The sequence below is a fragment of the Pygocentrus nattereri genome, chromosome 14 (assembly GCF_015220715.1).
Source record: "Pygocentrus nattereri isolate fPygNat1 chromosome 14, fPygNat1.pri, whole genome shotgun sequence".
Lineage (NCBI taxonomy): Eukaryota > Metazoa > Chordata > Actinopteri > Characiformes > Serrasalmidae > Pygocentrus > Pygocentrus nattereri.
The window spans coordinates 30,581,898-30,712,500 of record NC_051224.1 but is presented as its reverse complement, the minus strand read 5'-3'; the positions used below and the strand labels follow the sequence as shown (position 1 = coordinate 30,712,500).

The following is a 130,603-nucleotide window of genomic DNA, read 5'->3' as shown; positions in this document are numbered from 1 at the left end:
TTTCAGCTACACCTGACTTCCTTATGGAGTACCACAGTTCCTCTCTGGGCAACCTATCATATGCCTTCTCTAGATCCACAAAGACACAATGTAGCTCCTTCTGACCTTCTCTGTACTTCTCTACCAACACTCTCAACGCAAAAATTGCATGTGGTACTCTTTCTGGGCATGAAACCAAACTGCTGCTCACTGAACCTCTCGTATTAGCCTTGCTTCAACAACTCTTTCCCATACCTTCATGGTGTGGCTCATCAACTTTATACCTCTGTAGTTACTGCAGCTCTGCACATCACCCTTGTTCTTAAAAATGGGGACCAATACACTGCTTCTCCTCTCATCAGGCATCCTCTCACTCTCCAGGATTTTGTTAAACAACCTGGTTAAAAAGTCCACTGCCTTCTCTCCTAAACATCTTCATACCTCCACAGGTATGTCATCTGGACCAACTGCCTTTCCATTCTTCATCCTTTTTAAAGCTGCCCTCATTTCCACCTTACTAATTCTCTGCACTTCCTGATCCACTATCTCTCCCCCCGTTGTCCTCCTCTCTCTCATTTTCCTCATTCATTAGTTCTTCAAAGTACTCCTTCCATCTACTCAACACTCTCTGTTCACTCACTAGTACATTTCCCTCTCTATCCTTTATCAGCCTAATCTGCTGTACATCCTTTCCAGCTCTATCTCTCTGTTTAGCCAAACGATACAAGTCCTTTACTCCTTCTTTACTGTCCAGCCTCTCATACAGCTCATCATAGGCCTGAGCCTTTGCCTTTGCCACCATTCTTTTCGCTATGCGACTAGCCACATTGTACTCCTGCCTACTTCCTTCATCTCTCTGGTTATCCCACTTTTTCTTAGCTGCCTTCTTCTTCTGAATACTCTCCTGGACTTCCTCATTCCACCACCAACTTTCCTTGTCTTCTTTCCTCTGAAATTAAATAAATAATTAAATATACATATATTTTTATTAATACTGGTTGAAGCTGCTGGTATCCAATTTATATTCTCTTTTTTATTTTTCTGCCTGATATTGTCTGCTAATTTGAGATATTGACACTGTTCCAACTCCACATTGTTCAGTCTTGATATGGGATACCATAACAATCACCTAGCAGCCCCCAAGCACCCACCTGGGATACCATAGCAACTGCCTAGCAGCACCCTAGCAACCACCTGGGACACCATAGCAACTGCCTAGCAACCACCTGGGATACCATAGCATCCATCTAGCAGCATCTTAGCAACCACCTTGGATACCAAAGCAACCTTCTAGCAATGCCCTAGCAACCACCTGGAATACTATGGCAACCACCTAGCAACACCTCTACAACCACCTGAAATTCCACAGCAACCACCTATCAACACCCTAGTAACCATAGAAAATACCATAGCAACTACTTAGCAACACCTTAGCAACTTAAATCACTGCCTAGTCATTGCATTTTCTTCAGAAAACGCACAATTTATTACTAGTTTACTAGTTATTACTTGGTGCTTTTTTTCATTATTATTATTATTATTATTATTATTATTATTATTATGCCCTGTAATGGATTGGCTTTAACACCTCCTACAACCCCAGAAGGATAAGTGGCCTAGATAATGTGTGTGTGTGTGTGTGTGTGTGTGTGTGTGTGTGTGTGTGTGTGTGTGTGTGTGTGTGTGTGTGTGTGTGTGTGTTATTGTTATGTAATTCTACTGAGTTGCAGAACTCACATCTAAATTTATTTCCTGCAAGGTGGCTAAAATTGAAACTAATTCTAGATACACGTAACACTAAGGCTAGCTAGTCAGTGAAGCTCTGGTGAACAGCTCATCTCATTTTTGGGTCAATATGCTAATGTTTAAAGAGTGATTAATTCACAAGTTTTTTTTTCTGTTTACTGTACCATACACAATGCACAGTGCTGGTAAAAAGAAAAAAAAATACTGTACAGTATGTGAAGTGTACAAAAAGCTGAATCATCATGATGATCACATAGATTTGGCCCCCAACTTCTACAATGTGTTCCCAAGACAGACAGCTGTGGAGTAGCCCCCAGAATGATGATCCCTGCCATGACTCCTAAGTGTCCAAGTCCTGCACCTGTTATGGATCCAGGCCCTACTCCTACTCCAAGTCCTACTCCTGGTTTGGTCACTATTTCAAATCTTGTTCCAAGCCCCATGTCCTGCTCCAGATCCAGTCCCTGACCCTTTGCTCTGGACCTTTGCTGAGACTTCCTCACTTCCGCCTGCAGTGCGTGTGCCTCCCGAGGTCTGGGTCCACTCCAGTTGTGTGCACTGGGAGCCATTAAGGAGGTGGGTGGAACTCGTTATCACAGAAAGACATCCTCAATAGCTTGGCTTTGCTCCTTGACAGACTTATCCCTGCCATGACTCCTGCGTAATGTCTCCACAGGCTCTATGCAGTGCCTGAAGAAGATGTGGGTTCCAGTCCATACATCTTACATTGACAAGCTAAAATGTCCTTCAGCTGGACTGAGGAATGAGGAAGGATTATGATCTGCATGTGCAGATGGGTGGCGAACCATTTACAAACATTATGTGCAGAGACTTCTTGCTTCATCCGAACTATTTCTTTGTCTTACTTGCCCTCTTACTTTCTGTGGTCCTTTTTGCTTGTTTTCTTGAGCCAGGGTGTGACTTATGCTTAAATTACTTGAACTAAGCAGACTGGAAATTGCAGATATAATAAAAATGCAATGTACATGAATATCCAAAAATACCCAGTGTAAGTGTTGTGATAAGAAATTTCATATGGAACTATTTGTGTAAGCTTGTATTTCATTGCTAATATAGCCTAATCAAGGCTATGTGATCTATTATTTCTTACCAGATGATATAGTTATTCGATTATTTAAATATTTTTTCTTAATATTTACATAGCCTGCTTACTTTGAAAAAGTTGTGTGCATTTTTTATCACAGAAAAGAAAAAAGTACTTTTATATTAAAAGAACTATTTATCAGGTACTTAACTGGCTAACAGGCTCCTCCAATAATATTCAGAGGAAAAATTTTAGTTAAATTCCTTCTTTGGATTAGTTCGGCACTAACATAATATTACAGATGCCATGGACGCTAATTAATGGAAATTAGCATTATTGCACAAGTGGTAATCAACGTGCGATCATGGGGGATACTTGCTTCTGAGAAGTACACACCAGAGATAGAGACACTAGTCAGTGGCTCAGAACTGAGTCACACTCAAGCTGCATGTCGGCAGACTCATAACTCGACTGAGTCACAGCCCTAGTCGCACTTGAGAGAGAAAACATGAACAAAACTGACAACCAACCTTAATGGTCATGTGTACCGTAACTTGGATCAGCATATGGTTTGATAACGCTTCAAAAACTGGCAAAACAACTTGAAATGGTTGGCTAACAGCATGTAGCTTGGACAGCAAGTATATAATAAGCTAGCTAGCACACTACCTCACTTTGTGAAGTTTTCATTTGACATTAAGCTGGATTAGCTATTATGCTAGCTGTGTAGCATACTTTCTATACAAGCTACACACTAACCAACTGCTTGAAGTTATTTTTTCCACTTCATTGTGAACTCTCCATCTAGTGAAAGGCAGACACTGGCCAAAAACTATCCTAGTTTATTTTTATATGAAGACCAGTACTACCAACATTATACTAAGAGTGTTTTAACTTATTTATTATTAACTAAACATTTATTTTTTAATTATATATTTTGCCTACATATGTCCACTTTAGCTAAGACACAATAAACCTACGCTTACATACAGTTTCTCTGTATAGTTTCCTCTTCTGGTGTGTGTGTATTAGTATTGCATGTGTCAGTAGGTGAGTGGGTCAGTGGGTCAGTGGGTCAGTGGGTCAAGACCTGCACCTGCCAGGTGTCCTGAAACTAGAGCCACCCTCCTTCATGACCACATCATAAAATATTACTCAATAAAAATAAAAATAGTGGCCAACATGTCTTCCAACACTGCACAACGAGGCCTTTATTCATTTTTTAATTTATTATAATATAAACATTTTTATACCAACTCAAGCGAATCCAGAATGAATGTTTTCCTTTTTGGGCTAAAATGTGATCATATGTGTGTTTGAATGAGGCAGGGTGGTGGTCCTAGGCATACTTTTACCCACAGAATGTTAAAAAGTTTGCACAGCCATCCGTGGCTGGGAGCAGGGATGAATTTCTAACCAGGACCTTCCCTAAGGCCTGTGCCCAGGGGCTTCAGACTACCAGGCCCCTTTGGGGGACCTAAGGTGGCTTGAGATAGCTCAATTTGTGGGACAATCAACTGCAGATGGAAACATTAGGTGAACAAATAGGCCTTGAATATGCTCATAAAAGACACTGGAGGGAGGAGAAATGTCTGCAGCAGCCATTTCAACTTCATTTCCACACCAAACAAACACAACAAATGGAACAAAACCAAAGCTGACCGCTTGTCAGCTTCAAAGCCTAGGTCAATGACTCATCAATCCTGCTCTTAAAACCAAGCTTTCAAGCTCCTCAGTCTTTTCTGCTTCTGCTGTTGCTCATCCCACTTCTCCTTTGTTCCCTTTCAGCTCTTTTTAAAGACTCTCATCTGAGCCAAGAGGGACAGAGAGTTCGTTGCTACACCTCCCCGTCAATGCCCCTGCTCCTCAGCTCAGCCACCTAGAATTGAACGTGAGGAGCTGTCCAGCGGCCTCGCTGAGGAACACATGAGGCCTGGGCTGCGAAGTTCGAGGCTCGTGTCTCGGCCTTGTGCCTCTCGTCATTATCCCCTCCCAGCTGTCCTTCTCCCACCACCACTCACATCCATCAGCGATGTTTGGAGTTCAGACCCCACCTTCCCACCAGCTCTCGCAGCTGTCATTGGGGTCTGAGGCATGTTCGCAGGGAACACACATCCTCTACCAGGCATTTTCTGCTAACTTTAGGGCACAATTTCTATTTATTTGCTGAGTTTAACATATTGGAAAAGAATAAAATATATCATCTAAAATATGGCAAAACCTTTGCACGGCCAGATTTATAAAATGCATTGCTAAACTTACTGTGATGTTAAGAGCAAATAGCACCATGGTAACATGTTTGCTCATTCATACACAAAGATTAGTAGTGGGTTTTAGCACTCTAGCGTGAGGCTTTGCTGCGCTTTTCCTTCATTTACATGTCCTGGACCAGATTTATAGCACAACACAATCCCACAAAAAAACAACACTTGAACCATTCTGGTGGTAATTTTCTCAAATCATCCTACACAGATGTTAAGAAACACTGATGCAGCAGCAGTGGATACAGCATTAGTGATATAATGCTCTTCTTTCTACATATTTAGATCTGTTCTTTCTTCTTTGTAAAATAAGCCTTTGTACTTCATGTTCCTAATGTTTAGCTTCTTATTCTTATTTCTCATTCCACCTTAAATAGGGTCAAATATGTCTGTATGGATGCTGGTGTGTATCTGCTGCAGTAGTTAAAGTGGAATGGAATTTTGAATAAAATTAGCTCAGTTAGTGAGATCACCACATCACATTCAGTGTGGTGGTCTGAATCTGGTACTGGCTGACAACAAACAGCTTTACAGAGTTTATTACTCTTTTTTTTTTTTGCATTTTCAATATAGCTATTTTCATGAGAATCATGTAAAGATGGAACTGCCTAAACCCAAGGTGGCACAGAGAAAACAAAAGTGAAAAAGCCACTTAAGGAGGAGTACATATCCGAGCATGTGGGCAGTGACAAATGCTGACCTTAACTTACTTAGCTAGCATTTTGAATGCCATGATTATGCAACATTTAAGATAAAAGCTTTGCCAATTATCATTTTATCACTACCAAGCCACTCTGGTTATTTCAGTGTAGTATCTAACTTAAACTAAGAGTAAGAAATGAAGAAAATGAAAATGCCTCCCTGTCTCAGGTACAGGATTACAGTAACAATTAATTTTAGGCTAGAAGAGGTTTGGAAATGGTTCAACAAGCACATTAACATACATAAAATGATTACTTACTGTATTAATGTTATTTGTATTTATTCTCATATTACTAAATTATAAGCAAATAAATGCTTACTGTCCAAATAAATAAACAACTTTTTCTCACCGCTTCTGTGATGTCACAAAAACATGTTGATCAATATCCACTGCCTACAGCAGTTTAGCCCCGCCCATTCAGGCTGAAGTTATAAGGAGCATATCAGTCCAGAATTAAGCTTTTTGAATGAGGCACAATACAAAGCAGCTAGTTACAGCAGAAGTCATTTACATATATCAGCCTTCAAGGTACAGTAATAAAAACAGCCTGCTTAATTATAAGGGATGGAAAATGGTCAGGTAAAACTGCACAGTGGGGATGTTCATGGTACTTAAAAGTACAAACCTATATGGACCTTAGGAGGAAAAAATGCAAGAAAGACATAGGATATGGACCCTTTAAGACTGGCATTATGTAAATCAGTACATGTAGTGCTTGTGAAGTAAAATAAGCTCCAACTACATTCTCAGTCTAACTTAACTCAGTATAACTGTTCTCGTTTCAAAAACTGTTATCTGTTCAATGAATGTAATCCATTCAGCTCTTACATTCAGAGTGAATACATTTCATTCTTATTCAAATGTATGATCCATGTTGTCAGCTAGCTTAGAACCACAGCCAGCTCTGAACTCTCATCACTGTTGATCTGTTGATCAATTAGACTAAAACATGCTTGTTTCATACCAGAACCAACGCAGAACAGCTGCAAGTATTTTATACAGATTGTAGTTGTGGTTGTTGTTGTAGTTGCATGTAGCTTGGCAAAATGTTATAAATGCCTGAAAACCAGACCCTATATGCTTCCTGCTTCTGATCCAAAACTAACATCATTTGGCTCTGCACTTTCAGAAAAAAAGTTATAGTGCAGATACATCATTTGTAAATTGAGATAAAAACAATGTAAATGTTCCCTCAAAAGTACAACAGCAGTTTTAAGGTGCAATTGTTTACAATAAATAAATAAAAAGTTACAAAAACAATATTTTTTTTTCTTTTTTTTCCCAGAGAAACTACATATTTGTACTTTTTCATAACGTAATGTTTGAAAACAGAACAATGAAATAGAAAGCCCAGGCATAATACAGAGTGTTTGGAGTCAAAACAACTAAAAAAATACAATTGCAGTGCACTATTGTACAATTACATTCCCTAACAGGTACTGAAGACATACCCTTGAGGGTACCACCCCAGTGACAGGAGGGGCACGACCCCACTGACAGTTTAGAACCTTTTTTCTGAGAATGCACTCTCATGTTGAAAACATAGACAGATACTCACTATTGCAGTGTCCTCGTGACCTCGTCCCCGGAGATCCACCCACAGTGTAAAAACACTGAGGGCTGTTCTGTGTTCCGATTGGCTGCCCTGTATTGTTCATCATTAAAAAGCAGTTTGGGCTGAAACACTCCTTATAACCTCAACATGAAAATTGAATTTGTGGATATATGTAAAACCATTTCTTGTGACATCACAAAAAGCAGTGAATTTATTATGCAGCTGCTTTGTTTCCAGGTACAGGCTCTGTGGGTTTATATGTTAATAATCGTGTATTGAAAAGTCATTGCATCAGACGTGGAACGGTTATTGACTTGATAAACATCCAAAAAAGGCTGTATGATAAAAAGGCCATGAGCTTTTTTGAAGCATTCAAAATGACACAGACTGAATGTGTGCAGTAAGTGTAGACTGCACAGCAGTAATTAAAAACACGCTTCTGGCTCACTGCTGTAGTTTGTATTACTGATCCAACACTGCCCTCTGCAGGCCAAAGCTCACAGTTTTACATAGTTTCACTTCTCAGCAGATCAGCAAGTCCACACTGTGCCTCAGATTTATCACAAAGACATATTAGTTTTTATGCTAGATCAGCGTCAAAGTTTAGATCTCATAAAGAAGCAAAATCGAGAGAAAGAGAGAAAATGAGGGAGAGAGAAGAGAGGGAGAGGGAAAGACATGGCAGAAGGAGTTAAATAGAGCAGCAATTAGAGATAGTGTTTGGGAGAGAAAAAGAAAGAGGGATAGGTAAAGGAGAGTGTCAGACAGGGGGAAGAAAGAGAGGGAAAGAAGAGTGAGTGAAAAAAGCAGCAGTTAGAGACAGTAAGAAAGAGAAAGAATGAGACAGAAAAGGGGAGAGAGTAAGAGGGGAAAATGGGAAAGATGGAAGGAGACAGAAAGGTGGTAAAAAGTGAGTGGGAGAAAGAGAGAGAAGAAAATGAAAAAGATAAGAGAAGGATAGTGAAAGAGAGTATGACGGGGATAGAGAATGAGAGTGTGTCTGTGTTTGAGAAAGAAAGAAAGAAAGAAAGAAAGAAAGAAAGAAAGAAAGAAAGAAAGAAAGAAAGAAAGAAAGAAAATAGAGAGGGAGAGAGTAAGAGAGAGGCAGTAAAAGAGGGACACACGTAGAGACAGAGGGAGAAAGAGACAGAGAGAGAGTAAAAGACTGTAAGGGATAGAGAGAGAGAGACAGAGAGAGAGGGAGAGTAAGAGAATCAGAAGGAAAGAAAATAGAGAGAGAGTCAGAGAGGCAGTAAAAGAGGGATGCAGGTAAAAACAGAGAGAGAGAGAGAGAGAGAGAGAGAGAGAGAGACTAAAAACCTGTTTTCTTTTTTAGCTGTGATGATTTAGATTGCACTGTCATTTTTGTTTGCCAGCCTCCTTTAAAACATCACAAATATCACACAAATATGCACGAATGAACGCACACACACAAACACAGACCACTTTCTAAGTGCCTCTGTGCCTCTGATCAGCTACGCACGCCAGATAAACACATCAAGCTTTTGTAAAGAAACCCTAACACAGCACACTCGCAGCTGCTGTGTGAAAGTGTGACATCATGTATGTATGTGCGTCGTGCGCGTACTTGTGCGTGTTTATCTTTCTCTTCTTCTGTTCTTTCTGCAAATATTTTCACTTCTTCTTGACCGTTGACTTGCGAATGTGTTTGTTCACTCAATAATCAAACATGTGCATGTGCTATTATAAACAGCGTGCCCCCCGCACACATATTCACAAACACAGATGCACCCACTCAAATCCTGACACAACAAAAATGTTATACAAGAAAGCAAAACATTTTCACACCCGTTTGTCCAGATTTGAGATCCGACCCAAAATCAATGGAGGTTGACAAAATATTGAGTTTCGGGGACGGTTTAGACTGGTTCTTTTACATGCAGTATCAAGCTTGGGTTTGTTTTCCGGACTGTCTTTCTCTCTTTTGTGCATCTCCCTCTGGAGTAAAGCTGTGAGAAGAGGCTTCAGTCATATTATGGATGATGAGAGGGTTAGGGTTAGGGTTAGGGTTAGAGGGATGTGTTGGGGTGGTAGAAAGGTCAGAGCGTATCTTTCCCCTTGCTTGCTGAGCTTGTCAGAAGTTTGTTAAGAATTTCCACAGCATTTGCCGTAGCATGAGGTATTTTAGCTAAGTGGCTCTAACAGTGGTTGGCTTTACAGTCTTGTGCTATGTGCTAGCCTCCATCCGTCCAACGTGGTAGAATTGTTTGATTGATAGAGGCCTAGCAATCAAACAATTTTTGGCTACAGATGCATACTTTTTTTTGAGACATGGTTAATCAGTTTAATTTTTCCACTCACTTGAGCATCTTAGACAAAATAACACTACAGTAATAACCCAAAGGTTGTTGGGGGGGCCCTCAACAGCTGCTTATGTACATTTACAGCATTTTGGCAGATGCTCTTAGCCAGAGCGACTTAGAATAAGAGCATTTTTTATACAGGTAGGCGAAGGCAGTGTTAGGAGTCTTGCCCAAGGACTCTTATTGGCATAGTGTAGGGTATTTACCCAGGTAGGGGATTGAACCCGAGCCTACAGCGTAGAAAGCAGGGGTATTACCCACTACACTATACCAACCACATATGCTTATGTTGCTTATTAGGTAGAGCCAGCTGATTAGTGTTGAGTTGGAGAAAAGATCACTGCAAATCTTTTCCCTTGCCTGTTAAGCTCACTTGAAGTGTACCAAATATTTTTACAGTAGCAGCAGTAGCATGAGGAACCTGAGTAGCTCTAAGAGTAGCTGGCTTTATATATCTAATCTTGTGCTATGTGCTTGCCTTTGCCCTCCCAACATGGTACCATTGTGTGATAGCAGGTGGGAATTACACATACACATACATTTTCTAAACTGCTTATCTTTCTGGGTCACGAGGGGTGCTGGAGCCTACACCAGCGGTCATTGGGCGGAAGGTAGGATACACCCTGGACAGGTCACCAGTCCAACGCTGGGAGATGGGAATTAGACTAAACTGAAGAAAAAAATGGATAGTAAAAAAACACCATAACTTTATCTTTAAGGTTGTCCCCCTTATCTTCTCTTTTTCTTGTCTATTTTCAGCTACAGATGAACATAATTTATTTATTTATTTTTTTTCAACATAGTTAAGCATCTTACGCATCATAACAGTACAGTAACAACCTAGAAATTGTTAGGATGCCCACTGAATATTAGTCATAGCTAGTAGCCATGAGGTCCTAAGCAGCTGCTTATGTTGCTTATTAGGTAGAGGTGTTTTGAGTGTTCTAGGTCCTTGGTTCAGTGCTGTTAGAAATGTTTTTTTGTCTTTTGGAATTTGCAATTAGAGCGCTAGCAATGAGATCAGAATTTCATCTAGGCCATCAAGGAAAACTTTTTCAAGAATGGCTGGATAAGCAGGTGTCTACAAACTTTCGGACTTGTGCTGTATGTATAAACCATCCTACATTCACTGCACTACACATTTTCACACTATAATCACACCTATACTGTTTCGCCTGGCCCTGACCATCCATGCTATTTTAATGAGTATGTTTCCAGGTGGTAAACTCCAACCATGAGTTTTTACTGGCTGTGACTAATATTCAGCATGAATAGGTCTGTTTCTACCCCAGAACTAATGCCAATCCTCTGTAACCATGCCATGTTGTGTGCTCTTAGTAGTACATACTTCAACACACCCAGCAAGATCCCTTCCTGGTGTTGCATAAAATAACGTCCTGGAGCAAATTTGGCTTCGCAAGCAATCTTGTGCCGATTAACACATCACCACTCACGCTACAAATCTGCTAGCAGATGATACATATGCTGCTAAATATACTTTTACGACCTTTCCATTCATATACAAAACCAAATGACACAACGGAGGCCTGTTTAGAAGAGCGTGTGGACCCACTCTTCCACAGATGCTCCTCAGAGACCCCAGGCTAGACGATATTTCACGAGTGGCCTACTGAAAAAACACACTCCATTCACATAAATTCAGGCCCTCTAGTGGCCATTCTGTGGACTGTGAATTTTTTAATGAATATAATAAGTAAAAACGCTGCAAGCCATTTTGATCTGTGTGTAGCAGAACTTTCAGAGCCTAATAATATGGCTGCAGTTGCCACTCTCATGGCTCTTTCAGCTTGGTTAGGGTTAGTGTTAGAATTAGCTAGGTAACTTAGTGTAAGATAATCATTATTTTTATTATTTTTTTCATTTGATGCTCTACTGCCATGTTTCTGTTATGCATATAATGTTTCTTTTTAAGCTATTTTATTACGTTACTGCTTCTGACCAATGCTTTGAATATGAAGCGTCTAAACATATACATTGTTAGTGTTAGCTGATGTTTGCTATCATTGGCTAGCTAATCATCAAAGTCATCTCCAACTACTTAGAGTTAATCTCTAATAGTAGTTGGAAAGCAAAAGTCAAATTAATAACAAAAATCACTGAAAGGTCCAAGTTTATAGGTTGTGGGCAGTGGTGTAGTGGTGTCTGGGTAGGGGAATATGCTGTGCCTCATAAGAGATCCCCATGCCAAAGTGTGTGTCCGACATATGCCTCTTTTGAACATTTGGATTGGAGACTACTACAAACAGAAAATTGCAGTACATTATTTAGCATTTAATATCTACCTGTAGATGTCAAAATCTAAAATGTTTTGTTTCAATTTACATTGAAAAAACTTGTACTAAATAAATTATCATGAATGTCAAAACTCCAGAAAGCCCAGAAATGAGGACGAGTGCTGATGCTAATTTCTAGAAGTATTCCGATTATATTCCGAGTATACCAATTCTAGTAGTATGGTAAAGTTAAGCTAACAGTGATGCACATTAACATTATTTGGCCATTCTAGATTGAAAACAGATATTTGAATCTAATAAAAACATTTATTTGAAGCTTTTAACAGTCATTTTGGCATGTAGTTTATCGTGTGTAGCAGTTTTAAAGTGACCCTTGTTTTTTGTTTCAAACATCTGACTGAAATCCGGTTAGACTCTGAATCCTATTTATGGTCAGTAATGTTTCCTGTACTTCCAAAGGTCCTAGAGCGACAATTTTTTCAAGAAAGTTATCCCATGCACAGTAAGTCAAATCATAGCACTGATGTTTATTCTAATATACTATTCCTTCTGTTCTACTCCTGAAGGCCTAACCAATAGTAAAACCTGCTTGGCTGTAGTTATTTGACTTGCCAAGAAATTAAAACATGCAATATTTGCAGAGGATGAGGATTCAATTGAATAAAGGTAAACACAATATAACAATCGTGTATTTGTAAAGCACAGAAGTCATTAGGCTTGAGGGTTCCACTCTATATGTCTTGGATACATAAAGCTGGGTTACTCTATAATTTAAAAAAAAGGTTGGTTTAAAAATCTTCAGTATTCAGTTTGTCAATATAAACAATAAACCATAGTATAAGCTAAATGTATCACACTGAAACTGCATTCATTTGTGCATTAATTGTGAAAACTGTCATAAAATCAGAAGAATTAAGGGATGCCAAAATAATTTACTTGGCCAGTAGAGTTTTTTACCTTATATTAAGATTTTATTGAAATAAAAGAAAGTTGCAGAAATGTGTATTTTATTTTTATTGTCAATTTTAACACTTTTATTAAGTAAAAACTGACATTGTGAGCAATGTTTTTAATCTTGCTGTGTGAGTAGCTTCTTCTGCTGGGGAACTTGTAAGTTAGAGCAATAGTTCTGAGTCAACTGAGATGAGTTTAGGTGTAGTCCAGTATTTTGGTGTTTGGCATCAGTAGTTTAGAGTTTCAAATAAGGTGTTTGGGTTCAAATAGCTGTAGTTTGAAAGTATGGTATCATCCAGTTTAGGGTTTGGTGTCAGTAGTTGAGGTTTGGTGCCAATTAGATTTCTGCTGTCAGTAGTTTGAGCTTTGGTATCAGTGGTTTAAGGTTTGGTGTAAGTAGTTTAGGGTTTGACATAAGTAGTTCAGGATTTGGCATAAGTAGTTTGGGGCTAGGTGTCCGTTTGTTTTCTGTTGTCAGTAGTTTGGGGTTTTGGCATCCATAGGTGAGGGTTTGACATCAGTAGTTCATGGCTTGGTGTCAGCACTTTGGGGTTTGGAGTCAGTAGTTTGGAGTTTTCTGTTAGTGGTTTAGGGTTTGGCATCATTAGGCTTGGGTGTGACAACAGTAGTTCAGTGTTATATCAGTATCAGTATAGTAGTATCAGTAGTTTGGGGTTTGGTGTGAGCAGTTTGGGGTTTGGTGTCAATAGTTTGGAGTTCAGTAATTTAAGGTTTATATCAGTTTGGCATCAGTAATTTAGGGTTTGGTATCAGTAGTTTGGGTAGATTGCCATCAATTGATTATGGTGTACTATAAGTAGTTTAGGGTTTACTATCAGTAATTTAGGGCTTGGTATCAATAGTAGTTTGTCATCAGTAGTTTGGGGGTTAGCATCAGTAGCTTGGAGTTTTCCAGTATACAGAGGCAGCTTTGAGTGCTATACTAGTCTGGAGAGAACACAGAACAAAGCATGAGCCAGAGAAAAGAAAGCAATGGAAAATGGTGCAGAGCTTCTGTGTCTGGACTTCATGGTGGTTTTAAATATCCATCTTCACTCCACTGCCCCTGAGAACCCAAATAAAACATAAGCATATTAACTCATTAGCAATACATTTCCTGTATCTACTTATTGCCTAATGTATCAAATCTGTTTGCCATACAGATGCATTTCATACAGATTTTAGAGCATCTGTTTTCCTGGGTGGTTTGTTATCCCCTACTTTACCTTGTTATGCAATGGCCAGGGCCCCGACAGGACCACCATAAAGCAAGTATTATTTGAAAGGTAAATCATTCTCAGCACTGTAGTGACACTGACATAGCAGTGGTATATTAGTGGGTGCTGATAAGCATGATTCACCACCCAAATAATACCTGCTCGGTGGTGGCCCTGTGGGGGTCCTGACCGCTGATAGACTGGTGTAATAAATTCTGCAGAGAAACAGATGCACTGCAATCTTTATTTGAGTGCATAGATAGTATGCTTATATTTTTAAATTAATATTACATATACTTATAATATTTACATATACTTCTACATATTTATTATATATGTAACTTATGTGTACATACCGGATGTGGAGCGAGTTTACTGAAGAGTTCTGTGTACCTAACTTTCCATCTATCTGCCTGCACCTGTAGATCCACCATCGCATCCACAGCCCACCTTGGATGAAGACAAAGGAAGAGGAAGTTGCAACTAAAGTAAATAAGCAACATGCACTAGAACACAATGCTGCAGTTTAGTTTAGGTTCTATATCTGACCTGTCACAGTGTTGGGAGGTGCTGTGTTCTACATTGATCGCCTCAGAATTGGAGTTCTTCTTGAGCTCTGCTAGTTCTTCCTGTAAACGTTTCACCTGCAGAACCAGGGCCTCCTTCTCATCACACAAACAGTCCTTAAACCTACATATACACATGCATACAGGTGAGAATACCAATCAGCAGTTTAGAGCTATTGCTGTCAATTTGGTACAGTAATACATAACCGATTATACAGTTAGTTACATAAAGAATTCCATTTGCATTTGATTTATATTCTCGAAATTAAGTCTGGATCTATTTTATTTAAATCTTTTATTTGTAAAAATAAAAGCAAAATATGGCAAAAATGACAAAACAAGACACAAATAGAATTTCAATTAAAAGTTTAGAACTTATGTTTCTGTTTAAGAGAGACTGGATATTCAATTTTGCTGCTTTTATCTGCAGTACATCTGTTTTCATTATTGTTTGTGTAAGAAATTAACATAGCTTATGATGTTTGACTTAGTATGTTTGACAGGGGGTCTAAGGGCCTGTCCACACATATCTGGATATTTTTAAAAACTTCTTGATACCAGTGAAATTAAAACACAAAAGTTGGTATAAATGCCTCTCCATGGATCACCACCTTATCGTGGTGCAGGGGTTTGCGTGCTTGAATTATCCTAGGAGCTATGTTGTCTGGAGCAAAAGCTCCTGGTAGGGTCTCCCAGGGCAAACTGGTCCTAGGTGACAGGTCAGACAAAGTGTGATCCATAATTACCCTTATGAAAATAAAAATAAAACAGGACTTGTGTACCCTGCCCGGATCAGGGTTACTGGGGCCTCACCCTGGAGCCAGGATTGGGGGGATGGACTTGCCAGCAAGCGTCTGGTGGCCAGGCATTTACTCATGGTGCCCGGCCAGGCCCAGCCCGAAGGAGCTACATGAGTCCCCCCTCCCATCGACCCACCACCGATTAGAGGGGCAGTAGTAGGGGTTCGGTGCTTTGTGGATCAGGCAGTGTCCGAAGGCGTGGGCCTTGGCGTTCTGATCCTCAGTTGCTGAAACTGGCTTTTGGAACTTGGAATGTTACCTCACTGGCAGGGAAGGAGACGGAGTTGGAGTTTGTTCTTTTCTGGAGTTGCCCATGGTGAGAGGCGGCGGGCATTTGTGGGCTTTCTCATAGCCCCTCGACTCAGCGTCTGTATGTTGGGGTTTTCTCCGGTGGACGAGAGGGTAGCTTACCTACGCCTTCGGGTTGGGGAACTTATGCACCGAACAGCAGTTCAGAGTACCCAGCCTTCTTAGAGTGCTTGGGAAGGTTGCTTGAAAGTGCTTCTCCAGGAGATTCTATTGTCCTACTGGAGGACTTCAATGCTCATGTGGGCAATGACAGTGAGACCTGGAGGGGTGTGATTGGGAGGAATGGCCTCTCTGATCTGAACCCGAGTGGTGTTCAGTTTTTGGACTTCTGTGCAAACCACAGTTTGTCCATCACGAACACCATGTTTGAACACAAGGAGGTCCATAAGTGCATGTGGCACATGGATACCCTAGGCTGCAATGATTGACTTTGTAGTCATGTCATCGGACTTGCAGCCATGTGTTTTGGACACTGGGGTAAAGAGAGGAGCTGAGCTGTCAACTGATCACCACCTGGTGGTGAGTTGGATCAGGTGGTGGGGGAAGACACCAGTCAGACCAGGCAAACCCAAATTTATAGCGCGGGTTTGCTGGGAATGTCTGGTAAAAGAACCTGTCGGATTAATCTTCAACTCACACCTCCATCAGAACTTTGACCAGATATCGGGGGAGGGACATTGACTTAGAATGGGCCATGTTCCGCTTCTCCATTGTTGAAGCAGCTGACTGTAGCTGTGGCCGCAAGGTAGTTGGTGCCTGTCGGGGCAGTAATCCTCGAACCCGGTGGTGGACACCCCTTGTGAGAGACACCTTCAAGCTGAAGAAGGAGTCCTACCGGGCATGGTTGGTCTGTGGGACACCAGAGGCAGCTGGCAGGTATCGACAGGCCAAGTGATCTGTGGCTTCAATCGTCGCCAAGGCAAAAACCCGGGTGTGGGAGGAGTTTGGTGAGGCCTTGGAAAGTGACATTAAGTCGGCTCCAAAAAGATTCTGGCAAACCGTCAGGCGACTCAGAAGGGGAAAGCAGTGTTCCACTAGCACTGTATATAGTGGAGATGGTGTGCTGTTGACTTTGACTGAAGACGTCATTGGGCGGTGGAATGAATGCTTTGAGGACCTTCTCAATCCCTCCAACACATTCTCCACTGAGGAGGCAGAGCCTAGGGACATGGGAATAGGCTTGTCCATTACTGAGGCCAAAGTCACTAAGGTAGTTAAAAAGCTCCTTGGTGGCAAGGCTACAGGGGTGGATGAGATCCGTCTGGAGTTCCTCAAAGCTCTGGATGTTATGGGGTTGTCTTGGCTTGTCTTGACACGCCTTTTCAACATTGCATGGACATTGGGGGAGGTGCCACTGGATTGGCAGACTGGGGTGGTGGTGCCTCTTTTTAAAAAAGGGGACCGGAAGGTGTGTTCCAACTACAGGGGAATTACACTCCTCAGCCTCCCTGGTAAGGTCTATGCATGTACTTGAGAAGAGAATCCGGGTTATAGTTGAACCTCAGATTCAAAAAGAGCAGTTCGGGTTCCGCCCGGGTCGTGGAACACTGGACCAACTCTTAACCCTCTCCAGGATTCTGGAGTGTTCATGGAAGTTTGCCCAACCAGTCCAGATGTGCTTTGTGGATTTGGAGAAGGCATTCAACTGTGTTCCCCGGGGTATTCTGTGGGAGGTGCTTTGGGAGTACAGGGTACATGGCTCTTTGCTACGAGCCATTCAGGCCCTGTACAAACAAAGCAGGAGTTTGGTTCGCAAGGCCAGCAGTAAGTCAGACTCGTTCCCAGTGAGAGTTGGACTCCATCAGGGTTGCCCTTTGTCACTGATTCTATTCATAACTTTTATGGATAGAATTTCTAGGTGCAGTCAGGGGATGGAGGGTGTCCGGTTTGGTGACCTCAAGGTCACATTGCTGCTGTTTGCAGATGATGTGGTCCTATTGGAGACATCAGGCCGTGAACTTCAGCTTTTGCTGGAAGTGTGAAGCGGCCGGGATGAGAATCAGTACCTCTAAATCCGAGACCATGGTTCTCAGGTGGAAAAGGGTGGAGAGCCCTCTCTGGGTCAGGGATAAGCTCTTGCCTCAAGTGGAGGAGTTTAAGTATCTCAGGGTCTTGTTCACGAGTGATGGTAAAAGGGAGCAGGAGATTGACAGGTGGATTGGTGCTGCGTCAGCAGTGATGTGGGCTCTTTACCGGTCTGTTGTGGTAAAGAAAGAGCTGAGCCATAAGGCAAGGCTCTAGAATTACCGGTCAATATACGTTCCCACCCTCACTTATGGTCATGAGCTTTGGGTAATGACCGAAAGAATGAGGTCGCGAATACAAGCGGCTGAAACGAGTTTCCTCCGCAGGGTGTCTGGACTCTCCCTTAGAGATAGGGTGAGAATTTCGGTCATCTGGAAGGGACTCTGAGTAGAGCCGTTGCTTCTCCACGTTGAGAGGAGCCAGCTGAGGTGCTTCGGGCATCTGGTTAGGATGCCTCCTGGACGCCTCCCTTGGGTCCACCCAGGAGGAGACCCCAGGGAAGACCCAGGAAATGCTGGCATGTCTATATTGCCCAGCTGACCTGGGAGCGCCTCGGAATCCCCCGGGGAGCTAGTGGAAGTGGCTGGGGAAAGAGAGGTCTGGGCCTCATTGCTTAGGATGCTGCCCCTGTGACCCAAACCCTGGAGAAGCGGAAGATAATGGATGGATGGATGGATGGATGGATGGATGGATGGATGGATGTATAACTATTTAGTATTGTGGTTGAAACGCTGACCTTTGGCTGCTTTTGATACTTGTACCTTGTACTTGGGTGTTTGGGACAATTTTTTTTTCATGTTTGTAGGTGATTTTGAACATTTTGTGGTTGGAAACTGTAGAAACAATATGCAATTGTTTTAAGACCAAATTTTATAATTTATTACTTTATTACTACTGACATTTCCTAAAAGCCATAGAAACACAGAAAACTTCTGTTTTCACCTCTTAACGCAGCACATCCAGTTCCGCTGCTGTTCACAGAGCCACTCGAACTGCTCAGCCGTCTCCCTGAGTTTCTGCACACTCACTGTGTTCTCCTGCTGCAGCTTCGCTACCGTCGTCTGGTGGATGCTACACTGCTCATTCAGCTCCTCCTGCAAAGCTTCATTGGCCTCCTGCAGGTCCTCCACTTCATGGGACTTGCTGACCCATCAGAAAGGGCAAAATTAGTATTTTCGTTGTGAAATTACCATCTAGTATGGCTTTGCAATATACCCTTTGTTTATTGCTAGCGAGAAACCGGCCTTTTTAGTCTGCTTTTTTATCTAGTTGGAGTACATGCAGGGGCAATGATGCAAGGGCTTTTATCAATTTGTTTGTTTGTTTTTTAACAAGATTTCTTTATTTCCCCTCTGCCCATCCACACATATACCAATAATTACATTTATATGCATGTCATTCTGTTGATAGGCTGGATTTATTTAAAACATCAGTCTAGATGCAAATTAGTGGCTGCATTGGATGCATTTTACTTGAAAGTTGTAACCAGATCCTTACAGTAATATCTATGTCAGCAGGGCTTAACCACACACAGAGCAGGTCAAAGCACCACTGAGTGCATGAGTAGAATCAGCCAAGATTGTATATATATATATATATATATATATTGGACAACTGTTGCTCCAAATTATCAGCAATCTGACAATTTATTATTTTGATTTTGGCTGATTTGTATTTATCAGTCCAATCATGTGAGTCAAATAAGTGTGTGTGTGTGCTGCATTTGAATACTGCTGCTACAGGCTATTAGACTACTGACCAAGCAGTAGTTCACAACAAAACAAGCTCAAAACAAGTGGTTCACAACAAAATAAACTCAAAACAGGTCAATAAATCCTTCAATGTTGCATTTCCAATGATGAAATACACTTACATGCACTGCTGCTATTCTCTTCACATGTCATTTTATGTATGTTTTTTTTCTTGCCAATTCACAAACAGTTTTGCTTTCATTTGCCTCTTTAGGGTCCTAATTCTAGACATTAGATACTACAGATGCACATCAATGCATATGCATGCATATTTACATATATCTATTGATGATCCTATAATTGTATACCACACTGCTGCAATTTGCTTGTTAACTCCACTGCTATACATCTGTCCCATCACACAAGCAGATTTATTCATATTACACTATATTCATATTAAAACAGCACAAACTCTCATTTATTTGGTATGTCCATATTAAAAAGACAGGCCAGTTAAAACTTTCCTACCTGTCCAGCTGCATTTTCAGATCTTCAATTTCCTTTCCACTGAGTTGGGCCTCCTCATGGAGCTCGTTCTCAAGGCCTTCTGATTTCTTGGCTCTGTCCTGGGCCTCCTGGTGCAGCTCGTCCACCAGACCCTGCAGCTGAGCCTCTGAGTTTTGGAGCTGCTGCAGGTCGGAGCTAACCTGCTCCATCTGAAAAGTCAACAGAGCTGCCTCCCTCGTGCTCTCCTCTGCTACCGAGACCACTCGCTGCTCCAGAAACTGGACCAGCTCCTGTAGTACACACACATACACACAAATAAGCATGTACATGCACAAAATTACCATCATATGCACAAGTTTGAGCACTCCCAGTCAAGTGACATACTTTGCTGAAAATATATTATAAATTATACATAATAAAATTATACAGGGAGCAAACTTAAATGTTAAAAAAAACATATTTATTTGCTGAGTTTAACATATTTGAAAACTATACATTTTGCATACTTTTACATGAGCCACACTTTTTTCCCCAATATGTTCAATTCAGTAGAAGTTTGTTGTCCGTAGAGCACTTTGACAATAAGCAAAACATACAGGGGCATCCAAAATTTTACACATGACTATATGTGTCAAAAACCACATATGTGTCAAAAAAAATATTGACATTAAAAGTAAAGTAGGTTTTTCCTTCTCCTGTAAAGCTACCATTTTGGAGATACGTTAATATGTGTTCATTTGAGTTACATTACCATAAAACACTTGAGTTACTTGCATTAACTTGAGTTACACAAGAGAAAATATGCAGTTACAATGAAGATTAACTGAGATTGATATGCATATGTACTTACATAAGTGCTGTCGGAAGAAAACGTATCTCGTGTCTCCGGTTTTTGTTTTTCAGTTTTTGACATAATTTGAAAATGCCTGCTGCTCTTTACAGTGTGTGTAAATTTCATGACGAATGGAGTAAAAGAAATGACCCAAAATTACTTGGAAAAAAATCAGTTTCCATTGACATTATAAGTAGGTTTTTTTCTTTCTCCTGTAAAGTTACCATTTTGGAGATACGTTAATATGTGTTAACTTGAGTTATATATTACCATAAAACACACAATTCATTAACCCCGGGATGTAATTGCATTTTAAAAATGATTATAATAATTAATCTAATGTAAGGCAAAATGGATGTAATAACCTTTTTTCAACTTTTTATGATGTATGATGGTTATGCAGTACAATCAGCCCTGAGATATGCTTCTCCTAGCCATTGGCATTTAAGCTTTTCTCAGCAGAAACAAGTTTGAACACAGCAGAAACACATTAAAAAAAAAAAAAAAACATCTGGACCTACCAGACAACCAGACATGGAGTCCATCCATGTAATAAAATTCAATTCAGTCAATACAAAAAGCAAAGTAGAAACATTTTGCATTGTGTCTCTAATAACTGTGTAGTTACACAAAAACAATATATGCAACAGCAAGGTAATTACTCATGATGTAGTCACTTTTACAGATGGATTACAATAGTACAACTTATACAAATACACATGTCTACTTCAGTTTTTACTCATGTAATTACAAAACACTATCTTGAAAGTTGCAATTACTTAAATGCTGCCACATTACAGAATGCTTTAACGCTAGAAAATCTGTTAGCTAAATGTTGGGAAAGTTGACATTTACAATCGTAAAGTACTAGCTGAAAAGAACAGCAGTTTACCCTCTTCCACATGTGTAATTATACAAGAGAAAATACGCAGTTACAATGAAGATTGATGTGCATATGTACTTACATAACTGCTATCAGAAGAAAATGTATCTCGCATCTCCAGGTTTTGTTTTCATTTTTCAGCTTTTGATATAATTTGAAAATGCCTGTTGCTCTTTACAGTGTGTGTAAATTTCATGAAGAATGGAGTAAAAGAAACGACCCAAAATTACCTGGGAAAAAAATCAGGTTCCATTGCCTTACATTAAAAGTAAAGTAGGTTATTTTTCTTTCTCCTGCAAAGTTATCATTTTGGACATATAAGCTTTTCTTCCAGCAACAGCATTCCAGATTCTGAATTAATTCACAAATGCCAAAAATCAATTTTCAAAATTTCAAAAGGGCAGAACTTAGAAGTGGGTAAGTACAGCGCCTGGACAGTCTGTGGCAGGACGTAACAAAAACACCTCTGGATAAGCGAGAAATCTGACCGGCACCCTCTGCATCAAAAACCAGGTTAGGTCAGGAGTCACAACCCAAATGTTAAGAAGAGCCATTTTGTCCTTTCAACAAAAATCAAACTACCTTGGGAGCCACAACATGTTATGTCCAGTATTTCTCAGTATGTGTTAGTTAATGTCCTTGTATAGACTTAAAACATAAATGAAAACGCAGACTTACTTTGCTCTTTACTTCCGTTTCAAATTCTCCTCAAAAATATAAAAATTTCTTTTAAAATGCCTCTCAATATTTGACTGTTATACAAGATTGAAGTTGTTACTCATTTGCCAGCTTCTTGTTAGGATTTTCCCATTCCACCTTAAATGGTGCCTGAGCTGCCGAACGTAAACCATTTAAGGTGGAACGGGAGAATTCGATAGAGAAGCTGACAGATGCATCAATAATTGTTTTATAATCATGTCACAGTCCTGAATTGTAATCAAATCAAATTGTGAGGTCTGGGAGTTTCCGTAGGAATTTGTTCTCATTCAGTCATTGGACCATTTGGGATGTCAGGCACTCAGGTTGAACAGGAAGTCATGGCTCACAGTCAGCCTTCCAATATATCTCAATGGTGTTCCATGGAATTGAGGTCAGAAACCTACACAGGCCACTGGAGTTCCTCCACACCAAACCCTAAAAAACAGCTGAAGTCCATTATCCCTTCTCTACCAAACTTTTTGCATTCATTCATCATACTAAACTCTTAAATATGACCCAACTGAACTGCAAGTCTATGCAGACTGCATGGCTATATAATTAATTTTACAAACCTGAACTCAATTATTATCCACATATTTTTGACTCACTAAATCATGTAATGGGGCACACCTCTGCCCTCCATACTCGAGATTGAGGTTTGATCCCCTGCTTGGGCAAGCACTCTTCACTATGACCAATAAGAGTTAGTGTTAGTGTGTGTTTTGCTGGTACAAGTAGATCATACACAGCAGTGCTCCTTGAGTTTTTAAACACCTCAGTGTCACTGCTGGACTCAGAACAGTCCACCAACCAAAAATATCCAGCCAAGAGTGCCCTATGGACAACATCCTGTGGCCACTGCTGAAGGACTAGAAGATGACTAACACAGTGTGCAGCAATAGATAAGCTATTGTCTCTGACTTTACATCTAATAGGTGGACCAACAAGGTGTGAATAATAAAGTGGACATACACTGTGGTGGTCCTGTGGGGGTTCTGACCATTGGACAACATGTTAAAATGGGGATAACAAAGTATGCAGAGAAACAGATGTACTACAGACAAACTACAGCACTAGAATATGCTTGAGGTACCCGTTGCTGTTTGATCGTGCCGAGCAGCTGGTCGTGTCTGAGGCGCAGGTCCTGGCAGGCATGTTCTTTCTGACGGAGCTGCACAGACAGAGACTCCAGCTCAACCTGCAGAGCCCTCTCTCTCTCTATGCAGGCCACATACTCTCTCTCCACTGCTGCTGCACACACAAACAGACAACTTGACAAGAGTAAGAAGGAAAGGAGAGTTGAGTTGAGTGTAGCAACCTAAAGATACATTCATCATACACACGTCTGCATGACTGCAAATACTTAACACTCTGACAGTTGCTAACAAATGCAGAATACAGCCAACTTGGTGATACAAATACGTTTATATAATAAAGATCTGTTACTGTAACCAGGCAAACCGCTCTTAGCTTTACTTTAGGAATTTGAAAGGCTGAAGGCTAAATACCTTCTGGAGTCAAATCCTTAAGCTGCCTTTGCTGTCTGCATAACTTGCTGATCTTTTATGCAAGGCTTTTCTGCCTTCAAGCAAGAGACAGCTTTCATTTCAAAACGCTTATTTAACGCTTATTAAACTCCTTTACTTTGTTCATAACAGCTTCAGTTCTTTAAGATTTTTTTTTTCATGAGGAGCAGGCCAGTAACCTCACAGTGACAAAATGTTCATGTTTTCCATCATCCTGGAGACTTACGATCCCCACAAAGAGCTAAAAACACACTGTAAACAAATACTGTAATTTACTATACATTTACAATAGCATACTGTTTTCTTAAGGATAAAATGATGCTATTTCTGTTGTGACTTCGCTCATATAGGACAGATCAGCGTGGAATCACAACAGCAAAGAATTTATTCAGAGGGTGGATAATGCAGCTAACACTACACAGATACAACAGGATTTTGTACTAATCCTGAGACCTATTTAATTAAGATTTTGGAAAAAAATAGAAAGTATTTAATAGTCTAGAGTCAATAGCTTTGTGATGTATTTTTGTTATACAATCATGAATATATATCAGCCACGCATTTCACTGTTTAATAAAGAAGTCTACTCAGTCTAGTCCCCTAGGTCAGAGGATCACCACCACATGTACTTTGATTACTGGCCAGGGAACTTTAGAGTAATAGGCTTTTGTTTCCTTTTATAGGTTGGCTAAGTACTTTTTGTTTAAGTACAGCATGGTTAGGTTTTGTTATTTTCTTTGGTGCTGTGCACAGTTTGATTCATCTAGTGTGGTTCTAGGTGTCACAGCACACCATTTTGTTGTGACTGGGTTTAGTACACTGGCCTCAAAACTTTATTGGTTTGTTCCACAAACTTTTAACCTGTCATCACAAGTTCAGTCCCATGTTATTGATCCCATAGCAGCCTAGAAAAAGGGGTTGTAACAATGTTTTACAATCAAAAACAAGAACTGATCCAAACAGGAAGCAACTAAACTTATGGTTCTAGTTCTAGTTCATTTCCCAACTACTAAAGAGTTAGCTGGAACTGGCATAAAAACTACAAATATTCATTTATTGCTGTTTATTTGTTATTGTTCTTTTTTTATGTAATTAAAAACATCTAGTTGGCTGATTTTGTGTCTTGCTTGCATTAGCTCACCTATTAGGTGATAATGAAATGCTATACTGCACCTTTCTGTGCGCTCACAAATGTCTACATTTACAAAGCATCAGGTGATAAAACTGAGCTTCCATTTTTCTCTGCTGAGCGTGCAATATTAGCAAAGTCACTCATTCTGTGGCCAGCCGAAAGGATTCTACAAGACTTATTTAGTAAAGACAATGGTTCTAATGGTTCCATGAGTTCTATATAGAACCATTTCATGCTTAAATGGTTCTTAGCGTGGTAAAATTGTTCTTCACATTGATTTGATGAAGAATGCATTGCTATTATACTATGTCAAGCTTTTAAGCTCCTGTAAAAATGATCATTCATAATCAAATGATTATTTCAAAGGAAACAATAAAAAATAACAAAACCAAAAATAAAACAAAAGTAAAATGGGGAAAAAAGAAGGACATGCTTTCAAATTCTGTTTCAAATATTCACTCAAAAATATGCACAATTTCATGAAAAGAAGATTTAATGTGCATGGAAAGTTGCATTACAAAATAAGTGATACCACAAATTACATTATGGGTTTTGTGGTCTGAGAGGTGAAGCCAGTGAATGAGTGGGTGGTTGTTGTGAGAAGTGCTATAGTTATCGGTAACACTTTGTGGTCAGCATTGCCAAGGCTTTCTGATGCAAGCGCAGTAGTGAAGGACAGGCAACTGACCTGACTTTCACAGCAATTACTACATATAGTATAATTCTGAATATGCAGTCGTTAGTCAGTTTGGGTGCCTCAATCAAATTCTATGTTGTTGTTGATTTTCTAAGTTACAATAAGTTAACACATCCTCCAACGACAACACACTTTAGCACATTATAATGCACAATCACTGTTTATTACTGCTGAACTTAATATATTTGGAGAAAAATAATATCTAAAATGTGGCCTGTGGAAAAGTTTGTGCACATTTGATATTTTATGCTTTATTTTTTTTTCCCAACAAATAAATAGACATTGTGCAGAAATACACTATATCGCCAAAACTATTCGGTCATCTGCCTTCACACGCATATGAACTTGAGTGACATCCCATTCTTAATCCATAGGGTTTAATTTGATGTCGGCACATTCTTTGCAGCTGTAACAGCATCTGGGAAGGCTTTCCACAAGGTTTAGGAGTGTGTTTTTGACCGTTCTTCCAGAAGCGCAATTGTGAGGTCAGACACTGATGTTGGACGAGAACGCCTGGCTTGCAGTCTCTGCTCTAATTCATCCCAAAGGCGTTCTGTCAGGTTGAGGTCAGGACTCAGGTACAGGCCAGTCAAGTTCTTCCACACCAAACTCATCCATGTCTTTATGGACCTTGCTTTGTGCACTGGTGCGCAGTCATGTTGGAACAGGAAGGGGTCATCCCCAAACTGTTCCCACAAAGCTGGGAGCATGAAATTGTCCAAAATCTCTTGGTCTGCTGAAGCATTAAGAGTTCCTTTCACTGGAACTAAGGGGCCTAATCACACCTCCACCAAACTACAATTGGCACAATGCAGTCAGACAAGTACCTTAGTCCTGGCAACCGCCAAACCCAGAGTCATCCATCAGATTGCCAGGTGGAGAAGCGTGGTTCGTCACTCCAGTGAAACACGTCTCCACTGCTCTAGTTTTCCATTGTGCTTGGTGATGTAAGGTTTGGATGCAGCTCCTCAGCCACGGAAACCCATTCCATGAAGCTCTCTACGCTGTTCTTGACTCTAATCTGAAGGTCACATGAAGTTTCGAGGTCTGTAGTGTTTGACTCTGCAGAAAGTTGGCGACCTCTGCCCACTATGTGCCTCAGCATCCGCTGACCTGACTCTGTCATTTTATGTGGCCTACCACTTTGTGACTGACTTGCTGTTGTTCCCAATCGCTTCTACTTTGTTATAATATCACTGACAGTTGACTGTGGAATAAGATTAAGTGATACTTTTTTGATCCCACAACCGGGGAAATTCCACCTCCGCATTTAACCCATCCATGAAGTGAAACACCACAAACACACTAGTGAACACACACACACTAGGGGGCAGTGAGCACACTTGCCCGGAGCGGTGGGCAGCCCTATCCACAGCGCCCAGGGAGCAGTTGGGGGTTAGGTGTCTTGCTCAAGGACACCTCAGTCATGGACTGTCGGCCCTGGGGATCGAACCAGCAACCTTCCGGTCACAAGGCCAGAGCCCTAACCTCCAGCCCACGACTGCCCCCTAAATATTTAGTAGTGAGGAAATTTCACGACTGGACTTGCTCCACAGGTGGCATCTTTTCATGGTACCATGCTGGAATTCACTGAGCTCCTGAGAGCGACCCATTCTTTCATAAATATTTGTAGAAGAAGTCTGCAGGCCTAGGTGCTTGCTTTTATACACCTGTGGCCATGGAATTGATTGGAACACCTGAAAGCAATGATTTGGATGGGTGAGTGAATACTTTTGGCAATATAGAGAAGCTTAATCTTAAGAAGAATAAGTAGAAAAGCTTCAAATGAAAAATGAAAATAATGTTTCAATTGACTGAAGGTGTTTAAACTTTTGCAAATGTCTCTGTGTTTAGATTACTCAAGTTTAGCAACTACAGTTGTTATTGACCTTTGATATTGACATTACTTTTCTTGGCAAGTAAGCTGCCAGTAACTTGCTATGCATTTTACAGCCCTTACATTTTAAATCCCAAAGCCATAACTGCTACAATACTGATAAATGCAGTTTATTTAATGTAAAAGGTCACAAAGTTTCCATAATCTGGGAACAGTGATTTTCCTCCGCTTAGCTCTGAGGAAGAACAGAAACACTGTCCTGAAGTTTTTATGGCCCTGTGATCTATAATTGTCATATTCCTGAACTTTGTTCCCACTTTGTAGTTTCCAGCAACAACTTCAAGAGGACTGTGAGTAAAGGCTAACCCTCCCTCTCACTCCTGTGGTAAAAGGAAAAGAAAATGAAATAAAATGTAAAATGTGACTATTTACATTCAAACTTTAGTCAAATAAACTCATATCATTTAGCATATGGTGGCTTTAATGATTTATCTGAAGGCTTTGCTGACATCCAGTCTGTAATGCTTAATAATGCCTAGCTGCTGTTTTGATTATAGTGAAAGTAGAACCTTGTGGTCATAACAACAGGGAATTCAACCATTTTTTACATTTATTCCTGCGTATAAACAACATTATTCAGATGGGTTGATGTAAAATGCTCACTTCTAGAGAAACTAGAGTCAGAATTGTTCACATTGGTGGTCATAGTAATCTTAAATCTCCCTCAAGTAAAGTTGTAAATTTCCTAAACATAACCTAAAAAAGTCCTAAACATACTTGGAAAAAATCTGTAAAGTTAGCAATTTTGGTGATTTTTATTTCTGACAACATATATATACAAGTGTCAGCGTAGTGTCCAGAGGCTGGAGGCGCTACCAGGAGACAGGCCAGTACACCAGGAGACGTGGAGGAGGCTGTAGGAGGGCAACTACCCAGCAGCAGGACCGCTACCTCCGCCTTTGTGCAAGGAGGAACAGGAGGAGCACTGCCAGAACCCTGCAAAATGACCTCCAGCAGGCCACAACGTGCATGTGTCTGCACAAATGGTTAGAAACCGATTCCATGAGGATGGTATGAGGGCCCGACGTCCACAGATGGGGGTTGTGCTCACAGCCCAACACCATGCAGATTCGCCACTGGCACCCTGTGCTCTTCACAGATGGAAGCAGGTTCACACTGAGCACATGTGACAGACGTGACAGAGTCCGGAGGCGCCGTGGAGAGCGATCTGCTGCCTGCAACATCCTACAGCATGACCGGTTTGGCAGTGGGTCAGAAATGGTGTGGGGTGGCATTTCTTTGGAGGGCCGCACAGCCCTCCATGTGCTCGCCAGAGGTAGCCTGACTGCCATTACGTACCAAGATGAGATCCTCAGACCCCTTGTGAGACCATATGCTGGTGCGGTTGGCACTGGGTTCCTCCTAATGCAGGACAATGCTAGACCTCATGTGGCTGGAGTGTGTCAGCAGTTCCTGCAAGATGAAGGCATTGAAGCTATGGACTGGCCTGCCCATTCCCCAGACCTGAATCCGATTGAGCACATCTGGGAAATCATGTCTCGCTCCATCCACCAATGCCACGTTGCACCACAGACTGTCCAGGAGTTGGCGGATGCTTTAGTCCAGGTCGGGGAGGAGGTCCCTCAGTAGACCATCCGCCACCTCATCAGGAGCATGCCCAGGCATTGTAGGTAGGTCATACAGGCACGTGGAGGCCACACACAATACTGAGCCTCATTTTGACTTGTTTTAAGGACATTACCTCAAAGTTGGATCAGCCTGTAGTGTGTTTTTCCACTTTAATTTTGTGTGTGACTCCAAATCCAGGCCTCCATTGGTTAATACATTTAATTTCCATTGATGATTTTTGTGTGATTTTGTTGTCAGCACATTCAATTTGTACAGAACAAAGTATTCAATGAGAATATTTCATTCATTCAGATCTAGGATGTGTTATTTGAGTGTTCCCTTTATTTGTTTGAGCAGTGTATATATACCCACCAGCAACTTTGTTAGGTACACCTTGCTATTAAAAGGTTGGACTCTCTTTTGCCTTCAGAACTGCCTTAATTCTTTGTGGCATACTTTCAATAAGGTGTTGGAAACATTCCTCAAAGAATCCAGTCTGCCCATTCTCCTCTGACCTCTCACATCAACAAGGCATTTTCGTCCACACAACTGCCGCTTACTGGATATTTTTTCTTTTTCAGACCGTTCTCTGTAAACCCTAGAGATGGTTATGCGTGAAAATCCTAGTAGATCAGCAGTTTCTGAAATACTCAGACGAGCCTGTCTGGCACAAACAACAATGCCACATTCCAAGTGTCTTAAATCACCTTTCTTCCCCATTCTAATACTCGGATTGCACAGTTGTCTTGACCACCTCTACGTGCCTAAATCATTGAGTTGCGGCCATGTTATTGACTGATTAGCTATTTGTGTTAACAAGCAACTGAACAGGTGTATTTTTATTAGGTGTTTACCTAATAAAGTGGTCGGTGAGTATATATATATATATATATATATATATATATATATATATATATATATATATGTATATATATATGCAGGCCATTGTAAAGTAAGATAGTCCCAGTATCACTGTTTAATCATTATCAATATTTCTCATATTTCTCATTATAACTCAGGTGACAATTGTCAGGTTACTCGTAGATTTGGATAATGAATTAAATGCCTATATTTGCTTTTTAGACATTGTGACTCCTGGTTCCTATCACTTTCATTGTAAAGAAATTCAAGTCAGTAAGTTTCTCTACAGTTCACATCAAACCAACCTAAGTGACCTTCTTTACATTTCAGCAGTTGAATTATACAGAAAGTTTGAAACATTATGGGAATTCCCCTTTAACTACAAGCTTAGTGATAGAGGCTCTTTACCTTTCTCATGCGCCAGCCGGTTACACATCGCTGTGAGGTGCTGAATCTGGCTGTATTCTTCATCCCTGCTTGCCCTGAAAAACCTCCTCATCACTGAGAATGCTGCACTCTTCTTCTCCCTCTTCTACTCCTTCTCACTCGCTCTCTCACCTGCTGGGGATGATTTCGGAGGCGTTGGGGCAAAGAGCACGGCAGATGTATTGATAGCTCCAGGCTATAAAAACCACACATACACGCCCTCTCTCTCTCTCTCTCTCTCTCTCTGACTCACTCACTCACTCACTCACACTCTCTCTCTCTCTCATTTTCCTTAATCATTATTGCTATTGCATAATTATAATTTAAGCAAGAAAATGCACAACATATGCCTATAGATGACGTTTTATGCAAACTATGCATCTGAGGCATGTCACAGCCTGCAGCTACACTTGAAGGTTCCCTCATGCTGCGCATAGTGTGAAATATTTGTTCAAACCCAGCTGAACCTGACTATTCATGAGGGGTTCCAAAAGTTTGGACATTCTACTACATCACAGCTTTCAAATACTTTTAGCCAGATTGCAGTTGCGTTTTTAAGTGAATCTGGTATGAAGTAGCTGTTCATGAACTTAAGATAGCTTGCTGAAGAGGTTGTATTACTTCATCAATATGAAATCAACAATGTGTAATTTGCATACTTTTGCTTAAAAGTGTGTGTTCAGCAGAAAAATGCAGTGATTTAAAAAGTAGGTCAATGTAGTGTGAGATGTGCAAAAGTGCTCGTTAGAATAGCAGTGAGTTGCCCAAAGTCTTGTCCATGGGCCAAAATTGGTGCATGAGGACACTTGCCAGCAGGTTACCTTAACCCCAAACCCGCAACCAATAAGGGGAACAAACATATTTTTATATTACACATAACTCACAGAATTCTTACTTTTCTCCTTTTAGGGTTTTTTTTTTTCTTTTTTATTTTTGTCCTTGTTTAGCAATAAAATGTAATGTTAAAAGTATATATTGGATAAAATGCATTTCTCAATTTGAAACCTACTTACCTTTATTTGTGCATTGCTTTGTTTTTCTAGCCCTCAGCCCATCACAGATATTAAGCTCTGCCTCATATACTTGCAAAATTGTACTAATTTGTCCAGTTATTACCAGTAAATTGCCTCTTCACGTTAACTCTTCACATATTACAGGTATAAGTAGCTTATGGCATTTGAAAGATTGCAAACCACCAATGAATTGTATATCTACTGTGCATTTCACTGCACGTCAGTCATACAATGAGTCACCTGAAATGAGGATTGTGCACTTTCAAGCTTGTCAATTTGCCCAGTAGAGGGAGCCAAAACCTTTTTCAAACACAACTGCTTAGTACTGAGTTCATTTCTTGGTCTACAGTCTTATCCAAAGAGCTATTAAAAATAGTGATTCAACAGATACCTTGTTGAACACACATTTTATGCCACAAATGTGAGTTCTTTCTTGTCTTTTTCTGACTTTCAACATGTATGACCTCAATTGAAGGTTTAGCTCTAAAAGTCATGGTTTGCAAAAGATATGACCAAAACGTTTAACATTCATGATGTATGAACCTTCTCTAAACAGTGAACTGTAAGGTCCTTGTTGTAGTTCATCTAAATTATTGTATCTGTATGTTGAAGAATATAAAATAAGCCTTATATAAAAGCAGAGATCAGTTCTTTATTACAGCAGACAAGTTGATTTGAGGTCATAGACTGAGCTCAGAGTAGAGAACGCCATCTCGACTTTCCCAGTAGGAATTCCCAACAGAGTGGCGTTTACATTGGTTTTTCCTAGTCCAAGGTGGGAAATTCTTATTTATGAGCTTCCATCAAACTGCACATAACTCAAACAAAGGGAGAAAGAGTCCAGAACCTGAAAAGTCTAGGGTTTGTTCAAAAATGGCATTTATTTAAAAAAAAAAGAAAAAAGAAAAAGAAAAAGAAAAAAGAAACAAAAAGACCACCATGCTTTCTCTGTACTTGGTTATAAACAGCGTAGAACATCTACATAAAGCTTCTGGTTAAACAAGCATTGTGACTGAATCAAATATTTTAAATTTCACAGTCCTTTGGATGAACTCAGGGAGTGGAATCATTCTGTTACCTCTTCACAGTCTGCCTTCACCTGAATATACTCCCACTGAACTGAACAACACTAGCTTTATCTATACAGAGACCAGTCTTGGTTAGCATATGCGTTCAGAAAAAAAGGGCATTTCATTTCATTTCATGTTCTAGTTGTTACTTGGTTATATGCGACTTCATCCTTTGGTGGACATAAGGAATCTGACATTGGGTTATAACAAACTTGTAATTTGTCTTTATACAACGTACCAGGCGTATGATAAATACATTAAAATAACATCATTTTACAATCAGTTGTGCTTAACACGGTTAGTGTTACTCGAACGCTACACTGCTGGAGAATAACGGAGAAACAAATAAATAGTCAAAACCAAATGAACTACAAAAAAAAACATGTAACAGAATATTGTCAGTGCTTTTGCTTACACAGTGGAAAGTTCTGAGACTTGCTTTTACCATCTCTGGCTCAAGACAAAACGAATACAGTACAACACAGGCCTTAAGAGAATGAATTTCTAGGGCTGGCCCGAAGAGCTTTTAACAGGCTTTCAACACTTAAGGGTTTCCAGATGACTATTCACATACATGTCCTCAATATTACCCATCAAATCATAACCAACTATCATTTTAGATATGCGTGTTTCATTTTTGATTTGTAACAAACGGTTAGGCAATTACACTGTTCTTTTTACAACAGATGGCCCAAAGGTCCTGTGAGACAGATGTTATGTCAGATAAAGAGGCAGATAAGTCTGACTGGATTTGCTTAATTTGATAGCAGCGGCGATACAGAAGTTCCAGCCGTATATCTTTTAAAATAATAGATTAATGATCCGTAATAATAACTTTGATCGATGTCTTGTTCAGGATTGAGGACTTCGCTGTTATTTTCATGACTTACACTAAATTCAGCTCTTCAGCTACCTGAAGATGTGATGGCTTTCACATTTTTACCATTTAAGTGTCTTTCATGAACTTTTCTCCAGGGTATATTTTGTTTTTTCCATCTGAATTTACACGACCAAATCGTACTGCAAATTACTCAGTAATTGCATGATCATATACATATCGCTGTATGCTTACAATTTGCTCTCTCAAAGTCTCTCTTTGTATTATTTTATAAAAAATACTTTTTACAGAGTATATCACTGAAGAGATGCCATCTGTTTAAAGTTTATAGCCCAGATTTGTGGAAAAATGGGTTGACTTTCAGTAGACAAAACATTGTGAGTTCAGCTTCTTCTGTTATAAGGGTTTAAAATTACATTATTCATCTATTTGATTGGAAAGAAGACAGTTACAGCTCTCATATGACACCCACTTTTTGAATGTAGCTTATGAAATATTAAAGTTAAAGAATATGATGATCATAAAGAATATGATCAAGTGCGTTTTAAAACCACTTGGGATAAAAGGGATGACATTGTGAAATCGTAGAGGGGTATGCACCTGTGTTCAGTAACAAAGACATGACTTCATGTCCATTGTTACACAATAGCCATTTTTTCTTGTTCTTATGATACGTTTTTGTTTAAAACGATGACAAATAGGCCTTAATCTGCCTTAATCTTAATCTGAATTGTCAGGAGTCTATAGGAGTGTTTGGGGTGGGTCTTAAGAAAAAGCTTCTGAATACTAAATAACAAAATGAATGCCAACATTCTCAAATATTAGAATTCGGGCCAGCCCTGCTGATTTGTCGGATTTACTTCACACTAGGAGTGTAGTGTACATTAGGTGGAGTGCGCAGTGTACATCACAAGTCAACAGACACATCACCACGTAATCTTTCCACTAAATTTAAACTACATAAGCAGGAGTAAAGGGAATCACTTCTGAAAGCCCAGTACAAACACAGCACTGGCGTTAGGACCTACAGGCCCGATAGAGCTGTTCACAGAACGTAAAAGCAGTACAATCGTCTCACGGTGCAACAGTGGCAACCGACAGTGTGTATGACTTCAATAAATTAGGAACATTACCCATCTGTGACATGAACAACAAATATTAAAGTTTTAAAGAGACAGCTCAGTCACCAATAAATCCATTCATCTGAAGCTGAAGCTAATGGATATGGACATCCTTCACATACATCCTCCACATTATGTGCAATTAACAGAGACTAAAGAAAGGCCTTCGACAAGTTTCAAAGCTTTGATTTGAATCAGAAATGCACTGGCTGACAGGAATCTGCTGACATACAGTGAAGCCCAAAGTCCTCTGTAACTGGTAATTCAACCAATTTTTCTAATTCTTCACATAATCAAATGGTTAAGATGTAAACAAAGTCATTCAGGGTGGTCTAATGTGAAATGCTCTGTTCTAAAGAAACATACTGATTTTTTTAAACAGTAGTGGTGACGGGAAGCAGACATCTGAGGAGTTTAATGCCTCTAAAAGCTCCCTCACAGAATGTTATCACATGAAATGGTTACATATATGTTGTCTGATGTCTGAAGCATCATTTTATGATTATATAAGTTTTGGCTTAATTTATGTTTATTGATATTTTTTAATGATTATGGTGAAGAGGTACATGCAGGGTGTTTCGTGAGGTAAAACAGTCCCCAACGAAAACCATTACTTACACCCATTTACCCCAGATATACCCCTGGTTCCTATCACCGGCATTGTAAAGAAATCGGTCTATAAATTTCTCTGCATCATTTCACATCAAACCACTCTTAATGACAACTCAATAACTGAACTAAAGTGAATTTTTCCTGGCAGTTAAGCAAAAACCACAGAATTCAGAGAAGACAACTGAATCCATCGATTTTTCTCCTTCCTCCAAATGTAGTTAATCAGCCAACCCATTCTTTCATTTTCCACTAGACCTACGAAGCTGATGTGGGCAACAGTAAATAAGACTATACCACCTTTCTCCATCCTAATTAGCATTTAGTAAAAAATTCATGCTTTAAACAAGATGGCAGCTAATACTGTTTTTAGGCATGTGATATATTTGTATCATGTTTATTAATACCACATAAGCAGGTCTATTTAAGATCATGTAACAATGCCAAATAGTCCGAGGCAGACGTGCAATGTAAGCATGCAGTTTATACTATGCTAATTAGTGAAGCATTCATTATTAGCCTCACAATGCCAAGAAAACTTCACACGTGTCATGGCTGATCAACTACACTTGAGGTAGGCAGGGAAAATTATGCAGATTAAATTTTTCCCTTAACTAACCCAGTAAAGGCTTAGGAATTTAATGAGCTACATTCACTCTTTATGCTCAGAGTAATGATTCAGGTCACAAAAGCATGACTAAAGAACTTGGGACTTGGCTGAGCGAACATTCAGTCCAACTTAACTTGTTCTTAATGACACTGTACGTTCAGCAGATGCTGCTATGAAGTGAAGCATTGATAGTACCTTTGCTTGGCCACTGGAACAGCCTACAAGGGAAGCTTATGCACAAACCAAAGAACAGAAGAAAGGAAGAAAGAAAAATTTTGAGGTCGGACTGATCCCAGAAACAAATTATTGCACTGACTTCCTGTCAAAACAGATGGGCGGTGGCTATAAATAATAAAGACAACAATAATAACAACAACAATAGTCATAATAATAAGAATGTGTATAATAAAAACAGTTCAGACGTCACTCCCAGTCCCCCATTTACCACTGCTGCCAGCTGAAGTCATCGTTTGATCCAAAGACAAGGAAGAAGCCCAGAATGGTGCCGAAAATGACGATGTTGCCTGTCAGAACGAGAGCACATGCTCCCCAGGCGATCTGGACACACAAATGTGAATTATTCAGTCAACAAATGGCACTAAACACTCAATCCATCTGTGACCATGTAAGGGCAAGACAAGTAGGGGAAAAAGCAAAGGAACTCCATGTTCTTTTTCTTTTTAAATAGGAAAGTGCCCATCAAACTTTATAAAAGAACATAATAATGCTCTTAAATTCAATATGCTTTATGCAATAAAAGTGATTTTGATTGATGATCATCTCTGTTGGTCTATTCACCACAAAAGAGCTGCATTTTCAAATGGTGTTTAAAAAGAAAACAAAAAAAACTGATAAATCTGTAAATAAATCAATCAGTCATGGCAGTGCTCCAGCAGCACTGCTGTGCCTGATCCACTCATACCAGCGCAACACACATTAAAACTAAACCACCACCACATCAGTGTCATTGTAGTGCTGAGAATGACCCCCCATAGTTTATAAAAGTCAAACATAATTTATAAAGCATGCTTTCTCCACAGAAAATAGCACCTACCACACTAGCACGTGCAAATATGATGGGCAGGCCAAAGGCTGACACAACGATCCCTGTAGTAAGAAATATGGCTAGCTCTTTGCAGGCATTACTAGCCGAGTCAGTGTCGTCCACCACCCGCCGCGAGATGCAGTAAGGGATGGGGGACAGAATGTAGAAGAAGAGCAGAAAGAGAGGCCAGTATTCACTAGGGAGAGAGACAGAGACATACAGAACAATGAGCACCAGTAGCTCTATGGCCTTCTAAGCAAATAAAACAGAAAAAAAAAAATCACAGTTGTTAAATCTTCTGTTAGTACAATACTGTATGCGCTCACTTCAGGTGGTGAATATTCCAGTGAAATCCCTCTATCATACGCACAGTTCATTACTTTGAGAGAATTTTGAGTAATTGTAATGATTACGACTAGATAAAAACCTAAATATACAGGTGCTGGTCAACGAATTAGAATAATTTGAAATAGTGCAATCATGAAATTCTTTGAATGCATTTTTTGTGCAGAAAGCAAATCAGGTGTTCACCGCACCTGTCCTACTCGTTAGACTAATCACAGAACTCGTTACCTGTAGAAAATTTGCTCAGCTGAGCTTTCCAAAAGGCCCATTTAGGCCATTTAACTGTGACACTGTTGTTTTATTGAATTAGAATAATGGAGAAACCGTTTCATTGAATTAGAATAATTTTTATTATAATTACAATCATCACTTTCTCAGTATTTTGTGGCTGCCCCCTTGGCTTGTATGACTGCCTGAAGTATCCGCGGCATCGATTTGACCAGCTTGTCGCAAGTTTCCGCACTCACAGCTTCCCAGGCAGTGGCGATGTTCTGCTTCAGTTGGTCCAGCGTAGTAGGCTTTCTGTCGCGAATTTTCCGCTTGACGATGGCCCAAAGGTTTTCAATGACATTGAGGTCAGGCGAGTTGGCCGGCCATGCCAAAACTTCAAGCTGTTTTTTAGTGAACCAATCTTTGGTCGACTTTGCCGCATGAGCCGGTGCAAGATCCTGTTGAAATATGAAGTCTTCTTCGCCGAACTGTTCCTCAACAGTCGGAATCAGGAACGTTTCCAGAATATCTTGATATACGGCAGCATTGACAGTCTTCTTGAGGAAGCAGAGTTTCCCTACACCTCGAGCGGACATGCATCCCCAGACCATAACGCTCTGGGGAAACTTGACAGATCTTTTCACGCACTCGTGGTTGTAGGTTTCGCCACCACGACGCCAGACACGAGGACCTTGGTCACCGAAGGAGATGCAGAAGCGTGATTCGTCACTGAAGACCACTTTCTGCCAGTCTTCAGCAGTCCACTTGCTGTGTTCTTTGGCCCACTTCAGCCGTTTCTCCATTTGTTTCTTGTTCAGCATCGGTTTTACTGCTGGAACGCGAGATTTGAAGCCGAGTTCGCGCAGACGACGGTAAGTGGTTGATCTGGAGACGTCGCGCTGCTTACCCATGATTGATTTTACAACTTAGAAATTCTACTCAACCCTGACTTTATACTGCACAGTGAACACTCTTCACAGAAAACAAAAATTCGAGCATTTATTCTAATTCAATGAAACGGTTTCTCCATTATTCTAATTCAATAAAACAACAGTGTCACAGTTAAATGGCCTAAATGGGCCTTTTGGAAAACTCAGCTGAGCAAATTTTCTACAGGTAACGAGTTCTGTGATTAGTCTAACGAGTAGGACAGGTGCGGTGAACACCTGATTTGCTTTCTGCACAAAAAATGCATTCAAAGAATTTCATGATTGCACTATTTCAAATTATTCTAATTCGTTGACCAGCACCTGTACTGTGTCTAAAAGACTGCAGAGATCTGCTCATCCAAAGTTTTCCCTGCATACTTTTATACTGTTCTTCAGTGGTCAGGACCCCCATGGACCCTCACAGAGCAGGTACTATTTGTGGTGGATTATTCTCAACACTGCAGTAACACTGATGTGGTGTTGGTGTGTTAGTGTGTGTTGCGCTGGTCTGAGTGTATCAGACACAGCAGTGCCGTTGGAGTTTTTAAACACCTCAGTGTCACTGCTGGACTGAGAGCAGTCCACCAACCAAAAATATCCAGCCGTCCTATGGGCAGCGTCCTGTGACCACTGATGAAGGTCTAGAGCAGGGGTCTTTAATTAAAATTCCATTAGGTCCAGTTAGAGAAAATATGTTCAAGCAAAAGGTTCGGAACATCATAATGTCAAACTTGCATCATGATTTGGTGCCATATACTGTATAGTGAAGTAGCCTAGGAGGTATATTATCTAATGTATTCAATAACTGAATGTCAAATAAATAAAGTACAAATCTGTTAAATTAAATAAAGTACAGATCAGTAATATTTCAACGACATTTATTGTTACTTTTCTCTTTTTAGAGCACGCCATGTGAATTAACTTTCTTCTGGCTCCCTTTCTTCTCCAACTGCTGTTTCCCACCTTGTCCCCCTGTGTGTGCGTCACTCACTCGAGTCTCGGTGGTCATTGTAATGCACAGATCCAATTGGATAAGTATCACTACGTGTGATATTTACAACACATGCGATTGGTCCATGAGTTTCCCGGGTCGTTAAAGTGGTAAAATAAAGGCTAGAAAAGTTACGCAGATTAAAATAGGACCACCCCGTTGAAATTAAATAATTCAACATAGTTTATTGGTTATAGGTCCAGGTCTGCATATGACAGCTTCTGGGTCCAGACTCAGACTGCGGTTCGCCTATTAGTGACCTCTGGTCTGGAGGATCACCAACATAAACTATGCTGACACACAAGCTGCTGTCTCTGACTTTACATGTACAAGGTGGACCAACAAGGTAGGGCTGTCTAATAGAGTGGACACAGTGTTTAAAAACTCCAGCAGCACTGCTGTGTCTGATCCACTTGCACCAGCACAACACACACTAACACATCACCACCATGTCAGTGTTACTGCAGTGCTGAGAATGATCCACCACCCAAATAGCACCTGCTATGTGAGGGTCCATGGAGGTCCTGACCACTGAAGAACAGGGTAAAAGGGAGCTAAGAAAGTATCAGAGAAACAGATAGACTACAGTCTACAAAGCTACAAAGTGCATCTATATAGTAAGTGGAGATGATAAAATGGAAATGAGTGTAGAAACAAGAAGGTGGTCATAATGTTATGCCTGATCAGTGTATAGTGTATTAATATACAAGTTTGTCCCTCTTTGCTGCAGCCTGTGCTCTTCTAGAAAAGATTTCAAATAGATGTTGAAACATTGCTGTATATGTGCTCAGTCAGAAGAACATTAGTGAGGTCGGTTACTGATGTTGGATGATTAGTTCTGGATCACAAACACCACTCAAACTCATCACTGGATAGAGCTCCATCTCTCCAGAAAGCTCAGTCCCATTGCTCAACAGCCAAATGCTGGGGGGCTTAATACCTTGCTAGCTAACGCTTGGCACTGGGCATGACTCAGGCCTTGGCCCATGTGTGTGCACAATGAAATGCCTGTGTCAGCAATGGGTGTGCTGTAAAGCAGCTGAAATCAGTATTTAGACAAGCTGGATATTTAGTGTACACACCCAAATGCTTTTTTTTTTTACTTTTAAAAGTTTGTTTTGGTCTACATTCCACAATTACCTTTTTTTTTCTTTGTTTATACATTAATAGTCCATTAATAACATGTGTGTGGTTCTATGGACAGAATTCATTCAGAAATCCTAAGGGACACTCAAAAAAAATAAATTTCAGCCTCTCCTTTTCGCATTTAACTGTAATCATTCACTTAAAAAAAAAAAAAAAAAAAAAAACCTTCAGATTGCCTGCGGTAACACCACTTCAACATGAATGGGTGGAGCTAAACTGCTGTGTGAGTTGAACGGGTGGCCATATGTAAATGCATTCGTTGTTTCACCATCACAGCCATGATAAATTCAAATGAGCAGTTTTTTAGAAGCATACAGACTGTATGGACGGAAGAGTGAATGGTATGTTTTGTAACTATAACAAAGTATAATAAAGTATAAGTACATCAAACCCCCCCCACAGAACAAAATCCGGATTGACATTTTTGACCTATTTAAAATCACAATCCCACTCACATAACAATGTGAACATATCCTGATATACTACTCACTTATAGACAGGCAGGGCACAACCAAGCATCAGAAACATGAGGCCGATGGCTCCACCGAAAGACAGACTGATCAGTGCTGGAATCAGAGAAAACAATAAGTCAGTCTACTGAATGACTCAAGATTCAACTAGCAGGAACACTGAAATCAGTTGCAGCGTAGTTTTGCTAGTTTCCAAAAACTGCAATGACACTTAGACCAGCTTTGGGCTGGACGATAATTTGCATATATTGATATATCAGTACTGGTCTTACAATATTGTTTTTCAGTTTTAGTGATATAATTAAATAGACAACAAAAATGTGTTTTGCTTTGAAAGGATAAAAATGAAATAAATTCGTAGAGAACAAAAGAATGTCATACAAGGTTGTCAGAACACAGAAGTGGCATCTGGGAAACATGACCTTATTGGTTTATTAATGCTAACTTAAATATAGGCGTGTGCGATGTGGCAAAACCTAAAATATCATTATTCATCGAGAAAATGCCTTGAAGTATCATATTCACTATAATATATTGCATTTCTGATGTTTGGAACTAACAAAAAAGAGCCAGTAGTGCCACACTTACAAAATACTATCTTAAAATATGAATGCAATGACTTTTAGTCAGTGCTTTATATTAATGCGTCATACTACACCCAATTAACCACAGCTAAATTATGCTCTCTTCATAATGATACATGCAGTTACTCAGTGTTGTTTAAGTTCTGATGATATTCATGATACGCACAGAAAAGCATATTGTGACATAAATGTGACTTATGATGAGAATGATAAATATTGCCACCCCACTCAAATGTCATCTGAATACAATGAAATATTCAGAAGGCATCATGCACTGCAGATGTCCTGCACCAAGGTCTATTCCATGCAGAACCTACTTCCAGCCTTAATCTAACACACCTAATCCGACTAATCAAGGTCTTCAGGAACAGAACCTGGGGTCATTATAGTCCCAGTCATGTTAGGACTAAAACTGAACCCAGAATTTTTATCTACCACTTTTTTTTAACCAACATTACAGTTCAAACTCATACAATGTCAAGTGATTAATCAAATGCAGTTTTGCTAATGTTCACATTTGATTTCTTTTTTTTTCCCCCTATAGGTTTAACATATTACTAGTACATCATTACTACCAGAACAAAACATTGTATCTCACAAGTGGTAACTTTAGGCAGAGGAAAGCAAGAAAGATTCTTGTGTCAATTCAGATTCTCCATGAAATCATTCTGGACTGTTTTTAGTGGTCCATTCCTCATGACATTTATACACACTGTTGAGGACGTTTTAAAAACGTTCAGATACTTGGTTCCTATCACCACCACCATGAAAACTCTTACTCGGCAAGATTCAAAATTAATCTTAAATTCAGTGCTTTTAGCTGGCTGAGAAAGCTCTCATATGATCAGTCATATGACTTGGCTCCACAGGGATGCAGAGGAGGGAGGTGGCACACTTCTAAGAAACAGTTATAAACCCAATACCAGAAAAATGTCAGTACTGTAGTGCAAAGCAAGTGCAAAGCAAGCATGTGGCCAGCTAAACCTCTTTATTGCAAAGATCTGGTCCTGCATCTGTTGTCTGCCCCAGCCAGCTATCCATCCATCCAGCTAGCTAGCTAGCTCAAACAGCTTTTATCCAACTAAATCGTCTGCTTTATCATGCAGCTGTGAGCTTGACAGATAGCTAGAAAGCTATGTAATTGGTGAATAGAACAGGTACATGAAGTCTTGTAGCTGCAAGACAGTACTGCACTAACGTTAAAGACAGTCTAAAACATCACCGTGGTATACGACTTAACCCTGATATGCATAATTAAATAACGCCTATCCTATCTCTGAAGTATAATATATGGACTGAAAGCTCTTTAACGAATAATATGTATTAATTTAAGGTGTTTTTCTTTCTAGAAGACACCAATGAACCACCAGCCATTCAGGCGGCCCGCAGTGCTAAAGCTACCTAGCAACGTGACGTTAGCGAACAAGCGACAACCGTAGCTACATAAAACCACTACGCCGTTATTTTACACAGCTACAATTTTCAATAACGTGAGCAATAAAATGATTATTTTCTCACCTTTAATACCAGCCATGGTTTTTATCACATTAAGAGTCTGAAAAGTGCAAAATCTCCGGGAACGTCGTTCGCCCTCGACACAACAGAATAAGACAGGACTGCTAATCGCCGACAGAGGGCGGCCGAGAGGCGCAGTGGATTCAGAAATAACAGATCTACAAGTCGTGTCCGGGTGGAGTTCCGTTTGTAAATCGGCGCTGCGTGTAAATGAAACTCCAACGTTTAAAGAAAAGTAAAACCAAAACCCAAATAAAAACTCACATCAATAGACAATGTCCCAGTTCCAGTCCTGTAGTCCACCTGCACCATTTTCAGGAAACAGCTGAGCATTCATTTAATAATGATAAAAAGATCAAATCTGAAAAAGAGGAGGGCTAAAATTAGAGACCATAAAATGAATACACTTCTATTAATTAATTAATTAATTAATTAATTAATTAAATAAATAAATAAATAAAATAACGCCAAAGTTGGAGCACAAGTTTTCACAACTTTCTTGTTGCAGGAAGTAGATTTGTTTTTATGTCACTCTCTAAACCTTTTAAAATAACAAAAGGGATTATTAATCTTACACGTTTAGTTGTATTATAATTATTAAAGCCAAATGCATTATTTTGTAAATATAATTCAAATTCACTATAAATAAAACAAAAAGAGATTTTGCCGAATAGTCTCTACTACAGGAAAGCTTAAGATGCAACCATAATGTAAGTCGCAAGAAAAAAAAAGCATTTGTTTGCAGTATTTGTCTGGTAAAATGTTTTTACTGTAAGACGCATATAAAAAGCGCTGCACTATGCAGGTGTAAATGGTATAAACTAGTGCACATTGTATCGGTGATGTGTAGGGTTTTTTTAGTCTTCCTTTCCTGTCGAACAGGGTGCGCTAACCTGATTGTGTGCAACCTGCCATCGATTTCACAGAAGAAAAAGAAGAGGAAGCCTACGTTAAAAGTCCTTTTAAAATCAGTGTAAAGATGTGGAATAAACGCATTATCTTCGATCTAACAAATTTTTCTGTTCTTTCTTTCTTATCTTTACTTTTTTTTTACAATAATGATATCGGTCATGGTTTGATATTAAAGCGATAAATGGGCGCATGTGATTGGATCCTGCAGTGGGTCAAAATAGTACACCACCAACAGAAGTCCATTCACTAGTGTAATACGTGTAGTAAATGTACTGGGTCTCGAACCCAAACATATTCAACGCCAAACCAGAACCGGTTTCACTACAAATCCTCTGACCGAACAACACCGCCACTTCGGAAGGCGAGACGGTTCAAGAACGCTACAAAACTGTGACGCCGGCTGAATTATTAATTTGAGGCGTAAGTCTTTTTGACCCTTTTCGCTTTCCGTTGTTTTAGTGCTGCGCCCCCGACTCGGGGGGACATGAATTTGAAGATGTACTGAATCGGATGCAACACCCGGTAGAGCAGCCGTTTGTTTACGAGATGGCAGATATGAAAGCTCTGGACTGTTTCCCCGAAAACATTTTAATAGAGATTTTATCCTATTTAAATGTCCGAGAACTTGTTCGCAACGGAAGGTACACCTTAAGAAAGAAAGAAAACAAACCCAAGGAGACTGCAATCGTTTAAAACTAGCTAGGTTACTAAAGCTGTTTTTTTGAAGAGGTCAAATAGACTGATTCACACTATTGTCTTATGTTTACATGAGTATAACGTTACATCTATGTTGTTTTTCTGTATTTTGGTAAGTTGCTTCTGTGTGAAACCTGATTTGTGGGTTACAGAGCAATTTCACAGTGTAAAATAAAAAAAAGTATCTCCGGAAATGAAACTTATAGACGAAGTTGGAGAATTTTCCCGTTCCACCTTAAGTTGTGCAGCAGAGAGCTGCAACATTTAAAGTGGAACGGGAAACTCGAAACAAGAAGCAGGCGAATAGAAAGCTAACTTCAGTCTTTTACAGCGCTTTTGGCAAAACGATGAGTAAACACACAGGCAATGGACAGAATTTTTACTTTGCTGATGGCTGAGAATAACTTTTTAATTTATTATTATTTTTATATGCAGAGTGTGCAAGCGCTGGAAACGGTTAGTGAAAGACCAGAGACTGTGGCGTGTTGTAGACCTTTCAACATGGAAAGGGGTAAGAGCAGCTGTTTGCTGATTTCGTTAATTTGATGTTTTAATTTGTATGAAAAGTGTATTTATGTGTAGCTTTTGCTACTGCCAGTCTTCATAATTGTTGAAGCCAGTGCTGGATCTGGAATTCACTTGGTGTTATTGATTCACAGACATGGTTAATATTAAGATTAAAGATTAAGAGACCCTTATTAGTCCCACAATGGGGAAATTTCACCTCTGCATTTGACCGATCCGTGAAGTGAAACACCACATACACTCTAGTGAGCACACACACTAGGGGGCAGTGAGCACACCTGCCCAGAGTGGTGGGGAGCCCAATCCGTAGCACCCGGGGAGCTGTTGGGGGTTAGGTGTCTTGCTCAAGGACGGCTCTGGGGATTGAACCGGCGACCTTCTTGTCACAAGGCTGGTTCCCTAACCTCCAACCCATGACTGCCCCCTAAAATTGGGCAAAATGCTTAGAAAAAGCAGTCATGGCTGAATACTGAATAGACTGTTCCAGTTGTGTTCAGTAATGTATTCCATTACAATACATAAATTAACATCCTAAATACCTTTAGCATACATTTTGTTAAGACGCATCTAAAAAACCTTTTACGAACTTAATTCTCGCTGTAGCTGGTTGGTGATTTTCTTCATGTAATTATTCAGTTAATACATTTAATGAAATATTTATTCATTATTTAAGCCAAATATTTGCAACCAAACATGTCGACTACTGAGGAGATTATTAGTTTCATCATGCCTTAAATGAGCTCAGTAACAGTAAGATTAATTACTGGCTCATCACATTGATTTCTACTCTTTGTAAAGATTTCATCTAAGTTTGGAGAAGTCATCTGAGATTTATGTCCTCTTTAGAGTGCTGTGTGCTGATTCCGAAATAGTAAACATGAATTGATGGAGTTTCTTTTGAATATATACACTGTTCAAAAAAATACAGGGAACACTTAAACAACACAATATAACTCCAAGCGGCTCAGGTCAGCATGAGACGGACTCTACAATCCACACAAGTGGCTCAAGTAGTGCAGCTCATCCAGGATGGTACATCAATGCAAGCTGTGGCAAGAAGGTTTGCTGTGTCTGTCAGCGTAGTGTCCAGAGGCTGGAGGCGCTACAAGTAGACAGGCCAGTACACCAGGAGACGTGGAGGAGGCCGTAGGAGGGCAACAATGGTTGCACAAATGGTTAGAAACAGACTCGATGAGGATGGTATGAGGGCCCGACGTCCACAGATGGGGGTTGTGCTCACAGCCCAACACTGTGCAGGACGCTTGGCATTTGCCAGAGAACACCAGGATTGGCTAATTTACCACTGGCGCCCTGTGCTCTTCACAGATGAAAGCAGGTTCACACTGAGCACATGTGACAGACGTGACAGAGTCTGGAGATGCCGTGGAGAGAGATCTGCTGCCTGCAACATCCTTCAGCATGACCGGTTTGGCAGTGGGTCAGTAATGGTGTGGGGTGGCATTTCTTTGGAGGGCCGCACAGCCCTCCATGTGCTCGCCAGAGGTAGCCTGACTGCCATTACGTACCAAGATGAGATCCTCAGACCCCTTGTGAGACCATATGCTGGTGCGGTTGGCACTGGGTTCCTCCTAATACAGGACAATGCTAGACCTCATGTGGCTGGAGTGTGTCAGCAGTTCCTGCAAGATGAAGGCATTGAAGCTATGGACTGGCCCACCCATTCCCCAGACCTGAATCAGATTGAGCACATCTGGGACATCATGTCTCACTCCATCCACCACATCCATCCATCTCACTCCATGCACCACAGACTGTCCAGGAGTTGGCGGATGCTTTAGTCCAGGTCTGGGAGGAGATCCCTCAGGAGACCATCCACCACATCATCAGGAGCATGCCCAGGTGTTGTAGGGAGATCATACAGGCATGTGGAGGCCACACACAATACTGAGGCTCATTTTGACTTGTTTTAAGGACATTACCTCAAAGTTGGATCAGCCTGTAGTGTGTTTTTCCACTTTAATTTTGTGTGTGACTCCAAATCCAGTCCTCCACTGGTTAATACATTTGATTTCCATTGATGATTTTTGTGTGATTTTGTTGTCAGCACATTCAACTTTGTACAGAACAAAGTATTCAATGAGAATATTTCATTCATTCTTTTATATTCGTTTGTCTGTGGGGATTGCACGGCTATATGCTTAATATTATACACTTGATAGAAATGGGTATGGCTGAAACACTTATTAGGAGGGGTGTCCACATACGTTTGACCATATTGTGCATATTAAATTTATAGCTCTAGTGCACTTGAAATTTTCTTAGATAACACTATATTTGGGGTAGGGGTAAAATTGTACAAACTTGATTTTTATGCTAAACTATCACTCAAACAGTGTTGATCTCTGTTTAGACATTTTTCTCTTTTTTCTATTAGGTGACTTCTCGTGTGTTATGGGTGTTATTACGGCAGTATCTGGGTCGAGGTCTGCGTTATCTGCGTCTGCGAGGTTTGCTGCTGTCTGCGCGCGGTGGTGCTTTCCTCTCTGAGCCCTGGCTGCAGACTCTAGCTTCCAAATGTCCTCGCCTCTTTAGGCTCAGTCTACTGCACACTGACCTGCGTGGCTTGCCTAGCTGCTCTCTCCTCCCTCCAACCTTACAGGTATGGCTGGAAAATCCTGATCACAGAATGATTTGATTGTATTTTCTAGGAAAAAATTCAATATATCATTAAGTCTAAAATGTTACCATGTTTTGTACAGTTTGGTGCAATTTTTAACAATACACAATGCACAAATGTGACTTTAAAAAATACTATCTGTAATTTTTTGTTCATTTTTCATTTAACATAATCATCATGCTTGTATTTTATTTGTAACACTCTTCTTTCATTGTCAAGTTTTTATTTTGGGTGGAAACAAAAGGGTTAAATTCTCAAAATGCCCAACAACAACATCTCTGTGATATGTGGGTAGATACAACTGAGCAAGCTCTCCTATTGTTTAGGACTTCAGGAGTAATCTGAATGCCTGATGTGTCTGATTAACTTAAATTAAAATAATTACGAAGTGACAAGGAAGTCAACCAGTCATGTTTGTTTACAGTAGATTGGACTAATTTCTTTTAAGTGTGCATATTAAATCCAGACTAGCCAAAAATTGTTCATGAGAATTGCTACTAGCTTAGCACTAACATACTACTAGATTTTCACAGAGGTGCTAGTAGAAATAAGCACTGTCGTAAAGACACTTTGGCATGTATAGCCTGAACTGAAACTCCAGTAGTCATGGCACACCAGTGCTGTTTACACAGTGGTTTGGGGGGATTTTTATAATGTCCCAATATATTTATTTTAGCCAATTATCACCACATTTTTGAATATTATTATAATTCATTACTAAAGGTGTCATGTGTTGTGCCTAACAGCACACCATAATTGTGGTAAAATGATTGTAATGCAAGGGCTCAGTTGGCTTATTTTTATCAAATGGCAATATAATATAATAAATGTAGCAACATTCATTAAGTAATTTAATAGACTACTAAGCAAAATAAACTAAGATCATTTAAGATTGCCAAAGATCAATATAACCTGCTGCATTAATATAAAATTAAGTGGATGCGAGCAGTTACATCCACTAGAAGGGCCTGTCTTATAAAATAATCTAACGCCATATTTACAGATCTTGGAGCTGCATGGCTGTGAGGTCCCTCCTGGTTTCTTCACCCAGAATCCCCCTGTGACATCTGAGCTGGACCATCCTGTGGTGGCTGCTTCCAATGGACAAAACAAACCTCCAGTGTCCTCATCCTTTTCAGGCATCACCATAGAAACACTGATTTTAGACAATGTGCCATCGTTCACCAATCAGCACCTGCAGAGTCTGAACTTGTGGGGGCGGCTGAGCCGGCTGGAGCTTCGGGACATGATCCGGGTGACAGCATCCGGACTTAGGTCTTGTGCTCCCCCAGGTGTGCAGGCACTATCCCACCTCAAGCATCTGGAAATGGACACAGGGAGCCGCAAGCAGATGGCGGCACTGGGGCTGGGAGAAGGCTGGGTAGGGCTGGAGAGTCTGGGGCTGGGGGGCCGGGAGGTGAGCCCCGGCCTGCTGTGCTTGAGCCGCCTGCCGGACTTACGCTGGCTGCGTTTGCGCAGCTGCAGGCTGACCGAGATGATGGTCCTACGCAGCTGCCGGATGTTGAAGGAGCTGCGAAGGCTGGAGTTTTGGCAGGTGGAGTTTGTGATTGAGAGCAGACAAGGAGAAACAGAGGGAGGAGGAGAGAGAGAAGAGAGCGAGAGAGAGAGGGAGGAGAGCAGCGAAAATGACCCAGTGCCTAATCTCAGACGCTCACTGGCCACTCTGCTGCCCAAGTGCAGTGTCCTGTTTACACAGTGTACAGTTACAGAAAACATGGACTAACACGTGCTGGAACATTACCACAAATACAGGCTCAGAACGAGCTGCCATCATCAAAGCCTCAAACAATACCAGGAATATTCCCTAGATGTGCATCGCTAAAGAATAAAGATTTTTCCAGCTACAGACTAATTCTTCTTCGGATGGAGAATTCTATTTTACGTTGGACTTTAATGGCTAGTTCGAAGGAACATTCCAGGATTTGAACCTAATCTCGCTCTGCCGTATCTTTATCATACCACTGATTAATATGGATAATAATTTTGATGCATTTCACTGTACCTAGAAAAGCACTGAAGGCCAATTAGTGTCCAAATTTTGCTTCTTTAGTTTAAACTAGAGCTATGAAGCTAAAGCTGCTAACAGACAGTTAATAGTCACCCAAATCATTTCTGTAAATACATCCGCAAAACTTTTCTCAACATGCTCAGATTACATCTACGTGTTTATTTATATTGAGTTTTTTGAGCAGGTTGAGAGACGTTTTGGGGATGTGTATATATAGAAACGATTTGGGTGACTATTGACTGCTAATGTTAGCAGTTCTGAATTGAAGAATTAGACATGTCTTGTGGATAAAAATAGTGAATATTTTCTCTAAAACATTCCTTTAATGGTACAGATCTGAGGATATACCACAAGATGGGAGAAAATCTTAAAATGTTTCATTCAACTTTTAAACAGAAGAGCAACACAGTAATAAAGTAGTTCTGGTTACTTTTGCTTTTCCATTTATGGCTTTTTTTATGGAACACTTTCATACATTCTTCCTGAAGAATTGACAGAGTTGTTCTGCAGTAATAAGTCTTGCATAAATGCTTACTCACAGACTTAAGCAACTGCCCATTGACATCTATTATACGTGTGCTTTGAATCGCCAAATTTTCTGTTCCAAGTACATGGAAAAGCAGCATATTTATCATCTGTGGTAGTCAAGCATATGCTGCATGTGCAGCAGAAAGAGGTTAGGTTGAGTATTCCTTCAACACCTGTGACCTGGAATGATCTTCAAACAAGATATGCCCAAAGAGGGTTGTGTTGGGCTGTACAAGTAGGTTTTAAATGACTGAGAGTCTAGAATAAAGTATGAAATCTGGATAGCTTGTTTCTGGTTTCATTAGGTTTAATGAGCATTCCTGTTAAAATTCTTGCTGAAGAATGGGGTGCAAAAAAGTCAAAGGTTTTCAATTAGAAGTAGTGCAATCTTTCAAGCCATGCAATATGAACTGCATATTGTCGCTGTATGGGGAAAAAAGTCTTCTTTTTTTCTGGGTTATGTTTTTTTTATATCATTTAAAAACAGTAGCTTTATGTACAAATTTCATGATAAATGGACCAATTGAAATGCTCCAATATTACTGCTAATTAATAAAATTATTGTGGGTGTTTTTGGGGAGGCCATGGCAATATGATATACAGAACCATAAATAGGTGTGCAAAAATTAATGTTCTGACTGTTAAAAGTGCAGCAAAGAGTTTCAGCACTCATAGACAAAGAGAAAGGAAATTAATTGGAACTAATTTACTTTAATGATGTGTGGAATTATGATTTTTTTTTCTGTATGATCAATCGTAAAAATAGAACAAAGAATCCATGAGTTGGCTTTCCTGTAGGATAGGATTAGACACAGGGAAACTGAATAATCAAAATCAAGCATAAAACAGGACTAATAAAGAAGAATAATATGAGGGTTTGTACTACTACAGCATTATGAAAGCATAAAAGTGAAAATAATAGAGAAATTTGATACAGAAAATAATCAGAGGTGGGCAGAGTAGCCCAAACATTTACTAAAGTAAAAAGTAAAATAAAGTAAAAAAAAAAGTTCCTTCAATGAAATAATAACTCAAGTTAAAGTAAAGCCTTTCCCAAATACAACTTATATAAAAGTATGAACATATGTAAGTAGTGCTAAATAACTTGTAGAACTACAGCAGAATGTCTTATTACATCCAGAATCTTTGGGCATAGAAACTGAAATGTTTGGCTGTAATCTTCTTGTTTTGAATGAAAGCAATACTAAAACTGTCACCAACATAACAAAATGAAATCAAATCCATAATTCTAAATCTCCTGTACACACAAATATACAATACTGTGCAAAAGGCAGACTCTACTGTTTGATTAATTTAATTTACAGTCATATTGACCATTATTGACTGTCCTTCCAATCTTAAAATTAACAAGTTACTCCTGTGTCCTTCCAACAAAAGCTGTTCCCAGAAGTGTCACTAGCTGGGTTTTTATCAATATGGGCTATTTTAATGCCTGTTGTGGCTTATCAAATAAAAAAATATAGCAAATATTGAATAGAATCACCAAATTTGATCATTTTTGTAAGTAAGAAAAGAAATGAAATAAATTATGATGGAAACACATTTGCATAAATTTGAATAAATACTGCAAAGTAAATAAAAGTCACATGACTGATCAGGTGCATCCTGTTTGCCCAGTTGTAAGCATATGGCATGACCATTTACATTTACATTTATAGCATGTAGCAGACGCTCTTTTCCAGAGCGACTTACAAAGTGCTTTGTCTATCTATAGAAATTATCTTTGCTAGTTACCAATAGGTTAGAGAGAAACCTAGTCCTGAGCTCAGGTACTGCTAGAAACAAAAAGTCCTTGTTGATAGCCAGAGAAAAATGAACAGAGTTAAACACAGTCAGTGCAAAACAATACAGTACAATACATTTTGATAAGTGTAGTACAATACAATGAATACTAGCTCAGTGCCCAGTTAAGTGCTGTATAAAGAGATGTGTCTTCAGTCTGCGTTTGAAGACAGTGAGAGACTCTGCTTACAGACAGCCAGTGGGAGTTGGTTCCACCACCTGGGTGCCAGTACAGAGAAAAGTCTTCCACATGTCTTGAAGGATGGCGGGTCAGGCCGAGCTGTACTCGAAGCTCGAAGGGCTCGTGGTACAGTTTGAGTTTAGACCATTGCCAAAAAATAAAAAAATATAGCAAATATTGAATAGAATCACCAAATTTGATCATTTTTGTAAGTAAGAAAAGAAATGCAATAAATTATGATGGAAACACATTTGCTGAATAAATACTGCAAATGTAAATAAAAGTCACATGACTGATCAGGTGCATCCTGTTTGCCCAGTTGTAATGTAAATGTAATGTAAATGTAGTTGTAATGTAAATGTAAATGGTCATGCCATATGTATGTATGTATGTAGGGGCTTGTCCATTTTTGGCTTTTTAGGCAAGCATCAGGGTTTTTAAATCTGATACGTGCAGCTACAGGAAGCCAGTGAAGGGACTGTAGCAGTGGGGTGACATGGCTGAACTTAGGGAGATTGAAGACAAGCCGTGCTGCTGCACTCTAGATGAGTTGCAGAGGTTCGATGGCCTGCATAGGAAGACCAACCAAGGACAAGTTGCAGTAATCAAGCCTTAAGATAACAAGAGACTGAACTAGTGCCTGGATGGCCTCTCGAGTGAGAAAGGGTTTGAATCCTCCGGATCCAAGTTAGGTTCGCGATATGAGCCAAGAACGATAACTGGCCACCCAGAATCACATCAAAATGTCTTGCCTCTACAGACGGAACAATCAGAGAGCTCTCGAATGATATGGCAAGATCATGATGAAGACCTGTAGTTGTGGGGATGAATACCAGCTCAGTCTTGCTAGAATTGAGCTTCAGGTGGTGAGCTGCCATCCACGAAGAAATGTCAGTTAGAAATGCTGAGATGCGACTGGAAACCTGTGTGCCAGAAGGTAAGAAGGAAAGCATTAGTTGAGTGTTATCAGCGTAACAGTGATAAGAGAAGCCATGAGAGGATATTACATCACCAAGAAAGCTAGTGCAAAGAGAAAACAGAAGGGTACCCAGCAGTGAGCCTTGTGGGGAGCCCAGTGGAGAGCCTGCATGGAGAGGATGCAGACCATGTCCATGTTATCTGATAAGAGCGACCCTCCAGAAAGGACTTGAACCACTTCCATGCAGAGCCAGTGATTCCAAGGTTGGTGAGAATGTCAAGAAGGATTGTGTGGTTGACCATGTCAGAAGCTGCTGAGAGCTCAAGAAGAATCAGGACAGATGACAGCTTGGCTGATCTTGCTGACTGGAGATTCTCGGTCACTGCTAAAAGAGCAGTTTCTGTTGAGTGCACCGGTTTGAAGCCAGACTGGTTGGGGTCCTGGAGCTGGTTCTGTGTGAGAAAGAGAGACAGTTGATTATTGACTGGACATTCAAGAATTTTTGAAAGGAAAGCAAGTAGTGATACTGGTCTGTAGTTGTTGACATCAGAGCTGTCAACCATGGGCTTCTTCAGGATGGGATGTACTATTGCAGTCTTGAAAGTTGATGGAACTTTCCCTGATGACAAGGACTTGTTTATGAGAAAAGTGATGAAGGGTAGTAGATGCTTGGAGATTGACTGGAGCAATGCAGGTGGAATAGGATCCAGTGGGCAGGTGGTTGGATTACTGGATTTGATCAATTGAAGGACATCACCTGTGGAAAGAGAAGAAAAACAGTTTAATGGAGACAGGAGTGGAGACAGAGGGAAAAGACTGGCGGATTTTATCAGCCTTCTCCTTAAACTTCTTCTTCTTCTTTCGGCTGCTCCCTTTAGGGGTCGCCACAGCGGATCATCTGCCTCCATCTTGCCCTATCCATTGCCTCCTCTACTTTCACACCAACCATCTCCATGTCCACCTTCACTACATCCATAAACCTTCTCTGAGGTCTACCTCTTCTCCTTCTACCCGGCAGCTCCATCTCCAACATTCTTAGTCCAATATATCCACTATTCCTCCTCAACACATGTCCAAACCATCTCAACCTGGCCTCTCTGGCTTTATCTACAAACTGCTCCATCTTCACTGTCCCTCTGATCTGCTCATTTCTAATCTTGTCCATCCTTGTCAATCCCAACGAAAATCTCAGCATCTTCATCTCCGCCACCTCCAGCTCAGCCCCCTGTCTTTTAGACAGAGCCACAGTCTCCAAACCATACATCATAGCAGGACGCACTACTGTCTTGTAAACCTTCCCTTTCACTCTTGCTTCTATCCTTCTGTCACACATCAGCCCTGACATCCACACACTCCATCCTGCCTGCACCCTCTTCTTCACCTTTTTTCTACACTGTCCATTGCTCTGGATGGTTGACCCAAGATATTTGAAGTCATCCACCTTTACGACCTCTACTCCTTGCATCTTCACCTTTCCACCTGCCTCCCTCTCATTCACACACATGTATTCCTAAACAACCTGGTTAAAAAGTCCACTGCCTTCTCTCCTGAACATCTCCATACCTCCACAGGTATGTCATCTGGACCAACAGATTTTTTGGACCAACTTTCCATTTTCTTTAACCATTTTTAAAGCTGCCCTCACTTCCACCTTACTAATTCTCTGCTCTTCCTGATCCACTATCTCTCCCCCCGTTGTCCTCCTCTCTCTTTCGTTTTCCTCATTCATTAGTTCTTCAAAGTACTCCTTCCATCTACTCAACACTCTCTGTTCACTCACTAGTACATTTCCCTCTCTATCCTTTATCAGCCTAATCTGCTGTACATCCTTTCCAGCTCTATCTCTCTGTTTAGCCAAACGATACAAGTCCTTTACTCCTTCTTTTTTTTTTTTTGCCTGTCTTGTCTGGCAGATTTGCAATCAGAATTATGGTCAGACTGCATTACTGTGCCAAAGAAATTTACTTTTCCAAAATGAGCACTATAGATTACAGGCTCATCTTGTCAGTGTTTCTTTCTTTCTTTCTTTCTTTCTTTCTTTCTTTCTTTCTTTCTTTCTTTCTTTTTTAATTATTTAATTTCATTTTGTTTATACATTTGTGATATTTTAATGGCTGTAAATGTGTTAACATCATGCCAGACTTGACAGGCCAGGGGAATCTGTAAAGAAGGGAGAGGAGAGATAAAAGAGGGGGGGAAGGGGAGGGGAATAACAAGTGGGCAGAAAGAACACAGCATAAATACCACGGCGATGGTTCACCAACTGCTGCTCCTGAGAAAAGAGAAGAATGTGTATGTGAGACATATAGCACTTGGAAAGACTACACAAATGACTGTGATGTATGTGTATGTGTGTGTGTGTGTGTGTGTGTGTGTGTGTGTGTTTGTGAGTGCCGTACAGTATAAATTTGTCACAGGATGCACTCAATAGCGAGGGCAGAAAGCTGCGACAACATCCCCTCAGAGGCCAGAGGGAGGCAGAGAAAGACCAGGGAATCCCGCCCGCCACGGCCCCCCAGGAGCAGTGGAGACCCTGGGCCGCACCTCCCAGTGACCCCTGCATGCCCACCCCAGCGGAAGGGATAGGGGGACTCCGGACAGCACCCCCCCCAGCCACGGGGCGCAGGTCCAGGGGAACCAGAGGAACCAGAGCCGCCCCCAGGATGTCCCCCCCTATCGCGAGCCAGCAGCAAAGACCCAGCGCCTCATACGCCCGAGAGCCACCCAACACCCACCAGGGCCCCATCCCCGCCGAGGGGCCCTGAGCCACCCCGGAACCCAACCACCCAGCGGAGCGGGCCAACCGTCACGCCAGAGCACCAGGCCAGGCCCTGAAACCCCAAGGCGCCCCCCATCCGGGGGGGAAGAAGCAACCACAGGGGAGCAGCCAGGAGAGGACCGGGTACAGCAATCCCCCGACCCAGAACCATCTGTCCTCACACACACTCAACCTCATATATGCATTCTTGCCCATATATACACCCACATACCTTCACCCCCATATATTCATCCACCCCTATATATACACCTATGCACACATACCTCCACACATATATACACTTCTATATACATACATACACACACATATATACATACACTTTACTCCTTCTTTACTGTCCAGCCTCTCATACAGCTCATCATAGGCCTGAGCCTTTGCATTTGTCACCATTCTTTTTGCTATGCGACTAGCCTCACAGTACTCCTGCCTACTTCCTTCATCTCTCTGGTTATTCCACTTTTTCTTAGCTGCCTTCTTCTTCTGAATACTCTCCTGGACTTCCTCATTCCACCACCAACTTTCCTTGTCTTCTTTCTTCTGACCAGACGAAACACCCAACACATTCTTGTCAGTTTCTCTCACCACCTTAGCTGTATTGTTTCTAATCTCATTCTACAGACAACCACCCTATGCTGCCTTGCTACACTTTCCCCTGGCACCAATTTACAATCTCCAATCTCCTTTAGGTGGCATCTCCTGCTAAGGATATAATCCACCTGTTTGCACCTCCCTCCACTCTTGTATGTCACCCAGTGTTCTTCCCTCTTCTGAAAATACGTGTTCACCACAGCCATTTCCATTCTCTTTGCAAAATCTACAACCAAGGATTCAAGGATTCAAGGAGATTTTATTGTCATTCGCATCACATGGTACATGAGGTGGAACGAAATTAAGATCTCATGGTCCAGTTTACACCCAAGAGCTGTTATTAAAATAGATAAATAAATAGAAAGTACACAAGAGAGGGAGAGTAGGAGAGTAGGCAGTTAGCAGCAATATGAAGTCCAGAGTGCAAGTTTGCTATAGCAGCATGATATTGACTTAGAGCAGTGGATAAAGTGTCTAGATAAAGTGTCTCAGTGCGGTTTAAAGTGACAGTGTTTGTAACAGTACTTGTTCTTGTAAGTGTCAGTGCAGTGTGTTCAGTTGGAATTTAAGAGCCTTACAGCTTCTGGTATGAAGCTGTTTCTGAGTCTGGTTGTTTTGCACTTGATGCTCCGCAGCCTCCTGCCTGAGGGGAGCGGGACAAAAAGTGCATGTGCTGGGTGGGTGGGATCCTTCCTGATGCAGGTAGCCCTTTTCCTGCATCTGGAGGTGTAAATGTCTGTGGTGCTGGGGAGGCTGACTCCAACAATCCTCTGTGCAGTCTTCACCACCCTCTGCAGTGCTTTCCTATCTGCAGCAGAGCAGCTTCCATGCCCCACGTTGATGCTGGAGCACACGACGCTCTCCACCACACATCTGTAGAAGGAGGTGAGGACTGCCCTCCCGAGTCCAGCTCGTCTCAGCCTCCTGACCTTCCGCATTTCTGTCTTTCACACCATACATACCCAGCACCTCTTCATCTCCTCTGATTCCTTCACCAACATGTCCATTGAAGTCTGCACCAATCACCAATCTCCCCTCTCTAGGGACACCATCTACCACTTCATCCATCTTACTCCAAAATTCCTCTTTCTCCTCTAACTGACAACCAACCTGTGGTGCATATGAACTGACCACATTCAAAGTTACACCATCAACCTCCAAATTCATACTCATGATCCTGTCTGACACTCTCTTTAGATCCAGAACACTTTTTCCAAGCTGTTACTTTAGGATTATCCCTACTCCATTTCTCTTCCTCTCTACACCATGATAGAACAGTTTGAATCCACCTCCAATGTTCCTGGCCTTGCTTCCTTTCCATCTGGTCTCCTGGACACACAGAATATCTCTGCCTTTACCAGTCATTGTCCCTATGTTCAGAGTCCCTACTCTAACCTCCACACTCCTGCCTTTCCTTCTCTCTCGCTGCCTTCTAACCCACCTTCCTCCTCTCCTCTTTGATGGTCTTCGACCTACAGTAGTCCAATTTTCACCGGCACCCTGCTGGTCAACAGCACCGGAAGCGGTCCTTGTTAAACCGGGCCTCGACCGATCCAGTATGGCAATCATATTCGTGAAACGCATGATAGTTTTGGCATAAATTTTACGCCGGATGCAACCCTCACCATTTATCCGGGCTTGGGACCGGCACCAGAAGTACACAAAGTACACCCCTAAGAGCTTGTGTGGATTAGATGCTGATGCTTCCAGTTTCCCTCTGTAGAAAGATGACTTTCCAGCAGTAACTTCAAATGAGGACTTGGAAAGGAGAGATTGATAAGAGTGAAGATCCAAGGCAAGCTGATTTCCTCCACTTTCTCTCAGCCTTCCTTAGCTCTTTCTGGTTGTCTTTCAGGGGGCAGGTGGGGAAGATACAGAGAAGGGAAGTTACTGTCATATCCAGTGCAGAGGTAGGTCTGCTGAATATCAGGTCCAGAGCATTGCCTGCTATGTGCATCGGAGGGGTCTGCTTGAGGGTGAGGTCAAAAGATGATAGCAGCGGTAACAGGCAGGATGACTGCAGTTTGTCCGATGGCAGGTTGAAGTCATCCAAAAGTATAAGCAGGATTCCATTGATGGGGAAGAGACTCGGAAGCATGTCTAACTCATGCTTAGTGAGTGGGGAATGATACAGTGACAGTGGGGTACTCAGAGAGGAAATTGAAAGAAACAGCAAGTGGAGTGAAGCGCCACTTTCTGGACAAAGGCAAACCTGTGCTACCACCCCTGCCAGACTGTCTTGGAGATTGGGAGAAGGGAAAGGCAATGGACAGGGCTGCTGGAGTCGCTGAGTTCATGGGAGTGATCCAGGTCTCCATCAACACCAGAAAGTGCAGTGAATGGAAGGATGCTAGGACTGAAATGAAGTCTACCTTCTGCACAGCAGATTGGCAATTCTAAAGCCCACCTGCCACCCTGGTCTGAGATTCTGATGACCATGGGGAATAGGTGAGGTTAATGGAATTACGGATCCTGCGACGAGGAATGTTTCTACACGATCTGTGAGATGAGTAAAGAGGTATTGTAAGCACATGAAGGACACAACATTAGAGTAATTAGTACATAAAGAGGTAATGAAGAATATCAACGTGATACTTATCCAAAGTTAAGCAATTACTTCTCTGCTGATGACGGATGGGAGTTGCTACAGACAAGCACTTCTTTTGTTTGTACTATACATTGAAAACATTTGGGTTTGCTATCAAAAGATTAATATGAGTTTATAGACCAGAATTTCAGCTTGATATTTACATCGTGATGTGAGACATCCCAATTTTTAAAAGAGAAAAAATATAGGAACATAAATCTTAAAGTAAATGAAATGTTACATGTCCCTTGCATGCAATAGCTGCATTACACCAGCAAGCCAGTGACATCACCAAACTGTTGCATTCTTTTGTAATGCTTTTCCAGGCTTTTACCACTGCTTCTTTGAGTTGTTTGTATTAGTGTTTTCTCCCTTTCATTCTTTTCTTCGGGAGACTAAATGCATTAAATGCATATTTGATTGAGATAAGTTCTGACTATTCAGTCTAAAACCTACTTTTTTCCCATGATGAAGTTGTGTTGGCATTATGTTTTGTGCCATTTTCTTGCTATATGATTAAGTTCCTACCGATTACATGCATAGATATATTTCTCTGTGGCAGGCCAAATGTTTCTACAGACCTCTGAATGTATTCTGCTGCTTCCATCATGACTAAGATCATCATTAAAGGTTAGTGAGCCTGTTCCAGAAGCAGCCCTGAAAGTCCAAGCCATGACACTACCTCCACTATGCTCAACTAATGAGCTCATATTTTTTGGATCTTGTGCAGATCTTTCTGAGGTCTCCTTGAGCAAGACACCTAACCCCCAATTGCTCCCTGGGTGCCATGGATAGGGCAGCCCACTGCTGCAGGCAAGTGTGCTCACTGCCCCTAGTGTGTGGGTATTCACTAGTGTGTATGTGGTGTTTCAATTCACTGATTGGTTAAGAGGTTAAATGCAGAGGTGGAATTTCCCCATTTGTGGGATTAAAAAAGTTTAACTTAAACCTGAAAATGGTCCGTTTTGACCCATAGGAGGGTTAAAAGAGAAATCTACAAATTTTTCTAAATTTTCTGCATTGTTCGTTCCTTAAGATGTAAACAAAGTCATCCAGAGGGGTTTAGATATTTATTATCACAATTTGATAAGAGAATGAAAATAACTGAAAACATTTTTTAAATGTGTATTTTGAACAGCAAGCCTGTACTGATGAGGTGCTGATGCTTTATCAGAAACATCGAGCCAGACCTTCTTTTTATGTAAAAATGCTACTATATTTTTAATGTTAACAGACATAGTGCTGTTTTAAGGACCACTTTGTTCCTTGTTTTCATGTTGTTGTTTGTTTGTACCAGTGAGAACTAAAGTTGCCCTGGACAGTACACTTCTGTCTGTGAATACCTTCCAGCGTCCATGTCATTATAGCATTCTGACATGATATCTGCTTATCTTTCTCTCTTCTTTTAGCACTCAAGCAACTAAACCTATTCACCTCAGCCAAGTCTGGACCGTTTGAGGCAGTGGACACAGGCAACAACATTCGGATGGTATGGAGAGCTCATGGCCTTCCAATACGGACATCCCTGACCCCCCGTGCTGACGTGCACTATATTGCCTCCTTGTAGCCCGAGGTGGCCGAGGTCAACACACTGTTGTGGTCTTCACCATCTGGGTGCACTTCACAACCTTTCTGCTGACCACATACCTAAAGAGGCTGGCTGGAATCTGCAGAGCTGTCCGAGCCCTCCTCCAAAGGGCACCCCAGACCCTTGTGCTGATCAAGTCGGCCAACATGGGCTACAAGGACATTTACGGCAGCGACTGGTTGTCATGGCAGCTGGATTGTGCATTGAGGATGATGTTTAGGGAGCTGCCTGTTGTGATTATTGACGTTTGGCAAATGATGTCATGTAACTACTCACCAGAGAGCATTCACCCATCTTATAAAGTTTGACAGACATACAAATATGGACAGCATTGCTGCTGGAACCACAGGGGTGAGGTTGGACATGTTACCCCCCCAATTTTCAAAGTATTGGGGTGGTGATCCAGCATGTTTTGATTGAATTACTTACTACTTGTAGTTCCCTCACAGCACAATTATTATTATTATTATTATTATTATTATTAATAATAATAGCAAAACCAGACACTGACAACTTTAATGAGCTGTAGCACTCATTAACCACAGTGGACACCTCACATTTTAAACTAAACCAAACCAACAAACTTCCTAACTGCTCTGTAGCAAAATGCTTATTTGCACTGTACATAAGTTCAAATTTTACAAACTTACATATCATTCTGTCTCATTCTGCATTTAATAGTTTTATATTTCATAGTATGTCATGTAAAGACATTAATTTCTGCACATGTGCAAATATCCATACATTTCATAAGTTCAGATATTCACAGTATTCAGATATTCAAACACTTCAGCTCCTTTCATGAGCATCTTTTTTATTCTTTATTCTTTATTGTGTTTATTGTATTTCCTTTTTTTATTAGTTAAATACTTGTAAACAGTCCATGTGCAGTCTGTATAGGTCTGTTTAGCATGTTACATTTCATACATGTGTGCACTCACCTAGACAAATTCCTTGTATGTGCAACATACATGGTGAAATAAAATCATTCTGATCATAATTCTGATTCTGATTCTAAAATAGTTTTCTTCAAAAGATAAGTGGCCTCACCCAAAACCTCTGCCACAAATCGAACCCTGTCTGTAGGGATAGACTATCCTTAAACTTATTTACACCCGGGTTCGTGTAGCTTCTGCAGTAGAATCTTTTTTAGCCTATCACAGTCACAAGTAATGTATGAAAAAAGCAAGGTAGAAAACCTAAAAGGAGATCCTGCCTGTGATGATGTTAGGACACTTACCTTCATGGACATTAAGATGACTTTTATTATGGCAGACATTTACATCTAAACTCCTACTTACCTGAGGTCCAGGGGGAACCATGTGAGGTGGGATCCAGATGGCAGGTGCCTGTTAAATAAGCCCAGCTTATCAGTAGCATTTATATGTTAAATGTGCATATATATATATATATATATATATATATATATATCCACGGATTGTTGAGCAACTAAAGTTATACATCAAGCAAAAATGGGAAAGCTTCAACAATTAGTGTCCTCAGTTCCCAAACACTTATTGAGATTTACAGATTCCCCTGGCCTGTCAAGTCTGGCATGATGCTAACACATTTTCATTAAAATATCAAATGTATAAACAAAATGAAATCAAATAATTAAAAAATAAAGAAAGAAAGAAAGAAACACTGACAAGATGAGCCTGTAATCTATAGTGCTCATTTTGGAAAAGTAAATCTGTTTGGCACAGTAACGCAGTCTGACCATAATTCTGATTGCAAATCTGCCAGACAAGACAGGGAAAAAAAAAAAAAAAGGAAAGGTGATGTAACACTGTCGTAAACATGCCCCTGTCCCAACGTCTTTGGAACGTGTTGCAGGCATCAAATTCAAAATATTTGCAATAGTTTATCCGTTTGAACATTAAATATCCTGTCTTTGTAGTGTATTCAACTGAATATAGGTTGAAAAGGATTTGTTGAATAGGTTTTTATTTGTGTTTTACACAACGTCCCAACTTTATTGGAATTGGAGTTGTAGAACTTTTTTGAAGTGTTCTATAATATCACCAAAAAGGCTTCTGCTACAGATAAGATGAAGAAAAAAAACTCTTGATTGAGTTAATGGATAGTAGTTTAAAGGTTGCTGATCTGTGATTGGAGGAGAAAATTAAGCTGATGAAGTTCATGTTTAGAAATACTCTGGAGAGCATCAGAAATATTTTTGGCTGTAAAATGAAATTAGTTAAATTTTTCATTGTTCTTCCACTGAAGTTCCCACCATGCGTGAAAACAACTGTTTAAATATGGTCATAATTGCATATGAGGGCCCCCTCGTGGCTTGGACCTCTGGGCAGGCATCCTTAACATAGAACTGAGGAACAGTGAGGAGATAGGGTGGTAGTGGTGATTAGTTTATCACAGAAATGGAAGGTATAGATGGGAGCTTATAAGGTTGTTTCTTTTTTTCTGAGTAAATAAATGCTTACTGACCAGATAGCCTTTTAAATATAATTTCCTAAGGTTCCTAAATCTTTTGCACAGCACTGAAGGTGCAACTTATAGTTCTACAAGGAAAGGCTGGAGTCCATCTGTTTCTCTACACAATTTGTTAGCCCCCTTTAATCATTTGTCAGTGTCACAGTAGTGCGAGAATGATCCAGTATACATACCTGCTCTGTGGTGGTTCTGTGGAAGTCCTGACCACAGAATAATAACAAAATAAACAAAATAAAATGGAGTTCTGAGTGAAGCCAAACCTATACAGCCAGTTAATGTAGTTCATGACTATTGATTCTGGATCACAATTTAATCTTATTACTGACAGCATAGATCCTGGATAGCCAATTAGTTGCTTTATTGAATGTATTCATCCTGGAAGGCCAGTTAATCTGATCCTGTATAAGCATTTAATGCAGTTTCTGACTCTTCTGGTCCTGGATAAGTAAAAAAATCCACTGTTTAAAGGCATTTAATGCAGTGTGACTGTATTGACCCTGGATAACCAAGGTAGTTGTATTCTCAACTGTATTGATCCTGGACAGCTGTTAGTCTAGACCATAACTGTACTGATCCTGGATAACCAGTTATTCATATTATTGACTGCACTGATCCTGGAAAGCCAATTAAACTTGTCCATGATTGTATGTATCTAGTTCATGATGCTGGATGATAATCTTTTTCTGCATTGATCCTGGATAGTCACCATAACTGTTTCCTGGATAGTTAATAAAATGATGTTGTTGATCCTGAGTTAATGATCTTGGACAGTCTGACAGTATTAATATTAAAATGCCAGTTTGTCCTGGTCGTGACTTCTACTGATGCTGGAGAGTCAGTTAATATTAATATAACTCATGACTTCTGTTAAACATAGATAGTTTGACCTGTTCATCTATTGATCCTGCACAGGCAGTTAATCCGCCAGTTAATACAATTCACAATCAAGTTGATCCTGGATACCCAGTTACACGTATATATGTACTGGTCCTGCATTACCACTAGATCTTTTTAACATAAATATTTAATCCGGTTCTTAATAGTATTTATTATGCAAGGTCATCGTCAGTGGGAGTTAAAATCACACTGATAATGAATAATCAGTTCAGCTGAAGCATGAATATGTTGCTGTTGTGGGAACAAAACCTCATATCTCAAGAGAAGGAAAAAACATACTTCACTTTTAATGCAAGTCAATGGAAGTAATTCTTGGCCATTTGTGTTGGTCCATTCATCGTGACATTTACACAGAATGTAAAGATCAACAGGCATTTTCAAATTATGTCAAAAACAAAAAAATGACAATCTTAAAAGTGTTATATACCAGCTGACAAGGAACTGTGTTGAGCCACAGCTGGCATGGAAAATGTTTTTTTTTTTTCTTCATTATGTATTATCACTGACCACAGGTGCCCTCTAGTGGCTTGGGCCCCTGGGTACATGCCCATAAAACCCACAGGATAATGTGAGCCTGGGCAGAAGGACCTCATAGACTGACCTATAAAAATAGCTACATTTAGTTTCCTTGAAGAGGCTTTGAGTGGATGCTTCTTTAAATAACCACTTTTGTAAATGATACATGTAAGTTTTAAGAACCTCTACATAATGTAAAGGTTTTATACCAGTTATAGATAATGGGACCAAAAGTACAGTTCAAAAGATGCCTTTGTTCGGTTTTAATCATGCTGAAGAAAAAGAATTAATTATGCAAAATCATTGGATAAAGGCCCAAAAATAATGGCCTGATGAAAAATAAAATAAAATAAAAGAATAAAATTAATAAAGTTTGAAAAGGCTTGAGCAGAGTTCTGCTCTTAGGACAGTGTAGAAAAGAGGTGAAGAAGAGGGTGCAGTCAGGATGGAGTGAGTGGAGACGGATGTCAGGGCTGATGTGTGACAGAAGGATAGCAGCAAGAGTGAAAGGGAAGGTTTACAAGACAGTAGTGCGTCCTGCTATGATGTATGGTTTGGAGACTGTGGCTCTGTCTAAAAGACAGGAGGCTGAGCTGGAGGTGGCAGAGATGAAGATGCTGAGATTTTCGTTGAGAGTCACAAGGCTGGACAAGATTAGAAATGAGCAGATCAGAGGGACAGTGAAGGTGGAGCAGTTTGGAGATAAAGCCAGAGAGGCCAGGTTGAGATGGTTTGGACATGTGTTGAGGAGGAATAGTGGATATATTGGGCAAAGAATGTTGGAGATGGAGCTGCCGGGTAGAAGGAGAAGAGGTAGACCTCAGAGAAGGTTTATGGATGTAGTGAAGGTGGACATGGAGATGGTTGGTGTGAAAGTAGAGGAGACAATGGATAGGGCAAGATGGAGGCAGATGATCCGCTGTGGCGACCCCTAAAGGGAGCAGCCGAAAGAATAATAAGAAGAAGAGAGTTCTGCTCTTAGTAGGTCTCTGTTCTCCATGTTACCAAACATGCAGATAACTTTTATGCTACTGTGGGTGACCAGTGAGTCAAGCCGTTCAAGATGTTTATCTCTTTTTTAAGTAAATTATTAAGCCTTTGCATGATGGCTTCAACCAATCCCTTTGAAGTGATTGACAGAAAGGGTTCTTTGGAGTGAACCCATTGAGCAATAATTGTTTGTTCAGTTTCTGGCAATCCACTGTCCTGACCAGTTTCAGCACACCTGATTCAGCTTGTTGACAGATTTTTTAACTATTTCCCATTGGGGATGAGGATTCACCAGCAGCATCTGACCGAAAATTCAAGACCGACATCACTTAAATTGGCTTGAAGAGCATAGTCAAGTGTAAGTTAAAATATTTTTTGATTTATCTTGTCATTGAGCTGCATTATGCTTGCAATCTGAATTGAGCCACTGTAGATAAGTGCAAGAGCAAGTTAGCTCATTTAGGGAAATGAGTTTGACTAATAACCAGTATGGAAAATCAGGGCTTCTAATTTCTGGTCAGGTTTATTTTGTATAATCATTGTGCTTGTTGTATTTAACCCCTTAAAATCCCAGGCTTGTTATGTATTATTATAAGTATTATTATTCAATAACTACAGGAACTTCAATGCAAACTAGTTGAGCTATTCTTAGACTGTATACAATAAGTGTGTGATCAAACTTTGGGTTCAATGGCAGACTCTGGCCATTTAAGGGCGTTAAACTCTGCAGATATTTAAGTAATTCAATTTAGACTAAAACCTTGTAGAAAGAAAGAAAGAAACAAACAAACAAACAAGCACACCCTGGTTGTGGAATAAACATAGACTATAATATAAATTTTGAATCATGATTATTATCTGCAAAACTATTATGATAAGCAATATAATTGTTATTTAAATTCAGTTACAAAATGCTATAAAAGTGTCACAGAGCCTTACCCTTGCTTTTTCCCTGATGTTACTATATCACTATATCAATGGTACCACATAATTACTATTTAACCATCTTCTAATATTATTTAATCATTTATAATGTGCCAGTTTAGCATTATTTTGGCAAACAAACATACAAACACATATAACCACTAGATGTTAGTGTCACATGATGTCTCTACAGAAAACATTTACATTACAAATTTGCAAGCACATTCCAGGATACATCATTTGGATCAGTATGCTAAACTTGTTCTTGCTTGTTCTTTACAGAGAACAAACTTATGCACATTTCTGTGCACAATTACTCTCCTAATGATGTTGATGTTCTTGATGGTGATGATGATGATAATAAAAGATACCCTAATGCTTTGCTGTAATACTGTGTCCTCTTTAGCAGATGTACTGGAAAACATGGAAAAAGCTGATCAAGCTTGCCAGTATCTTAACTCTCATAAGTATAGCCATCTTTTGGTTGTTTGGGGTAAGTTCTGAACACAAATCACCATGACAACACAAGGCATAATATATTTCAGCACTGAAACCAGGAAAGCAACTAATTAACAGTTCATTACTGACATACTAGGTAAACCTTTGAATACTATCAACAGAGCTCCACTATGTTATGAATAAATAAATAAATACCATTATCAGACAGAAGTATCCTGATGAGACCTTTCTTGAACTTGCACTGCTTGATAGGTACATCTTGAAGAATTTTGGGAAGGTTGACATGGTGACAATAGTTAAGGCACTCATGAATCAAACAACTTAATTCAATTCAATTCAATAAGCTTTATTAGCATGACCATATTCAGGTTCCAGTATTGCCAAAGATGAATCAAACCAAAAACATTGTTGGTTCAGTTCGGGTGGAGGGCATCAGTCCTGCTGAGGGTTTCCAAATGAAAACTATCAATAAATCATGTGAGAAGATTTTTGACATATTTTTAAAATTCCAGTTGGCCTTTACATTTTGTGAAATTTTTGTGACAAATAGGCAAAAAGAAATGACCCAAAATTGCTTGGAAGAAATGTCTGGTTTCAATGATTTACATTAAAAGTAAAGTATGCTTTTTCCTTCTCCACTAAAGTTACCGTTTTGGAGATATGAAGTTTTGTACAGTAGTGATTAAATATGTATATATTACAAATGTTTAGAAACTCTGACACTTTTCTATGTACAAGGATCTATGCATAATTATAAAGCATTTATTATGCATATTAACATTATCAACATTTACAATGCCATCACTGACTGCCTCAAGTAAAGCTATTTTACATTATTGACATTTAAATGTTACTATGTGTATGTGAATGTGATTTAAATATTATATAGTGTATCTTTGTAAGATATTTATGAATATTCATGTCCATTTTTTTGTCTATTTTTAATCAGTTAAACTCAGCAGCTGTCCTTTACATTGTGTGAAAACGTCATGATTCATGGACTAATAGAAATATTCAAACATCACTCGGAGTAATTTTTTTACATTAACTTTACATTTCTTTAAATTACATGTTTGCACTGAAGTCTCTGTAGTTACTGGAGAATAAAACAGACAGAATAAACACATTAAACACGTTTGCTAAATAGCCCTGCATTGACATATGTGCATCCGGCACTTCTCTTCAACTGCCAGTTTACATGCATGTTTTCGGCCTGTTTGTAGTGCTGACTAACTGTTGATCCTTTGTTGCAGGAACAACTGCCTGTGGGTTTCTTGGTCAGTATTGCTCATAAACCAGAGAGTATGCCAGTCCCACTGATGGACATAAGGGTGGCAAATTTATCTAGTTCTCAACCTGCTTCCCAGTCTGACTCTGCTTACATCTCTCCCACTGACTCCACCTTCATCTCACCTAAAGAACTCCAATTGATAGAACAGACACTAAAGTGGCCAGCCCCTCCCACCTCTGTGACTGCAGTTAATCAGTCAACGAGCCCTTACACAAGTTCATACATTTTTCAGAACCCACGTACAAGCTACAGTGTTGGAGACATTATCTCAGTGGTCATAACGGCAAGAGATGGTTTAAACAACTCAAAAGTCTACGGCGGGGATTTCTTCCAAGCGAAACTGTTTAATACAGAACTTAAAGCAAGTGTATATGGGGAGGTGGTTGACCACCTCAATGGCACTTACACTGCTAACTTCAAGCTGCTCTGGGCAGGACAAGCCACTGTCGCAATACGGCTGATACACTCCAGTGAGGCTGTAGAGGTGTGTAGGTTAATGCTTTGAATAGTGTTTTCATCAGCGCTATATACTCAGCCACTTTTTTAGGTGCACTTTCCTTGTGTCTACACAAATTGTTCACTTTATCAGGTCCAATTATCATATACAGTACTGTGCAAATGTCATAGGCATCAAGCCCATTCTTTGAAACCATTTATCCTCAAGGATTCTTTAATAAGCACAGTGGGTCTATATAGAACTTTTTTGAAGTGTTCTATAATAGCACCAAAAAGGGTTCTGCTATAGATAAGACGAAGAAAAAAAAACTCAGAAAGCTTGATTGAGGTAATAGATAGTAGGTTAAAGGTTGCTGATCTGTGATTGGAGGAGAAAATAAAGCTGATGACGCTCATGTTTAGAAATACTCTGGAGAGCATCAGAAATATTTTTGGCTGTAAAATGAAATTAGTTAAATTTTTCATTGTTCTACCACTGAAGTTCCCACCATGTGTGAAAACAACTGTTTAAATATGGTCATAATTGCTTGTGAGGGCCCCCTTTCTGAGTAAATAAATGCTTACTGACCAGATAGCCTTTTAAATATAATTTCCTCAGGTTCCTAAAACGTTTGCACAGCACTGAAGGTGCATCTTGTAGTTGTACAAGAAAAGGCTGGAGTCCATCTGTTTCTCTACACAATTTGTTAGCCCCCTTTAATCATATGTCAGTGTCACAGCAGTGCGAGAATGATCCAGTGTACATACCTGCTCTGTGGTGGTTCTGTGGGAGTCCTGACCACAGAAGAGTCTGTTAAAGAGGAACAAATCATACAGAGAAGCAGATGGACTACAATCGGTGATTATAGAGCTACTAAGTGAAGATACAAGGTAGGTATATCTAATAAAATGGAGTTCTGAGTGAAGCCAAATCGAAGTGACAGTTTGCCCAAAGTTTGCTACTTTACTTTTGCCCTGGATCTGTGACTGTAATATGCCTATAATGCAGTTTGCATGATGCCAGTTCATGATGTAGCTTTCAATACTTGTTACCTACATTAACCCCATAGCTTTAGTGCAAACCTAAAGTAACAAAGTTCAAGCAACAAACAGTCTGATTAACTACATTAAGCTATTGCTTTAACAGAATTGAATTGATTCAACATATTTCTTGAAGAAAAACTTATCTGAGCTTGAGGGGAAGACTAATTTAAGTTGTTTTCTGCTGGAATAACAGGTTCCACTCAGGCAAAGAGAAAATGCAAGAATATAGTGCAAATTGATTTACTTGATCGCTTAACAGAATTAAGTACATTAAATGTATTTATATGTCACATAAAGGTCTGAAGTGTTCTTCTTAGTTTTGTTGTGAGACTACAAGACTAATGTAAAGATGCAGTTTGCAGACTTGCTAATTGCTGGGCTATAATCTTCCATTATTTGTCATCAACATTCCCCTCATAGCTTCAGTGCAAAACAATACACTCAGACTTCAGACACCACATGTCTTAGTTGACTGGCTACATTTGGGAGGTAGTGGGAGAAAACTGTAAATATAATTTTACTGTGGCTTCAACAGATCAGAAATGGTTAAATGTATTTAGTGAACATTAACTGATCTGAGCTTGAGGAGGAGACTAGAACTAAATGTAATGCTGATTTGAGTTACTTTTGCTGGAATTGCAGGTGCTACTCAGGCACAGAGAGCGAGATCCAGACAAGGTGTTCTTCACGGTGTATTCAGAGGCTTGATCACAGGAGAAAGTGGTGTGTAATGCCCAGAGGAGTGAGAGGTTGCTAAAGGCATCTCATTGCTGCTGTGAATACAGACATCCAATTACTGGAGAATCATGGATTTGTCGTAGACCCAACCATCTACCATGCTCAGCCTGGGTGGACCATGACATGGGAGGATACCAAGCACAGCTGTCCGAACTGGAGTCCACTCTGTTACAGAGGTAAATGTGTGTATTGGTTACTTTCTCTAATCTATTTGTTGCTGTTAGCGATAGATTACTGCATGAGTTTACAGTGTTGGCCATTTGAATTGAGAGGTGTTTGCTCTCAAGTGAGGCATTTTTGTGTTTGAGAAACTGAAGCTTTTTTTTCTGAATGATCAGAATTAGGGTTATATATCTTATTATTATATAGTGATGGAGGTCTTTGTCTTTTATGTTGATCGGCAGTGCTCAGTTCTGTTCCTGGAGATCTGCTACCCTGCAGAATTTAGCTCGTAGCTCATTGAAGAGTTCATATGCGCATGCACAAATGCTTCTGCATACATGCATGTGTACTGAATACTTTGAATAAATAAAATTATTACAGAACCCACCCCTCCCCTTCTGTCTGCAGCACATACACCAATAAAAATCTACCTGGAGAAGATATCGCAGTGAATGTGTCTCATCGTGATCTGGACATAGGTAAGTCCCTGTTCAAAAAAGGCCAAAGCTGAAAGCATTTTGAAAGCAGTTTAGTTTCAGTGGTCATAGATGCAGTGAGAAGTGGTCAGGGTAAAGGGACTTGATCTTTGACTGAATTATTTTCTTTAAATTGTTTTTTTTAAATGTATAAAAAAATTAAGCATACCACAATACTTATATAATAACCCCATTCCAGACTTGGAGACTTGGCCATAATGGACTATTCCATTTTGGTCTGTGATTCTACAATGATAAGTGGTTTAATGGCCTTAGTAATAGAGATACACTAATCCCATTTCTTCTCTTTTGATATCAATTCTGATACCTGAATACCGAGCATCAGCCAATACCACATACAGATCCGATATTAGCGTTTTAAATTTATGTATGCCTGTGTCTACCATGATGCTGTAACCACAGCAAAAGAGTAATAAAAATGAAAGTTAACAAGAAGGAAAATCAAGAATGAAGTATCACAAAAAAAAGCTTTGTTATTAATGTGCTTCGGGGTAATGTAACAGCAAAATAAGTAACTATAATTTTGGTGTACATTTTTCAGTGCAACAATAAAATTCAATTTAAATAATGTGATTGTAGATGTGGGGGGCATGGTCGAGCATCACAAGCAAATTGTAAGATATTAAAAGAAAATGTGAATTTATCCATATTTTACAAGTTGCGTTGCTACTCGCAGCTGTATCATAAAATACCTTCAAACTGAAGACATATTTTAGTAGCCAGCATAAATTGAATTTCTTTATTCATTGCATGTTTACTCACACCATCAGCTACTCAGCCCACTGGTTTAGCTTGACGCTCAACCATGCCCCCAGCTCCACAATTGCATTCTTCAAATTTGATTTAACTTCTTAGCCTAGATAAAATTGATAATAATGCAAACGTATAAAATTAAAACAGATTGAAAAGTCACAACTTAATAACTGCATAAAATCAGATTTTGTCAGTAATCTGTTCGATGTGTTTACATGTTCTTGGGTTAATCAGATAATGGAGAAACAATAAGACATGATGTAAACACGTAAGCTCAAACATCATGCCACTGTCACTTTGTCAGAAAACAATGAATATATATCATCTGAAAGATGAAGAATATTCAAACTTTTAGCATTTAGGTATAAACAGAAGAAATACATGCTGAAAACTGTTGACTAGTAACAGCTAGGAACAGCATTAATATATCGATTTTAATTGCAATTAACAATGACCAGTGATCCTCCATTTGTCTTTTGAGTTTTTAAACGCAAATTTGATTATGGTAAAATAGTGGTAAATCTGGTTTTGTATATACCACTATGCCATAATTCCTTTTTTTCTTTTTTTAATGCTTAAGGGCAAAACATTACCCTAACCTCTTATTCTCCATCATATATTTTGGTTTTCCATCTGAATTTACATGATCATGACCAAATTGTAAGGCAAATTATTCAGCAATTGCATGAAATAAAAGCATTTTTAAAATTGTATTTATTTATTTATTTAGTATTTATTTTTGTAAAAGCTCCCCTCAAATTAACAGATACACAAATGTGTACACATATTGCTATATGCTTACAATTCACTGCTGAAAGCCAAAAATATTAGATGATCTTGTATTATTTTATAATATAAAATATAGTATATCGCTTCACTGAAACTGAAAGTCAACCCATTTTTCCACAAATCTGGGCCAACTTTCAGTAGATAAAAAAAGGGAGTTCAGCTTCTTCTATTATAAGTGTTTAAAATTACATTACCCATCTATTTGACTTGAAAGAAGACAGAGGCAGCTCTCATATCACAGCCACTTTTTGAATGTAGCTTATGAAATATGAAAGTTATGAAGAATACGACATAGTGCATTTTGAAAGCACCGGTGGTAGACGTTGGTAACCATTTCATGTAACAGCTTTTAAAGACATTAAACACTTTAGAAATCTCGCTCCAGTCACCACCACTGTGAACAAATCTGAGTCTGAAAGATTGTCTAGAATAATGCATTTCACATCACACCACTCTGAACAACTGTTCACAATTGAATCAGTTAATTATGCAGAAATGCTTACAGGTCAATTAAATACCCCTTCAAATTAGATGTGAATTGTAATTAAGGAGGGCCCCATTCTTGTCTTTGCCTGTGTCTGCCTCTTGTGTAGGAAAAAATGCACAATGGATGATGAAAAGCAAAAACTGTGCAACTCCCTGTTTAAACTTGTGCCTGTGTGTGGATGTGTGCATGTATTTGTGAGTTAAGGTATGAACGTGACGTGTGTTCCAGGACTTGACACGCCCTCACCGGCCGGATTCTATCTGCATGACAATTGGACGTCACTGATGTGCCACACCCAGTCTTTCCACACAATTAAGCAGACTGTAGCATGCTTGAAAGACAAGCAGGTTTTGATGATGGGGGATTCTACGTTGAGACAGTGGTATGAGTACCTGCTGAAAACTGTCCCAAGTATGTCATATATGCAAAACATAACTGAAAAAGCCATGCTTAAAAAAATTTTGATTCATAGCTGTACATCATTAAATATGAGGCAATTATTGTATATAACAGCAAGAATTTTGTAATAATCATGTTGATGCAATATACACTCAAGTACATTATGCTGCACTTTTGAGAAACAAATGTCCACTGGTGGTGCTAAAGAGAAGCTTATACTTTAATGTAACATTGCGATTATTCTGCCTTTGAAAATGACAGTATTTGACATTTTGATTATTTTTTAAGCTTTCAGTCCTCAGCGCTATTTTAATGATAAAATGTAGAATAATTTCGGAGTGCCTGTGATGTCTGCCGGTACATGAGTGGGCAAAGCAGGTAGCTAATGCCGCCTCTAACACAGCTTCAGGTGCATAGCTATAGCTATAGCTGGGGCTATTCTCCTCAAACATTAGTTTGGTGGATAAAGCAGGTTGTGTACTTGCTGGCTACCAAGCAGAGGTTCCCATAATAAATTTGCCTGAAAATATAGGGGGACGGTTGTACTGTACTGATTTAGGGGTGATTTATCTAGCTAGCCTTCTTCAATTTCGTGTCCTGCAGTACATATACCTGAGATGTCAGTTGAGCTGATAATGGTACTTTGTGCAGAAAAAAATGTCTGTTTTATCCACCAAACTATACGAGAATGGCCACATCTATAACTAGCTAGCTATGTACCTGATGCTATGTTAGAGGCTGAATTAGCTAGCTAGCTGTTAGCAAGGGAGTAAAGAGGCTAGCTAACTAGATAAATCACCCCTAAATCAGTATAGAGTACCCTTATCTAGCTAGCCTTCTAGCTAGCAAGTACACAACCTGCTTTATCCACCAAAATAATGTTATAGGAGAATAGCCCCAGCTATAGCTATAGCTACGTACCTGAAGCTGTGTTAGAGGCGGCATTAGCTACCTGCTTTGCCCACACACAACCCGGCAGACATCACAGGCACTCCAAAATTATTCTACATTTTGTCATTAAAATAGCGCTGAGGACTGAAAGCTTAAAAAATAATCAAATGTCAAATAGAGTCATTTTCAAAGGCAGAATAATCGCAATGTTACATTAAAGTGTAAGCTTCTCTTTAGCACCCCCAGTGGACATTTGTTTCTCAAAAGTGCAACATAACGTAGGGTACGTATTTGTGGCTCTGCAAAAAAGTGGTCAGAGGTACATATATCCCATGAGACCAGGTTCTGTGGAGCCACCACAGAGCAATAAAAGAGCCTTGTTACCTAGGCCCTAGTTCTCTTTTCTCTGACAATGTATGAAAAATACATTCCACCATCCATGTGGCTCTACCATTCTAACGTGATATCTCCTCATCCTCTCTCCTTTCTAGCACTAAAGCAACTAAATCTGTTCACCTCGGCCAAGTCTGGACCGTTTGAAGCAGTGGACACGGCCAACAACATTCGACTGGTATGGAGAGCTCATGGCCTTCCAATACGGACGTCCCTGACCCCCCGTGCTGACTTACACTACATTGCCTCTGAAGTGGATGCTCTAGCTGGAGGTCAACACTCTGTTGTGGTCTTCACCATCTGGGCGCATTTCACTACCTTTCCACTGGCCACGTACCTACAGAGACTGGCTGGAATCCGTAGATCTGTCCTAGCCCTTCTCCAGAGGGCACCACAGACCCTTGTGCTGATCAAGTCAGCCAACACAGGCTACAAGGACATTTATGGCAGTGATTGGCTGTCATGGCAGCTGGACTGTGCATTGAGGGTGATGTTTAGGGAGCTGCCGGTTGTGATTATTGACGTTTGGCAAATGACGTCATGTCACTACTTGCCAGATGACATTCATCCATCTTATAAAGTGATAAAGAATGAGGTAGATCTGTTCCTCTCATTTGTTTGTCCAAGATAACAGACTTACAGTCACAGTGAATGCTTTTCGATATTACAACCCCAATTCCAATGAAGTTGGGACGTTGTGTAAAACATAAATAAAAACAGAATACAATGATTTGCAATTAATTTTCAATCTATATTCAATTGAATACACTACAGACAAGACAAGATATTTAATGTTCAAACAGATAAACTATTGTTTTTTGCAAATATTCAGTCATTTTGAATTTGATTCCTGCAACACGTTCCAAAGAAGTTGGGACAGGGGCATGTTTACGACTGTGTTACATCACCTTTCCTTTTAACAACACTCAATAAGCATTTTGGAACTGAGGACACTAATTGTTGAAGCTTTGTAGGAGGAATTCTTTCCCATTCTTACTTGATGTACTTCACTTGCTCAACAGTCCAGGGTCTCCGTTGTCGTATTTTGAGCTGCATAATGCACCACACATTTTCAATGGCAGACAGGTCTGGACTGCAGGCAAGCCAGTCTAGTACCCGTAGTCTCCAGATTCTCTGAATCTTTTGATGATATTATGGACTGTAGATGAAATCCCTGAATTCCTTGCAATTGCATGTTGAGAAACGCTGTTCTTAAACTGTTGGACTATTTGCTCACACGGTTGTTCACAAAGTGGTGAACCTCGCGCCATCCTTGCTTGTGAATGACTGAGCCTTTTAGGGATGCTCCCTTTTTACCCAATCATGACACTCACCTGTTTCCAATTAACCTGTTCACCTGTGGAATGTTCCAAACAGGTGTTTTTTGAGTATTCCTCAACTTTCCCAGTCTTCTGTTGCCCCTGTCAGAACTTCTTTGGAACGTGTTGCAGGTATCAAATTCAAAATGAATGAATATTTGCAAAAAACAATAAAGTTTATCTGTTTGAACATTAAATATCTTGTCTTTGTAGTGTATATAGTGTCGTTGTAGTGTCAATATAGTGAATATTGGCTGAAAAGGATTTGCAAATCATCGTATTCTGTTTTTATTTATGTTTTATGCAACGTCCCAACTTTGTTGGAATTGGGGTTGTAAAACAAAATGTAATATTAAAAAATAATTACTTTTTAAACACAATGAATGTTCTTTCAGTTATTCCATTATATAATGACCAACATGCATATCAGCCCCTTTAAAAGGAAAAGTTGCTGAATCATCTTTAGTAGATTGTTGTGAAGAAATCTGAGGCCTGTATTCTTTTCAGAACTGCTTTAGTTCTGATATATTGGGAATTTGTATATTGGCAATTTAAATAGGACACTCCACATTGATTCATTTTGTTTATTTTCAGCCACTTAGATCTGGACTTGCTTTTCTATTGGATCACTGTCTACTGTGAAATTTTTTCAGCTGCTGCTCATGAACAGATGGACAAGCAGTCTAATTAAAGCCCCATCAACATGGTTTTAGTTTTAATAATAAAGACACCCATATAAAAAATGTTTTGTCACCATTGTATTGCAGATATATGACTGGGAGCAATTGTGGGCTGGAGGTTAAGGAACCGGCCCTGTGACCAGAAGCTTACTGGTTTAATCCCCAGAGTTGACGGTACATGACTGAGGTGTCCTTGAGTAAGACACCTAACCCGCAACTGCTCCCAGGGCACTACAGATAGGGCTGCCTACTGCTCTGTGTGTGTGTGTGTGTGTGTGTGTGTGTGTGTGTGTGTGTGTCACTTCATGGATGGGTTAAATGTGGAGGTGAAATTTTCCTGTTGTGGGACTAATAAGGATCACTTAATCTAATATATAGAATATTAACACAATTTAATATTAGATACTTGCTCCACAAATTCTGAGCTACTGTGTTCAGAAATGTGTGGCAAGACAAATCATATATAATATATATAATAATTGACTGGTGTTGTACACCATGCCTAAAAAGTACAGTTCTGTGAACATTGATGTTGGGGCGGTTGCCGAAGTAATACTAAGCCAACGTATCTTTTTTTTTCCTACAGTTGGTGGACTGTTAACTACCGTGCTGACATAAATGAAGTCAATTACTTATAGTAGGATCCTGAAACAAGTGGCTCATGTAGGAAGTAGGAAGAAATGTCTAGCAATGCTACAAATAACAGTGTAATAAACCTTTATAACAAGCATCACTGAAAAATTTTGAAAAGCTTAATACTGATAATGTAAAAAGTGACATGTAGTGACATGTAGGGTTGATATAGTAGAGGCACTGATTCAGTACAGCAGCAGAGATAAGTAAGTGGACATAAAGTGCCATTGCAGTGGGACAAAAAGTGTGTGTGTGCTGGATGAGTGGGGTCCTTCATGATGCCAGTGGCCCTTTTCCTGCATCTGGAGGTGTAAATGTCCATGGTGGTGGGAAGGCTGACTCCAACAGTCCAACAGACTCTGTGCCGCCTTCACCATCCTCTGCAGAGCTTTCCTTTCTGCAGCAGAGCAGCTTCCGTGCCACACAGTGATGCTGGAGCACATAATGCTCTCCACCACACATCTGTAAAATGAAGTGAGGACTGAGCTCCCAAGTCCAGCATGCCTCAACCATCTGAAGTGCTGATGTGCCTTCCTGATCAGGCTGGACGTGTTATAACTCCAGGTAAGATTGTTACTTAGATGTATGCCCAAGTACCTATAGCTGGAGATCACTTCCACTGCAGATCCTCCGATGTGTAGGGGGAGGGGAGGGATGGTGTTGCGCCTTCTGAAATCTACAATCATCTCCTTTGTTTTCTTCACACTGATGCAGAGATTGTTCTCACTGCACCAACTCTCCAGGTGTTCCACCTCCTACCTATAGCCAGACTCAACACTATTTGTGATGCATCCAACCACTGCTGTATTGTCTGCAAACTTTACAAAATGACAGCCTGGATGGATAGCTGATCAGTCATATGTGAGTGGTGTAAACAGGAGGGGGCTCAGCACACAGCTCTGAGGGGAGCCAGTTCTGAGGATGATGGTGGAGGAGGAGATGTTGTGGATCCTCACAGACTGCAGTCTGTTAGTCAGGAAGTCCAGGACCCAATTACAGAGAGAGGTGCTCAGTCCAAGTGTATGGAGTTTGTAAGCCAGGGTCGAGGGAATCATGGTGTTAAAGGCCGATGTGAAATCCACAAAGAGCATACGAACGTAAGAATCCTTATTCTCCAGGTAGGTGAGGGCAGTGTGGACCACAGAGGAGATAGCATCCTCTGTGGATTGTTTTTTTCTTGTACGCATACTGGTGTGGATCCCCAGTGACGTCAATGTTGGCTTTGATGTGGGTCATAACCAGTCTTTCAAAGCAATTTGTGACTATCGATGTTAGGGCAACTGGCCAATAGTCATTCGGTCCTGTCACTGTGGAGCTCTTAGGGACTGTGATGACAGTGGTGGTCTTCAGGCAGATGGGGACAACTGCCTGGATTAAAGAGGAGTCGAAGATGTCTGTCAGCACCTCAGAAAGTTGGTCTGCACAGCACTTCAGCACATGCCCCGTAATGTTACCCTTAATCTTCTTAAGGATCCTCCTCACCTCTGTTTGCGTTACATTGAGGAGCTTTGCTCCAGGTGGTGGAGTGAGTCTGGTGCTGGGGGGTGTATTTGGGTCCTCAAAGCAGGCACAGAACTTATTGAGAGCATCGGGCAGTGAGGGGTCCCTAATGCATTGTGCATCTCTGGTGTTGTAGTCTGTGATGCACTTGATGCCCTTCCACATGCTCCGTGGATCCTGGGAAGAAAAATGACCCTGGATCTTCTGAGTGTATACAGCTTTGGCCCTCTTTATGCCTGGCACCAGCTCACGTCTAGCTCTACTGAGTTTCTGTGAATCACCAGACCTGAAGGCAACATCCCTGACTTTCAGCAGAGATCGGACCTCTGCATTCAGCCATGGTTTCTGGTTTGGGTAGCACTCCTGGTAGTAATCCTGGTGGTCTTGACATCCTCAACACACTTGCTGATGTATCCGATGACAGCAGATGTGCAATCCTCTAGATCCAGCTCCCCATCATGTACAGCAGTATCCCTGAACACCTGCCATTCTGTGCACTCAAGCAGTCCTGGAGTACAGAGTCATTCATACATTGGTCTTCTGTGTGGGTCTGGAGCGTCTAAGCGGGGGATGATGGGCAGAGACCAGAATGATGGAGATGTGATCGGAGAGGCCAAGGTGGGGGCAGGTCATGGCTCTGTATGCGTCTTGTATTTTTGTATACACATACCGGCGATCTGGAAGGCTGAGTAAGGGATGATGTCGTTTAGCCATGTTTCCATAAGACAAAGTACAGAACAGTTCCTCATCTTTCCGGAAACATCCTCAGTCACAGAAGGTCCAGCTTGTTGTCAAGGGAGCAGACATTGGCCAGGAACAGTGATGGAATCAGTGGTCTGTTAGCATTAGCTTTGAGGTTAGCTTTGAGATTGAGGACTGTATAAAAGTCATAAAAGCCTGGATATTGAGTAACTTTCTCCTAACTCAGATAAAACAGAGGTCCTGCTTCTTGGTCCAAAAGCAGCTAGAAACAAACTGTCTAACTTAACACTTAAACAGGGGCAGTCATGGGCTGGAGGTTAGGGAACCAGCCCTGTGACCAGAAGGTTGCTGATTCAATCCTCTTGGCTGACAGTCCATGACTGAAGTACCCTTGAGCAAGGCACCTAACCCCCAATTGCTCTCTGGGCGCCATGGATAGGGCTGCCCACTGCTGTGCTCACTGCCCCCTAGTGTGTGTGTTCACTAGTGTGCATGTATGTGGGTGTTTCACTGCACGGATGGGTTAAATGCAGAGGTCTAATTTCACAGTGTGCAAACACAGTGACAAATGGTTGTAAATTCTATTCTTCTATAACTTAACAATTTCTCAGTTGCATCAATCTGTAAAAAAATCTTTGTGTCATGAAGACCCTGATCTGTCCTTCGACGCACATATAACTAATTTTACTAAAACAGCCTTCCTGCATCTCCACAATATTGCTAAATTAAGAAATGCTGTATTACTGTAATGCCCTGCTGTCTGGATGTCCCAGCAAAAACCTCAAGAAGCTTCAGCTAGTCCAGAATGCTGCAGCCAGAGTCCTCACAAGAACCAGAAAATTTGACCATATTAGCCCAGTTTTATCAGCCCTACACTGGTCTCCAGTTAAATTTTGCATTGATTACAAAATTCTATTACTGACTTATAAAGCTCTAAACGGATTCGCCTCTCAGTACCTGAGTGAACTTCTCTCCGACCATGAACCATCATGCCATACTTAGATCACAAGGTGTTGGCCTACTACTGTTACCTAGAATTAATAAAGCTACATCGGGGGAGAGCCTTCTCATACAAAGCCCCCCAGCTCTGGAATAATTTTCCTGTTAATGTTCAGGACTCAGGCACATCCTCAGTTTTTAAGTCTAGGCTAAAAACTTACTTGTATAGTCAAGCCTTTGGTAATTAGTCTCTGTTGCTCTGTTTATACTGTACTCACTCATTAGAGAACTAACTCTGTGTGTTTTTCTTTCCTTTCTCTGCCAAGTTGAATAGCTGCCCATTCTGTGCGTCTGATCCTGTTGCCTCTTCTGCCTCGATCGAGTGCCACTGCTTGCCAGCCTCCTGGACCGGTTTGACTACCATTGAGCTTCTTGCTGTACAATGCTGTGCAATCCTCACCCACAGATGCTGCTGCTGCTGCATAATCATAAACTATTCAAATTAACCATTAATTTATAGTAACAATGTTCACTATCCAGAGTCGACCAGAGGAGGATGGGTTCCCCTTCTGAGTCTTGGTTCCTCTCAACAATCTTTTTCTTCTTAGATATTTATATATTTTTCTGTATTTAAATTCTGTAATGGGACTATGCACATAACATTTTCACTCACTTTCCACATATGTGATTAAATAAATGTGATTTGACTCTTTATGTGCAGACTTCAGTGCGCGTGCGTGCATGCTGCCTGTTACAGTAGCTCCTGTATGTGTTTTTTTTTCCTCTTAACTTCTATTTACCTTTTTAATCATTTACTTATTTGATGAGGCAACTTAGGGAAGCTGTGCCCTCTCGAAACATGCGAGTAGAGAGAGTCCTGGTCTATTTTTTCACCATGAAAGTGCTTCTTTCACTCAATCTCCTTGTCCGCCGTAGCAATGCAGCATGGCCGCTTTGTTTACATCCGGGATCAGCTGATCGCGCTGCAGCCGGTCAGCATGGTGACCAGGACAACGAACATCCCCGAAGAACTTTGGAGACGGATGCACAGGGGATGCAGAGGGGGAATAAACCAGCACACGGGGAAAGCGAGGGAGAGACGGCGGAGGCTTATGGAGAAGAGGGGATATAAGCCGTGTCTCCCCTCCCTCATCATGGGCAACGTGAGGTTGCTGGCTAATAAGATGAACGAGCTGACAGCACTAGCCAGGAGTCAGAGGGAGTACCGGTAGTGTAGTCTAATGTGCTTTTTGGAGACATGGTTACACAAGGACATCCAGGATGACCATGTTTCCATCGATAGCTTCCAGACTGTTTGGGCCAACCGGGGCTGCACGCACATTTGTGGTAAGCGCAAAAGAGGAGGACTCGTTGTGCTAGTTAATAACCCTGGTCACATTACTATCAAGAAACGTACCTGTTGCCCAGACATTGAGCTGTTGGCTGTTGGATTCAGGCCATATTATTTACCACGTTAGTATTCGCATGCCATCATCGTTACTGTCTACGTACCCCCCTCTGCCAACCCGATGTTGGCGAGTGACGTCATTTATTTAACTACAGCACTCCAAACTCAACACCCGAGTGCCTTTATCACCATATCAGGTGACTTTAACCACATCAATATGGCTAAGACACTACCACACTTCACTCAGTATGTGGACTGTCCCACCAGAGAGGAAAGAACACTGGACCTGCTGTATGCTAATATTAAGGACACATATAGCTGCTCCCCCCTCCCCCCTCTGGGTAGGTCAGACCCCAACATGGTGAATCTCAATCCCTGTTATGTGCCGCTGGTGAAGAGTCAGCCTGTGACCATGTGGACAGTGAGTAGATGGTCTGAGGAGACTGGCACTGCAGGGTTGCTTTGTGGCTACTGATTGGCTCATACAGATGATGTGGGTGTGGAGCTGGACTCACTGATGGCAGTGTCGGAGAGTTGGATGCTGTCTAAGCTGCAAGCCATTATGGACAATGGCTCCCATCCACTCTACGACACGGTGATGAGACACAGGAGCACATTCAGTGCAAGACTCATTTTACCGAAATGCACCCCAGAGCACCACAGGAAGTCATTCTTACCTGAGGCCATCAAACTCTATAACTCCTCCCTCAGTGTATGATTCACAAAGTGTGGTTCTTCTGTGCAAAACTCAATACCAAACTGTTTATATGTGTAATAATAATAACTGTGTGTGCAATAACTCAGAGGGACAATAATTTAAATTATTTAAATAATTTGAACTGCTTTATACTAGCTGTTTCATATTTATTATCACAGTCACCGCCACTTTACCATATTCATAAGTACTTAAATCTCGTGAACATATTGCAAATTTCTCTTTATCTTTGTTTTAAATTATTAAAGTGTTTATTCTTTTACATAAATGGTTGCAACTGTAACAACTGCAATTTCCCTCTGGGATCAATAAAGGATTCTGATTCTGATTCTGATAAGCAGTCTCTCTGGCACTGTCAAGTGCTCTGGAGAGCACTAGTGGACCGATGCATGTCTTCACAGCTCTGCTCAGTGCTCTGGTAAGCAGTAGCAAACAGTGGCCTCACCTGCCGCAGAGGACATCACTGCAGCCCAGCGCGCCACCAAGGACATTGCTGTGGCCCAGCCTGCTCTCAAGGAAGTCGCTGCAGTGTAGTTTGCTCCCAGCACAGCATCCCTTGACCAGCCCATATCCGAGATCCCTGACCTCCAAGTTCCTGCTCAGCTGGCCACCTAGCCTTTTCAGATTGCTGCACAGCCAGCTGCCCAACCACTCCAGTTCTCTGCTAGGCCACCCTTCCAGTTCTCTGCCCAGTCTGACATTCTTAAATCTGTGTTTTCCCCATGTCTGTCCAGTTTCCAGTCCCTACTTTTGTTTCAGTCCCTGCAACTGTGTATGTGTCTGTACCTGTACCAACAGTAAAACATGGAACAATAACATATATTTTCAAACATGCTGTACGGATTTGATTCCTTGAGCAAGACACCTAACCCCCAACTGCTCCCCGGGCGCCATGGATAGGAGATTTTTTTTTGCGAAAACTGAACCTTGATGCGTAATGACCCCTGACGGTCGGAGGAACACATGACACACAAATGGCTTACAGCGCCGCTTACCCCTCCTTCTTGGCTTCAAAATGACACCACACCCGTGTATTTCCGGTAACGCGTTCGGTAGTAATCCTCTTTTTTGTGCAAAGAGTGCTTTAAAAAAAACAGAAGGCAAAAATCTTTTATGTCTAATTTAAACCCAAATTAAAATAAGTTCTGCTTGGGGTATCGCTTTCAAACACATGTGCTCGTAAAGCTGAGATTCTCCCCTTTCCAACGACACGTCACTCAAACCTGTCGACCAACCAGGTGCCACGTTAGGCGGACGCGCAACAGGGGAGGCGGGATATAACCCGGAAGATTAGCGTCAAGTGCGTTTTATTTGACTTTTATAATACAGTTGAAATTGTTGTTATAACAAAATTTTGTCAAATAATGTAAAGAAATACACCATAGGATGTTGCCATCAAGAGTAGGTAATACATAAACACTTTTTTTCCTGCAAAAATTGTTAGAAAATTAGTTTTTTTCAATTTGGAGAGGTTGTGGTCCTTTGGAGATTTCCAAAGGGACACTTGGAGAAATGTACACAGAAATGTATGTACACTATCTACTCTAGACTGAATAACTTCTGATCAGTGAGGGTAATCAGTTTTGTAAAAATTTGACCCCAAGGGGCAAAATATGGAACTGCAAAAACATTTCATGGACATGACCTCTTCAGTTTATGGTCCCTAAAATCTAAAACAAAAAAAGAAATTTTGAAAAGCGCCTTGTTTTTTTTCTTATTTTTACCATATTTTGGCCATTATAGTTTAATTTCAATAATTTCAAGTGTTTTCAATTAATTTTGTAAAGGCTTTTTAGCAATAATACTTGCCTCTGGATTACATTATTTGAGTAAAAAGCATTAATATTTGGGTATGTCATTTCAGGCGAAAATTGGCAAAAATAGGCTTGGAGTTTAAGAGGTTAAGGAAAACAATTCCAGCCTTTCTGCAATGATTATAATATTCTCAAGATTTAGATTGGCATTATCAGGGAGCAGATTTGTAGAGTTTGACTGTGTGTTCTGAATGTTCTGCCTAATATATATTTTTATTTTATTACTAAAGAAATTACTGCTATAGGCTAATGGCATCTGTGGTTATTATTCAAGTTTTACTACCTCAGTAATTGCTCTGTTTATGTATATCCTCTGACTGCGTGACTCACTGATCACACCATGATAAATATCTCTGCACCTTTTTCTCACTACCTCATGTCCAGAAATGTGTGCTGTGTCGGTGCTGCACTGTCATGTCTGTTTACTGTCTAATGTCTGTTCAATTTATCGTATTTTTCATATTATTTTATATAGGCTCCAGCACCCCTCGCAACCCTGACGGAGAAGCGGCTTTGAAAATAGATGGATTATATTATTTTATTAAGTACACTTTGTACTTTTTTGTTCCTTGTTGCACCTTGTTGTTTCTGGAGGAACGTTAACTCCACTGTGTACTTGTACATTGATGGAATGACAATAAAAGCCTCTTGACTTGACTTGACCTCTTCTCTGTAGGCCTCCTCGTTGTCACAGGTCAACATTTGTGGTGTCATCTGTACACTTGATGATGACATTGGAGCTGTGTCTGGCTGAGCAGTCGTGGTTGCACAGGGAATACAAGAGAGGGCTGAGCACACAGCCCTGAGGACTGTTCAGACTCAGATCCGGAAGCTCAATGTCAAGCCTTGAGGGCATGATGGTGTTGAATGCTCAGCTGTAGTCCACAAACAGCATTCTCACATATATGTTCTTTTTGTCCAGATGGGAAAAGGCAGTGTGTAGAGTCAGGGACCTGTTCTGTCTGAAGGCAAACTGCAGCTCATCTGGCAGCTCAGTGCTTATGTAATAGGCTTTTTTCACGCACAGAGGAGGGGTCAAGTTTGGGGGGAGATTATGTGTAAACTTATTTCCGGTTTCTGCCCTGCCCTGCTACGAATATGGTTGTGTTTCAGTATTCATAATCTTTGTCTGAACTCCTGTGCTTTAGGCAGGATGATGTGTTCAGAATTGTGGAAGAGCTATCGAGCACCAAATGTGCAAAACTCGATAAGGGATACAGATTCTTTTTTGAGCAGTTTATTTTTGATTATGAAGGCAAATGACTACTGAAGAGGTGAGGAGGTCACTGACACGGGTCTCTACTCGGAAAGCAGCAGGCCCTGATGGCATTCCAGGGCAGGTCCTGAAAACATGTGCCAATCAGCTGGCTGCCACTTTCACTGACATTTTTCACATCTTCCTGGCATAGTCTGTTGTTCCTGCCTGCTTCAAAGCCACAACCCTCATCCCCATCACAACGAAAACCTCCATCTCAAGCATGAACAACATTGCTCTCACACCCATAGTCATGAAGTGCTTTGAGGGACTGAACCTCACTCACATAAAGAGGAGTCTTCCCAGCACCCTGGACTCTAACCAGTTTGCCTACTGGGCAAACAGTTCTACTTAGGATGCAATCCCTGGCAATGCACACTGCACTCAACCACCTGGAAGGAACAAACACCTATGTAAGAATGTTGTTCATTCATGCACCACTGAGCATCAAGGGGGTGATGGTGGAAAGGGTGAACAGCTTCAAATTTCTTGGTGTCTACATATCCAAGGATCTCACCTGGTCACTCAACACATCCCACATCATCAGGAAAAGCCAACAACGCCTTCGCTTCCTCAGAAGGTTAAAAAAAAGTCAACCTGCCACAACAGCTCCTCTGCAACTATTACAGAGCCACAGTGGAGAGCATCTTGACCAGCTGCATCACCGTCTGAACGCAAGGTCCTGCAGAGGATGGTCAAAACTGCTAAGCACATCACCGTGGCTGTCCTCCCACCCATAGAGGACATACATTACAAGTGATGTGAGAGGAAAGCCATCAACATATCCTCGGACCCCACACATCCCAGCCACTCCCTGTTCCAACCTCTGCCATCCAGAAAGAGGTACCAGAACATACGAGCCAAAACCACCAGGTTTAAGAACTGCTTCTGTCCCGGAGCTGTCAAACTAGTCACACCGGCAGCATCGACCTAAGCTTAACAACAACACTACAGTCTGTTACTGATCAGCCTAATCACCCAGCACACTACACACTGAGCTCCACTAGCTCAGAGGACTGTATGCTGTGCACTTCATCTCTGCATAAGCCTTATTTCAAGTATATTTATATATTTTTACTGTAACTGTTTACTTAAGATGTTACCTTCAAACTCCAAACACAGCATCCACAAGCTCTCGTCCTCATTTCTGGGGATTTCAATCATGCTTCCCTGTCCTCCACACTTCCCAACTTCAAACGACATGTGACTTGCAACACAAGAGACAATAAAACACTGGACCTGTTTTATGCAAACACCAAGGTTGCATATAACACATCACCCCTCCCACCCTTGGGCAAGTCGGACCACAATCTGGTACATCTCCTGCCTGTCTACAAACCCATTGTTCACAGGTGTCCTGTCAACACAAGACAGGTGAGAATTTGGTCCGACGGGGCCTATGAGGCTCTGAAGGACTGCCTTGAAACAACAGATTGGGAGGTTCTCCGTGACCCACATGGTGAGGATGTTGATGGTCTCACTGATTGCATCATAGACTACATAAATTTCTGTGTGGAGAACACTGTACCCACCAAGACTGTACAGTGTTTTTCCAATAACAATCCCTGGGTTACCCCAGATCTGAAGGCCCTTCTGGAAGAAAAGAAGAGGGCATTTAGATCTGGAAACAAAGAGGAAATGAGGAGAGTACAAAAGGAGCTGTGGAGGAAAATCAGGGAGGGCAAAGACCAGTACAGAAAGAGAATGGAAGGCCAGCTGCAACAGAACAATGCAATTGGAGTTTGGAGGGGTTCCTTCTTCAACATTTGGAACAGAAATTAAGGTAGAACTTCAGTGAACAAAGCACTAAATTTAAGATGGCGAAAAATTTAAGGTGGAACTGCTAATAATATATTACTAAATTTAAGGAGGAACATCAACTAGCATAACAATAAATTTAAGGTGGAACTTCAATTAACATAGCAGTGAATTTAAGTTGGAACTGCTATTAACATGTGACTAAATTCAACTTGGAACAGAAATTAAGGTAGAACTTCAATGAACATAGCACTAAATTTAACATGGTGCAGAATTTAAGGTGGAACTGCTATTAACATATCACTAAATTTAAGGTGGAACTTCAACTAACATAGCATTAAATTTAAGGTGGAACTTCAATTAACATAAGACAAAATCTAAGGTGGAAATTCAATGAACGTAGCATTAAATTTAAGATGGAACTTCAATCAACATGTGACTAAAATCCACTTGGAACAGAAATTAAGGTAGAACTTCATTGAAAATAGCACTAAATTTAACATGGCACAGAATTTAAGGTGGAAATGCAATTAACATAGCATTAAATTTAAGGTGGAACTGCCAATATCTCTCTGGCTCTCAATGAAGGCAGTCGCACTTTCTCCCTCTCCTCTCCCTTATCTCTCCTGCTTCACTTCTCCAGTCTTGTCTAGTCTTCTGTTTTTACTTGAGAGACTGTAGGTTGTCTCCATGGCAATTTGCTGTGTTATCGCTATGACACCCAGCGGACTGAGGTACCTAGACTGGGATGCCAGGCAAAGTACCTTCACCAGAACCCCTTAATCCCCCCCCCCCCCACTTCCCCACGCCTTCGCTGGTTCTACCCCCTCGGCATGGCATGACGGGTCTGTGATCAGCGCCAAATATGGCTGCAGAACCGGATGGCTGCTTGCTGTGCTGGGTTCGTCTTCACCCCTTACCCCACCCCGTTGCAAGTCTTGGACTCTGGGTTGTATAATGTGTGCTTATGTGCTGAGGTGTTTTTTTCTGTTCCCAGACTGAATTCCCTTAGGTGTTTTTTTTTATCTCCTCCCTTTCCCCATGTTTTTGGTATTCTGTATTTTTTCTTCTCCTGTCTTCCCGTCCTGTTTAAGATGGCACAGACTTTAAGGTGGAATTCCAATTAACATAGCTTTAAATTTAAGGTGAACCTACTATTTGCATCCCTGTGACACTGAAGGAGAAGCAGAAAATGTATGTGTGTGTGTGTTGAATCAGAATTTAAGGTGGAATTTAAATTAACATAGTAATTCAATTTAAGGTGGAACTGCTACTAACATATCACTAAATTTAAGGTGGAACAGAAATTAAGGAAAATTAAAAACACAACACACACTCAACACACTTTTGACAACATTTTAACAATCAACAGTCTTCATCCATCCATTAAGGAAGCACAGAATTTTAGGTGGAACTCTTTTTAAATTAGCATTAAAATTAAGATGGCACAGAATTTAAGGTAGAACTTCAATTAACATTTCAATATAATTAAGACTGAACAAATTTAAGACGGAACTTCTTTCAAGGTGGCACTACAATTAACATAACTAAACTTAAGATGCCACAGAACTTAAAGTAGAACTCTCTTTAAGGTAAAACTAAAATTAAGGTGGCACAAAATTTATGGTGAATTTCTTTGAAGGTGACACAGAATTTAAGGTGAAACTTTAATTAACTTTCAAATAAAATTAAGATTGAACAGAATTTAAGGTGGAACTTAAATTAATATAGTATTAAAATTAAGGTGGCACAGAATGCAAGTTGGAACTTATTTTAAGGTGGCACTGCAATTAACATGGTACTAAATGTAGGGTGGAACATCATTCACAGTAGCACCTAGCAATGAATTACCATCCGTCACGGATACTTCAGCTTCTCCTTAACATTTTGGAAACATTTGAACAACTATCAACAGTTTTAAGCCAACTTAAAGTTTGTTTAAGAACTTTCACTTTCTAGTTGTTATTTGTGTTGGCACAAACAGCCATAAAGAATTGCTAAAGGTAAAAGGTAAGAGAAAGTATGCTACTGGTTGTGTGATGGCCATGTCTTCAAAGGTTGAAAGCAACTCAACTCAACTTGGCTTGAGAAGGACGTTAAAAACATGAGTTTTTAGAAATAATAGATATTAATGCATAATTTTCATATTGTAATCGTGTTGTATATCTTTTTAATACTTTCGAACCCAACAGCACTCTTCCTGACTATTTAAGCTGGTCACTGTTTTAAATAAAATGTTATATGTCATAAAAGCAGGTAAAACTAAGAATGATACGTTGAGTTCAGTCCTGCCTTTGTAATATGTTAAAAAAAAACAAGAAATTAAGGTCAACACAGAGTTGTCAGTTCAGGATATGTAAAGTAATGTATATAGGTAGATAATATTTGACTTTCCTCATAACATCTTGTTTGAACTGAACTTTAAGGAGTGGCCTTTTCTAGTGACCAGATGGTGTGCTACAGCTTCCATGTCCTAACCCTAACCCTGATTATTATACAGTTTGTACACTTTTCAGAATGTATGCACTGAGTGTGATTTGAAATGATCTTTAACGTCCAATTAAGACACACTTGTGCATTTGTTAGGGAATGTGTCAGTAAGCTTTGAGCTTCCAGAGGTCAGTGGATTGAACTTGTTTTCTATAACTTTCTTTGGCTTTAAACATTTAGTGTTAAAGCATATAAGCACACAACAAATATATAGATTGGAAAAATGATATACCTGTTTAATGGAATAACTGTAGCCTTACACAGCTTTAATTGATTCAAATTCCTGACCATCCACAGTTCTCACAAATTGTCACAGATTAAAAGACACATCACCCACATCACCCACATTCTTAAATCTTTACATTGGTTACCAGTTATATAATAGAACTTAAGGTATTTTTGCTCATCTATAAATCACTTAATAGTGTAGAACCAGTGGATTTACCTCATGTGTATGTGTATGGGAAATGAGGTTTTTATATTTTTATCCACTTGTTTTGACTGTGATATTTATATTATTTATATAATAACACTAATGCAGGCTGAATCCAACCCACTAATCCACTTGGGGTCCCGATCCTTCCATAGGAGTAAAGGTGCCCCCCATAAGAGAGACAAAAATGAATGAGTTATTGAATGGGTTATGTGTTATGTTCTGCCAAAGTTGTTCTCTCTTCAGGTTCTCTCTTTTCTGTTTCCTTTATGTTCAGCATTAGACTCCTCCCCCAAGAAAACATGGCCAGCCCAAATTTACAATGTAATGTTTACACTAACTTATCGCATCATGCAATAAACATGATAAACTGTAACTGTAGAACTACAAAGTGCACCTATAAGGTGAATGGGAGTCATCAACTGATAAATGTTTCGATAAAACGAGGCGTATGTAATGAGGTGGCTGGTCAGTATATATTGTGAAAATAACATTATTCATCAAATAGGTCACCTCAGACACAGACGCTGCACCAAGAAAAACCTCAAGACCTCAATTCGACCCTGACTGCTGGGCTGGGTCTATCCTGAAACTTATTGCCAATCACAGTCACAAAAGGTGCATTAAAAACTAAAAAAAAGCAAAATGTGTTCATGCCATTTTTGTTTTCTTTTTATTTGGCAGCTTTGAGAGGATGATTTAGACTGTTAATGTAAACTTGCTTGTTCATGATAGGTCTCATTTCTTTGGTTCACATCAAAATAAAGAAACAGAGAATTTCTTTATGGGGAATGGCTTAAAAACCATGCATTGCTTATGAAGTTAAGGTCACCAGTCAGGGGTGAAGCTATTGAATAGTTAATTATACCTACATGAGAAGGTCCTAAATGTGCCCTGACTCCACCTCAAAAGAGGATGGGCTAAAGTCACCTTTGGCAATCCTACTTTGGTTCCTGAAACAAGCCAGGGATGAAGGAGGACATGAAATTCAGGTTATTGTCTATCCAAAAGCTCCATCCCAATACCAGTCATTATTTAGGTGTCTCAGAGTGTCCATGTACCTTGAACAGCAAATAACTTGGCTCTGACTTAGCTGTCAGAGGTTTTTCAAAACATCAGCAGGCTTTCAACAAGAGGACAGAGGACAGAACGAGCCTTGACAGTTATTCTTTCCACATTGACTTTAAGGTATTTTTGCTGATCTATAAATCACTTAATAGTGTAGAATCAGTGGATCTATCTCATATGCTGCAGTGATATAAGCCGAGTAGAAATCTCAGATCATTAGGAACTGGTTAGTTTAGTCCTGAAGACTAAATATGAAGAAGCAGTGTTTTGCTAATATGCTGCTCTTAACTGGGACCAGTTAAGAGCCTAGACACTAAACTCTTTTAAATCTGGGCTGAAAAAGGTTTTATTTGAACAGGATTTCAACTCAGTTTAGAACATCATTAATGCTACTACACTTCTCCTCTGTAACATCACTTTATTATTCTAATTAAATTTTGAATTTGATCTTTAATGTTTAACTTCTTTCCTTTTAAATGTATTGCTTCATTCATGTTTTGAAATTGCTATTCTAATACAATTATTTTTTATATTGCCTAATTTACAGCAGTTAGTTCCAGCCATGCAAGCTGATTGGTTGTGAAGCGTTATTTTTCCATAGCATCACGTTTTTTCCACAAACACTGTATCACTTTGCTGAGATGCCATTGCTAAGCAACGAGTTTGACAGCCGTAGGAGAAGCTCAAGCCATTTGAACGTTTTTACTTCTTACTTTGAGCACAAACAGAAAATGAATACTTTTAAGATCACATTTGACCAACAGCCGATTTCAGATTCTAACGATGAGACTGCACTAAATTCCCAGACTGTCATTACCACTGAGCAAGTGGGCAGCTGTGACAGAAGAAAAAACTGAACAACCTGGAATCATACAGCAGTGAACCGAATACCATTCACCAAACGTGTAGTCTGATCTTCAGTGTCTGACCCAATCAGACTGAGCCATAAAACTGCCACAGTAAAAAAACAAAAAAGCTTGTGAAGTGTATCAGGTTTGATAAAAATGCTATATATGATACTGATATGATACTGGGCTCTAATATGCATTCAGTTGTGTGCTATCTGAAAGCACTATGTCTTAGGTCTGGAATGGTCAAGGTTCCATAGGTGTGAAGGGGGCCCAGGTTTGAAGCTCTAGGTGCTATGTAATGTTAGACGTGCCTTAAATCCTGAAAAATCACCAGGTGATTTTCAGTTCAGTTCTTCTAGAAAGAACTGGAGGTGTAAATATGGAAATATTCAATTGAAAAAGTTCCCACTCTTTCACTAGTTGACGAACAGTGACTGATGCAGCTTTTAATTGAATAATTTACACCTCATAAAGGTAGCAGAAATTTAGAAGAAATAAAGGGAAAAGTGACTGGCGGCAAAAAGTGTGCTATAGTAATGTATGAATGAGTCGACTTTGAGGATTGGATGTTGTTTGTGTTTTTTGGATGATGCTGAGCTCGTTGTGTGTGTTGTGAAGTTGTTTATGCTTTTTGTTTTTGAAGAATAAGGATCGGACTCTTTTTCTCTCTCTCTCTCTCCCTCTGTGCGTTTGAGTGGGGGAGCTAATTTAGGGTGTGTGTGTGTTTGCGGAGTTGGACTCCATCTTTGTGTGTGCATCTGCTCCTCCTTTTCTCTGTGTGTGCAGAGCAGACCCTCTGTGTTTGTGCAGCTATGTGTATACGCTGGCTGATTATGTGTGTGTGTGTGCGTGGTTTAGTATGAGTACTGAGTGCCACCCCACCTCCTTTTCTTTCTGTGGGTGAAGTGCTTATGTCCTCTGAGTGTGTTAGTTTTGTTTGTTGCGGACCTGCTGTGTGTTTATAAAGAGTGGATTTATGAGAGTTGTGTATTGATAAGGAATAATATTTTTGCTTTAAATGGTTAAAACTTAATGAGCCTCCAATGGGGACAGTTTAAGATTTGTTAATTTGTGTACTTTATGAATTTGAGTAATTTTATCAGCCTTTGTAGGGGACTATGCTGAAAAAACAAATTCATGAGCCTCTCCTATGGGGGATGCATTTAGGTTAACATTATTATGAGCCACACAAAGGACTTTGCCATTGTATAAGTTTTCATGAGCCCTAAGGAGGACTTTCTAGTTTAAGGGGAAAGTGTGAAGATTTGTGTGTGTGTAAGTGTTAAGGAAAATATATTAAGACGTTATTAAAATAACATATACTAAAATTGAAATATTACTGATGTGAGGAGAAAAAGAGACATATGAATGAGGTGTTCCATGTTTTGTTTTACTTTTAATGGTCATAAACAACAATGAGCCTTCTTTGGGGGACAGTTGTTGTTAAATGTGATATGAGCTCTAGAAATGAGGATTTTTGGTTATATAGTGAGTAACTAAATAGATAAGTAATATTTTTTGAGCCTTTTCAGAGACTTTGGGAGAAATCTATGAGCCTCTTACGAGGGGACGTATGGTTTTAATGAGCCCCCAGGAAGGACAGGAGGGTATAATATATTGATTACACATATTGCATAATATGATATTATAGTTGGGAAAACAGTGATTATAAAATATAAATCACCTGTGTGCTGACAGATACAGTGTATAAATTTGTGCATTGTTAAAATAATGTATTGGGATTAACTCTTTGTTGTATCCTATTCACTTCTGTCTGAGTAAGGAGAAGGAGAGAGAGCCAGACGACTCTAGGCACCAAAGCCAGTGCATTACATAAATTGAACTCCATTGAAGACATCTGTGGGCAACTAAAAAAGGCTAGTGTTTTATTCACAAACTTTTTACAGCAATTTGCATTGAGATATATGTGCATTTAATTATATTTGTTACTGTTAATGTGTATCCAGTGTGTGTTCATTTATTAATGAATAAAATACATTTTTCAATTTAGGGTTAATGAACTACACAGATAGGTTAATGTGTATACTACATACTGTGGTTCTCTACCAAGAACTTGGCAACTGATTCACAGATTTATTCATCATTAAAATATTTGTTTAAGGTTGAACATTTTATTGGAGTTTTAGAGTGTGGTGTTTGTACATTGTTGTCTTGTCAACAAAGTTCTCAACATCTTTGAAGTCCACTTCATTTGTTGACTTGTGGTAAAATAGTGGTTTAAAAGGAGTAATTCAAGTAATTGTTATAATTGTTAATAAGGGAACTGTTACAATGACAAAAAAGCAAACTAAGGTGTCAAATGTAATTACTCCAATTGATGTTGTGCAGAAGAGTAACCCTTAAGTTAAAGGCATTGCAAAAGTATCAGAGAAATGGTATAAGCGTTGGCCTGACATAGAACAGCCATGGCCAGTGGAGGGGACACTCAAACCAGATGTAATTAAATTATTGCTAGTGCTTGTGTCCACATATAAAGCAGATCAAAAGAAAGGTAAGAAGGGAGAAAAACGTTAAGAAAAGAAACAAGTGGAGCTTGGCATTCTCCGGTTATTTGAAAATGAAGTACAGAAAAAGATAGCAGCTGATAAGGATAAGAAAAAGAGAGCCATAGGAGAGATGGAAAGAAATGCGAAGGAAACAGAAAGTTGGATGATGGAAGTTAATGTGCCCTTCTCACATGTGGATCTGGTTAAAAAGCGAAGTTCAAGGGAGCTTACCCCCAGCTCCCAGTGATTAGCCAAAAAGGTGACTATCGCATCAGAGATGATGATAATAAAGTAATAGAAGAAAGGTGAGCAGAAACAACAATAAGAATGTATCCAAGTTCCAAAAGTAACCGGCACGTATGGAAATGAAGGGTGAATTGAGAATCAAGAGGATGGAATCTGGAGATCAAAGTGATCAGAGTGATTGACAGAGAGAAAAAACATGGAGGAAAGAGATTCATTCAGGAGATGATAGCTCTGATCAAAGTGAGCATGGGGACAGCGATGAAGATTGAGTGAGTAAGGGTTTTTTATCCTCAAGAGCATTTTTTCCAGCGACATCCAGTACCAGAATAGAAGAGGATAGACAGAGACCTTTAAGAGAGATTGAAAGAAGTATAGATCAATGTCTTTCAAACTTGGACAAATCTACTGGATTTGAAAGCCAAAAAGCATTGGAGAACCAATTAGAAGAATTGCAGATACAGAAGAAGAAGTTGCAGAAAGAAGGTTCTAAAAAATTTTATATGAAATATGCGCTGCGCTCAAGAAAAGGGAAGAAACTTGAGAAGATGTGTCCAGTGGTCATTCGAGGACAGAGTTTGGAGTACAAGCCTTGGCAGAATATTCATATGTCAGATATATTTGAGAAGTTACCCACCCTTCAGGATGGAGCACATCCTTGGATTTCGAAGCTGGAAGAGATTATGGTGGAGACGCAGCCTGCCATAGGAGATATCAAGAGACTTTTAGCTAATCTCCTAGGGGTTCCAGCTATGAAAGAGATTCCACAGAAATCAGGACTTAATCATTATGTGGGGACTGCTGTGAATGATCCAGAGTTGTTTTCTGCAATTAGGGGTACAATGTGGAGAGAGTTGAGAGATACATTTGTGCGACAAATGTGCATCCTGATAATATTCTGATTGAGCCACTGGGACAGGAAGAAAACCAGGGGGCTTATGTGTCCGGAGCCCTTCAAGTGTGGAGAAATGTTACAGGAAATGATACGGATTTGAATCAAATGGAACAGTCCATTTTGCGAGCCAAAATACAGAAGGGTTTGCCCCTACCAGTGAGGAGCAAACTGGCAGAGGTGGTGGGCCTTGGAAGTATGGCAACAGGTGTTTATACAGATCACATAGCCCACCAGGTGGAGCTTAATCAGAGACAGCTTGTGGATTATAAAAAAAGAGAAAAAGCTAGTTATACAAACTCAGCCTCCATTAAATCAACCACAGTTGAATCAGGCTCATCCTCCGCTATCCCAGCTGTCATCAGCGGTCGCGGTTATAGCTTGGCCATAGCCAGCTTTTGGTCAAACTCAGACTTGGAGAGGAAGATGTAGAGGAAATTCAGGAAGAGGAAGAGGAGGAAGATTTAATCCGAATTTCCAACAGCCTCCAGAAGTATGCTATAACTGCGGACAGCTTGGTCACTTTGCTCATGAGTGCAATATACCAGGAGGAAACACCAGAGGAAATTTCAGAGGAGGATTCAGAGGCCAACCAAGACCATTCAGGGGACCGGTGAACCCATATAGGGGCCCGGAACTAGGATTCTAGAGGTGCCCAAAGAACTCGAGCGGAAGGTGTCAGCTGATAGTATCTCAAGGGCCTGAGAGAGATCCAACAATAGAGGTGAAAATAAATGACATACCATTGGAAGTAATGGTAGATAGCGGAGCGGCTTTCAACTGTATTAGGCCTAAAGATGCTATACACCTCCCCATGTCTGGTCAATGGATTCGGATGATCAGGTTTGAGGGAGTAAAATAGCTGATTCCTCTTACAAAACCAATTGAGCTCTGCTATAAAGATCAGAAGACAACATCACCTATACTGGTGTCAGAACATACACCTATTGCGCTTTTGGGAAGACATGCTTTGTGCAAATTGAATTGTACAATTAAATGCACACCGGACGGCTGTCTGGTTGAAGTCCCAAATGATGTTGCTCACCAACTGCTGATGACAACGGAGACTGAAGCTTCTTCAGTATTTTGGATTGGAAATCTTTCTGCAGATTTCTTGGAGCCATTTAAGTTGTGGGAGAAGTTCATTGTAGCAAACATGCCTGATGCAAGGCTTCCAGAGTATCCATTGCACTGTATGCTTAAGCATTATAAAAATGCTGCTGAGTCAAAACCAGAAGAATGGTTGAGTCATCAACCAAATCAAGTTCAACTTCGTTCATGTTGTATAATTTTGGGACCACAAGGAGCAGCAATGAAAATAGACATAGATGACTATTTGCAAAAAGAGTTTGATGTGGAAAAGAGTGTGCCTCATGTAACGTTGTTGGTGTCCGAGGGCGTTGAGCAGAAGCATGTAGGAGAAATGATGGTGGAAGCAGAGAAGGCTGTTTTTGCACCAATAAAGGAGAATCTTGCCATCTGGAGGAGTGAAGACCAACGATTTTTGAGGATTATGATCACTGCTTAAGGACAGGGACAGCCACAAACTGTGCAGATGACACATGAATCAATTTGCAGTGCCAAAATGGACGCAAACTCTAAGAGAGAGGAGATGTTGCAACAAGTGCCAGAATGTCTGTGGTTTCAACATAGTACTAATATTGGACTTGTGAAGTCAGCACAACCAGTGAAGGTTTAGCTCCGACCAGGAGTTAGACCACCCTGGAAGAAGCAGTATCCACTAAAAGAAGAGGCTATGCAAGGAATTGAACCATAAATTGAAGGACTTTTGAAAGCTGATGTTTTGAAGATAACACAAAATCCTCAGAGTAATACACCATTGTTGCCTGTGAAGAAGCCAGATAACTACTATCATCTGGTGCATGACCTGAGAGCAGTAAATGAAGTAGTAGCTGATTTTCCAGCAGAAGTGCCAGATCCACATACTCTGTTAGCTCAAATTCCACTGGGAGCTACACATTTCACAGTGTTAGATTTGCGTGGTGCATTTTTTAGTATTCCACTTAGTATAGAGAGTCAGGGTTTATTTGGTTTCACCTACAAGGGACAGTTTTATGAATACAAGAGATTACCACAGGGGTTTAAGCACAGCCCTCACATTTTTAACAAAGTATTGAAGGATGATTTGACAGGAATAGATCAGGTATTAAAAAGCACTGTTGTTCAATAAGTGGATGACATAATTATTTGTTTGCCAGATGAGGAAACATGTCATAAGGACTCAATTAGATTGTTACAGATACTGGCAGAGAAAGGCCACAAGGCCTATCTGAAGAAGCTGCAGTATTGTCAGAAGAAGGTAGTTTATTTGGGTCAGACAATAACGCAGGGGCACAGAAGTATTTCTGATAGTCAGTTGGAAGCTATTCACACGGCTCCAAAGCCCAGAACAGTAAGAGAGATAATGACATTTCTTGGTATTACAGGCTACTCCTCTGCATGGATTGAGGATTATGCTAGTTTAACAGGGCCTTTGAGGGCTATGATTAAAGATACAGGGAATGCTCAGCTTCACTGTAATCTTTCCTGGATGCAGGATGGCCTTTTGGCATTTGAGACACTCAAACAGAGGTTACAAGAGGCTCCAGCATTAGTGCTGCCAGATTATTCTAAGAACATTTTACTGTATGTGTCCACTTCTACTGGGGGTAAATATGCATGTGCAGTTCTTTGTCAGCCAACAGGTATGGGAAAAAATCCCCAACCTATTTCTTATTATTCTACTTATTCAGACATAGAATTAGGTCTACCACTGTGCTCAGAGCAATGGTGGGAGCTTATTTAATGTATGAAAAGGCGTCATCTGTCATAATGGGGTATCCGGTCACAATTCTTACACACCATAGTCTCAGAAATCTTTTGAACTATGGCAAGTATACATTACATATACTAGTGGGGTTAACTGAAGCTTGTTTACTCACAGAAAATAAATGAGTGACTATTTGGACTGATGCATATTGCCAAAATGTATGTCATCTTTATGGTGCTATCTGGAAGAACCGAGGGTTTAAGAAAACAGATAGTTCTCCAATACGACATCATGCTCAAATAATGAAGCTGTTGCATGCTATGATGAGAAATAGCAATAGTTAAATGTCCAGCACATAAAACAGATGCGTCAAGGGTTGCGCAAGGGAATAAAGCAGCTGACAAAGCTGCAAACGTAGTGACAGGAGCGGATAAGTTGGGTGAAGTGTTTTTGGTCACTCATAATGTGGACTAGGAAGAAAAAATTATGCTCAGGGATGTGATTTTGATTAAGGAAGCCATTCCTGACATGGAGAAACAGTTGTGGCTAGATAGAGGAGCCACCAGAGATTCTACTGGTCTCTGGAGAGGTCATGAGGGGTTGATAATAGCACCTCCAGACCTGATGGGTCTGATGATTCATGAGGCACATGGGTTAGCTCATGTTGCAAGGGGGGAAGTTAGAACAAAAATCACAAAGGAGTATGGTTTTTGGGCACCATATTTATTTGAACAGATTGATTATGTCATAGGCAGGTGCACAATCTGCCTGAAAAATAATGTTCGGAGGGGTTCCTCCTGGTCACATTCCAACTCCAATGGTTCCTATGCGTGAGCTTGGTGTGGACTTGTTGTTGACATGATAAAACCAGTTGAAGGTAAGAGATATTTGTTGGTGGTCGTAGACAGATTTTTGCGTTGGCCTGAGGCATGTCCGACTAAGCATAAAGACGCTCATTCGGTGGCCAAGTTTTTGTGTAGAGAAGTCAAAAGTAGATGGGAACTTCCAGATCGGATCTCCTCAGATAATGGGAAAGAGTTTGTGGATAAGACAGTAAGACTGATTTTGCAAAAATTGGGGATTAAACAACATCTTGGAGCAGTTTACCATCCACAAAGTCGAGGAATTTGTGAAAAAATGAATGGTATTTTGAAAAATCGCATTGCCAAAATCTGTCAGCAGACAGGTTTAAATTGGGTAGCAGCACTTCCATTAGCATTAATGGTATGTCGCTATAGCGAGCTGCATGATTTACATATGACACCACATGAGTTGGCTATGGGAAGACAAATGCCAACACCTTGTTTGCGAATAAGTGGAAAAGGTCCAAGTTTAGGCCTTTTGGAAGGTGAAATGTGAGCGTACGTTAGATACAGTGTACAACAAAAGTGAGTACACCCCTCACATTTCTGCAGATATTTAAGTATATCTTTTCATGGAACAACACTGACAAAATGACACTTTGACACAATGAAAAGTAGTCTGTGTGCAGCTTATATAACAGTGTAAATTTATTCTTCCCTCAAAATAACTCAATATGCAGCCATTAATGTCATATATATAATATGTACATATATATTAATATGTAAGCTGCACACAGACTACTTTTCAAACGGATAAAATATTCACTCATTTTGAAGTTGATGCTTGCAAGTACCCGCACTCTTTTACTATGAAGCCACGCTGTTGTAACACGTGCAGAATGTGGCTTGGCATTGTCTTGCTGAAATAAGCAGGGATGTCCCTGAAAAGGACATTGCTTGGAAGACAGCATACACTGCTCCAAAACCTGAATGTACCTTTCAGCATTAATGGTGCCTTCACAGATGTGGAAGTTACCCATGCCATTGACACTAACACACCCCCATACCATTAGATATGCTGGCTTTTGAACTTTGCACAGATAACAATCTGGACAGTCCTTTTCCTCTTTGGCCCCTAGGGCACAACGTCCATGATTTCCAAAAACAATTTGAAATGTGGACACGTCAGACCACAGGACACTTTTTCACTTTGCTTCAGTTCATCTCAGATGAGCTCGGGCCCAGAGAAGCCGGCGGCATTTCTGGGTGTTGTTGATTCATGGCTTTCACTTTGCATGGCAGAGTTTTAACTTGCACTTGCAGGTGGAGCAACAAACACTGACAATGGTTTTCTGATGTGTTCCTGAGCTCATGTGGTCATGTCCGTAACAGAATGATGTTTGCAGAGATTTCTCCCGATTCTCTGAATCTTTTGATGATATTATGGACTGTAGATGATGAAATCCCTAAATTCCTTGCAATTACACATTGAGAAACGTTGTTGTTAAACTGTTGGGCTATTTGCTCACACAGTTGTTCACAAAGTGGTGAACCTCACCCCATCCTAGCTTGTAAAGGACTGAGCCTTTCAGTGATGGTCCCTTTATACCCAATCATGACACTCACCTGTTTCCAATTAACCTGTTCATCTGTGGAATGTTCCAAACAGGTGTTTTTTGAGCATTCCTCAACTTTCCCAGTCTTTTGTTGCCCCTGTCCCAGCTTCTTTGGAACGTGTTGCATGCATCAAATTCAAAATTAGTGAATATTTCCAAAAAACAATGAAGTTTATCCGTTTGAGCATTAAATATATTGTCTTTGTAGTGTATTCAATTGAATATAGGTTGAAAAGGATTTGCAAATAACCGTATTCTGGTTTTATTTATGTTTTACACAACGTCCCAACTTCATTGGAATTGGGGTTGTACATTTTAAAGATTTCCTGCTCAGCCCAAGCTCTACAGGGCAGATCAAAAACTGGGTAAATATTTTTCACTTACAGTAGTTCTGTCTTGCTTGTGAAACAGATGGATGGTAAGAATGAGTGCACAAATAAGCTGGGGTGTTACATGGGCTGACATGTTAAAGGTTTATAGCTGGTTAAAATATATTTAGGGATATAGCCTCAGAAGCCCAGACCAGTCCTTTTTATATATAAATACAGTCAGTGTTATTATCAGTCTTGGTAAATCAGAGTAGGTGTTTCATTATAACAATCCATGCACTTTGAAACGAAATCTCCTATAAATGCATATACAATGAGGCAAAAACATTAAAGAGCAGCAGCTTCCCTTAATCTGCAAGAGGAAGGCAGATGGACTGACACCAGCTTGGGCTTTCCCAAGGCCCCATTGCAGGTGGGAGAAACAGACTGGCTAAATTAAATACATCGCACCTGTATTCTAAGCTACATTCTAACCTGTATTCTACAGCAGGGTATGTGAACGATTGTGACGGTCCAACTGGATCTCACACAGTGGGGGCTCCCTGTGACCACCGAGACAAAATCAACCATGCCACGAGACCTGTGTCCCAGACACAGCTGATTCTCATCTAAACACCCCTCTCACAGTTAGACTAATGAATTCCACATAGTTCTTCAGCTAACATTTCTCTTTACCCATTACACACTAATCTCTTAACTTTCCTTTAATGCTACAGGACCTCTTATGGTCAATTTCATGTGTCTAATCTCGATGCTGATTCATTGATTATGCATATCATTTAGTGTTTCATTCACCTTGTTATTACTCGCTAATTAATAAAAAAAACATTAATTGTAACTTGTCTTTGATCTTGATGCTTTTATCTCTCCGGGTTGAGACCTCTGACCCCAATCTGAAGCATATCCCTGATTAAGGACTGAATTAAACTTTAATAAAATTTCTGTCTCCTTAGAGAGAGGCTCAGTCCCAAAATTTAAATTAGATTGTACAGCTCCGTATCATTTTGGACCAAGATTTGACATTTATCGCCTGAATTGAAGGCTTAGATCTAATAGCCATGCTTTACCACTGCCGGTTAGATAATCTCAGGTGTGGCACATGCAGAGCCTGTGTTGTACTCTTGAACAGACTTGAGTCAGTAAACCTTTGCTTTGTTCCACTTGCAACTTTATTTTTCCAGGTTCAGTATTGGAGTTGTTTTTTACACAAAGCCATCTACAAATTTTTATTTTTTCACTCAGAACTCTCTGCTCTCTTCTCTCCCTCTCTCTGACGCTCACACACACTGACTGACTCACGCTCTTAACCCCTCCCCCTTATCAACTCTCCAGCAACCTCTGACCCCTTTGTAAACAATACTTATTAACAAAATAATACAAATGCTATAAAAATATATGAAACAACAAAATATTCTAAAAATTGTGTACATTTCCTTCTAACAACTTAAATATGCCTTGCATAAATAAAATAACGAAAAATATACACAAGTGCTGTATTTATGAACTGGAACTCCTTCCTGATATTCTTTTAGGCTGCAACACCTGTATGTTGCATGAGTCTGTGCAAATGCTACATTGGTCAGGTTGTTCAAATCTGGACTGTGAGGAGAGCTTAGGGTATCTTTTGGGATGCATTTTGGAACCAAATAAGCCAAAAAATACTAGAGCCTTTGGCAGATTCATCTAAACTCATCAGACAAAACAGTTTTTTTCATGCTAAAATAGCGAATCATTCATAATCATTGATCAAACTAATAAAAAGTACAAGAAAAAATAGAATATAATAAATGCAGTTCATGAAGGCCAAGAACACATTTTCCACTTTCCCCAGATGTTCTTGATCAACATGGCATCCGAATTGGAACTGGAGAGGCAAGGCTAACACTGCTAATACTAGAAAACATTAATCACCCAAATAGCTCATATGTTTCTGTAAAACTAGGTCACCAAACCATCTTTCAACTCTTTTTAAAAAGCATCCTAGTCTTCATTGAGGTCACGCAGACTTATCAAAGTGGTTTAGGACACAGTGAAAGTTACTGTGAACTACACAACTGAACAAAAATGATAAATTATGGGCAGCCACTTTGCACAGCAGGGTTTGTTTTCACAAACCACCAGGAGTGCTGAACTAGGATTAGTATGTGTGACAATGATCATCATAAATACAGATCAGTCTGATTCGAGGTCTGTCCTGCTTTGTGAAAAAAAACAGCCGTGGTGTTTTCTTTAATGGCTACACATAGTGATGATAAGGTTTTGCTTATTTTTATAGCTCACAGTAAGTCATAATGTGTTCTTAATCTTATCGACAAGTCTGTGCGACCCAACTGAAGACTTGGAGTCGACAGAGAGAAAATTTAAGAATGTATTTTTACAGAGATGATTTGGACTATTTGGGTGGCTATTGAGTTCTAGTTCATCACTTGCATCACTTGTAACAGTCAGTGCATTTGCACGGTCAAGCAAGCCTTCCCAAAAATTTGAGCATGCCTTAAGTAGTAAAATGTGATCACATCTTACTACACTAGTTATATAGTCAAGCAGCTCACAAACATATGGTCATAGTCTAATACCTTTCCAACGTTTTAGCTTCAAGAACGCAAACCTACAGTGATGGCCAAAAGTGCAGTGAAGATGAAGCATCTGAGTGAACAGCTACATTAGCCACTAGCTGATGGCTGCTACCATAGCAAGCAAGCAAGATGCTGCTTACAAGTTTTTTTTCTCATGATTTAACAGTAATTGTTATATGATTTTTAAAACAGATCACTGTCAAATGATACAACCAAAATAGGATGCAGGCAAAATGTAAATAAAAACAGAATACAGTGATGCATAAAGCATTTAAACCATCAATATTTAATTAAAAAAAGTACAAAGAGAAGGTATCAAATGTTGAAACTAAGAAATTTTATTGTCTTTTTTTATATGAAAAAGGTCAATTTTATATCAGGATCTCATTTCCTGTTTCCACAGTACTGATGTTCTTCAAGTGTTCTGTATCTTTCTTTAGCTTCAATTGTAGCTCCCTCTTTCTAATGTTGTTGTTGTTGATGGTAGTGATGATGATGATAATAGAAGGTACCCAGTATAGGTTTGCTGTAATACCGTGTCCTCTCTAACAGATGTACTGGATGACAAGGAAACAGCTGATCAAGCTTGTTATTGCCGTAATGTGTGTCTGCCTAGCCGTCTTTTGGATGTTTGGTGTAAGTTCTAAACACAAATCACAATGACTACAATACAAGGTAAACTATTGTTCAGCACTGAAATCACAAAACCAAATGATTAACAGTTCATCATTGACCTACTGGCAAATATATGAACTGTGAACAGGTCTAGAAAATGTAACACAATCATAAAAAAGCATGCTGATATGAACTTTCTTCTACGTGCAATGTATAATACCTGAATTGGAGGAATTTTGTCATGGTGGCTGTGTTGTAGTTACGGCTTTCATGGAAACATTGTTGGTTCTGTTTTGGAGGAGGAAATCAATCCTTTCAAATCAAATTTCAGAAAGAGACATAAAACACATACTGTAAAGAACCCCTATCTCTGGATAGATGCAGGGTTTTGTTACGGCAGCCATGATAGTACATTGGCAATCAAAAAAATATTGTTCTTATATTTTTCTGTGGTATGGTAAATGAGCTGTGTAACATGTAAAAAAAAAAACAGAATGCAATGATATGCAAATCATTGAAACCCACAGTACAAAGACAATATATCAAATGTTGAAACTGAGAATTTTTGTTCTTGTACAGGGTTCTTTTTGTTCTTAACTTCCAGTTGTACTGGGAAGGACTAGCTAAAGTCTCAGTATGGCTGTACTCCAGTGAAGCTGTAAAGGTGTGAAGGCTAGTGCTTTGAAGTGTATCCACCAGATGTGTAGAGCACAATACACTCACTGGCCACATTATTAGGAACATCTACCTTGTATGTACAATCACTCATAGTGGTTGCATTTTCCAACATGGAACAAGATCCCACACAAGGTTTTAAATCTAGTCTGAATTTCACATAATGAACTTTGTGTCATCTTTCATTATTTTGTTGTAATATCATCATTTAAGTCAAAAGACAGGATAAACACATCAAAAACAACCACTGTCGTTGACTGTCAGTGTACTTGCCTGTTTTTGGCCTAGTTGTAGTCCTGGCTAAGTCATTGTTGATCTTGTATTGCAGAAACGGCTGTCTGTGTGTTCCAACAATTCAACTGTCTCCCAGTCTGACTCAGCTCACAGCTCTACAAATGACCCCACCTTTATCTCACCTGAAGAACTCCAAACCATAGAAAAAGCACTAAAGTGGCCAGCCCCTCCTACATCCATGATTGCAGCCAATCAGACAACAAGCCCCTACACAACCTCATATGATTTGCAGAACCCACGCACAAGCTACAGTGTTGGGGACATTATCACAGTGGTCATAACGGCAAGAGATGGTTTAAAGAACTCAAAAACGTATGGTGGAGATTTCTTTCAAGCAAAGCTGTTTAACACAAAATTGAAAGCAAGTGTATATGGGGAGGTGACTGATCACCACAACGGCACTTATACTGCTACCTTCAAGCTGCTCTGGGAAGGACAAGCCAAGGTCTCAATACGGCTGATACACTCCAGTGAAGCTGTACAGGTTTGTAGGGTAGTGATTTCAAGAGTGTACAGAAGAGTAAACAGTCACCGGCAACTTTATTAGGTTCCTTTACCTTGTATATAGTTCTTGTACAGTTATCTTATTAGGTGCACCTATCCTATAAAGTACTGTGCAAACGTTCTAGTGACCAAGCCAACTAGTTAAAACTATTGTTCTCGACAAAAAGAATGTTTTTGCTTGAAACACCATAAATCATAAGAATAATGACTAAACATCATCGTTGTCCGAAAAAACATATGTCTCCATTTTTGTCAATTTTTAGCTTTCTGCATCATTTGAACATGCTAGCCATCTTTTACATCAAGTGAATGGACCAATAGAAATGCTCCAAAATGACTTTTAATAAAGTCTCTTGACTTATGTTAAAAGTAAAGCACTTTTGTCCTCTCCTGTAAAGTTAACATTTTGAAGATACTTGTTTTTCTGGACAGCAATGATCTATGCAAACAGTGACAAGAATTCTCTTTTTACAAAAAAAAGTTTTTTTTGCTGGGCTCAGCAGCTGTGGCCATTGTACGTTAAGAAGCCACCATCTCTGTAAGCTTCAAGAACGTGTGTGTTGTTCATGTGACCAGTTGCTTCAGAATGGCTTGATTGATTTGAATTTTACTGCTATATTGATTTGAATTTTTACAGTATCTCACAAAAGTAGAGTACACCCCTCACATTTCTGCAAATATTTTATTATATATTTTCATGGGACAACAATACAGAAATGAAAGTTTGATCAAACTTAAAGTACTTAAAGAACTTAAAGAAGTGAGTGTACAGCTTGTATAGCAGTATAGATTTATTGCCCTCTGAAAATAATTCAACACACAGCCATTAATGTCTAAATAGCTGGCAACACAAGTGAGTACACCTCAGAGTGAACATGTCCAAATTGTTCCCAGTTGTGTCATTCCTCCCTGGTATCATGTGACTTGTTAGTTACAAGGTTCCAGGTCTGAATGAGGAGCAGGGCTGTTAAATTTGATGTTTTGAGTATAATTTGCTCATAGTGGCCACTGGATATTCAACATGGCACCTCATGGCAAAGAACTCTCTGAGGATGTGAGAAGTAGAATTGTTGCTCTCCAAAAAGATGGCCTAAGCTATAAGAAGATTGATAACACCCTGAAACAGACCTATATCACGGTGGCCAAGGTACAGCGGCTTTCCGAGACGGGTTTCACTCAGGAAAGGCCTCGCCAGGGTCGACTAAAGAGACCACGTATTCAGCGTCATATCCAGAGGTTGGCTTCAAAAAACAGATGTATGAGCACTTCCAGCATTGCTGCATAGGTTGAAGAAGTGGGACGTCAGCCTGTCAGTGCTCAGACCATACACTGCACATTGCATCAACTCAGTCTGCATGGCCGTCATACTCTTCTGAAGCTGACTTACAAGAAAGCCCGCAAACAGTTTGCTGAAGTCCAAGGATGTGAATTACTGGAACCATGTTGTGTAGTGTGACAAGACCAAAATAAACTTGTTTGGCTCAGATGGTATCCAGCATGTGTGGTGGTGCCCTGGCGAGGAGTACCAAGACAACTGTCCCTTGCTAGAAATCCCTGCACCTAGTAACCCTGTTAGTGTAAACATCTACAGGGAGATTCACTCGAGAATGGCCCAGAATATTCTGTTGTAACTCTCGTTATGATGAAGCAATCTGAACCAAAAAAAAATACACTACATTCCTTGACGTATGTGTAATCAATTGCATTACATGCAGTGCTAGAAGTGATCACCATTTTTGAAAAGCACATTAAGGGGTACAGGCGTATACACCAGGTTAAACGGTGCGATGGCTGTTCAGCACCTACCTCATGGCTCCGACACAGGATCATCCTGGCTTGTTTGAAGCTTCATATACTGAGGAACACAATGCACCATGTTTTGTTCAGATTGCTTCATCCTAGAGAGAGTTATTACAGAATATTCTGGGCTTCTTTCGTGGGAATTTCCCTGTATTCAAATAACTCCAGGATAACCATAATTACTTGAATAGTTCCTTTTTTCTGAAAGTATATGAAACACAAAATGGCGTGTTGTCGTGTTGATATGTCAAGGTAAGCATTTTGCAACAAGTATGATATATTAAAGTAACTTAAAAGTGAGTATGCCAACAGGTAAATGTAAGATGAGCATGGAAGATTAGCGTTGCATCAATAATATTTCATCAACTAACAAAATAGTTTTCCTCTTAAAATATGCCCTTTTCTCATCAGTGTAGCAATAATTAACAAATTCACTTAAAGACAAGTCTTGTAATTGCAATACTGAAACTAAATTAATGTTGTTTCCTGCTTTTTATAGTAGACTTCCACAAGGTGTAGCCAACATCTTTTTTTCAGGTGTGTGAAAGTTTTGCACAGTGCTGCTGGTACACTTTGTAATTCTATAGATACAGATTGCAATCAAATTAATTACTAGTTTCTTGAGGAAAATTCTGTAAATCAAATTTTAAAATATGGCTTTAACAGATGTGAATTAATTAAATATATTTGCTGAGCATCACCTGATCTGAGCTTGAGGAAGAGACTAGAACTAAATGTAATGTTGATTTGAATTGTTTTTGCTTTGATTGCAGGTGCTGCTCAGACACAGAGAGCGAGATCCAGACAAGGTGTTCTTTGTAGGTGTGTTCAGAGGGGTCGATCACCAGGAAAAAGTGGTTTGTAATGCTCAGAGGAGTGAGAGGTTGTTAAAGGCATCTCAGTGCTGCTGTGAATACAAACATCCAATTAGTGGGGAATTATGGTTTTGTCATAGACCCAGCTATCTGCCATGCTCAGCCTGGGTGGACCATGGCATGGGAGGATACCAAGCACAGCTGTCAAAACTGGACTCCACCCTGTTACACAGGTAAATGTTTGTATTGAAGTCTCTGTAATTACTGAATAATAAGCCTTAGTATGTAATAAGCTGGGGATTGTAAGAGGTTAAACACTAAACAGAATCAATGAGATAGATCAGATTGATCTCTGAAAAAGCCAATGACTAACGTAGCCAGTCTTATCTAAGATCAACAGAAGACACAGAAGAATCTTATCGTTAGCTATTAGAACATGCTGACAGGTCAGGAACAGGCCAGGAATTTTTCAGGCAGGCCAAGGATCATTTAGAAGGTAATACAGGGAACAGCAGTCATCACCCTAAATATAGACTGTAACCATTAAAATCTCTATAGCATAGACAATTACAATAGAAGGAGAGTGGCACATCAAGGACATTTCAGGAAGGTAAACAGAACATGTAAACAGCACAAGTTCCACAGTGGTCCCTGTGGCCAATGAGCAGCAACACTGCAACAAGACTGATATTGCACCAGCATCATATTGAATTGCAGAGGTGCTTGTACCACTTGATAGGGAAGCAAAACAGATTGTTAATTCAGTTTGAAATGCACTGAGCAGGTTATTAGATTAAGAGACCATTATTAGTCCCACAACGGGTAAATTTCACCACGCACGCACACACACACACACACACACACGAGGGGGTCAGTGAGCCCACTTGCCCGGAGCAGTGGGCAGCCCTATCTGCAGTGCCCAGGGAGCAGTTGGGAGTTACGTGTCTTGCTCAAGGACACCTCAGTCATGTACTGTCAGCTGTGGGGATCAAACCAAGCCTTCAGGTCACAAGGCTGACTCCCTAACCTCCAGCCCATGACTGCCCCACTATTATTATGTTATGTATGATAAATCAAATGTAAACATAGACTCTGGACTGACAGCTAAAAACAAAGGGGCAGTGAGAAGGAAGCACAGGAATGAGAGCTCCCTGAGATGTCAGCACCCCTCCACTCCACCATCAATGACCTGAGTGATCATGTGAAAGCAGTGGGATCTCCAGCATCTTAGTTTATGTTAATTTTCAATTTCCAAGTATCCCCAGATGGGTACCTTTTAATTTAAGGGAGAAGCTATCAAATGCTTGACTACTTGAAAACAAGTAGTTTTTTTCAGACATTCATTGGAAGATTATTACATATCTGTAAAGGAAAAAGCTCTTCTTCTTTCTGTAACTTTCATTGTAGACAGAGGTAGGTCGGAACCAGTTACATTTACTTAAGTATATGTACTAAGGTGAAGTATTGCTGGATCTGTATTCTCCTGAGTATTTTCTGACTTTGGAGCATTTTGTTTCAGGTCAAAAAAGAGAAGAAAAGAGCCATACAAGCTTCCTTTCTATAATGATACATACAACCCCAATTCCAATGAAGTTGGGACGTTGTGTAAAACATAAATAAAAACAGAATACGATGATTTGAATCCTTTTCAACCTATATTCAATTGAATACACTACAAAGGCAAGATGGTTAATGTTCAAACGGATAAACTTTATTGTTTTTTGCAAATATTCACTCATTTTGAATTTGATGCATGCAACACGTTCCAAAGAAGTTGGGACAGGGGCAACAAAAGACTGGAAGAGTTGAGGACTGCTCAAATGCACCTGTTTCAAATATTCCACAGGTGAACAGGTTAATTGGAAACAGGTGAGTGTCATGATTGGGTATAAAGGGAGCATCCCTGAAAGGCTCAGTTGTTCACAAGCTAGGATGGTGTGAGGTTCACCACTTCGTGAACAACTGCGTGAGCAAATAGTCCAACAGTTTAAGAACGTTTCTCAATGTGCAATTGCAAGGAATTTAGGGATGTCATCATCTACAGTCCATATCATCATCAAAAGATTCAGAGAATCTGGAGAAATCTCTGCAAGTAAGCAGCAAGGCAGAAAGCCAACATTGAATCCCCGTGACCTTAGATCCCTCAGGCAGCACTGCATTAAAATCCGACATCATTCTTTACCGGATATTAACACATGGGCTCAGGAACACTTCAGAAAACCATTGTCAGTGAACACAGTTCATCACTCCATCTACAAGTGCAAGTTAAAACTCTGCCATGCAAAGCAAAAGCCATATATCAACAACACCCAGAAACGCCGCCAGCTTCTCTGGACCCGAGCACATCTGAGATGGACTGACACAAAGTGGAAAAGTGTCCTGTGGTCTGACGAGTCCACATGTCAAATTGTTTTTGGAAATCATGGACGTCGTGTCCTCCGGGCCAAAGAGGAAAAGGACTGTCTGGATTGTTATCAGAGCAAAGTTCAAAAGCCAGCATTTCTGATGGTATTGGGGTGTGTTAGTGCCCATGGCATGGGTAACTTGCACATCTGTGAAGGCACCATTAATGCTGAAAGGTACATACAGGTTTTGGAGCAACATATGCTGCCATCCAAGCAACTTCATTTTCAGGGACATCCCTGCTTATTTCAGCAAGATAATGCCAAGCCACATTCTGCACGTGTTACAACAGCATGGCTTCGTAGTAAAAGAGTGCGGGTACTAGACTGGCCTGCCTGCAGTCCAGACCTTTCTCCCATTGAAAATGTGTGGCACATTATGAAGCGCAAAATACGACAACGGAGACCCCGGACTGTTGAGCAACTGAAGTTGTACATCAAGCAAGAATGGGAAAGAATTCCACCTTCAAAGCTTCAACAATTAGTGTGTCAATTAGAGTGTTGTTAAAAGGAAAGGTGATGTAACACAGTGGTAAACATGCCTCTGTCCCAACTTCTTTGGAATGTGTTGCAGGCATCAAATGCAAAATGAGTGAATATTTGAAAAAAAAAAATAAAGTTTATCCGTTTGAACATTAAATATCTTGTCTTTGTAGTGTATTCAATTGAATATAGATTGAAAAAAATTTGCAAATCATTGTATTGTTTTTCCCCGCGACGCAGGGGAAGCAGCTTAGAAAATAGATGGATGGATGGATGGATGGATGGATGGATGGATGGATGGATGTATTGTTTTCATTTATGTTTTACACAACATCCCAACTTTATTGTAATTGGGGTTGTAGATGCCAGATGTACTTAGTTACACAGCAGTTTTATATTTTACTCAGTACTTAAGTAGTTTTTTTGACCTAATACTTTTGTACTTCTACTCAAGTTGTTTCTGGAAAGGCGTTTTTACTTTAACTTGTGTCATTATTTTTCCCAAGTGTAAATACTTTTACTTGAGTAGGGATTTAGGCTACTGTACCCACCTCTGATTGCAGATACTATTAGAAAGCTTGTACCCTGTAATCTAAGTCAGCATGACAGTTCATAATAGGCCATGTTCATAATGTTCATAGGTTCATAATGAGTTCACCCAGGCTCTGAAGGGCATAGCCATTTAGAGCTTTATACTGTGTCACAATTAACAGTATTTTATGATCACTATAGAATTTGATGGATAGCCAGTGGTCAACATTCTGGGCTAGATGAACCTGGATTGGGCTCTTAAGACATTAGCAAATACTTTGGAAACCTTTGTTTTTAGAAGATCTCGTAAGCCACGATCTCTGGCTGATTGCCCCACTTCCACTGTAGAATTTTTTAGTTGCCATCGGTAGACCAATAATTTACAAGAGAGTTTGGTCTCACTGTCAGTATAAAAACAGTTTAAATGTCTTGGCCAGCAGACAGTGCTTGTGTAACCAGCAACAAGATGGCAAATGTGTTTCCTGCAAAACTGGTGTATATGGTCTAAATGAATACTTTGTCTGAATAAATTTAATTAATACAAAAACCTCTTTCTCCACTTCTGCCTGCAGAAACTATACCAATAAATATCTACCTGGAGATATCACAGTGAGCGTTTCTCCTTGTGACCTGTGTTCAAGTAAGTCCCTGCACAAAAAGACTGTCTCCAAAGCTGACAATGTTTTGACCAGATTATATTCAGTGGCCACAGAGACAGTGAGAAGTGGCCAGGGTAAAGGTGTCTTTTGCTGAGCTATTAATAACCATAATGCCGAGAAAATTAAGCATAGCAAAATGGCTATTATTTGCTATTATGGACAAGATGCAAGACGGTAAAAACACCTCTTGCTGGCTTTAATATCAAAAAGCTCTACTGGGGGATTCTGGCAGTTGGAGTCTGGGAGATGAGCAGGGTCCTGTTCATGACTACAGAACTGGAGGGAGGCATGGCACAGGTAGTTTCTGCTTTGCAACTGATCAATATATTCACATTATAAGATATGACATAAATGTAATGTAAAACTCAAATGTCGTGCTGCAGGTGTTTTTAAAACATCGAGTTTCTTTAGCTGAAAATACAAATATACATCATCTACAAGAATAAGATAAGATAAGATAATCCTTTATTAGTCCCACAGTGTGGAAATTCACAGTATTACAGCAGCAGAGTAATAGAAGTAAGGCACTCAATAACAGAAGCGGGAAACAGTATAAACATTATAAACATTATAAATAATAAAAATTTAAGTTAAGTCTATAGACTGTTTACAACAAAATAAGAATAAGAATAAAAAAGAGCTTTAAAAAGAGCTGCATAAGATCTGTATTGCTGTAAGGATGAGGGAGTCGCAGAGGAACGCAGATAGGAAATAAGCACGTTTTTTAATGCAGCAATCGAATAAAGGGCAAAACAGAATCGTAATCACAGTCCAGGCTATAGTCAAAAAGGTACAAATCCAAAAGACAGAGGCAGAGGTATCCAAAGTAGGGGCAAGGCAAAAAACGAAAGTCATCAAACCAGTACGGAAGTCTAAGCACATGAAAGAAAAGATTAAACACTCAGTAAGGTTCGGCATCGAGGCTGGTGAAAGTCTGGGCTTAAATAGCCCAACCTAAGAGTCCCTTGATTACTAATGTAGCTGAGATCTCCGCCAGGAGGAGTGGGGTGGGAAGTAGGATGTCAGGTGAGACTCTGAGAGAGGGATTCTGGGATGTGGAGTCCCTGTCTTGCGTGGCTGGCGTAGCGTGCGTGACAATTGCACTTATGAACATATTGCACAATGAAAAATATTTACATTCTGAATATAAGTGCATATTGTATGTGTGTGTGGTCTACTGGGAGCAGTGTTGGTTGAACAGTCTCACAGCAGCAGGAAGGAAGGACCTGTAATAGCACTCCTTCACACACTTGGGGTGAAGGAGCCGGTCACTGAAGGAACTGCCCAGTGCTGCCACAGTCTCATGCATGGGGTGGGAGTCGTTCTCCAGCATGGATGCTAACTTGTGTTGCGATCTGTGCAATATTAATTTTATTATTGCTCAAACCTTTAGATGAGGGTGTGAGGTAACCTGGATTTATGCAAAGTCCACAGACCAGGGCAAGAGAGAGAGAGACGCTCGCACCAAGGATGCTTCGATAAAATGGAGTTTATGGGCTAAATATTAAACTACCTTGGACTACATTCAATGATAGATGAAAGAAAATAGAACAAAACACAACAAAAAGGAAAACAGTTAAAAGGACAACATAGCTCGCATGAAGTGGTTCAGTTAAATGATATGAGGCAGGATGGTTCTCGGGAAGGCGCGGGAAACTTAAACTTGAAAGAGTCTCTGTAAAGAACTAACCTAAGTACAGATGGGAGTAACTACATATGGCTGAGTTAGATGTACCTATTAAACATTGTCTTATTAAATAAATTGGCATCAGAGCCCTGACTGTCGATTGATGGAACCGGCTTACGTGGGAATCAGCTGACTTCCAAAGGGCCGTCTTTGAGGCTGGAGCTCACACGTTGCTTTGTCTCCTCGCTGGTTGGAGATGCTGTGTCGCCATGCGGGCACACGCCTTACTGTCAGTGATTGGTGAAGGCATCTTGTGGCCATCTGAGGGATGTGTCTCGTGGCCGTCTCAGGGTGGCATCTTGTGGCCATCTCAGGGTGGCGTCTGGCAGTCTTTCGTTGGTTAATCTGCTCTCAGATTAGTGTGTGGCTCTGGGTGTGCTGCTGGGTCTCCGTGGCATCCAAACCGCTTGTTCTTTTCCTCTGCCTGGTTCAATTACAGTCACGGTTCTGAGGCTGGTGACGCTAACTTAACTAACTACCTCTCTTTAGTAGACAAGAAACATCTACCTTCCTTCTCTGAGGGTGGTCTAAACTGAAGGTCTGTGGACGGACTGATCTAAGTAGATTTGATCTTGGAGCATTCCAATTCTGGCCTGTCTCTCTGACTAAGGATGGCACAAACTTAGGTGTTCAGCTAGCTTCTGGTTGAGAACGCTGACTCCTGCTCACTCTGTCTCTCTGTGTCTTTTCGTCTGTCTTTCTGTCTAACAAAAGTTCCGTGCCCTGGGGTTTTGCTCCAACTGTTGACCCTTCCCCTTGGGGTGGAATCAGAGTACTGAGGTTTTCCTAACCTAACACTTAATTAGCTATTCATTGTTTCCAACCCTGATTGTTGTGCATAATTTTAGGAATGCCTTCCCCAGAATCACTGCCTTCTTTGTTTGTTAGTTTAAACAAAGGAACATTCTTATATCATCAAATTGGTTAAACTTTCAGAATCAATGAATGAACAGAATATTCAGATATGTTTATAAGGGAGAGTTTAACTCTCGGTACCTGACACACAACACATGTTAAAGAACATGTGTAATGCTTTTCCTATACCATAGACTGTATAAATGTTGAAGAAATAAAATTGACCACGAAAGGAAAGGACCAAAGGAAATAAAAGAAAACCACATTCATGATACATATTGTCACTGGTCTAACTCATTACAATTAGATGGTTGTCGCTGTTGGTTATTAAAGTTGACACTCCATATTTCTAGCACTCAATAGTAGAAATGGACATAAGTACTATTTAGATAACACACATAATACTAATAACAAGTAGTATTGCTTATAGATTATATGTTAATACTCAAAGCAGACAACATCCAAGTCCCTTGGATTCTTTATAAGCACATAGTGGTGGTGTGATGTGCCTCATTTTCACCGCTTGGGGTGTTGTGGTTCCATATCTAGATTGTCAATGAAATCTAAAAAGGCTAGCTTTGTTATAGATTCTCATAGCAACCCATTTCTTGATATCTCTGGATTGAATGGTGGAAATTCCGTATTGGTGCAGTCCAAAGAATGATTTCTGTTAATTCATAGCTTAGTTAAAGTTTGGGAAAATCTGCAGCTGGATTCCAGGCCAGGATTTATGGCCTGGTATGGTCTGCCATATGGAGCAAAGGGGGTTGCAGGCCTCCCACTGTGTCCGTATTTTCAAAATAACATCATTTTGAGTCATAAAACTTATGACTGAGTCATAAAACTTATGTAGGCACCCTAATCCTGTTTTGATGACATCTGCTTGACCTTCAAAAAAGTATCCATAGAAGATGTCTGATGCCACCACGGTGTCAAAAAAGGTCCTCAGGAGTGGCCCCTGCACTCCAAATGACCTCAATCTCCTGAATAGGTAGAGTCTACTCTGTCCTTTCCTGTAAAGTGCAGCTGTGTTGTCTGACCAGTCCAGTTTATAGTTAAGATGCACACCCAGGTACTTACAAGAGTCCACTCTTTCGAGTAACAGGCTGCTGTAACAGGCTGCCACTCTCGTCGGCGCCAGAAGTAAAAGTATTCAAATTAATTTCGTGAAACATGTAATTGGTTTCAGTATCGTTTTGTTGCCATTTTGTGGGTGCTATTTTAAATGCTGCTTGTTATTTCTGGGACAGTGGTCTATTTTCACACAGAGAAAAATGGAACAAATCAAAGTAAAGGTATACATGCACTGAATAACCCGATAGCCAGTTAACTACTAGTGGTAAGTGAAGCCAAAATGATGTTGAGAATGTTGTACTTTGAATTAAATAAGTAAAAATTTCATGAAAAATATAAACAAAATAATGAAATTTAAAAAATTGCCGACCAGTAACAGAAAGTAACAATGTGATTTAAGAAAAATGTAATGGCGGTGAGCGAGGAGGTGGACACTTACGCTGAGATAAGTGACTTTTATTAAGGGCAAATCCAGGTCATGGTCAAAATGGTCCAGGGTCAGATGGCCAATACGGAGAGCAGAAAGGACTGACATGACAAAATGAACACAGAACTCCAAATACTTCAAACCAAACAAACATCAAACAGTACACACAAACAACAAACAAAGACCAGGGCAAACACACGGCTTAAATACACGCAAAGATAACAAGGGACTGGCGGGAAACAGGTGGAAACAATCAGGGACAGGGTCATGAAACAAGGGGGCAGGATTGTGAAAACCAAAACAAAAAATTACATGGACTACCAGGAAGAAAACACAACAGGAGCACATGGGGGAGTGGGAGGAGCCAAGTGTGACAAAAAAAAGTTCTTTTATTTTATCAATATTTTTTCGATATTTATTCTAAATGTATTACTTCTTAATGTGTTGTAATGGAATGCATAACTAAATACATTTCTGACAGTTTATTTAGTATTCAGCCATGTTTGCTTTTTTAAAGAATTTTGCCCAACACTATTTACAATGTGATAGGAATCTATGGTTTTCCATAATACATAATATAATGGCAAATATAACCATTTTGGTTGTGATAAAAAATTACCAGTTAACCTGCACTTGTCTTCTAAATTTTTAAATGTAATGTTGATGGTAAAATAATGATATCTCTGGAAAAAATTATCACTATGTCATGTGTTGTTTTTTTTGTCAGTGTTTTAGGCCAAAATATTACCTTAAAAATTATTACCTTAAAACTATTGAAAAACCGTGTCCCTTGGATCAGGCAACTGTCATGATTGGTTTCTCCCAGTCCTCCATGTGCTTTTGTTTTGTTTTGGTCTTGTCCACGTGCTTTCTTTGTTTTAATTCTTCCCTGTCCTGCCCCCTTGTTTCTTGACTCCACCCTTGATTGTTCTCACCTGTGTTATCCACCTGTGTATTGTTAAACCTTGTTTCTGTATTTAAGCCCTGTGTTTTCCCGTTAGTTTGCTGGTCTTTGTTCTGTCTTTATATGGTATTGTTTGGTGATTGTTCTTCTGGTCGCTGTTATATTTCATAGTCTCTGCAATTGTGTTTAGTCTCTGTTTCTTTTGGTTATGTCTATCCCTCAATCTGTCCATGTTGGCTCTCTGACCCTGGACTGTCTTGACCCAGATTATGGATTTGCCTTTAATAAATCTTGCTTCTCTCAGCTTCTCTCACCTCTTCATTGCTCCCAAATGTTACAGCAACAGTTGGATGTAATAGCTTTTACAGGCATTAAACACCTTAGACATCTGTTTCTTATCACCACAACTGGGAACAATTCTGGCTCTGTAAGATTTTCTAGGATGGTGCATTTCAGTTCGAACCAGTTGGTTTAACCTATTAATTGTGTAGAAATGTTTAGTGTCAGTGAAAGTCCTCTTTAAATTAGCTGTGAATCTTAATTTAAGGAGGGCCCCATTTCTCAACCTCTGTCTGTAAGCTTAGGAATGTATAGCATTGTGGTGAACATGCCTGAAAGAAAAACTGTCCAACTCACTGTTTAAACCTAGGCTTGTGTGTGGATGTGTGTGGACGCATGTGTATGTAAAGGTATGAGCGTGAAGTGTGTTCCAGGACTAGACACACCCTCACCAGCTGGGTTCTATCTACATGATACCTGGACATCACTGATGTGCCATGCCCAGTCTTTCCCCACAGCCAATCAGATTGCAAGTTGCTTGAAAGACAAGCAGGTTCTGATGATGGGAGATTCCACACTAAGACAGTGGTTTGAGTATCTGCTGAAAACTGTCCCAAGTATGTCAAATACACAAGCACATACATAACTGAAAAGGTGATTTGCTCTTGTATATCATTTCCATTTGGATAAAATATTGTATATTAAAGTAATTATTTTGTCTAGCTTACTTTGGGGAATAATCATGCTGATGCAATAGACACTCACTGGCAACTTTATGAGGAATGCCTGTAAACCTGCTCAGTCATGTATTTGTCCAATCAGCCAATCATGTGAGTACTGCATAAAACTCTGCATATACAGGTCAAGGGCTTCAGTTCATTTCACATCAAACATCATATTGGGGTCTTGGGCCAGGGTATCGTTGTAGTTGCCAGACAGAGAGGTTTGAATATTTAAGAATCTGATGTCTTGGGATTTTCATAAATAACAGTCTCTAGAGTTTATACAGAATGATGCAAAAAAACATCCTGTGAGCTGCTGTTCTGTGAGTGGAAATGTTTTGTTGACGAGGGAGCTCAGAGGAGAATGAATAATCACTCTTTATAACAGTATACATCAGGAAACACATTTGAACACATCACACCTTGAGGTAGGTAGGCTACAACAGCAGAAAATGACATCAGGTTTCTCTCCTGTCAGCAATAAACATAAAGCCTAGGCTACACTGGGCACAGACTCACACAAACTGGACAGCTAAAGATTGGAAAAACATTGCCTAGTCTGATGAATCTTGATTTCTGCATGACAAGAAGGAAGCAGGTAAGAACAGTATAAATCCACAGACCATCCTACCCTGGTCACGCTGGTGGTTATGTAACCAGCCAGTCACACTTTTTGGTATTAATAGAATGGAGCCACGGACCAACCTACTCTATTCAAGCTGGTAGCGGTGGTATTAAGTAAGTAAGTAAGTAAGTGATACTTTTCTATTCCCACAAACGGGGAAATTCCACCTCCACATTTAACCCATCCATGAAGTGAAACATCACATATACACAAACACACACACACACACACACACACACACACTAAGTGGCAGTGAGGACACTTGCCTGGCGCGGTGGGCAGCCCTATCCTCAGTGCCCGGGGAGCAGTTGGGGGTTAGGTGTCTTGCTCAAGGATAGCTCAGTCATGGACTGTCGGCACTGGGGATCGAACCTTCCGGTCACAGGGCCAGTTCCCTAACCTCCAGCCCATGACTGCCCCCAATTAGGTAGTCAGCAGAAAACACTGCAAAGACAAAGGACTTCTCAAGCTAAAAGAAGAGATTAGTTAAATGCTAAGAGAAGAAATTATTTCATTGTATCAAAAAGGATGGGAAGAACATTACACAAGCTAAGACTTAAAGCTAGGACTTCAAATGGGACCTGAATTGGGACTGTTTCATGATGAACGGACTAAAAGAAATGGCTCAAAATTACTTGGTAAAAAGTGTGGTTCCATTGTATGTATGTATGTTTTCTTCTTCTCCTGTAAAATTATCATTTTGGAGACACAAGGTTTATTCCGACAACAGCGATATGTTGCCTTCAGTGTGTAAACTGAAGGCTGGTGATCATTGGACTTTCCTGCAAGTGATCCCAAGCATACATCCAAGTCAACCAAATTTACAATTATTCAATTTATATATGTATGTATACATATATACATACATACATAGACCAGTGTAATGCTGATTTTGCATTTGAGACTTCAGACCTACTTTTTACGTAGTACTGCTACTATTTTTAAATTTAACAGAAAACTTTACAAAGTGCAGCTTTAACAACTTTCTTGTACTTTAGCTATGTAGTTTTTTACCACTGGGAAAAGAAATTGAGCTGGACTTTTTTTTTTGACACCTTATGAATTGTACATTCCAAAGTTCATGTGGTTCTGTCGATTTTACATTATATCTCTATATCCTTCTCTCTTCTTCTAGCACTCAAGAAACTAAATCTTTACACCTCAGCCCAGTCTGGACCGCTTGAGGCTGTGGATACATGCAACAACATTCGACTGGTGTGGAGAGCTCATGGCCTTCCAATACGGACATTTATGGTCCCCCGTGCTGATTTACACTACATCGCCTCTGAGGTGGATGCCCTAGCTGGAGGCCAACACTCTGTTGTGGTCTTCACCATCTGGGCTCACTTTACTACCTTTCCACTGTACACGTACCTAAAGAGGTTGGCTGGAATCCGCAGAGCTATCCAGGCTCTTCTCCAGAGGGCACCACAGACCCTTGTGCTGATCAAGTCAGCCAACACGGGCTACAAGGACATTTATGGCAGCGATTGGCTGTCATGGCAGCTGGACTGTGCATTGAGGGTGATGTTTAGGGAGCTGCCGGTCGTGATTATTGACGTTTGGCAAATGACGTCATGTCACTACTCACCAGATAACATTCATCCATCTCATGAAGTGATAAAGAATGAGGTAGATCTATTCCTCTCATTTGTTTGTCCAATATGACAGACAGATGTGGAGAGTGTACAGTGTATTGTGACAAAGTAATTGCCCCTGATTTTCTTCATTCTTGTGCTTTTGTCACAGTGAATACTGTGTAAAATGTAACAGTAGATAAAAAGAACTTTTTAAACACAAAAAACATTCTTTAAATTATTCTGTTTATTTAAGGAGCAACATGCAAATCATCTGTTTAAAATCAAATAACTTGCTGCACCATTTCAACTGCTATTTGTTATCAGTCTTTTGAGCCCTGTATTCTTTGCAAAATTGCAAATTCTGATTAATTGGTTGGGGGCACTGCCACATTATCTCTATCGGGTTAGTCTGTATGTTGATTCATCTGCTGAGATGTGGATTTTTTTTTTGTGACAAACAGTTTTATCCACTTTCATCACTTGAGATTCAATCTAACAAATTTTAAATCTTTCTATTTCAAATTTCAGTCAGAAATTGCTAATCAAAGGCTTGTTTTTAGTATGGTGGTGATTTTAAAAAGATGCACATGTTGAGAGCACAGACCATAATTCCAAGTTTCCTTTTGAAACATATATACATATACATATACATAGATAAGAAGGTATAAACCAAGTATTGATTTATGAAAATATTTCCATGGAATGAGTGATAATTCAGTCAGTGTCATCAATGAAGACAAAACTGCTGTTTCTTAAAAAGCATAGTGTTGATTAATGAACCCAAAAATAGTAATAAATCTTAAAGCACGTTGATGAACAGTTTGTAATTGTACATAAGCAATACAAAAATGCATGCAAATGACGGTGGTTTAAAATAAGTAGTAGAAACATGTTTCTTTTTACCTTTAAATGATAAACATGACATATTTCTACTAATAAAATCGCAATTTCATTCTTCAGTTTATTTACCAAACCCAAAATATGGGGCTTAAATGTCAAAGAGATTTTGATTTTTTTTTTCTATTTTGAACCACTGTTTCAGTTTCAACTTGTGCATAGGCAGTCTAATTAAAGCCCTGACAACATGGTTTCAAATGTTTGAAATTTAGTTTTTATAGTAAAGACATATTGCAGAAAAAGTTTTAACCAGTGTTATATTCAAGAAAAATCTATAAATGAATACAATTTAATGGGAAATTAATGCTCCAAAAGTTCTGAGCAGCTGCTTCCTAAATGCAAAATGCAGTGAAGAATCTGTCTAATGGTCATTTTAGATATCTTAATTACATTTTGCAGCTAATATTGGAGAATTCAGACTTTCATAAGTTCATGTGGATTATGAGATATAAATATACATACACTGTAAAAAATGAGGCATTAAAATTACTTTAAAAAATTAAGGCAATAGTTTGCATGGATCTTTCTGAGTTGAATTAACTTTCTGTTCTATTAAGTAAATGCAACCTATCTAAGCCACTTAAAATATACTTAAATAAATTATCACAGTATAACTAAAATTACTATTTTGACTCAAGTTAACCCCCCCCAATCAACACAAAATATTTAAGTTAAATCTACTTACGTTTTCTAATAAACTCAGCTAAATAAAATCGAAATGAATGACTACAAATTCAAGTTGTCTTAACTGATGTAAACCTATGATGGTTACCTATCCAAGCAGTCATCGGGCGGAAGGCAGGATACACCCTGGTCAGGTCGCCAGTCTCCAAATTGCACATTAAAAATTAAATATGTGCGTTTATAACAGCCCTCTGCGTCCACACATTGAGTCAACTCGCTAGCATTTAGCTACTTAGCTCGCTAGCAAAATAGCCTCAGCAGACTGAAAATCCAGCCCCCTGCCCACCAAGTTAGCGTTTAGCATTTAGCTACTTAGCTCGCTAGCAAAACGGCCTCAGCAGACTGAAAAACCACCCCCACCAATCGAGTTAGCGTTTAGCATTTAGCTACCTAGCTTGGAAACAAGACTTACCGAAATACTTCTATCCAGAGAAAAGCATATGCATATATATCGATATAGGTTAACTCCTCTGATTACGTTTATGCATACGAGCACCAAAAAGCACGACATTTAAGGAGCTTATCAACCTTGCAATATGAGCAGAAGGGCTTCAACAGAAAGTCAAACGAGAGGAAAAATAACCTCACAATTTAGAAAGCAAATCAGTAAGCCAGCTATGGCTTTAATGCCGACATAAATCTGCAAATACACTCTTACAAAGTTATTTTACATGTAGAAATTAGGTTATGATATACTAATATTTGAGGTGATAAACTTACCGTATATCAAACGTTTACGATGGCGCCCGTTTCGCAGCTTGCCTTGATTTAAACTGAACGAAAGTAAGTTGCTCTGACCTAGTTCACCAATCTTGCTCTGACGTCTAGAAAAATTAAGTAGATTTTGATGAGCTTGTTGAGTTCAGTTTATACTGCAAACTATTGGTTCATTAAGCATAAAAATATTTAGAAACAGCGTAAACATGTTTATTTTGTGTGAATTTTAATGAAATTTTAAGTGTAATTTGCTTTGAGTCAGAATCAGTTTTTACAGTGTACATATCGTATATTTGAATGCTTAGCACTTACTATGTATTGTGGACGAAACCAGTCCTGCGTGTTCGTTGATGCAAAAAATGAGACAAGTAGATCAGACTGAAGTGAAACAAACTTACAGAAAGCTAGCTAACTGCTGGACCATTCTTCATTTCACCCAAGCTCCCATTATAAGTCAGCACTGTCACATTTGCAGACACAGTGGAGAACCAACATAGACCCAGTATGGCTTGTGATGTTGAGTTTGTTGGTCAGCAGCAATGGAAGTTGATATGCTGGTCAACACCAAAACCAGCATAGGTCATATTTTGATGGTTCTATGTTGGTCAGTCAGCATGATCTTGCTGGGATGACCTCCTAAATCATAAACCAGCACAGGCCAGCATAGACCAGCGTGAAATGCTTGCTTGTCTGTGCTGTTTTTTTTTTTTTTATTCCTATAGCTAAAGTTAACCATTAGCTATCCCACTCTCGTAAATCTATCACTATGAGCAAGTTGGAACAGTGTCTAGCTACACAACAAACAACAGTGTAATAAACCTTTAAGGTACTGATAAGTTAACAAATTTAGAAAAGCTTAAATAAATAAAAATTTGTGGCTTGAGTAAGGGGGCAAGTATCTTTTCCACTAGGCGATTCACATGTTGGATAAATTTGCTCCTTTAATAAATGAAATAAAAATGTAAACATTTTTTTGTGTTTATCTTTGTATAATGTTACTTACATTACCATAATCATCCACAGCGAAAAGCATGCAGTAATAGAGAAAATTAGGAAGGGCCAAATACTTTCTCACGGACTCTACGTTGTGGTGTGTTTGTGTATGTGAAATGAATTTTTAAATATTTTTTATTCAAGTCAAGATCTGACCCCTACCCCCCTTCCCCCAAGCAGTTAAAGCTGCACTGTGTAAGATTTAGTGGCATCTAGTGGTGAGGTTGCAGATTGCAATAAAATGAAAACAACTCTCTCACCCCTCCCTTTGCAAACATGTAGTACAGGCATGTCAAACAGGGCTTTCCAGGCCAAAGTGCTGCAAAGATTAGCTTTTACCCTCATCTATCACACTAAATTCAGTTCATGAAGGCCTTGTTAATTAGCTGATGAGCTGAATCAGGTGTGTTTAATTAGGCAGTGTGTTGAAGTCTGCAGTGTTTTGGCCCAACCTTCCTTGTTTGTACTTGTGCCAGCAGCAAACATCAACTGAGCACCTCCTTACAGGATATCAAGATAGCAGAGCTACCATTTATCACCCAAACACTGAAAAAAACAGGCCTGCTTTAAAAATCCAATAATCGCAACAACTCTGAGAGCTTGGTAGAAATTTCACAAAATCACAAACTCTTCACTCTCGGAATATTAACTCCCCCATTTGGAATAACCCTGACCTCCTTATAAATAAAAAAACACTGCACTGTACTTCCTAGATTGATAAAGGCATTACAAATAAAGGCATTAAATATATCTGCCACTACAATACCCTGGTAACATTCTCATATCTCAACCAGAACCACGGCATTGGCACCAATCAGTTCCTCAAATTCCACCAGTTAAAATCCTTACTGTGCTCCATAATTAAAGGGACCAAAAATCTATTAGATCTACCCCTCACAATTTCAGATTTTTGGTTTATTTCTACTCCAAACAAACTCTTGTCAAAAATATATAAACTAATTTCTAAATCAGACGCAAAAATAACCCTGCCTATTTCACAATGGAAAGAAGATCTATCCATCACTCCCAGTGCAGATTTCTAGCTACAGATGTGCAGAAATAATATAAATCTGATCTCAGGTTCTAATCTAAAGCTCATACAATATAAAATCACACATAGAATACATTACACTGGGCAAAATATGTTTAAAATGGGATTTACCAGCACTGAAATCTTCATTCATTGCACAATGAATACCACAGATAATTATATCCATGCCATGTGGCACTGTACACCTATAAAACATTTTTGGCAAGAAATTATGAATCAATTAGCACCCTGTCTATATATCACTACTCCCCTATCCCTTGAATTATGTCTGTTATGAGACATATCAACAATGACAAAGAAAACCTCCATCGCCCTACTCACAGCCCTAACCATCACCAATAAAACCATCCTCATGAACTGGAAGAGAAAAAATGCCATTACTGTCACCTACTGGAAAAATGTACTACTAGAACATCAGTCTATGGAAAAAAAATATCTGCTTCCATCAAACACAAAAACATTCAGTTTGACTTGACCATAACTTCTTACAACAGTAATTTTCCACTAAATCAACTTTACTGGAGAAGCTGATAGACTGAGATCCAATGCCCAGTTCTAAACTACTCTACAGCCCCCCCACACACACATACACACATGCTGAATTATATCGTTATACAACAACATAAAAAAGGAATAATAAATTTGGGGTAAACTTGGGATCACTGGTCCTCATTAACCAATATCTTCCTAAGTTTTTTTTCTCAAATTTGTTCTTGAAAAGGATCCTAAGAAAAAGTTTATGTCAGATTCATAATGTGTTCTTAAACAACAAATTGTTCTCAGCTTTGTTCTCTTCAGGGCCTACACACTACTGTAGCCACATGTTAGATTTAGTTTTGACACTAGGTCTTAAAATAGACAAGCTTAATATCCTACCGCAAACCTCAGCAATCTCCAACCATTACCTAATTTTGTATGAGCTCCGACTTTGCCATAATATATGTATATCCCCTCGCTATTCTACAAAGCGCTCAATTAAATCTTTTAGAGGCAGTCATGGGCTGGAGATTAGGGAACTGGCCCTGTGACCGAAAGGTTGCTGGTTCGATCCCCAGTGTTGACAGTCCATGACTGAGGTATCCTTGAGCAAGACACCTAACCCCCAATTGCTCCCCGGGCGCCATGGATAGGGCTGCCCACTGCTCCAGGCAAGTGTGCTCACTGCCCCTTAGTGTATGTATTCACTAGTGTGTATGTGGTGTTTCACTTCATGGATGGGTTAAATGCAGTGGTGGAATTTCCCTGTTTGTGGGATTTAAAAAAAAAAAAAAGTATCTCTTAAGTATCTGTTAACAATTTAACAACCCTACAATTTATAGAAAATCTCCTAGAACTATCAACCCCAGTTTTCACTCCATCAGACCCAATGGAACTAGATTTACAAATTTTTTTGAAAATACCTTCTGATCTACTTTAGAAAATGTGGCACGACTTAAAATGAAAAGGATAAGGCAGAAAAGCTCGCCCCATGGTACAATGATAAAACCCATACCTTTAAACAAACAGTTTGGAAACTAGAGTGGAAATGGTGACAAACCAAGCTGGAAGTGTTCCACTCTGCCTGGAAGGACAGCCTTATAGAGTATAGAAATGCTCGCTCGCTCAGCATATCCGGCCTCGCTGATCGAGAATAATAAGTATAATCCTAAAGTTCTGTTTAGTGAGATTTCCCAAATCACAAAAAATCATGCAGGTACTGAACCACAAATTCCGGCAACTCTCACCAGTGAAGTTTTTATGGACTCCTTTAATAATAAAATTGAAAATATTAGACCACAAATTCAACCCACAGTATCAAATCCAACTTGGCTGTCATCTGACTTGGCTGATATAAAACAAAACACAGTTGTAGAAAAAAGCCTGGAAACGTTTTACCCACTCCCACAGCTAGAAATAGAGAAGATTATCTCCTCTGCAAATTGCACAACCTGCACACTCGATGCAATTCCATCAAAATTACTCAAATAAGTACTACCAGTTATTATAAACCCTCTTTTAACTATAGTAAACTCATCCCTTAGCCTGGGCCATGTACCCAAAGCTTTTAAACTAGCAGTTTGCATAATGCTTGATGTTAGCATAATGTCAAATTATAGGCCTATTTCTAACTTACCATTTATATCTAAGATCTCAGAAAAAGCTGTGGCCCAACAATTTAGTTCATATCTACATAAGAACCATGTATAGGAAAAATCCAACCTGGATTCAGGCCACATCACAGCACTGAGACAGCTCTAGTTAAGATAACTAATGATCTTCTTGCCTCTGATCAAGGCTATGTATCCCTATTAGTGCTACTTGACCTCAGCGCAGCTTTCGATACAATAGACCACAACACGGTTGGAATCACAGGGACAGCCGTATCATGGTTCCAATCTTACAGAACGTTATCAGTTCGTCAGTGTAAACAATTTATCTTCCAGTTATTCAAAAGTAAGATTTGGAATTCCGCAAGGCTCTATTTTAGGACCATTATTATTTACACTATACATGTTACTGTTAGGCACAGTTATAAGTAGCTATGGCATTAACTTTCATTGTTACGCAGACGATACGCAACTGTACATATCAGCCAAGCCTGATGACAAATACAGATTAAAGAAAATAGAGGACTGTGTAAAAGATGTGAAATGCTGGATGTTACGGAACTTCCTCCTACTAAACAGTAACAAAACAGAGGTTCTCCTTCTGGGTCCAAAATTGGCAAGAAATAAATTACCAGGTTTAATTTTAAATCTGGCCAACTTTCCAGTTACACCTGGCTCAGCAGCAAAAAATCTTGCCATCATAATTGATTCAGATTTATCGTTGCATCAACACATAGGCAGCATCACTAGGACAGCTTTTCTACATCTTCGCAACACTGCCAAGATAAGAAATGCCCTATCCCTGCGTGATGCAGAAACACTAGTACATGCCTTTACTACTTCTAGGCTAGACTACTGTAACGCACCACTGTCAGGATGCATGAGCAGGAGTCTAAGCAAACTTCAACTAGTCCAAAATGCTGCAGCCAGGGTCCTCACTAAAACTAGAAAATTTGATCATATCAGTCCAGTGCTATCATCACTTCATTGGCTGCCTGTCAAATTCCATACTGATTATAAAATTCTTTTATTGACATATAAAGCCCTACATGGGCTCGCTCCTGAGTACCTGCAAGACCTTATCCTTATTTCCTATTACGAGCCATCATGACTACTCAGATCGCAGAGTGCTTGCTTGTTCCTAGAATTCATAAGGCTGCAGATGGGGGAAGAGCCTTTTCTTATAAAGCCCCCAAACTCTGGAATGATCTTCCAGAAAATGTTTGGGACTCAGACACAGTCTCACTTGTTCAGTTTAGCTTTTGGTAGTTAATTGTTCCCCCTTAGATAAAGGCAGCAGATCCAGGGGTCCATGGACACAAGGAATTATAGTAAACTGAGACGCTGGTGCTGTCGTCCCGCTGCTACTCAAGTTTGTGGGTGGTGGAGCGGAGGGATGCCAAACTGTTTCAGAGTGCTGCTGTGTCTGTGTGTCCTTCTGGTTCTCTCCTTTTAGTTAAGCTGTCATAGTCAGATCTGCCGGAGTCATTAGCCACACTCTGGAAATGTTCACTTTACCTGTTTTACGTACAAACAGACAGAATAAAACTATTTTCCTCTCCCTGCCTTTTTTCCGAGTATACAACCGGAAAACTGGCCAAGCACTGAGAGACGACTGACTGTCGAGCTCTCCTGCTACCCACTTCAGACCAGCTTCCCATGCCCCAGCTCCCGCCACCTACCTTGGACTAGCTGCCCACCCTACAGTGACGTTTTCATAGACTCCCACCTATTACTACTACTAATACTACTGCTATTAATATTAGTAGTATAATCACTTGTAGGTAGTTTGACCAGAGGAGGATAGGTCCCCCTTGTGAGCCTTGGTTCCTCCCAAGGTTTCTTCTTTAAATCTGAGGGAGGTTTGTTTACTCATAAGTATGGGAAATGTTCTAAAATGTTTTTTTTTACCAGGGGCCTAAACGGGCTTCAATATGAAAAAATAAGAACTTGAAATAAAAACAGTACTTTGCGTCAAACCAAAAAGGCATCTTCTATTTGCATGTGTCATCCAGTCCTGCAGGTGGTGGAGCTGCGTAAACCACACGAAGAGCTCAGGAAGTGCAGTGAGGAAATGGTTGCCGTGGCAACGAACAGGCGCTCCGCTTTTGCTGCCGCTCTGTTGGGCTTGTTAGCTAGCTAGCGTTAAGTAGTTCAGAGAGCAGCATTGTGAGCATAACAAAAGCTGAAACTTTTAACGTAGCGCTTTTATAACGTTAGCGAAGTTAGCTAGTTGGCTGAATGATCAAAGTCGTCTCTGTGGGGTGCGCTTCATTATGCACTTACAACGCTTAGCTAGCTAGCTAGCTGGTATGAAGTCGACACGTAGACGGCTAAGCTAGTGTGCATTTGTGTTCTAACATTAACGCTGAGCTGGTGCTTACTTTTGTCATAAAACGCTTAGCTAGTGTATAGTTGTGATCTGGAAGGCTCAACTAGCACCTAGTGTGCACTTGTGTTCTACCTAGAGCGCTAAGTTAATGTGTATAATTCTGGGCATCTACTACACGCATGGACCGCGGCTTACGCAACCTGGAGATTCATTCAAAAGAACAGAACCTTTATTCTTTAACTATTCAGAATATTAAAGTACGCCACAAAAGCCCGGTCTTTATGAGAACGCAGATGAAGTTAGGCGACGTTAAGAAGTGTAGTTGGCAGTTTGCCCCGATTTGCTCCATTGGTGGTTCTTAGACTGGACTTGACTGGTATTGATTTGAGATGACGGTGATAAACAGCCTTGTGCCAGCTCGGTTTCTCACGCTCACCGCGCACCTTGTAATTGTTATCACCATCTTCTGGTCACGGGTAAAACTTTTTCTACCTGTTAAAGAGTTAAGGAGCTGATGAGGTGGTGATTATGTTTTTAAAAGACGTGGCCACGAATTAATAAACTGGGGCTACGTATAACCATATTAAGGACACTAAGTCTCTCATAACTCAAGGCTTCAACTCAGACAACTCATTTATGGCCTCCATGTGTTAAATTGTGACCTCAATATAGTAATGATTACTGTATTATAGTAATTAAATGAGTCTCATTCACCAGTCGTTCTTAAGAAGAAATTCTTCTCACAAACCACTTATGCAGTTTT

General features: G+C 40.1%; 6 protein-coding genes across 7 annotated transcripts in view; 4 read left to right on the top strand and 2 right to left on the bottom strand.

Annotated features, from left to right (window-relative positions):
- Positions 1–11,990: 11,990 nt before the first annotated feature.
- Positions 11,991–30,606, bottom strand: LOC119265115 (probable kinetochore protein NUF2). 2 transcript variants are annotated; one of them, XM_037544646.1, is made up of 7 exons: positions 30,442–30,606; positions 23,445–23,602; positions 19,959–20,227; positions 18,682–18,882; positions 14,589–14,729; positions 14,396–14,489; positions 11,991–13,888 (listed from the first exon to the last, which is right to left on the bottom strand). In XM_037544646.1, the coding sequence occupies exons 1-7, from the start codon at positions 30,530–30,532 to the stop codon at positions 13,850–13,852; spliced, it is 993 nt and encodes a 330-aa protein (XP_037400543.1). In that variant the 5' UTR covers positions 30,533–30,606; the 3' UTR covers positions 11,991–13,849. The 2 variants fall into 2 exon arrangements, with proteins under 2 accessions (XP_037400543.1, XP_037400544.1); XM_037544647.1 differs by having other exon boundaries at positions 23,445–23,599.
- A 3,153-nt stretch (positions 30,607–33,759) lies between these two features.
- Positions 33,760–43,058, bottom strand: leprotl1 (leptin receptor overlapping transcript like 1). Its single transcript, XM_017705388.2, has 4 exons — positions 42,959–43,058; positions 40,877–40,952; positions 36,775–36,961; positions 33,760–36,278 (listed from the first exon to the last, which is right to left on the bottom strand). The coding sequence occupies exons 1-4, from the start codon at positions 42,972–42,974 to the stop codon at positions 36,162–36,164; spliced, it is 396 nt and encodes a 131-aa protein (XP_017560877.1). The 5' UTR covers positions 42,975–43,058; the 3' UTR covers positions 33,760–36,161.
- A 1,317-nt stretch (positions 43,059–44,375) lies between these two features.
- Positions 44,376–50,563, top strand: LOC108431909 (F-box/LRR-repeat protein 12). The gene is made up of 4 exons (XM_017705390.2): positions 44,376–44,508; positions 44,999–45,074; positions 47,484–47,708; positions 48,730–50,563. Exons 1-4 carry the CDS (start codon positions 44,378–44,380, stop codon positions 49,468–49,470), a joined length of 1,173 nt encoding a protein of 390 aa, XP_017560879.2. The 5' UTR covers positions 44,376–44,377; the 3' UTR covers positions 49,471–50,563.
- A 15,236-nt stretch (positions 50,564–65,799) lies between these two features.
- LOC108431910 (NXPE family member 3-like) lies at positions 65,800–75,573 on the top strand. Its single transcript, XM_017705393.2, is given in 7 exon segments — positions 65,800–65,943; positions 66,916–67,002; positions 68,222–68,743; positions 70,381–70,652; positions 71,047–71,117; positions 73,393–73,575; positions 74,946–75,573. Coding segments are annotated over 6 exon segments (1,665 nt in total). The 5' UTR covers positions 65,800–65,943; positions 66,916–66,918; the 3' UTR covers positions 75,479–75,573.
- A 21,793-nt stretch (positions 75,574–97,366) lies between these two features.
- Positions 97,367–121,347, top strand: LOC108431889 (NXPE family member 3-like). Its single transcript, XM_017705353.2, has 6 exons — positions 97,367–97,468; positions 105,767–106,216; positions 108,810–109,084; positions 112,840–112,907; positions 118,563–118,769; positions 120,635–121,347. The coding sequence occupies exons 1-6, from the start codon at positions 97,367–97,369 to the stop codon at positions 121,165–121,167; spliced, it is 1,635 nt and encodes a 544-aa protein (XP_017560842.1). The 3' UTR covers positions 121,168–121,347.
- Positions 121,348–129,561: 8,214 nt separating this feature from the next.
- The window catches only part of tmem107 (transmembrane protein 107), a 4,124-nt gene continuing 3,082 nt past the window's right edge, over positions 129,562–130,603 (top strand). The window contains exon 1 of the mRNA XM_017705363.2: positions 129,562–130,316. Coding sequence (XP_017560852.1) covers positions 130,230–130,316 — 87 coding nt within the window. The 5' untranslated portion in view covers positions 129,562–130,229. The remainder of the gene's footprint in view (positions 130,317–130,603) is intronic.

Bases quoted from the DNA above. Each gene is read 5' to 3' on its own strand.
- LOC119265115 (XM_037544646.1), bottom strand. From the start codon at position 30,532: ATGAGGAGGTTTTTCAGGGCAAGCAGGGATGAAGAATACAGCCAGATT. The intron at 14,730-18,681 runs GTGAAAACAGAA...GTGTATATGTAG, and splicing joins TGGATGTGCTGCGTTAAGAG to GTTTAAGGACTGTTTGTGTG. The intron at 13,889-14,395 runs GTATGTACACAT...TTGGGTTCTCAG, and splicing joins GTAAACTCGCTCCACATCCG to GGGCAGTGGAGTGAAGATGG.
- leprotl1 (XM_017705388.2), bottom strand. The intron at 36,962-40,876 runs GTGAGTAGTATA...CTCTCTCCCTAG, and splicing joins TGTGCCCTGCCTGTCTATAA to TGAATACTGGCCTCTCTTTC. The intron at 36,279-36,774 runs GTAGGTGCTATT...TTGTGTGTCCAG, and splicing joins TATTTGCACGTGCTAGTGTG to ATCGCCTGGGGAGCATGTGC.
- LOC108431909 (XM_017705390.2), top strand. From the start codon at position 44,378: ATGCAACACCCGGTAGAGCAGCCGTTTGTTTACGAGATGGCAGATATG. The intron at 45,075-47,483 runs GTAAGAGCAGCT...TTTTTCTATTAG, and splicing joins ACCTTTCAACATGGAAAGGG to GTGACTTCTCGTGTGTTATG. The intron at 47,709-48,729 runs GTATGGCTGGAA...CCATATTTACAG, and splicing joins TCCTCCCTCCAACCTTACAG to ATCTTGGAGCTGCATGGCTG.
- LOC108431889 (XM_017705353.2), top strand. From the start codon at position 97,367: ATGAAAATAGACATAGATGACTATTTGCAAAAAGAGTTTGATGTGGAA. The intron at 109,085-112,839 runs GTAAATGTTTGT...TTCTGCCTGCAG, and splicing joins GACTCCACCCTGTTACACAG to AAACTATACCAATAAATATC. The intron at 118,770-120,634 runs GTATGTCAAATA...CTCTTCTTCTAG, and splicing joins TCTGCTGAAAACTGTCCCAA to CACTCAAGAAACTAAATCTT.